A 144179-nucleotide genomic window follows, 5' to 3' on the forward strand; every position below is an offset into this window, starting at 1 on the left:
ATGGTGAAATTAGAGACCTTGATACTCTTGTGTTGACCAAACAAACATCATGTGGTCTTTTGAGACTATTGTGTAGTCAATCGTGTCTGAGGTTGTTGTCGGCCTCCGACTCTATGTCTTTAGCAATCCTTGAGTGTGTGTGGTGAGGAATCGAATTGTGAGTCCAAGACCCGAGCCAATGGTCTAGAACTTGCCCTGAATGTTTGTTGAGGTGAAATTTTGAGTGAAATGCGATTTGAGAAGTGATTATAGGCTCTCCTTGATCGAAACAATAGTCGAACAATTCCATAGCCTACCAATGATATAATCTTTAGATAACCCTTTTGAGCCTTAAACCTTTTTCTTTCAAGAACCAATGCTACAAGCCTAAACCTATTCAAAATTATACCCTCTCTTGGCAACCAAATCATCCCTTAAGTAATGGCAAAAGTCTAAGTTTGGGGGGGAGAGACAATAAAGGAAACAAAGTGGTAAAAGGAACAAAAGCAAAAGGAAAGGAAGGTGATGAAAAAGAAAGAAAAGAAAAAGACTAAAAGAAAGCCCAATGTGCAAAGAATAAAACAGTATTCAAGAAAAACAAAAGTGAAAAAGGTGTGGAAAAAAGTAGAAAAAGGAGAAATGCTTTGAATTGCATAAGAAAGAGTGACAATGTGTCTCTCTAATCCCTTGAAAAGAAGTGGAATACTCAAAGAGTCAAAGAGAATTGTGTCAGAATGAATCAAAACAAGTGCTTAAGGGAAGATGGAACCCATATAGACTAACAACTTTTCCTACCCTGAACCAAAAGTCTTCACATTGACTCCATAAAATCCCTATATGATCTTGAGTTGGATGATGCTCACATTAGTGGATACTTACATGAGGGTCAAGCATATGGTACTTAGAGCCGGACTTGTGACCTTTCCTTAAGAGAGACGAGTGACTTCCCATTAACCTTGGTTTGCATGCTTATACTCTAAAAAGGTGAGGTTTGCTTAGGGAGAGTTGAGGATGTGTGAGTTTGGGGTCCACAGCGACCAAAGTAATTGAGAGAGTTCTTTGATGTAATGAGTCAATTCTTGATGCTCTTGTGTTACACTTGATCTATAATTTTTCAAAGTTTGAATTCTGTTAATGATCCATTCATATTGAGGGCAATTGTTAGTCCCAATTGTTGCTTGTTGAGGTTACTTTAGAATAGCTGGAATTACTTGGATTTTCTTTTAAGGGGTGGGTCTTATTTTGTTTGTTTGAGGACAAGCAAAGGTTTAAGTTTGGGGGAGTTGATAAGTTAGGATTTTAACATTATTTATGCCCCTACTTGCCTATGCTTTGATCATATATTGTTACAAAATAGTCCTAAAAGGCTCACAAGTTGTGCTTGATCGTAGATTTGATCGACAAAGTGACGAAATGTCAAAGATCCGCTCAAAAAGGAGTGAAACCTGCTCAAGTATCAAAGACCAAGAAATATTGAGAAAATAAGGCCTAGTGTGGACTGCGCAAAGTGGAATGCGGCCGCACTAGGTGGTTCAGAGAGTTGGTGAATCAGGACTAGAAGAAGTGCGGCCGCAGTACACATCTCGCGGCCCGCGGTAAAAGCTTCGCGGCCGCACTACGCTTTTGTGTGGTTCGCGGTCATGAGGTTCAGAGAGATTGAGTTTGCAAAGCCAGTGTCATGCGGTCCACGGTCGTTGTTACGCGGACCGCGCCAGCTCCCTCTGCGGTCACGGTCATGGTTGCACAGACCGCACCAGCTCCCTCCGCGGCCGCAGTCTGTTCTATGCGGTCCACGGTGTCCATGTTCAGAGAAGCAGAAGGAAGCCCAGTGCGGTCGCGGTCTATTTAATGCGGCCCGTACTGACCCCGCAGGGGTATTTTTGTCCAGTTATTCTAGCATAGTATAAATAGAACATTTTACCATTTTTTTAGGTATTAAGACATATCAGACAACAGCTGCGCTCGTGAGAACGAATTTTGTAGCCATTTTTGGCACTTTTGGTTTACATTTACCATAGATTCTTGTATTTTAATTTTATCAATTAATTAATATGCTTAGTTCTTCATCTATTTCTTCAATTTCTTTATCTAGCGTGAGTAGCTAAACCCATTAGCTAGGGTTGTGGCTCAATCCTAGTGTGTGTAAATGATGGGTGTTTCCATCTAGTGTTAGATTGACTATTGGTGTTTGCTATTTGGGTTGATTTTATGTTTAATTCTAGAATTGGTAGTTGCAAACACTGATTTAAGTATTGTGGGTTTAACTCTTCTTAAGAAAGAGAGTCTATAACCCCAAAATTGACCCAACAAGGAATTGGGATGGACTCATGAGAAATGATAGTCTCAATTAACGGGTTAAACCTCGAGAGAGTAATTACCCTACTTGAACCCTAGTTGCTTGGTCTAATTTGCCTACCCATTTGGTCTCGAGAGAGTCAATTGGGCAAAGTCACTTTCTCTACCGAGAGGTGTGAGAATGGGTAAAATTGTGCAACGGTTATAGCATAAGTCCCAATTATGTCAATCGAACCTTAGTAACATCTACCCGTCAATTAGCCACCTAGGTAGTGTCACGACCCTAGTGCCCTTCTTCCCATTAGATACAACTCAGCAATATTCTCGTAGCATAATTTAGTGTTAATCAATAGTTTTACAAAAATAGTTATAATTTGAAAACCCAAAAATGTTTGAAGTGACACTAGGAGTACAAACACATCTCTAGGATAGACAGACAATCCAACTCCACTACTAGCTCCCTGAGGAATTCGATCCCGACCTTCATATCGGGTAAAAGCTATTGCGACCCGCTCCTCCTACCTTAGTGTAGCGTTGAGTTGGCAGTGATCAGCTATCATCATGATTTGGGCTGAATGCCATATTTGGGTCTTGCGCCAACTATTTGAACCCTTCGGGGATTTTTACTATTATTTTCCTCACTGTTTTGACTTTATACTTGAACTCAGTCATGTTATATTTCACTATTTTTGTACTCAACCATGTTTACTCTGTTTTAAATACTTACATGGTCTTTGAAATGATATTTTTGGGCTGAGAATCATGTTTTACTACTGTCCGAGTGGCTTGTGAGGATTTTGACTGAGTAAGGCCGAGGGCCTATGTTGTGAGGAAACATTTGATATTGATTATGAGGCCAAGATCTTGAGATATGTACGCCACGAGGTGGCTTAATTGATACGAGGCCGAGGGCCTAGTGATGATGCCACGAGATAGCTTGATATTGCACTTGAGCCGTAAGGGGCCCCTCCAGAAGTCTGTATACCCCCAGTGAGCGTGGATACCCATTATGATGTGAGATTGAGCTCGAGGGGCTGGTATGGTTCTATGTGATTGCCCGAGGGGCTAGTATTGTTCTGAGATGTTGCTCGAGAGGTGGAATTGTTGATACTGTGCCCGAGGGGCCAACCTTTATGTGTTTATTTTCACAATTGACTATCAATTACCTGCTTAATTGTTAGAAAAGGCTTTTCATGAAGTAAAATTGAGTTAAAGGATTTTTACCTATCTTTCACTGGTTTACTATTTTAATGGTTTTACTGCTTCATTATAGCATGCTTTTATGCCTTACGTGATTTCCTACTTTCAGTCTTTATTTATGATTATTACTCACTGAGTTGGAGTACTAACTTTATTCCCTGCACCCTTTGTGCAGATTCAAGCGTATCTGGTCCCGCTCCTGAGTGCTGATCATTTCCGGCTCAGGCGGATCCGAGGAGTCTCTAGGTAGCTGTCGGCGTTCATAGCCCGGAGCTCTTCCATATCTTAGTCCTTCATGTTCTTAGTTTTCTATATTAAACTCTATAGTTATATTTGGAGTATTCTATTTTGCTAGATGCTCATGACTAGTGACACCCCGGTATCAAGTTGTATTTGGTTTGTGTTCCATATATTATACTATCACTTGCTTAAACATTGGTTTATTTATTCATGTTTAGACTTTTCTAAATGCTTAATTGTTAATAATTGGAAAATAGGAGGTGTCGGCTGGCCTTGTCTTCACGAGAGGTGTCATCATGACCGGGTTCGGGTTTAGGGTCATGACACGACCAGGATAAGGTCATAAAGGGATATCAATTTGAGGCAGAGCAGTGGGTTATCACCTGCAAGAGTTTACGAATGTGTGATTTTTATGATGTCTGTACCAAGAGTTTTCTTTTACCGGTAGGTTATGTATGTTGCAATTTGAGTTTGAATCGCTTGAGGAAAATGGCTTGACTGTCGCAAGGATGAATTGAGTTTCGCAGATGATTTGGGGTACTGTATGAATAATGCTGCATGATCTCATGAAGGATTTGGGTAAATTACGATGCACGATCGTGGCATTTATGAAGTAAAGGTATTGTGGGTTATCAGATGTTATGATCTATGGCTTGGAGCCAAGTAGGGGAGTCTGCTATCAATGATCAAATTGCATGGTCATGTGTTATGTTAGTTTTGGTATGAGACATATTTGTGGATCGGTTATGGCTTAGAGAGGTTAGCTTTGAGGGTGAATAGAGTAACAAACTTTCTGGATGCGTGATGTCTTACAATTCATGAATATATGAAAATCTTGTAATGACTTGGTTTTGTTATTCGTGATGGATGTGATGTGATAAGAAAGTAGAGTCACTCGGTTGCTTTAAGGTGAGGTTACTTCTTTGGGTGTTGGTGTACTAATGGAGCAAAGGTCGTTCGGCTCATTTGAGTTGTGCATCTGAGAATGGAATAGGGTGGATGACCCTCGAGAAGGTTCTAATGGGTTCAAGATACATATGTGGTATTTGAGGAATTTTCGGACTTGTAAATGGCTAAGATATGAAATTTGCATTGGACGATGCCGAGACTCACAGTGTTTCTGTATCATTATTGGGTTTTACATTTTTAGTATCCGAAAGGTTGAGAAAATATCTTTAAATTCAAATAGTCTTTTCAGCGTGGGTATCTCAATTGCGGTACTTGGGGTGCCTAAGAGGGCATACAACGGCTCATGGGCTTTAGGACAATGTGGTTTCATGTTAGGGTCTCTGGTGGTGAGTTTTGGGGAAGGATCCTAGTGTACTGACAGATTTTCATATTATGCATATGACCATGTCGGATTATGATATTGAGCCTGTGACCATACTAGGCGAATTGTAATTATTAGCCCATGAGTTGTCTGTGCAGCACGTGAGTTGCCTGTGCGGTTTTTATACTATTAGCACGTGAGTTGTTCGTGCAACACGCTAGTTGTTTGTACATCACATGAGTTGTCCATATGGATCCAGATATTGATATTATAGCACGTGAGTTGTTCGTAAAGCACGTGAATTATCCCTGTGGTTGTTATTATTAGCAAATGAGTTGTTCATGCAGTGTGTGGATACAGATCCATCCCCCTAAGATTACCCTATCATGTTTCTCTCTTGATGTTGTACACGCGGATTGTGAGAAACTGACAGGTTTTAGGTTGATGTGCGCTCTAGGAGAGCTGGTTACTATTATTAGGATCGGGTTGCATGCCGCAACGGACTGATATGTGATTGTTGCATTTCATCTTTAATTGCAATTTCCTTGACTGTTTACCTGATTTACTTGCATATCTCCCCTATATGCTGGATTATTGACTGAGCATAATACTTTAAAATAAAGAATTTTGAGCATCAAAGCAGTTATACCTGAGATTTTCATGATTTGATCATATAGTTGTTCCATGCTTGTTGAAATTATGAATTGTACGGGCATTGGTGAGTATCATTTATAGTTCTTGCTTCTTGTACCTCGTCGAGGTTAGTTAGGATACTTATTGAGTACATGGGGCCGGTTGTACTCATACTACACTTTTGCACCTTGCGTGTAGATGTTGGCATCTGATGTTTATGGTGTTATGTATGGCGAGGACTGGCATTGAAGATGTACTTGCATACCAGTTATGGCTATCACTTATCCTTCGTAGCTTTAGATTCGAATTTTGTTCATGTACATTTCAAACATATGTTGTATTTATTTCATTTTATTTTTGTAAATCTAAGTATCACATGACTTGTACTACTAGTCCATGGGTTGTTGTATAAAAGTTTAGTTATTTCATCATTTATTTCTCATTAATCTCATTTGGATTGTGTTATTGTTAATTGACTTACCTAGCGGATTGGGTTAGGTGCCATCACGACTAGCTGGATTTTGGCTCGTGACAATTAATTCTATTGCGGCGCACAACCCGATCTCACCATATCATTATCTGTTCACATCATAATCTGTCCTTATTCCTTCATATCATTTAAATACCATTTAATTCTGTTGTAGCGTTCAACCCGATCCCCAAAATAATTTCAAATGATTAGCATAAACAATTCAACAACAATATTTATAAAATATCAATATAAACAAGGTGAATGTACAAGACAATAAGAACGACAGAATAATCGGAGAATATCTAACATCTCGAAATCTCAAACTTTACCAATTCATCAGTACAAAATAGTTAAACAACACACATAAATGAAACAACATGATAGAGTGCATCAAATAATATAAGAACAATAAAAGTAGGTAAAATATGTGATAATTAAAATATACAATTGTAGCAAGTAGAAACAGGTAACAAATAGGCAGAAATCATGTGAGGAATGAACAAATTAAGGCAAGTAACAATTAAATAACAGGTAATAATTATAGCATAAAAGTCAAGTAAGGACATGTGACAATTAAAGCATATAAAAAGAGATATCATAGAATAAACGAAAACATGGAAATAAATATCCAAATCCCGTATGCTAAATCCCATGACAGCATATATACACTCATCACCTCGCATATACGCCATTTTCCCATATAATTCACGTCACAAATAATTCAACAAGTCATAATTCCCTCAACTCAAGGTTAGACATAACACTTACCTCACTCCACGAACGAAGAAATCAATCAACCATGACCTTACCTTTCGAACAAGCCTCCAAACCAACCAAATCTAGTAAATTATCGATTAAACAATCCAAAATAAGCTTTAGAAACTACCCATTAATGAAAGTGGTTCAATTTTGATCATACTTGAAAATGTCAACCCTGGGCTTGCTTGGCCAGAATTCGAGATTCAGATCAAAAGCCAATTACCCATTCACCCCTGAACTCGGTTATGTGATTTGCTTTGAAATCCGACCTCAATTTGAGGTCTAAACCTCAATTTTACAAAATTCCTAATTTCTACCTGAATCCCTATTTTCTACCATAGAAATCCTAAATTTGATATTGAAATCTCATGAAAAGTAATGGGAATTGAAAGAAAGTAGAATAGAGTTGCTCACCAATGATTTTGGGAAGAAGAAATTCTTGAAAAAGCACTTCTAGAGTGTGGGATTGAGATATGGTGTAAAATGGGCTAAGTTCCATTTTCCCCTGTTTTACCCAACTGCAGATTTGCAATTGCAATGTCTAGTACGCAATTGCGAACATCGCAAATGCGAAGCACATGTCGCAAATGCAAATTGTGAAAATTTGCAAATGAGAACAGCCCTCCTTCGTAAAAGCAGCCAACTTCTTTGTAAATGCGAAGATACCCCAACTCAACAATGCTTCACAATTGAGATGGTAGAGTCACAAATGCAAACACGGAATCCATCACAAATGCGACTCCTTCTTTGCAAATGCAAAGTCCTAGTGTTGGCCCAAGAACAGGTGAAGTTTTGAAGAATGACAAAAAGAACTCAGTCATGGACCCGGTCCATCATGTGAAGCACAATCATGATCAACCTATACATGTGAGATGCACGTAAAGGAGATAAGTCCTACTGATCAAGTAGCAATATCTCTTGATCCAATCGAAAAGGTTGCATATTGGTTAAGGGGAGAAAGTCTCGTTATATGAAGAGACACAATCTAGGATGAAGATAGTGTTAGAGTTTGAGATCATCATGAACTCTTCTATGATAAGAGAGCAACAATTGAGTTCCAATCAAACATTGATTACTAACCTATTGAATGTCAGTGTTGTTCTCTTTTACAGGTAATGCACATACGCAGAAGTTAACTAAATTGAAAGCAAAATAGCAAGGTGATTTTGCAAGCAATTTATGTGTGATTTGAGTGTGCACTCCTGAAGCTACTTGAACGAGATAGAATAATCAGTTCCATTGTGTCTATCTTTTATTCTAGTTCAATTGTAGTAGGTGGTTTACATTTGTACCTTTCAACTTTCATAGAAGCAACTGTATTAGCTACCTAGAGTGTTCAAGTTATAGCTAACTTGAAGTTGTCACAACAGTTGAGGCTGTGTGCCACAACGGGATTAGAGTTAATCCTTAGATTTACAAAGAGTTTTTATAAATGTTGTTTTGGCTCAGTGATTTTAGTGGAAGTTTGGGAAAATCCTATTGAGTAGTAGGTCGTGGTTTTTTCACCTTTTGAGCCAGGTGTTTTCCGCGTAAAAATCTCTGCGTTCTTTATTTTCTGTATTTATTATTCCGCAAAAAGTAGTAGTTCGAACACCTAGGATAACCAGGTTCTTCTATAGTTTAGTTAAGCGAAAATTGGGTACTACATAAATCACCCCTCCCCCTCTTGTGTAGTATTGACGCTTAAAACATCAATTGGTATCAGAGCGGGTTATCCTTGAAGAGGCTAACACCTTAGGAAAAGATCAAAATGAGTGCACCACCTGGGAACTGGGAAGGGCAATCCACTGCTAGTCCTCCACTCTTTAATGGTCAGTACTATTCTTAGTGGAAGAATAGGATAAGAGATCACATCATAGAAGAAGACTATGAACTCTGGGACATAGTCACAGATGGTCCTCTAGCAACTTCAAAGAAGAATGCTGAAGGAGTGGATGTGCCAAAGACAAGAGTTGACTGCACTATTGAAGATTTGAAGAAATGGGAGAATAATGCCAAGGCCAAGAAATGTATTGTGTGTTTGGGTCCAGACGAGTACAGTAGGATTCAAAGTTGTACTACTGCAAAGGAAATATGGGACACTTTACAAGTGGGTCACGAAGGAACTCCTTAAGTAAAGAGATCAAGAGGAACACTTTTATATTCTCAATATAACAATTTCAGTATGAAGGAATGAGAATCTATCTAGGAGGTGTACACAAGGTTCACAACGCTAACAAATGAACTTAAATCTCCTGGGAGAATTATCCTTGAAGAAGACAAGGTTGAGAAAATCTTGACAAGGGTTTTACTAGTGACTTGGGAAAGCAAAATCACTGCTATTCAGGAATCAAAGAATATTGCTACCCTAAAGCTGGATGAACTGATTGTAAACCTCACAGCCTATGAACTGAGAAGGAAAACCATAAAAATGGATGCACCCAAGAAGGAAAGGAGTCTGGTTCTCAGAATAGCTGAAGGTTCAGATCTGGAGGATGATGAAATGGCCATGATCACAAGACATTTCAAAAAGTACCTGATGAGAGGAAAGGGTTCTTCAAGAGGTACAACCTTCAACAAACTAAGGGTTCCTGAGAAATAGACCAACAAGGGTTGCTACAAATGTGGTAAGACTAACCACATGATCAAGAATTGTCCTTAATGGGAAATTGAGTGGAAGAAGGAAAGGGCAGAACGAAGAAACAGGAAGAACGAACAGGTTCAACCAAAAAGGAACAAAGGATCAACAAAGTCTATGGTTGCTGCTTGGGGAGAAACATCAGATGATGACTCAAAAGATGAAGCTGGAGATGAACAAGCACTTATGGCCATCGGAGAATCAGATGATGAACAAGATGTCCAAGTGAAGGTAAGTAGCCAAATATGGTACATGGATAGTGGCTGCTCAAAACATATGACTGGAAGTAAGAACCAGTTCCTTTCACTTGAGGACTTAAAGGTATGTAATATCTTCTTTGTAAATGGGAAGAAAGGTGAGATTATTGTGGTTGGAAAGGTAGGTAAGACAGACTCTCACTCCATTGAGAATGTGTACTTGATAGATGGCTTGAAATACAGCCTGATCAGTGTGTCACAACTGTGTGACAGAGAAAATGAACTCACCTGCCTAAGTGTGTTGGATAATGATCCCCTCTTGTGGCACAAAAGACTTGGTCATGCTAGTCTGAATCAGCTAAACAAATTAGTCTCTAAGGACTTGGTGATAGGGTTACCTAACATCAAGTTCAAGGAAGACAAAGTTTGTGAGGCCTGTGCAAGGGGGAAGCAGGTAAGATCATCCTTCAAAAGCAAGAAAATGGTAAGCACAACCAAGACGTTAGAACTGGTCCATATGGATCTCCGTGGTCCAATGAGAACCATGAGCAGAGGTGGAAAGAAATATGTAATGGTACTTGTTGATGATTATTCTAGATTTACCTGGGTACTATTTTTAATATCTAAAGATGAAGCATTTGACATGTTTACTGCTTTTGTTAGAAAAACTCAGAAACAACTAGGTAATCAACTTGCATTCATTAGATGTGATCATGGAACTAAATTTGAAAATGCTAAGTTTGCTGAATTCTGTGATGAGCATGGTATAGATCATAACTTCTCTGCCCCGAGGACTCCTCAACAAAATGGAGTAGTTGAAAGAAAGAACGGGAATCTTGAAGACATGGCTAGGACTATGCTTCTTTCTAGTAAACTGCCCCACAGCTTCTGGGCAGAGGCTGTAAACACTGCATGTTATATTATCAATAGATGCATGATTAGACCTCTTGTAGAGAAGACTCCCTATGAGTTACTTAAAGGGAGAAAACCAAATATATCCCATCCTACGGCATTTAGATGCAAGTGCTTTGTGCACAATAATGGAAAAGACTCTCTAGGTAAGTTTGATCCCAGAAGTGATGAGAGAGTATTCTTGGGATATTCTTCACATAGCAAAGCATATAAAGTGTTCAATAAAAGAACTTTGTGTGTAGAAGAAAGTGTGCATGTAGTGTTTGATGAAACTAACATTCTTTTTAAGAGACAGGAACATGAAGATGAAGCCATTGGATTGGTAAGGGATTTGACTGAAGTCTCAGCACAAGTTAAATTGGCACCAAAAGAAGGAACAAGTGATGGAACAGGTCCTTCCATTCAGGGCAACCTGACAGGGGGAACTAATCAAAGAGGAATTGAAACAAATCTCTAAAAGAACATGTTCATGACCCTGTTCCTCAGCAACAGAACATGGGAGAAACATCTAGCAGGCATCAGTTGGTTGTGAAACATCACAAGTATCAAAGTTCTCATCCTATTGAGAACATAATCACTGATCCAACATATGGAGTCAAAACTAGATCACAATTAAAGAATATGTGTGCTTTTGATGCTTTCTTATCTCTTATTGAAACTAAAAATGTTGTTGAGGCTTTGCAGGATACAGATTGGGTGAATGCAATGCAAGATGAACTCAATCAGTTCGAGAGAAGTCAAGTTTGGCATCTAGTTCCAAGACCCAAGGACAGATCAGTTATTGGTACAAAATGGGTCTTCAAAAACAAACTTGATGAAGATGGAACAGTTACAAGAAACAAGGCAAGACTTGTGGTCCAATGTTACACCTAAGAGGAGGGTATAGATTATGATGAGACTTTTGCTCCAGTTGCAAGACTAAAGGCAATAAGACTCCTCATAGCCTTTGCTGCACACATGGAATTCACTCTCCATCAGATGGATGTAAAAAGTGCCTTCCTGAATGGCTACCTGAAAGAAGAAGTGTTTGTGAAACAACCTCCAGGGTTTGAGAGCAAGGAATGTCCTGAGCATGTGTACAAATTAGACAAGGCTTTCTATGGATTCAAGCAGGCTCCTAGAGCATGGTATGAACGACTATCCAAATTTCTGCTTGAACATGGCTACAAAAGAGGTAAAATTGACAGTACCCTATTTGTCAGGTGCCAACCTCGAGAGGCGCAATCGGCGCTCAATCGAGTGAACCCAACTGAGCAAGCCTTACCATACACTTCCTACCCACCTAGATATGAAGAAAGAAACCATACTTTTGTTTATCCATTTAGACGGGGAAAGACAACACATTCTACATTGATAGTTCATTTTAAACACCACATTAAACCGTAGATGAGTTAGTTTCCAAGATCCCCATAGAGTTACAATTTATAGGCAACATAAGTTTAGAATTACAACATGGTTCGTAGACCCATCCAACCCTCTTACATAACCCAGACATATGTCTACAGAGCCTCTAGGATACACAAGATGAGTTTGACAACGCCGACAACAAGGCCCTGGCTATACCTCAAAAGTGAAAGTCCACAACACAAAGATATACAATATGGCCCCTTGAAGGAGAAAGGGGCTCACCAAGATCTTGAGAAGAGGGATGCTTCGCTACACACGACCGACACTATCCGTTATAGAGCCACCTGCATTCATTTAAAAAAATGTAGCGCCCCCAGCAAAAGGGACGTTAGTTCCATCGAATAGCACTAGTATGTATAACTAAACACCATCAAATTAGAAAGAACTATCATACACAAATAAGGAAATCATATGTATCACTCCAAAGCTTTAAACGATCACAACATTATCAACATGAAAGAATTACACAACCTTTATATCATGTTTCCATAGCCTTTTGTTGGGTCATACTGTTCCACATCATTCACATTACCACCGCTATCTTGAGCGGAGTCCGATCTCGACCCGATCGGCTAGGGCGTCTCCCGGAGATGATACCAATATTCTATTCACACTTTCCAGTTTCAATCATCAATGCATAACCGCCATGTGTATATGTCATGGCGTTCGATCACGGCCCCATCGGCTAGGCTTCCTTATCGAGGCATTACCATTTTCCATTATTCATCTCACTCCAATCTTTGGTTACACATGTATTAGTTTACCGGCACTTGGGGCCACAATTTTCACATTCCACAATTCATGTTTTACATTGTTACCATTTTCAACATTAGGTTTGTAATTCAAGAGAGTATGGCACACAAGGGAAAATAAGGTTGTATGCGTAGATGAGACTTCATGTAAATGGCACAACAACGCACGTCAATTTCAATCTAAGGTCTAAGCATTTCGATACATGATTCATAGTCCTTGCACCTTTTCAAATTACCAAGAATAGCACGTTGATCAATTTGAGACACAGTTTCCACGCATATAAGGTTGCAACACCAAGTCAAGTGAAATATCAATCAATACAACAATTCAATTTAATCTTACCGTACTCACACAACCAACGATGAAGCTCAATTTCTAAAAGACGGGGTTTTAGCCATACATACCTCAATGAAGCTTTCCTTATTCCTTACAAAAGTCCGGAACTTTTAGCACTTCGATGTATTGTGTAAGAATTACAAATTAAACCGAGAATTAGAGACGAGATTGAGATACTAGCTTGTTTTGAGCATACTATCAAACACTAAAGGTGCATTGTGATCTTAGGCCCTTTTGAGAGAAATTTCTATCATTTTATACCTCAATTGCTTTCTTTTTAGTTCACTACCTCCCAATATTCTATGGTGTGATATGCATGCAAGAAATTCATTCTTATACCCATGAATTACATTACTAGTGATCCCTTATTGCTAAGCATAGGAATAAGAGCTGAGGTAACGAAGTCTTACCTCTTGGGATGAAGATTTAGGTTCCCTCACTTGATTATCTTCAAAGATTTGGCAAGATTTCATGGATTAATTTGATGGGAAACACTTCCCTCTCTAAGACCCTCTCTCTCTCTCTAAAGGCATCAGGAAATATGCTCAGAATGAGCTATAACACTGAATATATCGATAAGGGGTCGGGTTTAAAATTTAGAAAATTGGAGCCCCGAGTCAGGTCTGCGATCGCAAAGTGGAAATGCGGCACGCAGAATGGACCGCAAAAGTGCTCCCAAAATATGAACATTATGTCTGGGTATGCATCAGAAATGCGGTCTACATACCCATTCTGCGGTCGCATAATGCACCGCAGAACTGCTCCTTACAAAATTTCAAGGAAATTATACGACGACTATGCGGTCCGCATATCGGTTATGCGATCGCATAATGGACCGTATATTTAACCTCAAATTTGACTAACACACTGACTCACTTTGCGGTGACTACGCCCCTATGCGGTCCGCATACCTGATATGCGACCGCATTCTCGACCGCAAAATCGTACCTCTCTGGAAAAAATTATTCCTTGACTTTTTAATGCACTATTCAATCCAAAGGGGTTCGAACCATAGTGAGCTAACACATGCTCCTAACTTGGCACCACAAGATTCGGGGTTCTGAGTAGGAAATTCACGGGGTCTTACACTATTCTTAAAGGAAAAAGGTAAGGATCTCCTTGTGGTACAAATATATGTTGATGACATAATCTTTGGGGGCACCACTGATAAACTAAGTAAGGATTTTGCCAAATTTATGGGGAGTGAGGTTGAAATGAGTATGATGGGTGAGCTTTACTTTTTCTTAGGCTTACAGATCAAATAAAGCCCAAATAGAACCATGATCCATCAACAGAAGTATGTAAAAGAGCTGATCAAAAAGTTTAAAATAGATGAATCAAAGGAAATAGACACCCCCATTGCAACTGACACTAAATTAGACATAGATGAACCTGGTTCATCAGTTGATAAGAAGTTGTATATGGGTATGATTGGTTCACTCTTGTATATTACTGCCAGCAGACCTGACATAGTTTCCAATGCAGGGCTTTGTGCTCGCTTTCATGCCAATCCAAAAGAGTCTCACTTGGCTGATGTCAAGAGGATACTAAGATATTTGAAAGGCACCACTGATCTATGTCTTTGGTATCCTAAAGGTAGTAATTTCAATCTAGTAGGATATGTTGATGCTGATTATGCAGGTTTCCTTGTGGATAGGAAAAGCTCCTCAGGTATGGCTCATTTTCTTGGCTCATGTCTTGTGGATAGGAAAAGCACCTCATAAGAATTTTTATGAATCCTAACACATGCTCCTAACTTGGCACCACGGGATTTGGGGTTCTGAGTAGGAAATTCACGGGGCCTTACATCCTCCCCCACTTAAGATCATTCGTCCTCGAATGAGGATCAAGGTTCACTTATTAACAGTCTTATTGCAATCTTCTGTTCTTTATAACCTGAAACTTGTTGTCAGTCCCCAAATTTAGCTAACTCCCTATATTTCCGAAAATTTTGCTAGAGTTTCCTTTTTATTTAGGCCTATCCACCTGTCAGAGAGCCCCAGAAACATATCCTAACAGCGGGTACACATTCCATGGACATAAGACATGACATAACTCGTACTATACTAACTATGGACGCATTTGTAACATGTATATATATAACTAAAATGGGACAGTTTTACATAGATCAAATCAGAAGATAAGAGTTCATAGGAGCTAAGTGCATAAAAGCTATTACATGACTATTCGAACAAATGTGGGTACTTCTTTTTCATCTCATCCTCGGCTTCCCAAGTAGCTTCCTCAACTTGCTGGTTTCGCCATAACACTTTCACGGATGCAATTTCCTTATTCCTCAATTTCCGAACTTGCCTATCAGGAATGGCAACTGGAACTTCTTCATATGACAGCTCTTCATTAACCTCAATAGTCTCATCTAGCACAATAGAGGACGGATCTCCCACTACTTTTTCTCAACATGGACACATAAAAGACTAGGTGTACCATTGACATCTCGGGTGGCAGCTCGAGCTTGTATGCCACGTGACCAATCCTCTGAATGATTCTGTATGGTCCGACATACCTTGGACTTAATTTTCCCATCTTTCCGAACTGCATGACACCTTACATGGGGTAACCATTTAGGAATACCCAATCATCTTCTTTGAACTCTAAATATCTGCGACGAACATCTGAATAAGATTTGGCGACTTTGAGCAGTTTTCAACAGCTCCTTAATGACCTTAACCTTCTCCATATCCTAATGCACAAGGTCTAGCCCTATCTCTTCAGCTTCTCCAACCTCAAACCACCTAATGGGGGATCTACATCTCCTACTATACAATGCCTCAAATTGTGCTATCTAGATACTAGCATGGAAGCTGTTGTTGTAAGCAAATTCTATGAGTGGCAAATGGTCATCCCAACTACCTTTGAAATCAAGAACACAAGCATGCAACATATCCTCAAGCGTCTGAATGGTCCGCTCTGCCTGCCCATCATGTGGATAAAAGGCTATACTAAGATTTACTTGAGTACCCAAACCTTGCTGAAATTTCTTCCAAAAGTTGGTTGTGAACTGAGCCCCTTGATTTGAGATGATTGAAACTGGAGTGCCATGTAACCTGACTATTTCTTTGATATACAACTAAGCATATCGTTCCGCTGTGTCGGTATTTGACCGGCAAGAAGTGTGCTGACTTTGTGAGTCGATCAACAATCACCCAAATTGAGTCGAACTTGCGTGGAGTGCATGGTAACCCTACTACAAAGTCCATGTTGATCATCTCCCATTTCCACATTGGAATTCTATGCTTTGAGCCAATCCACCGGGCCTTTGGTGTTCGGCCTTTACTTGCTGACAATTCGAACATTTTGCCACAAAGTTCGCCATATCTTTCTCCATGTTATTCCACCAATAAATTTCCTTGAGATCATGATACATTTTCGTGGAACCTGGGTGCACGGAATACCTAAAAGTGTGAGCTTTTGCCATGATTCTTTCCTGAAGACCGTCGATATCAGGAACACATAGGTGGTCTTGGTACCGTAGGGTACCATCATTCATGCCAAAGGAAAAAACTGTGGTTTTGTGTTTGAGAATCCCCTCTTTCAGTTGTGCTAACAACGGATCCACAAATTTCTTCTCTTTCACCTCTGCCACAAGCGATGATTCAGCCCTATTCTGCACAATTTCCCTACCTTCACTAGACTTTGCAAGACAAACTTTCAAACTAGCCACTGGTGAACCTCCATGGCCAACTACCTTTGACATATCTCCAAGTGAGCTAAACTACCCATATATTTCCGGCTAAGAGCATCCCCCACAACATTGGCCTTTCCCGGGTGATAGAGAATCTCAATATCATAGTCCTTGAGTAACCCGAGCCATCCTCTTTGTCTCAGATTCAACTCCTTTTGTTTAAAAAATATATTGAAGGCTCCTATGGTTCATAAATACATCAACGTGGACCCCATACACATAATGTCGCCAGATCTTTATACAAAACTACCGCTGCAAGTTCTAAGTCATGTGTCGAATAGTTCCTTTCATGATTCTTGGGTTGCCTTGAAGCATAAGCGATCACCTGGCCATGTTGCATCAATAGTGGACCATCTATGTCACATTTCTCTTACATATTATCTCCTAGGATTTGAGTTCTTCAATAATTTTTTTGATATGGTTACAATCTTATGTGAGTACTTACAACTTGCTCTTCCAAATTCTCAACAAAAGACATTACTGGATGAGTTTTCTTATAGAACCTTCTATTTCAAAGGAATAACATCATCTAGACTGCGCACACACCTTAATATCATCAACATGCACGACATTACATCAAATGTAATGTAACATTGTACTCAAACCTTTCCTAGTCAACCTCTTTCCTCCTTGTGTGCTTTATAGGATTTAAGAAACTACTCCACTTCCTTTGTGAACATTCTCATGATCCCTCCATACTGTTAGACACTTCCCAAAACATGTATCAACAACCTTAATACATATTCAACTCAGAAAGAGCACTGGCCCGAACAATAACTTGAAATCTTCCTAAATTCTTCAACAAAAACTTCTTGTTTTCTTTCTAAGTGTAAGAATTACTCCATTATCAATAAGTAACTCACCTTATTCCCAATATTGTAACTACCAATAGTGTTTGTTGGTATTGTGGCTTAAGAGCTATCATGTTAAACATGTTTGATTCGTAACAAGTGTTCATCCTCTCTCACTACATTTCAAACATTTCCCTTTGTCCTTTGAGTAGATTGTGTTGTTTTGCCTTTTTTGTTCTCCCTTTCGGTCTAGCCAATACATTGGTAATATCTTTTCTTTGTGATTGGGAAATTCATTCCCATTCCATTTTGCTATAATGCATAGTAGATAGCCTTATTGTGCCATGCACTTGTCTGCACCACATGGACTCGTGGTACCATTGTGTCTGGTTTGTTGAGTTTATCACGCCACTATTTCACCACCAGTAGTCTCACTTTCCATTGTAATATGTAGACACAAACGCCCTCTAAATATTTTAGTTGATATTCAGTGTCACCCAAGTCGGTAACATTACGGTTAGTCCTTTATACCTTCTATTAACACTTGTGCTCCAGGCGAGTCCACCATTCTGATACGAACTATTTTGCGATAACCATGGACATCTCAGTTTATAGATTTTCTTCCTATTTCTTCTCGCTTCATTATTCCTAGATAGTGAATAGCCACGAACTCTTCCACATGTTACGTGGTTTTTTTCCTTAATTTTTTTTTTATCCCGCTCAGCTCTTAACTCTTGTTAGGATATCCGTTGGAAAGTGTGTTCATCGTCATATCACTTAACACTTTTTTGCTTGTAAGATTCTTTAGAGGCTTTCCATCAAGCCCAAATACCCTCTTGGGTTATTATAGCATCACATTTATTTCTCCCACTAGTTTCACCTTTCTTAATGCCTTGGTACTTTTGTTAGATCACAGATCTATGATTAACCTATTCTAAAACCTCGCAACCGTCCACATTTGACCTATAGTACTTCCTTAGGTTTCCATTGTTCCTGACCCTCTAACAAGTATAAAATCCCTTTATAAATATACTCTTAGCTTGTAGGATTGTTGACCCGATCATTCACATTACTATGTATGAGGAATATACCTTCCTTAACCTCCCACCTTTTTGGGAGTACTAGCGGTCTATCATTAGCATATCCTTTCAGATAATCACGTCATCCATTATCACTTTTCTAGACTACGTATTTCTTCAACAAAATATTCAAACATCATATCTACATGGTCTTACTCTTGTTTCATTGTATTTAAGTGGCCTTACTATGGCCCTTCCTCCCGCACTTAGGGAGAATGTCCCGGATTTTGACAGAAGTCTTGAATTTAGCAACTTTAGGGACATATGTCTCATATCTCTATCCCTCATATATATGTTCGACTATTAGGGAAATTTAAGTCACCATGGTATTAACCTCATAAGTTCTCTGCTCTTATTCAGCCACACGGGCTTGGGATTCCAATTCCTCATATCAATATCCTTTAGGAGTGTAATATCACTTTGTACACTTCTGGATTTTTATAAAGTTCATAGTACATAGGTATTCTCATTATGGGTTTAATTGACTCTCATTTCATAACTTCTTGTCTCCTAGGAGAGACTTGGACTCTCATCATTAATCTCCTGGTCATTTCTCTCATATATCACGTGCTTATATAACCAATTTTCTTTCACACCTTAGGATCATTTACATACTTCTCACACTACCCACAGGTGCTATTCAAGCTTACATATCACTTATCAATTCAATGTTTCTTTGGAGGTCACAATCATTTTTTTACACTTTTCTCAAATAAATTATGCTCATGGTACAATGTAGTTACCTCATATATTCGTACCATTCGTTCAACATGATACATATGCCATCTCCTTAATATTCAGGCCTTTGTCCATTGGTAATGCCATACGACAACATTACTTAAAATAGACGAAAGAGCGTTTGAACTTATCTTGAATCTCAATGCACGAGTTAGAAGACAATCTTATTATCAAGCTGTATCGCATGATCTGGAGTGTTGAAGAAGGGTAACATTCCTAAATGTCCATGTAGCCTCCAACTTATAGATGTAGTCAACAACACACTGATAAGAAGGACTCTACTAGACACGGCTCCGAGAAATCCTAGGACACTTTAAAACCTTAGGCTCTGATACCAAGTTTGTCACGCCCCAACCTCGGGAGGCGCACCCGGTGCTCAATCGAGTGAACCCAATTGAGCAAGCCTTACCATACACTTCCTACCCACCTCGATATGAATAAAGAAACCATACTTTTGTTTATCCATTTATACGGGGAAAGACAGCACATTCTACATTGATAGTTCATTTTAAACACCACATTAAACCATAGATGAGTTAGTTTCCAAGATCCGCATAGAGTTACAATTTATAGGCAACATAAGTTTAGAATTACAACATGGTTCGTAGACTCATCCAACCCCCGTACATAACCTACACATACGTCTACGGAGCCTCTAGGATACAAAAGATGAATTTGACAACACCGGCAACAAGGCCCCGGCTATACCTCAAAAGTGAATGTCCATAACACAAAGATATACAATATATCCCCTTGAAGGAGAGAGGGGCTCACCAAGATCTTGAGAAGAGGGATGCTTCACTACACACGACCGGCACTATCTCCTATGGAGTCACCTACATTCATTTAAAAAAATGTAGCGCCCCCGGCAAAAGGGATGTTAGTGCCATCGAATAGCACTAGTATGTATAACTAAACACCATCAAATTAGAAAGAACTTTTATACACAAATAAGGAAATCACAAGTATCACTCCAAAGCTTTAAAAGATCACAACATTATCAACATGAAAGAATTACACAACCTTCACATCATGTTTCCATAGCCTTTAGTTGGGCATTTCATACTATTCCACATCATTCACATTACCACCTCTATCTTGAACGGAGTCCTATCTTCGACCCGATCGGCTAGGCCATCTCTCGGAGACGTTACCAATATTCTATTCACACTTTCCAATCTCAATCACCATTGCATAACCGCCATGTGTATATGTCATGGCATCTGATCACGGCCTGATCGGCTAGGCCACCTTACCGAGGCGTTACCATTTTCCATTATTCATCTCACTCCAATCTTTAGTTACACATGTATTAGTTTACCAGCACTTGGGGCCACAATTTTCACATTCCATAATTCATGTTTCACATTGTTCCCATTTTCAACATTAGGTTTGTAATTCAAGAGAGTATGGCATACAAGGGCAAATAAGGTTGTAGGCGTAGATGAGACTTCATGTAAATGGCATAACAACGCACGTCAATTTCAATCTAAGGTCTAAGCATTTTGATACATGATTCATAGTCCTTGCAACTTTTCAAATTATCAAGAATAGCACGTTGATCAATTTGAAACACAGTTTCCACGCATATAAGGTTGCAACACCAAGTCAAGTGAAATAGCAATTAATGCAACAATTCAATTTAATCTTACCGTACTCACACAACCAACGATGAAGCTCAATTTCTAAAAGATGGGGTTTTAGCCATACACACCTCAATAAAGATTTCCTTATTCCTTACAAAATTCCAAAATTTTTAGCACTTCGATCTATTGTGTAAGAATTACAAATTAAACCGAGAATTAGAGACGAGATTGAGATTCTAGCTTGTTTTGAGCATACTATCAAACCCTAAAGGTGCATTGTGATCTTAGGCCCTTTTGAGAGAAATTTCTATCATTTTATACCCTAATTGCTTTCTTTTTAGTTCACTACCTTCCAATATTCTATGGTGTGATATGCATGCAAGAAATTCATTCTTATACCCATGAATTACTTCACTAGTGATCCCTTATTGCTAAGTATAGGAATAATAGTTGAGGTAATGAAGTCTTACCTCTTAGGATGAAGATTTAGGTTCCCTTACTTGATTATCTTCAAAGATTTGGCAAGGTTTCATGGAGTAATTTGATGGGAAGCACTTCCCTCTCTAAGACCCCCTCTCTCTCTCTTTCTCTCTCTAAAAGCATCAGAAAATATGCTCAGAATGAGCTATAAAACCGAATATATTGATAAGGGGTCGGGTTTAAAATTTAGAAAATTGGAGCCCCGAGTCAGGTCTGCGATCGCAAAGTGGAAATGCGGCACGCAGAATGGATCGCAAAACTGCTCCCAAAATCTGAACATTATGTCTGGGCATGCGGCAGAAATGTGGTCCGCATACCCGTTCTGCGGTCACATAATGCACCGCAGAACTTCTCCTTACAAAATCTCAAGGAAATTATACGACGACTATGCAGTCCGCATATCGGTTATGCGATCGCATAATGGACCGCATATTTAACCTCAAATTTGACTAACACACTGACTCATTTTGCGGTGACTATGCCCCCTATGCGGTCCGCATACCTGATATGCGACCGCATTCTCGACCGCAAAATTGCACCTCTCTGGAAAATATTATTACTTGACTTTTTAATGCATGGTTCAATCCAAAGGGTTTCGAACCGCGGTGAGCTAGCACATGCTCCTAACTTGGAACCATGGGATTCGATGTTCTGAGTAGGAAATTTACGGGGCCTTACACTATTCTTAAGGGAAAAATGTAAGGATCTCCTTGTGGTACAAATATATGTTGATGACATAATCTTTGGGGACACCACTGATAAATTAAGTAAGGATTTTGCCAAATAAATGGGGAGTGAGTTTGAAATGAGTATGATGGGTGAGCTTAACTTTTTCTTAGGCTTACAGATCAAACAAAGCCCAAATGGAACCATGATCCATCAGCAGATGTATGCAAAAGAGCTGATCAATAAGTTTAAAATGGATGAATCAAAGGAAATAGACACCCTCATTGCAACTGACACTAAATTAGACATAGATGAACCTGGTTCATCAGTTGATAAGAAGTTGTATAGGGGTATGATTGGTTCACTCTTGTATATTACTGCCAGCAGACCTGACATAGTTTCCAGTGTAGGGCTTTGTGCTCGCTTTCAGGCTAATCCAAAAGAGTCTCACATGACTGATGTCAAGAGGATACTAAGATATTTGAAAGTCACCACTGATCTATGTCTTTGGTATCCTAAAGGTAGTAATTTCAATCTAGTAGGATATATTGATGCTGATTTTGCAGGTTTCCTTGTGGATAGGAAAATCACCTCAGGTATGGCTCACTTTCTTGGTTCATGTCTTGTATCCTGGGCCACTAAAAAGCAAAATTTAGTGGCCTTATCCACTGCTAAGGCTGAATATATTGTTGTTGCTTCTTGTTGTGCTTAATTGTTATGGATCAAACAGTAGCTGGTAGATTTAGCATTGAAGTTGGTTGCATTCCTGTATTCTGTGATAACACTAGTGCTATAAGTATGACAAAGAATCATGTTCATCATAAGAGGACTAAGCACATAGATGTTAGACACCACTTCTTAAGAGATAACTATGAGAAAGGATTGATCTCCATAGAATTTTGTGCTACTGATAAACAAATTGCTGACATCTTCACTAAAGCACTGAGTAGAGAAAACTTTGAGAGGAATAGGTTGGAATTAGGGATGATTAAGATCACCTAATAGGTCTAGCTCAGAATGCAATAAAAATTGAAAATGAAAAAAAAGGGTTTTTTTGGCTAGGAATTCTGAACTTGTGTAATTATCTAGATTAATTCTTACTCAGCTTCATACTTTAATTAGTATACTCCTGTGACATGTGTTTATATGACTCACTGATCTCTTACAAAATTTTATCTATTATGGCATTTGAGCCATGTTCAAGAGACTTCTAAATGAAGAACCTGGTTCATCAGTATGGGTTCATATGAAAGCTAAGGTATGTTTTCTATACTCTGCACAATTAGAAAGATTAATATTTCAATCATGAGAAGAAGTCCTATACTTATTAAATTCCTAGAAAGTTCTATCTGTTAGCATTGAACCAGTTCCGTCTGCCTAGAACTCTAAACCAAAAATTTTGCCTAAAATCTAGGGAAGATAAACCGGTCATTCAAAAGCTGGAATTTCAGGTTGATTAGACCTCTATTTGACCACTGCAAAAGGCCGTCGTTACCTATTAAATGTGTATTTCTATTTAAATACACATCATTTCTCCTTCCATCTTTATTATTCCAAACCGTCAAAAAATTTCTTCACTTTCACTTTCCCTCTTCTCCAAAACTCTAAATTCTCAAATTCTCTCAAGAAACCAACGATCATGACTAACCCACAAGACAATCCTCGAACTTCTCCACCACCATCTCCCTTAAATTCATCCACACCTCCTCCACCCAGTACATCACCAAAACCTAGACTACGTAGGGTAAAAATGCTTGCTCGAAAGACTGTAGCGTCTGGGGCTCTGAGGAAGAAATTAAATGAAAAGTTGAAGACAAGCCAGGCCCAAAACTCCAACTCCAGCTCTGATTCTGAATCATATCAATCCGCTACTGAGGGGGAAGGACCTGGGTCTTCTAACTCTGAAAAGACTCAATAATCTCCACTAAGGTAATTTCTTCTGTGTCTGAGAATATAGAATCAAGGTTTATTCTGGTTGGGTCTGTTAAAGATGTAGAAGTACCAGGGTCACAAAGGAGTGGAGGTAAAAAGAATTCTGAAAAAGAAAAAGAGAGAGAGGGTGCATGTGGTGATGAGAGGGGAAATGGGAAGGGAGCAGTTCTTGCTATCTATGGGGTTGTACAAGAAAGGGTAGAAGAGAGTGGCATGAAGTCAAGGGGAAGTGGTTCTGGGGAATCTGTTGAGGGGTTATTTCATCGGAGCGCATAGAGAGATGAACCTGTTTTATCTACTGAAGAGACCCTAGCAGACCTACTGAAAAAGGTTGGGGCAAGCTATGACCCAAAGAAATGCAAAACTCCCACAACAAAAGCCCCCAATGTTCCTAAGCCTTCCAAGAAAAGAAAGGCTCCATCCCCAACACCTACTATCTCTTCACAAAGCCACAAAAAGCATGGTAAAACAGAGTGAAGTTGAGCTATAAAGGGCTTTAAAAGAGAGTAAGAAAAAGAAAATGGATAAAGGAAAGGGAAAGATTGCAGAATCATCAGAGGCTATTGAGGAAGAGGATATGGAACTGGTCCATCAAGAAAGGGGTACATCAGTGGAGGTTCCCACCCCCAAGCCTAAAAAGCCCAAGACCTCCTCCAAGAAGTCTTCTTTTGTGTCTGAGGCTGTTGAACTTACACTAACCAAGAGGACAAGATCTGCAGTGAAAACCAAACAATCAAAAATTTCTGAGGATGATGGCTGGAGTGGAGAAGAAGAAGAAAATGATTCTGAGAAGGAACAGAATAATCTTGCCATGTTCGGCAAAAGAAAGATTTTAAAGGGTAGACTGCTGAAAAACCTGGTGGAGCCAGGAATGATAAGATCGGTGGATGCTTTAGTTGCTCAGGGATAGAAGGACATGGTCCTTCAGATGGATGGTAGGCTAGCCAGAAATGAGCTAATTAAATTTATGGCCAATGCTGCGATGAAGGATGGCATTGTTAGTAGCCTGGTGAAAGGAGTCCAAGTGCAGTTTGATGCAAAGAAACTGGGAGAGATCCTGGACATACCCTCTGAAGGGGTTGATGACTATACATGGAAAATGTGGCCCTGCCTGCACTCCCTCCCTACTGCTCTTGCAATCACCAGGAGGTTTTGTGATTCAGAAGAGGTGAATGAATCCAAGGCTGTGCAGAAAAGTGAAATGAGGCCTGAGCACAAGTTCTTGTTTGAATTTGTCAACAAGTATTTATTGCCTAGACAGGAGAGAAGGCACATTGCTAATTACATGGATCTAGTTCTTATGGAGTGCCTGGAGAGAGAAAAGCAAATCAACTGGCCTCCCTTCATTATCAAGCTGCTAGACAGGGTCATAAATGGCTCCAAGGCCCATGCTACTCCCTATGGCTTTATTCTAACCACAGTTTTGGACAGGCTCAATGTGCCCCTAAAGAAATGGGAAATGGCCTCGAGCAAGGATTACTTTGGCATCAATACTCTTCTCGCTTGTGACTATGTAGTCACTGCCATCCCAAATGAACCTGGTTCATCTCAGAAGGCACCCATCAACAGCAAAGTTAGGACTCTAGTTCAGGAATGTGCAGCCAAGGATGCTGAAATAGCTAGGCTCAAGGCTCGTCTGATTGAAGTGGAAACTGAGAGGGATGGTCTCAGAACTGAGCTTGCCGAAGAAAAGGAGAAGAATGATGGAATTCTTCATAACATGTTGAGTCTTCTCCAAACACAAACTCAACCCTCTAGTTCCTCCAAGCCTTAGGACTCCTGAACTTATTTAGTACCTCAGTGACCCAGATTAGGGATATTTCTATTTTTTGTTTTTTGCTCATGGTTTGAATGTTTTTCTTTCTATTTGTGGATTGTTGGTGGCAACATATCTCTGTCAATGATAACTATTGTTTTGCTCTTGTTCAATGATTAATTTGTCCTTGATAGTTTAAATATATTTGCTTGATTACTGATGATTGCACCATGATTGCACTTACAGTGGCCCCAGTGGCCATAAGTACTTATTAAAATCAGGGTGTAACACTTTGTCTGCAACTTTTCGATGATGCCAAAAGGGGGAAGAGACATTGTGCTTTACACATTCTGAAAATAAGAGATATTTATAACCTAATTAACTTGGTCCTTGATGATACGTGAATTTTCTAAGTTTAGTATTGATGGTTAAGCTGAGTTCTTACAGGTTCCAAATCAGTAAAAAGCACAGAGTTTGTCATCATCAAAAAGGGGGAATCTGTTGGCCCAAGAACATATGAAGTTTTGAAGAATGACAAAAAGAACTTAGTCATGGACCAGGTCCATCTTGTGAAGCATAGTCATGATCAACCTATACATGTGAAATGCACGTGAAGGAGATAAGTCCTACTGATCAAGCAGCAATATCTCCTGATCCGATAGAAAAGGTTGCATATTGGATAAGGGGAGAAAGCCTCCTTATATGAAGAGAACACAATCTAGGATGAAGATAGTATTAGAGTTTGAGATCATCATGAACTCTTCTCCGATAGGAGAGCAGCAATTGAGTTCCAATCAAACTTTAATTACTAACCTATTAAATGTCAGTGTTGTTCTCTTTTACAGGTAATGCACATACGCAGAAGTTAACTAAATTGAGAGCAAAAGAGAAAGGCGATTTTGCAAGCAATTTATGTGTGATTTGAGTGTGCACTGCTGAAGCTACTTGAACGAGATAGAAGAATCAGTTCCATTGTGTCTATATTTTATTATAGTTCAATTGTAGTATATGGTTTAAAGTTTTACCTTTCAACTTTCATAGAAGCAATTGTATTAGGTACCTAGAGTGTTCAAGTCATAGCTAACTTGAAGTTGTCGCAACAGTTGAGGTTGTGTGCCACAACGGGATTAGAGTTAATCCTTAGGTTTACAAAGAGTTTTTGTAAATTCTGTTTTGGCTCAGTGATTTTAGTGGAATTTTGGGAAAATCCTACTGAGTACTAGGTCGTGGTTTTTTCACCTTTTGAGCCAGGTGTTTTTCACGTAAAAATCTCTGCGTTCTTTATTTCTGTATTTATTATTCCGCAAACAGTAGTAGTTGGAACACCTAGAAGAACCAGGTTCTTCTATAGTTCAGTTAAGCGAAAATTGGGTACTACACAAATCACCCCTCCCCTCCTCTTGTGTAGTATTGATGCTTAAAACATCACCTAGACCATGCTCGCAAATGCGAAATTTTATTCGCAAAAGCGAGGTCTTGCAATTGAGAGGTCTTCACCAGACACTAGAAGCAACACTTCATCAGCAGCCCTCAAACTTTCCAAAGTCATCTAAAATACGTGCAAAACGCATCCGAGCCTCTCGACTCCAAACCAAACATGAACACAAGTATAATAATATCATACAAACTCGTTCGCATGATCAAATCACCAAAAAAACATCTAAATCTACAAATCGAACATCAAAACGGATGAAATTCAAAGGGAAACTCAAGAACAACTAGAATTACAACTGAGCATCTGAATCATATCAAACCAACTCTGAATTGAACCAAAAATTGCAGACAAGTTTCAAATAAAAAAACAGACCTATACCAAGTCCCAAAATTAAAATCTGAACCTGATAGTTATGAAGTCAACCTACGGTCAAACCTAAGAAATTTCCAAACTTTCAAATTACTAGATTTCGGCAAAATAAGTCAAATCAAGCTAAGGACCTCCGAATTCAATTACGGATGTACGCTCAATTTCAAAATCACTATACGGACCTATCGAAATCGTCAAAACACCGATCCGGGGTCGTTTATACAAAATATTGACCGTAGTCAATTCAAGTTATTTTTAAAGCCAAAAATTATATTATCTTCAAATTTTTAGGTAAAAAAAATTCAAAAAAATATGGACGGTGCATGCAAATCGAAAAATATTGAATGAAGCTAATAGAGGTCTCGAAATATGAAAACAAGGGATAGTACTCAAAATGACTTATCGGGTCATCACAACAATAGAGACTTGTGGTTATTGATCTTCTTGAGCATCCTGAGGTGCAACCATCTTGGATCTTTTTAGGTGTTAAGTCTTTCTTAAAAGAACTTGCTCTGATACTAATTGTTATTTTAAGATGCACCTAAACATAAGAGGAATGGTGTGAAGTGTGTCTTGCCCGATTATTACTTGGTTCTATGACCTAACTATTCTTACAAAAAACTAAAATTGAAGTGCAAAAATTAAAGTGAACAAGTAATTTTACTTGGAAAATCTCCTTACTCAAGAGAGTAAAAACCATGATCTACCCTTGTAGGATTTGCATCAATACTTGCTAATTTCAAATAGCAGTTTAAGGTTATAACTCAATGATCAAATGGAATAACTCTAGTAGCTTACCCTTACAATTAACTCAATTGCAATTACCCCTTTCGAGACTATATCTACCCTAGAAGGCAAAACAAACTCTTCAGATTTGTTTACCCATGATTACATTTATCAACAATCAATATAGGTTTAAATTAAAGAACAACTTACTCAAACATAAAATAATTAAAGAACTTGAGTAACTTTATTTTGGACTTGGTTCTTTAGTTGAGCAACTTGAATCTCTAAAAGCATCTTCTTGCTATGATTGCTATTAGCTTTAAACAAATTTTGTGATTGTGCGAATTAGACATAGCCTTCAATAGTAGCAATATGATACTTTATATAGGAGTGAGGTAGGCCAAATCCTCTTTTAATTTTAGCTCCAAGACCTTAAATAACTCGGTCACCTCTTAAGGAAAATAAATCCTAAACGGATTGTATTTTGTTACCTTAAATTCTCCTTCACGTGTTTTCCTTTCTATGCAAATATTTCCATAATTGATGACTCCTTGTTGAACACAAGTTCCTTCAGGTAGTATTTCCTTGTAGCCCACGAACAGAATCTTTTCAATTATCAACGAGAATGTTTAAACCAACTTGTACCAGAAATAATCTTCAACTTTTAATCAAAACACTTCAGGCGGCTTGATTTTTTATCAAACGTTTGATAATTATTAAAATAAATTAAGCTCATCTCAATATACTTAATAATCAATAAATTTGTCACAATAATAATTAGTGATTAAGAAATTCATAACTTTATAATTTTTTTTCTTTATGATATGTAACTAAATTTTAATTACATTTTAAGGTTAACCTACATAAGGTCCCTGTATTATTGTGTTATTACAGTTTTAGTTCTTATATTATTTGATTGTGCACGTTAAACTTTCAATGAATTAGAACATGATGGCATTCTTTTTTCTGACTAATGGAAGTTAAATATTTGATGGAATCAATACTTCTTGAATTTTCGATACGTCCAAGAAAATAGATTTTTTCCAATTATTTGCCATTTTATAGGATTTTTGTAGAATTTTATTAATTGTTTGCATTTTTGTGCACGTATAATTTTTATTAAAACCAGGAAAAATACCAAAAATACATGCATTACATTTAGGTTTTGTTTTTGCATTTTTAGGATTAATTAGTTAATTATTTATTTTATTAAAAAACGAAAAGCCCATTTTACATTTTTTATCTTTTAATCTTTAGATTATTGATTTTTCTCTTTTAATTTAGAATCAAGTAATTTTTATAATTAGGTAATTTGTTAGTTATACAATTTAGATTAATTTAGGAATTTAATTTAGGTTTTTAATTAAAGAAAAGAAAAAGAAAAAAATATAATAATTGGCTAAATGAAGAAAAGGTTTAATGTGTTTTGAATTTGGACCAAACACCCGGAATTTTCCAACCCAGGACCAGCACCATTTACCCAGTCCACCCCCTTCAATAGCCAAACAACGTCGTATCTCTTAGTTTTGATCTCAGCCGTTGATCACTTTGGATCTAATGGCTAGGAACTGACTAATCCTTTACTATATTACTGTCTGGATAAGTCCCCCCCCCTCCCCCCCCCCCCAAAGCCCCTCATTTCGTCTCCCTCAACCCTCTCATACCATCTCTGAACCTCTACCCTAAATCGGCGCCGGAAATCGCCTCACGACGGCGGGCCACCTCCAAACACCATTATATTTTCATCAGTCAATCCCCGTCATCTCCCCTTTCCAAATCCCCAAACCAATTCCTTCGAATCCCTACCAGAAGCTTCGAATCTTAGATCGAAATTCGGAATCCCAAAACCCTAATCCCTTCAAACCTCACCAAATTCACACCATACAATCACATTCCCGTCCCCTTTTCTAATCCCTAAACCGATTCCTTCAAACCTTTTTCAAACTGCTCAAATTTCGGATCTGAGAACTAAACACTAACTTTTCCTTTGTCAACTTTCGGTCAATTTCTGGTCTATTTGAACCTAAAACGTTCATTAGTCGATTGTTTCTTGTTGAAAACAGTCGATTAATGATCGTCCAAGTTCATTTTATCTTGTTCAAAATCTGTCCGAAGTTCTGATGGATTCCAAATTCGAAGTGAAGTTTTGATAATCTCTTTTCTTCTTTCTTTTTCTTGTTTATCTCCTTCATCTTTTTTTTCTTTCTTTAGCCGTTTGTCTAGAGTCAACACAACTCTAGGTTTTCTTTTTTTTTGACTGTTTTTGTTCGTTCTTTTGATTAATCAAAGCATGTTGAGATTTATTCATCTAAAAATTAATTTTGCATAGGTTTAGGCCTAATTAGGGTTTTGGTGAATGGATTATTCTGTCTTTGCTTTGTTTAAATGTTCCTCTCCCGCGTTCTATAATTAGATTTCACGTGTTAATTAAGTTAATTAATCTGTTCTGATTCATATACATGATTAGTTCAACTTCTAGGATTTTTTGTGGTTTTTCTGATAAATGTTAGTTTGATTACTGTAGTTAATTAGATAAAGCACCTTTTATTAGTGATTAGGTTAGTCTTAATTTGAATTGTATCATTTTTTATTCTATTGCCCTTTTAATTAGCATTCTGATTTTTTGATTAACTTTTGTTTTATTTGACTTAGTCTGTAAATTATTAGAAACTTGTATGGTCTTAATTGAATTAAAAAGACTTAGGACAATTTTTAGAAAATATCTAGGAATATAAGTTTCTAGAAAAGGCACAGTTGTCCTAGTTGTTGTAAAAGATGCTGAAATATAGGATAAAAAGGGACAGCTGCACCAGGGCTGTAAAAAAAGGATAGGACTATTGGCAGAATTAGGGTAAGGAATATTCCTAAAAAATACCCATCCTAGTTAGCCTATATATAGATACTCTCATTCTGAAAATGACACACATTCATAAGCATTTTTCTGCCCAAAAAGTTCAGAAAAGCACACAGATACTGCTTTGGAAAATCCACACTGATTCTGAAAATATCAAGATGAACACAAAAATACTCTAGAAAATTGTTTCTTTAGCTGGGATTTCTGGTTTGAAAGCTGTGTGTTTTGGGTTGATTTCCTGGTTGGTTTTTTCTGGTTTTTCTGCTCTAGTAATACTGGTGTTCTGTTTGTTGTTGCTTTTCTTTCAAGTTTCCTTCAAGAGATTTATTTTCTCTTCTCTTTTCTATTCATGTTCAAGGTATACATCTTCTTCTATGTTTAAGTATTTGTAAATGAAAGTTAAAGATAAATACAAGTTGTTCTTTCCTATCAATGATGTATGTCTGTGTTTTTTGTTATGATTTATCCACTGAAATTGCAACAATATTGAAGCTCTTCTTTGAAATGTGTGATTCTTTGTCCATTCAGTTTTATATCATGAGAATTTGTTTCCTTGTATGAGTTTAGCATTGGTCATTTGTTTACTTCAGCTGGTATACACTTCCATTTTTGTTACATTGGTCAGGTAGCATGTTAGATCCCCATATTTGAAACTTTGTTTATTCATTGAGTCTAACCTCTACATGATCAAATTCATGGATTACACTACCCCCCCTTTGGTTCATTCATTCTTGTATTGGTCTAAGGAAGCATATTATGCCTTTGGGTTTGAAGCCCTTATTGGTTTGTGAGTCTGACCTTTAATATGGTCAAACCCATGAATCAAACTTTTTTTTTGTTTTTCTTCTCATCCTTGCATTTTTTATTTGAGCTTGGTTTGATAATATAGTAGGTCTATGTATCTGAAGACATTTTCGTGCATCTAACCTTTAAACATGGTCAGATTCATGAAAGTCTAAGTTGAAACCAAGGCTAGTTTGGCAGTAAGAAGCCTTAGAGCTTGAACTAAGTATTAGCCTGCAAGGAACAACCCTATAACTGATTTTCTTGCAAGTTGAAGCTGATTCAAAGGATTTTTTTGTAACAGTTGGAAGATTTATAGTTAGGAAGAATGTTATCCTTACCTTAATTATTCCTCCTTTTCCTTCAGACACATAGCTGTATTTAGAAGTACTTTGTAAATTTATGGACTTTTGTTAGTAAATGGACTATTGGGGTGTTCCAAATTCAAGATTTGACTATTTTTGATTTTTAGATTAGGTTCATAGTATATGATTTCTTTGTAATGAGTACAGTCCAGCATCACAGAATCACTTGAGTATAATACAAATTGGGCCAGACTTGCAACAAGGCCCAAATCTGGGAACCATCTAAGTAAGTCTGGGCCCAGGCGAATGTGTCTGGGCACTAAACCCAGCAATTCGACCCTTAGTTATAAAATTCCTCTTGTAAATTCCAGTATAAATGCATGTCTTACAAATCATAGTAGTGTACATATTTTAGACTTGAATTGTATTTAGATTGTTCCGATTCTGATTGTCTTCTTTAAAAAGTGATGCGAGTTATAACTTTACAAATCGTGCATTGTGTAAGATTGGGCTGAAAATATAGAGGTAGATAGGCCCAGCCGGTAGATATTCATAACTGGGCCTGCCTGAAGCCCAATGTGGGTGAAACTTGATTAAAATTCCAATATAGGCAGAGGGTCTTAAGCTCTTCTCTGTTGGGCCAATTCGCGAGCCCAAATGCAGCTTTCAAAGCTGAACTTTTTCCTAATCTAAATAAGCAATGGGGATGCCGCTGGACCAAACATCTTAAAAGCCCAGCATGTATGGTTATACACATTAAGTCTAAATTAGTTGTAAGAAAGAATATACTTCGGCCTAATTAAGTGTAATTCTTTTAAATGGTTTGAGGTGTTCCATCTTTCATTAAATCATCTATGGCCTTCATATTGGTATTACAATTTAGATGTTAAAATAACCTTAAACACTCGTAGTTTGCTTTAGGCTCGACTTAGACTATTATTGTGATTATGTATACGTTTCGTAACATAATTGCGAATTTAATTCTAAAAAGGGTAACTTGAGGGATGCGTTCGCGCAACTTCAACCAAACTTTTCTTAATAAAATAAACAAGGCGTTATTTTTGACGCACCAAAAGAAAAGAGTATACGTACGCGTAACTCAATTCTTTAATTATGAATGAATCAAGTGATTAAAAGCGGTCAAAAGATAAATGTACATAGGTCCTAAAAATAAGTAGTTAAACAATTTAAGCCAAGTAATAATTACTAAGTGAACGTGCTAGAACCACGGAACCTAGGAATGCCTAACACCTTCTCCCAGGTTAACAGAATTCCTTATCTAGAATTTCTGGCTCGCAGACTTTTAAAATAAATTCGAAACTTCCTCGATTTGAGATTTAAAATAAACCGGTGACATGGGACACCAAATAAACTATTCCAAGTGGCGACTCTGATAAAAATAAAATAATCTCATTTCGAATAATGTCATTTTAATTGGAAAAACTCCACATATATCCTCGGGTGTGTAAAAAAGATGTGTGATAGCTCTGGCGACTATGCTGGGGATCGAACCCAGAATCTTTGGTTCAGGGTTCAAGAATTTGAGCTTGTTAAATGTGATTTTATTTGGATTTATTGATGATATTACTGTATTTTGTGGGCTTAATGTGCTAATTGTAATTTATTTATCGCTTTGATTTTTGATGAACTGTATTTAAATGTCTTCTTACGCCTCCCTCCTGAATCTTCTGGAAAATGGTGCGCACATTCGCTCAGACCACTTTTCTTTTAGAGTTATACCAAATAGAACGGGGTTGGGCAAGCAACAAGGCCAGGCAGACTTTCGTGCTCCCGGTACGTTGCCCCTCCTCGACTCGAGTTTGTCCGCTCGGGTAAGCCAGGTCTAGAACACAACCCCAGGTTTAAACTTAGAATAGCATAACCTCATGTCAGATCCCTAGTAGGAACGTTTTTTGCATCACGTGCATTCGACCTTGGGGACTCAACACAGGGGTTGGGTCCGTCTAGGACAGGTGTACCCAAAATAACAGACCATCCTGATGCATCCTACGTGCTATATGAATATTTATTTATTTCGGCTTGCATGTTGACCGGCTGGGAAAAGAAAATTGAGAGAAAAACAAAGAGTGAGGTAGGATAGAGAATTTATCCGGTTCTAAAAATCCCAGTATTTGAAAATATCTCGAAACTCTGCCAAAATTTTTGAAAAAAAAGGGAAAAACGGAAAATGTATTTTAAAAAAAGTGAGTCAAATATCATGTTTTTTTTTGTCAAAACTGACCGAACTGCGCAGGTCTAATTCTCACCGGATGTGGGATACGTAGGCAACCCACATAAGGTTCGGCCTCATTTTTTATAAAAAATAATCAAGTAAAGTGTAGTTTAGGGTTTTGGTCAAAAGAATAAGCCGACCCAGCTTCGGTTGTATTTTAAGTCGTTCTTGTCAGGATAGCCTTAGATTATCTTTCAATTGTCGAAAGGCTATTTTTCGTGAAGAACGGGCGAATTTGTCAGTAAGGTGTCTTTTTCCATAAAATACCTTCCCCCGGCCTCAAAAATTGTTTGGAATTGTGAAGGGGCCACGTTAACAAAAACGACCATTTTGTTAAAATAGCATAGGGGGTCATTGTCCATTGATTTTCTTTTAGAAATTGAAAACTTGTTTTGCAAAAATAGTCCATCAGAGTCAGCCTAACCTTAACCCTCTACAGATACAAATGAATATTGTCCAGAACCCGTCACAATTGGTCATAGAACAGGCTCAACTGCAACTTTACATGTGGTAGAATGATTTAGATAAAGATGGCCAGGATTGGGCAAAAAAGCATTTGGGTTCCCTTATAGACATCATGAATATCGAATCCCGATAGGATCTAATCAAAGCTTTGGTAACCTTTTGGGATCTTGTCCACAACATGTTTCATTTCTCGGATTTCGAGCTCACCCCTACTTTGGAGGAAATGGCCGGATACATTGACTTTGGCCAGGACTTGAGGAAACAGCAACTTATATTCCCGAGGGCTCCCTCTATATTCCCGAGAAGGAAAATCATAAATTTTCAAAAATTGTAATTTAAAACAAAACACCTTTGTGAATACAGCCCTCCAGCACCTCAGGAAAGAAGATTTTAGGGTTGTGTTTGTTAATCAACTAAATATTTGAAAGAGGACCTTAGGTGGCTATTCTTGCAGAAACAGCTTTCCGGTGCCCTTTTGGGGCATTTTGGCTATTTTGGACAAGAACGGCATTACCTAATTTATTTATGACAAAATAGCGACACTTCATTTTTTTTTTGGGTTATTTGCAAAAATGGAGTTAGACCCGATGAGGGTTGCCTACGTATCCCACTTCCGATGAGAGTCAAATTTGTGTAGTTCGGTCAATTTTGAAGCAGCAGAAAACATAAACATTTTGAAAAAGCTTTTTTCCTTTTCTTTTTTCTTCAAAAATTTCGGCAGAGTTTCGGGATATTTGGACACCAGGGTTTTTCACAGGTGGGTAATTTCCTCTCTCTAACCTCAATTTGGGTTTTCTCATTTTTTCTTCCATATTCTAGAAGCCGGTCAACATGCAATCCAAGTCAAATAAATGTGCAAGTAGCACTTAAAAATGCATCAGGATGGTCTTTTGATTTCGGGTACACCTGTCCTAGACGGATCCAACTCATGTGTTGAGTCCCCAAAGTCAAATGCATGTGAAGCAAACAAGCATTCCTACTAGGGATCCGGCATGAGGCTATGTTATATTATATTAAAAACCTGGATTTATTTGTTCTAGACTTGTCCTACCCGAGCGGACAGCTTGAGCCGGGAGGGTGGGGGGTAGCGTACCGGGAATACAAAATCTTTACCGGCTTTGCAACTTATCCAAACCTCGTTCTAAAATTGGTATATGACTCTAAGAGAAGAGAAGCTACACGAAGTGCACCCTTCCCAGATGATTTTGAAGACCTAGAGAGAGGAGGGTTTCGTAACAAGTTATATATAGTCCAAACAATATCAAAGCGGTAAAAAGCGGTAATTAGCACATTAGGCTCAAACACGTAAAAATCAGATAATAAATAAAGCCAACTATAACAGATATTCTAAGCTCGAATTCTGAACCCTGAACCAGAAGTTCTGGATTTTTATCCCCAACAGAGTCGTCAGAGCTGTCACACCTCCTTATTACTACCCCCAAAAGGGTATAAGGGAGTTTTTTTCCAGTTTAAGTGACAAAGGAAACGCGATTATTTATTTAACATTCAGAGTCGCCACTTGGGATAATTTATGGTATTCCAAGTCACTGGTTCAAATCCCGAATCGAGGAAAGATTAACTCTGTTTTACAGTCCGCGAACACAAAAATTCGGGTAAGGAATTTCGTTAACCCGAGAGAAGGTGTTAGGCATTTCTGGGTTCCGTGATTTTAGCACGGTCACTCAACTGTTATTATTGGCCTATTTATTTGATTTTAAAATATCTTTAAAACCTATGTGCATTTTTACTCCTTTTAGAGCCGCTTTTAATAATCCAATTGTTATACAACTAATTATTTGATTACACGTTGTGAATCAGGTCACGGGAGTCGTACCCACGATCCACAACATATTTATTTTATTAACAAGATTAAATTGTGACCGGTTCACATAAATGTACCCCTGGATTTTAGTAATTAAGCATCACAACTATGTCACGGGAACCGTACCTGTAGCTATGACAATTATTTAATCAACGCACCTAAAGCAAACTACGAAAGTTCAAGGCATTTTCTATACTAATTTGTATTTATGTGAGGGCCATAGGTTATGGATTTTATTTGAGTATGGCGCACCTCAAATTATTAAAGGGAAAGCGTTCAACTACATGAACTATGAATATTCATATTTAAAACTAATTTGAAATTAAGTATCACAACTACATCACGGGAACCGTACCCGAAGTTGTGATGTTTTATTTACGTGCCTAAAGCAAACTACGAATGTTCATCAATTGTTCTTAAAACTAATTTGAGATTACGCGTGAAAGGCTTATGAATATGGACATCCAATTGTGAAATGGAGTGTAAAATTTAACTAAAGAGAATTAGCACCAATCTTGTTCAAACAACATACAATAAAATATAAATCACTTGAATCGGCATCAAACAGCCAGCACAAAGAAACAGTGGAAAATAATAGTGAATGTGCAAAACAGAAAGAGGTGGATTAAAATAAGGTGAGAGTCGATGAACTAACAAACCGCTTTCCATTCTCATTTTTACTCACGCTCCCAATAAGCTAGAAGATATGTTAACTAAATTTTCATAGCCAACTCTCTCTCTCTCTTTCCTTTTAATTAATTTCCTAAGTGCCTAATTCCATCTATCTAGGCTTACATGGGAAGATCACTCCAACATTTAGCATTAAGTAACACATGGTCAGATTGAGCTTATAATGTTGTCAGACCAATCAATCACACCTAGAGCTCCACAGAAGCGCACAAGAAACATTTGATATGCAAAATTTCACCCACATGCCGAATCTCGAAAGAAAAAAAACTAAATTAGACCAAATATGAGTTGAAAAACTTGTTGTAACAATTTACTACTCGAACATCACCATCTAAGACAAAGATAAATGAATCTATTTATTTAATAACAAGATTCATTCAAGGCTTCAATCTTGCCTTAATAACAGAGGATGAATTAATTTAATATCAAAGATAAGAAAATGATGGCAAGTACCTTAGCTCCCACTGATTCTTATTACCAGACTTTCAATATACTGTGACCCAGAAATACTCAATCAAGTCAAGAAGCATTCAATCAAGTTTTCATTATCTTAAAATCCCGCAAGCAAACAGTGAAAGTCCAAAACCATTAAAAACTTCTTCCTTTGGCTTACTAATTCGAAGCCAACCCTATAAACACCAATAAAGGGTTTTTCAATCTTAATATCCGGTAATTTTCCAAAAAAATGAAATGAACATGATTCAAGTACCTATAAATCAATTTCTTCTATTACTCCATCTCTTCCACCAAAAAAAGATGGATTATCAAACAATTTGAGCAATTATCAGATTATCATTGCAATTACTGAAGAAAACATCCATTTTCAGTTTCCACAACAAGATTCCACAGACTCATATTAACACATTTGTGCCTATTTGAAAAAATTGAGTCTACATGTTCAATACTCAATTTTAAGAGCACACCTCAAAGAGTGAAACAGATTCAACGCGACATGAAATCAGGTCAAATTTACACTCATTTGAACACCACCAAACTAATAGCAGAAGTTGAAGAAGAAACGAGCAACCATAATAAAAAAAACTAAAACGATAAGAAATCAACAAACACACAAATTACATGGAAAAATAGAAAAGGGATAAGGGAAAGAACCTGTTAATTAGGAATTCTTTCATTAATAACTAAAAAATACAATGTTTTGCTCCAAAATCCCACTGAGACAGTAACAATATCGAGTAGAAATTGCAAACAAAAATTCAAATCACGAAAAAAATAACTCGGACGGAACTCAAACAGCACCGGAATTCCAATCCCAAATGCAAACTCCAACATAGACTTTAATCCAACTCCATTCTTGAGAACCAGAACTCGAAAAAATGGTGAATTATTTTATTTTATTATTTTGATTGCTTTTGAAATGAAGTAAAACTAAAACAAAATCAAACTCAGTCTATTTTTTTTGAAGAAAGAAAACTAAACTTTGAGCAATCTGAAGAAAAGAACTCAAGAACCCTAGAATTTTTACTTCCCTCAACTTCCATAAAAAAAAAAAGATCCCCCCACACAAGAAAATTCCTCACCTTATATAGACCCTCCGATCTTCTCGAAGCTTCCTTCAAAAATCCAAAAATCCCCTCTGTTTGTAAACAATTTTAGGGACAAATGGAAGGCGTGGAATGATTTCCATCCACGGCTTCCATTCATCCAACAAATCGTCCAGAATGCAAAAATATCATGCAAATTTGAGGGAATATTTTCGTTTTGTCAGAAATCTGTTAGGATTAGGGTGACGTGGAGGGATGAGACCTGTGTTGTGAGTGAACTCGCCTGAGCTTCAGGCGAGTTGAGGTCGGCTCAAAGGAGGAAGACAATGAACAGTACGAAAGGGGGCGCCGTTTTTAGGTTTTTTAGTCTTTGGGTTTGTTTAAGGGAAATATCATAAGAGGGGTTATATATGAGGGGCTATGGGGCAAGTAAGGCGGGTCGGGGTGTGGGTTTAGGCTGGGGCGGGTAAGGTTTATTGGGCTGGGGGTTAAAAATGGGTAAGGGGAGAGTTTGGGCTTAGCCTAAATTAGCCCAATATAATTTAAGACTAAGCCTTCTTTTCTTCCCCTTATTTTTTAAATCCTTTTCCTTTGTTTTTCTTTTCCTTTTTTTTAATTAATGAAATCCTAAAATTAAATTCCTAAATCACCTAAATTTTAATATTATACTAATTATATAATTAAAATAATTATAAAGATTACTTGATCCTAAATAAAAAAAGGAAAAATCACTAATATAATAATTAAAAGGTAAAATGTAAACAAGAGCCATTTTTTGGATTTTCATTTTTAATAAAATAATTAATTAACTAATTAATTCTAAAAATATAAAAACAAAGATCTAAATACAATGCATGACATTTTTGTATTTTTCATGATTTCTAATAAAAATACAAACAATTAACACAAATTCCTACAAAATATTCTATAAAATTGTAAACAATTGGGAGAAATTTATTTCTTTAATTTGTAGGAGTATATCACATAGAGCAAAAATCACGTGCTCACAGCTACCCCTCTTTGCTCGGAAACACGAAGAGTTTTCGGGCAAAGATAAAGTGAGCGGATACGAGCGATTTTTGCCCGTTTGAATACTCCGTGAGAAGCATTTTTGAAAGATCTAACCGAACTTTGCTTCTGAGGTTGCCTACATATCTTTGGCTATAAAGGAATCAGCTCGGTGTAGTTTGGGAAGTTTTGGTAGGATGAGTTGGAGAATCGAGTGAGGTGCCGTTCCGTCGAGGTTCCGGTCCACGGTCCTGTTATTACATCAAAAATGAAAAGACTAACTAAGCCTGTCAACTATGAGTTACAAGATTCCTATCTATAAGTCTTCTGAAGCTTGATCTTGAGTCTTGAATAATTCTTCATGTAGACTTTAGATTTGAACCTTGGCGATTGTTAGCTGCAGGTGCTAGCTCGTTCTTCTTTAGCTTTTCGGATCAAAACCGGACATGTAGTGCTTGTGACCTCAACCATGCCTTGAGTAGCTCACATCTTTTATCTACTTCTGTATTTGGATTCACTTCCCTTTTCTTTTTCTTTTTTTTATTCTGGATCAAGATTACTTATGTTGATCATCTCGAACTGTTGACTCGCATATTTGCCCCGAGCTTATGCTACTTCTAACTTGAATTGAATTTTGAAATGGCTTCCCTTGTTCTCCAAGTGGATACTTGATTGCCAAAACTCATACTGTATTCCCTTGTTCTCCAGGTGGGCGCTTGATTGCCAAAAACTTGAACTATATTCCCTTGTTCTCCAGGTGGGCGCCTAATTGCAAAACTAGAACTGTATTCCCTTGTTCTCCAGGTGGGTGCCTGATTGCCAAAACTTGAACTGTATTCCTTTGTTTTTCAGGTGGGCGCCTGATTACCAACACTTGAACTATATTCCCTTGTTCTCCAGGTGGGCACCTGATTGCCAAAATATGAATTGTATTTCCTTGTTCTCCAGGTGGGCGCCTGATTGCCAAAATATGAATTGTATTCCCTTGTTCTCTAGGTGGGCCCCTGACTACCAAAACTTGAACTATATTCCCTTGTTCTCCAGGTGGGCGCCGGATTGCCACAACTTGAAACTGTATTCCCTTTTTCTCCAGGTGGGCGCCTGATTGCCAAAAACTTGAACTGTATTCCCTTGTTCTCCAGGTGGGCGCCTGATTGCCAAAACTTGAACTGTATTCCCTTGTTCTCCTGGTGGGCATCTGATTGGCAAAACTTGAACTGTATTCCCTTGTTATCCGGTGGGAGCCTAATTTCCATAACTTGAAAATGTATTCCCTTGTTCTCCAGGTGGGCGCCTGATTGCCACAACTTGAATTGTATTTCCTTGTTCTCCAGGTGGGCGCCTGATTGATAAAACTTGAACTATATTCCCTTGTTCTCCAAGTGGGTTCCTAATTGCCAAAACTTGAATTGTATTCCCTTGTTCTCTAGGTGGGCTTCTGATTGCCACAACTTGAAATTCTATTCCCTTGTTCTCCAGGTGGGCGCCTGATTGCCAAAAATTAAATTGTATTCCCTTGTTTTCCAGGTGGGCGCCTGATTTCCACGACTTGAAACCATATTCCCTTGTTCTCCAAGTGGGCGCCTAATTTCCAAAACTTGAAATATATTCCCATGTTATCCACGTAGGTGCCTGACTGCCAAAACTTAAATTGTATTCCCTTGTTCTCCAGGTAGGTGCCTGATTGTCAAAACTTGAGTTGTATTCCCTTGTTCTCTAGGTGGGAGACTGATTTCCACAACTTAAAATTGTATTCCCTTGTTCTCCAGGTAGGCACCTGATTGCCACAACTTGAATTATATTCTCTTGTTCTCCAGGTGGGTGTCTGATTACCAAAACTTAAATTGTATTCCCTTGTTCTCCAGGTGGGAGGCGATTTCCACAACTTGAAACTGTATTCCCTTGTTCTCCATGTGGGCGTCTGATTGCCAAAACTTAAGTTGTATTCCCTTGTTCTCCAGGTGGGAGCCTGATTTCCACAACTTGAAGCTGTACTCCCTTGTTGTCCAGGTGGAAGCCTGATTTCCACAACTTGAAGCTGTACTCCCTTGTTCTCCAGGTGGGCGCCTGATTGCCACAACTTGAATTGTATTCCCTTGTTCTCCAGGTGGGCGCCTGATTACCAAAACTTAAACTGTATTCCCTTGTTGTCCAGGTGGGCGCCTGATTTCCAAAACTTGAACTGTATTCCCTTGTTTTCCAGGTGGGCGCCTGATTGCCACAACTTGAACTGTATTCCCTTGTTCTCTAGGTGGGCGCCTGATTACCACAACTTGAACTTTATTCCCTTATTCTCCAGGTGGGCGCCTAATTAACAAAACTTGAATTGTATTCCCTTGTTCTCCATGTGGGCGCCTGATTGCCACAACTTGAAACTGTATTCCCTTGTTCTCCAGGTGGGCGCCTGATTGCCACAAGTTGAATTGTATTCCCTTGTTCTCCAGGTGGGCGCCTGATTGCCAAAACTTAAATTGTATTCCCTTGTTCTCTAGGTGGGAGGCTGATTTCCACAACTTGAATTGTATTCCCTTGTTCTCCAGGTGGGCGTCTGATTACCAAAACTTGAGTTGTATTCCCTTATTCTCTAGGTGGGCGCCTGATTTCCAAAACTTGAACTATATTCCCTTGTTCTCCAGGTGGGCACCTGATTATCAAAGCTTGAATTGTATTCCATTGTTCTCTAGGTGGGCACCCGATTACAACAAAATAGACAAAATAAAGAAACTTTTCTACCCCGGTTTGGTATCTCGGTACATCTGTGAGTGTTAATTGAATCATGTTACCCAATATCTCTAAGAATTTAAAAGCTAGATCCCATTATCCAGGATGGTCCTGAAAACTTCAAATTAAATATCATCTTAAGAGTGACAACTTTAAAGCTAAATTATATTTCCTAAAGGTAGAACTTACGCTAAATCTTATTATCTATGAAGGTCTTAAAATTAAGTCCCATTATCTAGGAGGGTCCTGAAAATTTCAAATTGAATCTCATCCTAAGAATGAAAACTTCAAAGCCAACTTATATTTCCTCAAGGTAGAGCTTATGCTAGATCTTGTTACTCATGAATGTTTTGAATTTTAACTAAGTCCCATTGTCCAGGAGGGTCCTGAGAACTTCAAATTAAATTCCATTATCCAGGCGGATCCTGAGAATTTATGGTTGAACCTGTCTGGTACATGCTTTCCTTACGTAGGGTTCCTCCGGAACAAAAGAGATTTCCTGCCCCTATTTCAATCAAAGAAAACTTTATCAGTTTGAAAAATGTGGTGGTTAGTTTGTGGCATTCTTGCTGAAGGTGGCCTTTCCATCGCCGTGCTTTGCTTTGACTGGCTGCTTTGAACTGGCCAAAAATTGTTTGACTTTCTGACTGAATTTCAACTACAGGACCTTGAATTACCCGGGTACTCTACACCCAACCCACTATTTTACATTTCTGTCCTTCCTACCTGAACCTCTGTATCTTCCACAAAATTCCCAAATCACTCGACCAATGGAGCTTTCACTGACACATTATTTTTCACTTTGCATCATGCCATCTCTGGTATGTTTTGGCCGCACTTTGCTTTGTGCAATTTGGAAGTTGGTAGTAATCTTTGAAATCCTTTCTCACTTGCTTAAACAAGGATGACATTGAAAAAAACTTAGAGAAATAAACCCAAAAGAAATGAAATGCAATGACTTTGAGAGTTAGGAATAAAGAAGAAAATCCAAAACTGGATGACTGTTTGAGGGAGAAAAGGAAGGAGACTTATCTGAGTGAGGCAGCTAGCACCAATGATCATGACATCCATTCCAGATTAATTATCCCAACCCGTTCAGCCAATCACCTTTCAGTTGTTATACTTTATGCCTCGGGATTTCCATAACCCAATCTCTTCGCCAAGTCACTGACATTGTTCGGCTTGCAGTGCCCTAAAGAGTTTTCACCAACAAACCTATCTCATTTGTTCAACTCTCAACTCACTATCACCTTACGGTGCCCGTGAGGGTTTTCACCAATAAGACTCTCTCATTTTAATTTCTCTCATCTTTCCATCGACCTATGGTGCCCGCAAGGGTTTTCACCAATAGGCCTCTCTTATTTATTCATTTTCCTTGTATAGAATGGAGTGTTGCCCCTGATGACTCATACCTCTATATCGCCTGACTTGGCATTCCTCAAAGATTGATCGGAGAGTCTTTCTTTGGATCATAATGTGGGCTTTTGGATAGGGAGAGAAAGGATATTGTAAAGGCTCAAAAACAAACAGAAATGGGTTCAAGATTAATCATATCTCCTACGAAACTGCAACTTCTGCCCCAGTTTCTTTGCCTAGGGACTTTTGAATTTTATTTTGATGGGACCGAACCGTGAGGCTGCCTACGTATCCTTTAAAGGAATCAGATCGAACATAGTTCATGTCATAGAAATTGCTTTGTTGTTGTTACTTTTCTCTTTTCTCTTTCTTTCTCTATTTTTTTCTTTTTTTTTCTTCTTCTCTTTCTTTTATCACTCTTTTCATTCTTTTCTTTCTCGTTTTATCTTATCTTTTCCTCTTTTCCTTCTTTATTTAACTTTTGTGTCCGCGTTTCTGAACTTTGCTACTGATTCCAAAATAGGGGTATGAAAGAAAATAAATAAGGCTCAAATGGGTAACAAAGGGTAAAGTGTTTAGATAGCAGAATAAAATGCCTTCGTCATTTTAATCTTCAAAACATGCCAAGTACAAACAACACAATTTAAACCAAAGAATCATACATAAAATCTTTTGACTGCATCAGAATTGATAGCCATATCTACCTATTTGCCTTCTATATCTGTTAAATACAAAGCACCATTGGACAACACTCTCGTTACGATGAACGGCCCTTGCCAATTGGAGCGAACTTGCCTTTTGCTTCAGCCTGATGTGGAAGGATGTGTTTCAGTACTTGCTGACCCACTTAAAATTTCTGAGGATGCACCTTCTTGTTATATGCTCTTTCCATTCTCTTTTGATACAACTGGTCATGACACACTACTGCCAATCTTTTCTCATCAATCAGACTCAATTGCTCAAAACATGTTTTGACCCACTCATCATCAATAATTTCGGCTTCAGCAACAATCTGAAGGGATGGAATTTCAACTTCTGCGGGTATCACTGCTTCAGTGCCATATACCAACAAATAAGGAGTTGCACCTACTGAAGTGCAAATAGTAGTGCGATAACCCAGCAAAGCAAAGGGCAACTTTTCATGCCATTGCCTGGAACCTTGCACCATTTTCCGAAGTATCTTCTTTATGTTCTTGTTGGCCGCCTCAATAGCTACATTCGCCTTAGGGTGATACGAAGCGGAATTTCGATGCATGATCTTAAACTGTTGACATACTTCTTTCATCAAATGACTGTTAAGATTAGCACCATTATTTATGATGATCACCTTTGGGATTCCGAACCAACAAATGATGTTTGAATAAATGAAATCGACCATTGCCTTCTTGGTCACAGATTTGAAAGTTTTAGCTTCAACCCACTTGGTGAAATAATCAATGGCAACCAGAATGAACCTGTGTCCATTTGATGTTGCGGGCTCAATTGGTCCAATGACATCCATGCCCCAAGAAACAAAAGGCCACGGTGCGGACATTGTGTGCAACTTAGATGGCGGAGAATGAATCAAATCTTCGTGTACCTGGCATTGATGACACTTACGCACAAAACTGATGCAATCTCTCTCCATGGTGAGCTAGTAATACCCTGCTCTAAGAATTTTCTTTGCCAGAACATACCTACTCATATGCGGCCCGCAAACTCTAGAATGTACTTCAGTTATGATAGTCTTGGCTTGCTTAGCATCTATGCACCTCAACAGCCCAAGGTCTGGAATTCTTTTGTACAAAATTCCCTCTCTCAAGAAAACTCCACTAGAAAAACGTCGAATTGTTCTCTTTTGATCACCTGTGGCTTGTATCGGATATACCCTCATCCTGATGTACTCCCTAATATCATGGAACCACGGTTCACCATCAAGTTCTTCTTCAACTACATTACAGTAAGCATGCTTATCATAAACTTGAATATGTAGAGGGTCGACATAAGCTTTGTCCGGATGGTGCAACATTGACGCCAAGGTAGCCAAAGCATTGGCAACCTCATTATAGATCCTTGGAATGTGCCTGAATTCTGTTGATCGAAACCATTGACAAAGATCATGCAAACATTATCGATACGGTATGAGCTTTAAATACTAAGTCTCCCATTCTCCTTGAATCTGGTGCACCAAAAGATTTGAGTCTCCCAAGACCAAGACTTCCTGAACTCCCATATCTATAGATAACCTCAATCCCAAAATGCATGCCTCATACTCAGCCATGTTGTTGGTACAATAGAAACGAAGTTGGGCCGTAACAAGGTAGTGATGCCCTGTTTCAGAAATAAGCACTGCCCCTATACCGACACTTTTCATGTTAGCGGCTCTGTCAAAGAAAAGTTTCCAACCTGGTTTTTCAACCTGCTCCACCTCATCAATATGCATCACCTCTTCATCGGTAAAATAAGTTCTCAATGGTTCATACTCTTCATAGACCGGGTTCTCGGCCAAATGATCGGCCAATGCTTGGGCTTTCATCGCAGTCCGAGTCACATAGATAATGTCGAATTCTGTGAGCAAAATCTACCACTTTGCAAGTCTTCCTGTGGGCATAGGATTCTGAAAAATATACTTTAGAGGGTTCAGACAAGAAATGAGGTAAGTAGTGTAGGACGACGGATAATGTTTCAACTTTTGTGCCACCCAAGTCAGGGCGCAACATGTCCTTTCAAGGGGAGTGTACTTAACCACATAGGATGTGAACTTCTTGTAGAGATAATAGATGGCTTGCTCCTTCCGGACAGTGATGTCATATTGGCCCAACACACAGCCAAACGAATTATCCAAGACCGTCAGATAAAGAATTAAAGGCCTCCCAGGTTTCAGCGGGACCAACACATGTGGGTTAGACAAGTATCCCTTGATCTTATCAAATGTCTCCTGGAACTCATCAGTCCATTTGACCGCAATATCCTTCTTCAGCAACTTAAATATGGGCTCACAAGTTGTCGTCAGTTGAGTAATAAACCTGCTGATATAGTTCAATCGCCCGAGCAAACTCATCACCTCAGTCTTGTTCCTTTGAGGTGGCAATTCTTAGATAGCTTTGATCTTTGATGGATCCAACTCAATGCCTCGACGACTAACTATGAATCCCAACAGTTTTCCAGATGAAACACCAAATGCACACTTGGAAAGGTTGAGCTTAAGATTATACTTGCAGAGCCTTTGGAAAAACTTCCTCAAATCTCAGACATGGTCAGCCTATTGCTTTGACTTCACAATCACATAATCCACATAAACCTCAATCTCCTTGTGTATCATGTCATGGAACACAGTAGTCACTGCCCTCATGTAAGTTGCCCTAGCATTTTTCAAACCAAATGGCATTACCAGGTAGCAATAAGTCCCCCATGGTATGATGAATGCTGTCTTTTCAGCATCCTCCTTGTCCATCAAGATCTGGTGGTATCCCGCATAGCAATCTACAAAAGAACCGATCTCATGCTTGGCACATTTGTCAAACAAGATGTGGATATTTGGAAATGGAAAATTATCCTTTGGGCTTGCTTTGTTGAGATCGTGGTAATCAATGCACACCCTGGTCTTACCGTCCTTCTTTGCAACTGACACAACATTAGCTAACCAAGTGGGGTATCACGTGACTCGAATGACCTTTGCGTTCAACTGCTTTGTGATTTCCTTCTTAATCTTCACACTCATGTCAGTTTTGAACTTTCTCAACTTCTGCTTAACGGGAGGGAATGCTAGGTCAGTGGAAAATTTGTGAACCACCAAGTTGGCGCTTAGACCCGGCATGTCATCATATGACCATGCAAAATATATTTATATTCAAGCAGTGCTTTGATTATTTCCTCCCTAATTTGTGGTTCCAAGTGTACACTTATCTTGGTTTCCCTGATGTTGTCTGGATCCCCTAAATTGATTGCTTCAGTTTCACTCAATTAGGCTTGGGTTTTTCTTCAAAGTGACTTAGCTCTTTACTAATTTCCTCAAATTCTTCCTCTTCATCATATTCTATTTCATCATCACACTCTATTTCTTGGATTATTATTTCAGAATTAGATGGCTTTTAAGACACGGCTGAAGATTCCTCATGCATGTCATGTCATTGAACCAACATAAAAAGAACTGTACAAGGAATGACAAGAAAATGATATTATCAGGAGTAATGGAAAAGGGAAACTGCATTTCATTAAAATAAAGGATATAAGGGTTTGTACATCAAAATAGACGGAAAATAAAATCTGAATTACAACCCTGGAATAATCCAGATAAACTGAAAGGAAAACAAAGAAAACTACCAAAACTTCTTTCGGGTAGGGAGAGGAGTGGCATCCCAATTGTTAATCTTCACTTTTGGCCCAACAAACTGCACATCCGGCTTGCTGGAACCTTCCCCAGTTTCTACCATGTTCACTTCATCAAACAGACTCTGGAACCTTTTGACCAATTCCTCATCAAAATCAACCACCGGCCTTGGAACTGTTGTCACTGGATGCTTCAACACCCCTGCCTTGATGAAAGACCTGAAGAGACGTGGGACTGGCTTCGGGAGAGACCATGCCTTCTTTCTCAGCTTTTGAGCCTTCTTCACATCATCCCCAGTAGGCTTGAACCCCATACCAAATGTGCCCAGATTTTCACGCAAGGACACTGGCTGCAGGATGCCTTGCAGAGATGCACCTAGATCCTTGCCTGGCATAAAACCATTTTTCAACATCTCGGTCTCTACCATGACGATTGCAGACGCTAACTTTGGACCCCGGATGTATTCCCCTTTTGGAACCTTTTCAGTTAACACCGTCTCAGACACTTGATAGACCTACGGACCCTTATCCTCTTCAGCCTCAATAAATGAGACGGAGGTATCATTGAAAGAACATAAATTATCATCGCCATGCACGATGATTTCTTGTTTATCCCATTCGAACTTCACCATCTGATATAAAGAGGATGGAACCGCCTTGGCCACATGTATCCAAGGCCTACCCAACAGCAAATTGTAAGAAATAGCCACATCTAGTACCTAGAACTCCATGGTGAATTTGACTGGTCCTATTGTCAACTCGAGCATGATGTCGCCAACAGAGTCTTTTCCTCCTCCGTCAAAACCTTGGACGCATATGCCGTTCTTGTGAATCCTCTCATCATCAACTTTTAACTTGTTTAGAGTAGAGAGAGGGCAGATGTTTGCACTGGAACCATTGTCAACTAACACCCTAGTGACCACGGACTCTTTGCACTTCACTGTGAGATAGAGGGCTTGATTGTGCTCCGTACCCTCCAGAGGCAAATTATTGTAGACATGTGATTTTTGACCCTCCCCAAGATTTTTCATATTTTAGCACGTAAATATTTAATTTAGGCCTAATATAGCTATTTCAACTATTTTTGACTTCTTAACCTTATTTTCGTCATAAAAATGGAAAATTACAAAAAAAAAAATATTTTAGTCTGTATCTTTCATAAATTTAAATAAAAATATACAAAAAATAGTACCTTATTTTTATATTTACATAATCTTGAAAATACAAAAAATATATACAATAGTTTCATGTTAGCTTTTACATTATGTAGTATTTTTATCTTATTTTGAAAGGAGTCGATTAAGGTGTTGGATCATAATTTTAAGAGTTTTAGAACCCAGTTCTTGGCCCAATTCGGATTAGTCCATTAAGCCTAGGGACCCTTATAGACTCTTCTTTGGAACAAAAATAAATAAAAAAGACCCTAAGGACCTAATACACAAAAGTCCTAGGGACTAATGGGCAAAATACACAAAAATACACCTAAACCTAGACTCTACCTATAAAGTAATGCTTAAAAAATCTAAAAGAGAAGAAATAACGCTGAAGAAGGGAGACAAAAAGTTGCGCAGCTTTTATCAAGAACCCCTCCCCCAGCGTAGTTTTTCGGATCTTCTTCACAAAAAAAGAAAAACCAAAAAAAGATCTCGTCGATTCCTCTTTCTTCTTCAGCGAAACACCCAAAACCATTCCTCTTCATCTTCATAAACCAAGCACCCTTGAAACTCACCGCAACGACCAAGCGACAACCAGCCCCAAACAACCAACAAAACAGCAGCTCAACCGCTGCCAATTTCAACTGAAAATAGTCCGAAAATGGACATCAAAACCCAGCTGTAAACCTCACTTCAAAACACCGAAAATCAGTCACAAAAATAGATGCTCACGAGGTCGTTTGCAGCGACATTCCAGTCTGATCGAGTCGAGTTCGCGGTTCTGATTTCTAGTCCTTTGTGGAACAGAAGCTCGATTTGCTTTGTAATCTGAGCTCGAGATCTTTCGAATCAATTATTGTGGCTGCTTGAGGTGTAACAGGTGTGATTGTGATTCTAGGTACTCCGAATGTTGATTTGCTCTTTGTTTTCATTTGCTATATATAAAGGTCCATCTCTCTCTTCTTTGTCTCACTGATTTAATTGACTCAAATTGATCTTCCCTTTATGATTGAATATGTTCAATTTATGGTATTGTCACCTAAATCTATCAAATTTTGATGTGAATAACTGAAATTTTTCTCATGTCTAAATTCTCGGCCGCTGTAAATAATTGTTCATGTAATTAGGGTGGATCCATGTGTTTGTTGGTTTTATAATTGAAACTCCTCTTCTTTTTAATTAACCAAATCCGTGCTTGGCCATGTGAATCGTTGTTACTCTTAGTCACGTTAATTTTTTAGCAGTGAATGGGAATGCTTCGAATGTATACGGAGAAACTATTAAGCATTGAAATGGTTTGGACTACGTAATGCTATTCTTTTAGTCTTTTATTTTGTAGCAGCTTTCGTTTCAATAGTTTTGCAAATATGGCATCCAGTTTTATTAATCACGTTTGTCCTCTCAATGAAAATAGTGAACAATAGCTAAATGTCAACTTCCTCTCAAATGGATACAGTTAGACATATTAGATTGAATCGTAGTCTTTTATCATTTTTTTTCATTCTTGCCGTTAGCTATGTGTAATTGATTGATTACTAAATACCCCCGATACAATAATCTCAAAGTAGTCTAGAAAAATAATTCATGAATATCCGTAGTTCGTTTTAGTTGAGTAAAGCCTTTATGGAATAAGTGGAGGCGTGCCATGCCAAACAAAATCTCAAAATGCATGGCCCTCATTTAATTGATTTTAATCCATTAGAAATCGAGGCGTGCCATTTAGTTGAATTTCCATGGCCCTCGCAAAGTTGTTAATGCGTAGTTGCTTTAGGCGCGTCATCTATTAATATTACCTTCCTAAACTCAGGTGAGCATTTCATGTGACCCAAGTCAAAATCTTAAAACGTTTACTAAAATGTGTAAAGGATTGAGGGGTGCATTTCATGCGGTGTGATCCAAAGGCACGTTTTAAATGACGTTCAATCTTCTTCGAAAATTAATTAAAAGCGATCAAAAGTTAAAAATGGCATCATAAGTTAAAATGTGTTTCTAAAATTAGATAATTAAGTCGAATATAATAGTTAAGCGACCGTTCTAGAACCACAGAACTCGGGAATGCCTAACACCTTCTCCCGGGTTAACAGAATTCCTTACTCAGATTTTTGGTTCGCGGGCTGTTAAACAGATTAAATCCTTTCCTCGATTCAGGATTTGAACCGGTGACTTGGGACACCATAAAATTATCCCAAGTGGCGACTCTGAATCTTTAAATGAAATAATCCCGTTTCGATTGTCCTTTAATTGGAAAAACTCTCTTATGCCCCTTTTCCGGGGGGTGTAGGTAAAAAGGAGGTGTGACAGCTCTAGCGACTCTGCTGGGGATCGAACCCAGAATCTCTGGTTCAGGGTTCAAGAATTCGAGCTTAGAATAATTGTTATAGTTGTCTTTATCCATTATCTGAATTTGTTACATGATTTGGGCCTAATGTGCTAATTCATTGCTTTTACCGCTTTGATATTCCTTGAACTGTATATAAACTGTTGCGAAATCCCTCTTCTCTCTAAGTCTTCTAAATCATGAAGAAGTGTGCACTTCGTGTGACTTCTTTACTGTTAGAGTCATATCCCAAATTTAGAATGAGGTTCGCACAAGTTGCATAGCTGGTGAAGCTTCTGTATTCCCGGTACACTGCCCCCCTCCCTCGGCTTGAGCTGTCCGCTCGGGTAAGCCAGGTCTAGAACAATAAACCCAGGTTTTGAACTTAGTACAACAAGACCTCATGTCGTATCCCTAGTAGGAACGTTTGCTTGCATCATGTGCATTTAACTTTGGAGACTCAACACAGGGGTTGGGTCTGTCTAGGATAGGTGTACCCAAAATAACAGACCATCTTGATGCATCCTATATGCTACATGTTGCATTTCTTCGAGGGTAAAAGGGTCATTTGGCGGAGTAATCATAGTTGAGGGCAAATGAAAAAAATGAAAAAAAAAAGAAATAGAAAAAAAGAGAGGGTGACGTGTGAATAGAGTAGGGCCCAATTATGTTTTTTGTCACATTTTTTGTTAAGGAAAAAGAGCTTGAAAATTCAAAAAAAAATTGCGCTTTTTCATCGTTTTTCGAATATCAAAAAAAAAGGGAAAAGGAAAATCCAAAAAAAGTGTTGCATGTTTCATCATTTTCAAGGAAAGGACAAAAAATATATTTTCTCTAAATTAGTTGTTTTTGTTTTAATTCCCGCCTGTATCCGATCTGCCCGAACTACGCATACCTGATTCTCGTCTTTCGGGGCGTGATACGTAGGCAACCCACATAGGGTTTGGTCTTCCTAGTAAATCTTAGGTTCTTGTCTTTGCGGGGTCTTAGCCAAGTTTTGCATTTTTAGCCACATAGGTTAGTTTTAGAAAAATAGTCACAATCTTGTCTTGCATGTGTCCAACAGAAAGGGTTGTTATCTCACATAGTGTTCTGGGTCTTTAACTTTATTTGGTCTTAATCTGCTATGTCTTTCCTGGCATTGCTGAATTTATCAAGTCGCAAAAAAGAACTCTCTTTGGAAAACAAGTGCACAGTTTTGTTATGAAAATGGGCTTTGATTATGGAAATGTCCTCATTCAGTCGGCTTTGATTGATATGTATGGGAAAATGATGACATTGAAAAATTCAGTTTTTGTATTTCAGAGCTCCCTCGAAATAAGCCTCAAATGTTGTAATTCAATGATGTCATCTTTGCTGCATCTTGGTGTCCCCAAGATATGTTGAGTTGTTCCGTTGGATGGTTTGTGAAAATATTGCATCTGATGAAGTGAGTCTGTCCTTAACAATAAAGTCATTATCATTGTATAGCTGTGATTTGTTACATCGATGTGCAATCAAATTAGGTTTTGATTTTGATATTATGGTATTATGTTCTCTGATTGATGCATATTCAAGATCTGGACAGATTAGGTACTCTCAGAAGATTTTGAAGCATTTTCTTCACCTAATATCATCGGTTTCACTTTAATAATTAATGCATATGCTCGGAAAGGAATGGGAAGTGAATGTCTTGGATTGTTTGAAGAAATGATCCAAAAGGGAGTAAAACCAGATGAAGTAACATTCTTGTGTATGCTGTTGGGTTGCAACCATTTAGGTTTAGTTGAAGAGGGGAAAAGGATTTTTGAGTCAATGAGACTTCATGGGGTCTTGCCGGACAGGCGGCACTATTCTTGTATGGTGGGTCTTCTGGGCCGTGCAGGTTTTAGTCATTGAAGTAGAAGAGTTGCTAAACCACGCATCATCGACAGGAGATTCTGTGGTTTGGAGCTCACTTTTGCGAAGTTGTAGGATTCATCAAAATGAGCATGTTGGAAGAAGAGCAGCTACAAATTAATGGATCTTGAGCAAGGGGATCCTTCAGTTTAGTTACAGGCCTCAAATTTTTATTCTGAAAATGGAAGGTTCGAGACTGCAATATATTTGAGAGATTGCAGTTGCGAGGAAGATGAGCAGAGATATTAGCTATAGTTTAGTTCGAGACTGTATAAACTTTTTCTTGAAAAAATATATATCTATCAGAATGGACACTTCCTCTGCCTTTATAGTTTTGTGTTAAAGCTGCATGTATATTAAGTATGTATGCGGAAAGGAAAATATTATGTTCCAGTGGCAAAATAGGTCTTACAGATAGCTGTGGGTTCTTGTAATCAGTGTAATGCAAACAAATGATAATATATGTTGAAGATGTGATTTTGAGTACAGATTACCATCTTAAATTGATCCATATAATTCAGGCCATTATGATTAGATTACTCTAACTTATGTGATGTAGTATAGGTAACTAGCTAGGTAGAGAGGTTTTGAGTTTGCAAGGTTTTCAATTTCGGTATCAACTGGTGTAACTGATGCTGGGATTCGGAGTTCAATGTATATTGAAGTTTCAACAAATGATTACATGATACCTTCTAAATGCAATTCTTAAGGTATCAGCTTAATAAAGAGAAAGCAGACTGGATGATCATTGCTGCTGCAAAATTTGCAGGCTGGTTTCCCTCAACGAGATTGATTATCCCAAACTTAGTCATGTGGGATTTGGTCTAGTCTTAGGAGAAGACGGGAAACGGTTCCGTACGCGAAGTACTAGGGTGGTGAAGCTGGTTGATTTGCTTGATGAGGCCAAAACTAGTGTAAATTAGCACTTGAAGAGAGAGTTAAGGCTAAAGAATGGACAGCTGAGGAACCGGATCAATCTGCTGAAGCAGTAGGATATGGTGTTGTTAAATATGTTGACTTGAAAAACAACAGGCTGACTAATTACACCTTCAATTTTGATCAGATGCTTAGTGATAAGGGAAATGCCACTGTGTATCTGTTGTATGCGCATGCTCGCATTTGTTCGATCATCAGGAAGTCAGGCAGAGATACAGATGAGTTAAAAAGAGTGGGGCGATGGATTTGGCTCATCAAGATGAACGTGTGTTAGGACTCCATTTGCTCCCAATTTCCTGAAATTGTTGAAGAAGCTTCTATCAATCTTTTGCCAAACCTTTTGTGTATCTTCACGAATTGTCTGAAGACTGCACAAAAGTTTGCACCAATTGTCAGGTGGTTGGTTCAGCGGAAGAAACAAGCAGGCTTCTGCTGTGTAAGGCAATAGTTGTTGTGATGAGAAAGTATTTCCATCTAGTGCGTGTGGGTCTACTTACATGAAGTTGCTTAAGGAGATTTTTTTTATGTTAGAGTCTGTTTTATTTTCTAGTTTTGTATAATAATGTCAAGTCTTTTAGGTGATATTAGAGTCTCATAGACTAGTACAGTAAGGTCGAGTCTTTTGTTATGGTATTTCTTATTCTGTATTTGAAAAATGTGTAATAAATCAAAAATCCAAAAAAACCAAAAAAAAAAAGAAATTTTGCATTTTTTATATTTTCATTATAAGTTTTCTTCAGAATACTAATTCTAGAAATGAAAACAAAATTTCCTTTGAGGTTGTTTTTCTTTTAGACAATTAATATCAAAATAAAAATTGTTTTTATATTTTCTTTTAGTACATTAAAACCAAAAATTCAAAAAAAAAAAAGAGAATTTTCTTTAGTACCGCTTTAAAAGTTTTCTTTTAAGATATTAATTTAAAAAATCCAAAAAAAATTTCTTTTGTGGTTTTTCTTTGGGAAATTGATGAAAAATAACTTGAAAAAAAAAGTTCTTTTATTTTTACTAGAACTTTAGGACATTGTACATATAAGAAAAAGAAAATAACAATACTTTTTCTTTGGTTTATTTTAAGAATTTCTTCCTTAGGTAATTAAAAATTCAGATCCAAAAACAGTTTTTTATAATTCTTGTTTCGAAATCCTTTTCTTCAGGATATCAAGTGAAAATTTAAAATATTTTTCTTTGGTTTAGCCTTTAGATTTCCTTCTTAAAAAAGAAAAAATATTTTTTTCTTGTAGGGTTTTTCCTCAATAATTTTCCATAGAGTATTTGTTTCAAAAGGGAAAAATATATATGCTCGTTAAGCTTGAGTTCAGAATATGTTATTGAACATTAAGTCTATAAAAAGAAATAAAGATTTGATTCTTTTATTTCTCTTTTCTCATCAGAGTAGTCATTAAGAAAAAAAAAGGAGAATGTTAGTTTGTTTCCTTTATTCTTGATTTTCCAGAACTACGCAAAGGTCTGATTCATGCGGCGCCATGATACGTAGTCAACCTACATAGGGTTCGATCGAATTATTTTTTTATTTATTAAAAGGAAAAAAACAACCAAAAAAAAGGAGATGAAATCATGGGATGTGAAAAATGAGCAGGAAGAAAAGAGCGATAATCAGAAAGAAAAAAAGGAATGAAAATGAGCGAGGTAAGAAGTGAGAGCAAAGAAAAGAAAAGATAAGATTCAAATGGACAAATTGGGATGATGTCAAGTGACCTTGTGAGCCTCGAAGTCATTCTTGAACCGTTAATTGTTGCTAGGTGCATTGCACGAAATGTGATATTTTTAGTTGTTAAATGCCCTAACGCTAACATGGTGACTTCATTTTCTTCCTCTTTGTTCTCCTCATTATAGCAGAAGGGTGGTTGGTTTGTGGTTCTTAAGGTAACTCGTCCATACAACACAAGGTCAAAGGGCAAGGTAGCCATGGCTAGCAAAAACTTGGGCACAAGAGTTGTTAACCCATCAAGGGAGTTTGTGGAGTCGGAGTCTGAATTAAAAGAGGAGGTCCAAAGGATGAAACAACAGATGGCAAAAATGTATCAGTCTTGGATCAGGGGGCATCCTCCACCTTCATTCCCCACTAACTACAATGAAAACCCTGCAACTATCCCACCACTATCACAAATCCAGATTCCCACTACTGCTGATATCACCCCACAACTTTTTCACAATCTACCCGCCAAAACCACCTCGTATCCCGCTCCTTTGGCCACTCATGCTCTTGTAGATCCTCTCCCAGCTACTTTTCCTCGATCCTCTAACGAGGCTGTGTTCAAAGTCCCTAATGCCCAACACTATGCTTCAAAATAACTTTCAAAGTCTCAGATTCATACTCTCCCGCTCCTCATTTTGAACCTCCCGGTGAAACTGAAAAACTTGCTAAGACAGAGGAGCAAGATGAGATATCCAGGAAGGTGAAAATCTTAGAGCAGTCTTTAAGAAATATGCAAGGGATAGGGATCCAGATGAGCGTGGCTTACAAAAACTTGTGCTTGTTTCCTGACGTCCAACTGCCTGATGGGTTTAAGATGCCAAAGTTCGATTTATATGATGGACATGGAGATCCCATGGCCCATTTGAGAGGCTACTGCAGTAAGATGAGAGGCGTCAGTGGGAAAGACAAATTATTGGTGGCGTATTTCAGTCAAAGTCTGAGTGGGACAGCTCTAGAGTGGTACACCCGCCAAGATGCTAGCAGGTGGTACACGTGGGATGATATGGCTCAGGCCTTTGCCATGCACTTTCAGTACAATATAGAAATTGTCCCAGATCGCATGTCCCTCGCCAAGATGGAAAATAAGCCTAATGAAAGCTTTAGGGAATACGGGCTTAGATAGAGAGAGCAAGCTGCCAGAGTCCATCCTCCCATGGAAGAAAAAGAGATGGTCGAGTACTTTTTTCAAGCTCAAGAACCAACTTACTTTGGGCATTTGATCACGGCTGTGGGTAGGTCTTTTAATGATGGGGTAAAAATGGGAGAAATGGTGGAAGATGGGTTGAAGTCTAGCAAGATCATGAGTTATTCTGCTTTAAAAGCCACAACACAAGCAATTCAGAATGACACAGGAAGCTTGCTGGGTCAGAAGGAACATGATGATTTTGCCATGGTTGTTTCAGAGTCACGACGTAGACCAAAGGGTCCACATCACCAATATACTCAGCCTCAACTCCAACCCCAAACCTGTCCCCGAGCTCCACATAATCCACCTCAGTATTATCCTCCGAACAATGTCCGGTCATATGTCCAACCACCAGGTCACCCCCTATGGCGAGCGCCAGCACCGCATAATGCATTCTTGCCTTCACAACATTTTCGAGCACCTAACAACCCTAGAAAACAGGGGCAGTGAAGGTAACAAAGGCAAAGAAATAGTTTCACGCCGATTGGGGAGTCCTACACAAGCTTGTTTGAAAGGTTAAAGCATTCTGGCCTGATTGAGCCGCTCCTCGGCTATACTCCAGACCCATATGCAAAAGGCTTTGATCCTACTGTACGATGCATGTACCACTCTAATGTCCAATGGCATAGCATTGAATATTATCGTTCTTTGAAAAGGGAAATAGAAAGAATGATTCAAGAAGGGGTAATTGTGATCAATGACAGTGACAGGGAGAATGCGAACCCTCTTGGGAACTTGCTGACTGAAGTTAAATATTGAAGTTGTTAATGGTTTTGGCAATATTGATGTGGAACCCAGTGGATAAGATGTAGTGCTTGGTAATTGGAAAGACGCTCCATCTCTTGGCTAGATGGAGAGGAGTCTTGGTGGTTTATTTTGTTGTCATTTCTGTTGTCCGGGTTATTTTCAGGGTTGTAATCCGGATATTGTCTTGTGATGCAAACCCTTCTATCCTTTTATTTTGCCTAGTTTATTTTTCGTAGTAACTCGTTTAGTGTTGTCCATCAGGGTTGTAGCCCAGTTTAGTTTTCTTGTTTTGTTGTTCAAACCCTTTCACCATCTGTCTAATGCAATTTTCTGTTTTCTGTTATTTTGAGTCATTTTTGTTTAGTTCTCTTTTCCTTTTATAGTCATTTTCCTGTTGACTCTAGTGACATGACATGCACTCATAATTCTCAACCTAGTCTTAAAAAGTTAGTTTAGTCATGAAGCAATGAAACAATTATGAAGATGATAGGGATATCTGAGGGAAAAGGTAAAGGCATTTTGAGATCAATTCAAGCCCGAATTATGGAACTGGAGCAGATAGAACAAAAAGAAATACTATTGAAATGCATCATGCCGCATCAGGTTGAAGCTAAAGGCAAGTTTGCCCCAAATTGGCAGGGGTCGTTCATCGTAATGAGAGTGTTCTCCAATAGTGCTTCGTATTTAACAGATATAGAAGACAAATGTGTAGATATGGCTATCAATTCTGATGAAGTCAAAAGATATTACGTATGATTTCTTTGGTTTGTTTAATTGTGTTGTTTGTGTTTGGCATGCTTTGAATATTGAAATGACGAAGGCATTTTATTCTGCTATCTAAACACTTTATCCTTTATCACCCCTTTGAGCCTTATTTATTTTCTTTCATATTCCTCTTTTGGAATCAGAACCAGAGTTTAGAAATGTGATATAGAAAAAGGGAGGAAAAAAAAAGAGAAAAAGAAAAGGAAAAATGGAAAAATAGTAAAGAAAAGAAAAGAAAATGAAAAAAGAGAGGAAAAAGAAAAGAAAAGAAAGATCACAACAAAGCAATTTCTATGACATGAACTACGTTCGACCTGATTCCTTTTAAGGATACGTAGGCAGTCTCACGGTTCGGTCCCATCAAAATAAAAATTCAAAAGTCCCCAAGCAAAGAAACTGGGGCAAAAGTTGTGTTTGTTGTAAGAAATCAGATTCCGAAAGTTGTAATTTTGAACCCATGTGAAATGTTTTGAGCCTTTGATATCCTTTCTTTTTAACCCTATCCAAAATCCCACTTTACGGTCCAAAGAAAGACCTTCCGATCAGTCTTCGAGAGATGCCAAGTCCAGCAAGGAGAGGTAATTCATATCAGGGGCAACACTCTGGTCCAAGCAGAAAAATAATGAAAATGACAGAGTCTTATTGGTGAAAACCCTTACGGGCACCGTAAGGCGACGGGAGCTAAGAGAAATCAAAAACGAGAGAGTCTTATTGGTAAAAACCCTCATGGGGACCGTAATGCGACGGTAAGTTGAGAACAAAATGAGAGAGGTTTGATGGGGAAAACCCTTCGGGCACTACAAGTCGAATAAGGATTGTGAATCAGATTGGGTAATCGGAGAATTGAAGCCCAGTTTCACGGTTTAGGGATATAACAGGAGTTGAACATCAGACTTGCTCAACAGAATAGGCCACAGGTGCATGTCATGGTCATTAGAGTTGGTATCCATATCTGATAGGTTTCTACTTTGTAGTTTTCTTGTTAGGAATCACCTTTTTCCTTTGTCCTTTACTTTGTTCCTTTTGTCTTGTTTACTTTCTCTTCCTGAGTCTGTTTGGTCAAAACAAGTGAGAAATGACTTCAAAATTTGCTACCAACTTTCCAATTGTACAAAACGGAGTTTGGCTAGCACATCAAAGTGGCATAAGTCAGGAAAGAACAACGTGCGCACTGAGTTGTTAACAATCAACATGCTTTGGGATTATGTGAAATACAAAGGTTTGGTATATATCAGTTCATGAACAATGCAACAGATAGAGGATGTTGGGTGAATGTATCAAAGGTATTCTCTGTGATGAGGTTGACAGAGAAATTGGTTAACCAACGACAAGCAAGGTCTTCCAAGCGGAAATCAAAGTTATCATGGCAAGTGAAGGAGCAATAGACCGCAAGGCCAAGGCCAGTGGTTTAAGTCAAGAAAGAACAGCATACGCACTGAGTGGGTGGCAATTGACATGCTTTGGGATTCATGCGAGACACAAAGGTTTGGTAAATGTCAGTTCATGAGCAATGCAACAGATAAAGGGTATTGGGTATGAACGGAGAAGAGGTATTTTCTGTGATAAGGATGACAGAGAAAGTGGTTAGCAAGGTCTTCGAGTGGAAGTCAAAGTTATCATGGGAAGTGGAGGAGCAATCGCCCTCAAAGTCAGGGCCACAAACCAACCACCGCATTCTAAACTGACAAGATTTTTCTTTGATTGAAACAGGGGCAGAAAGTTTCGATTGTTTCGGAGAAACCCTCCGTAGGGGAAAAGCAAGCACCAGACAGGTTTAATCTTAAAAATTCTCAGGACCCTCCTGGACAATGGGACTTAGTTAAAATTCAAAACGTTCATGAGTAACAAGATCTAGCTAGGCTCTACCTTGAGGAAATATAAGTTTGGCTTTGAAGTTTTCATGCTTAGGATAAGATTCAATTTGAAATTTTAAGGACCCTCTTGAATAATGGGACTTAGTTTAATACCTCCCTTAGATGCTAACAGTTAGCATAAGTTTCACCATTAGGAAGTTGAATTTAGCTCTGAAATTTTCACCCTTAAGATGAGATTTGATTTTAAATTTCAGGACCCTCCTGGATAATGGGATTTAGTTTTTAAATTTTCAGGACCCTCCTGATAATGGGATTTAATTTTAAAATTTCAAGGCCCTCCTGGATAATGGGATTTAATTTTAAATTTTTAGGACCCTCCTGGATAATGGGATTTAGTTTTTAAAATTTTAGGACTCTCCTGGATAATGAGATTTAATTTTAAATTTTCAGGACCCTCCTGAATAATGGGACCTAGCTTTAAAATTTCCATTGGATAACAAAATATAGCGTAAGTTCTGGTGTAGGGTAATATAATCTAGCCGTAAAATAGTCACTCATAAGATAAAACTTGACTTTTGGATTTTTAGGACCCTCCTGGATAATGGGATGTAGCTTTAATACTTTCTTAGATAACAAGATGTAGCGGAAGTAATACCTTCAGAAGATATAACTTAGATTTAAAATTGTCGTTTAATTAAGAGTTGTCAGGACCCTCCTGGATAATGGGGTGTAGTTTAAAGATCGGCTTAGATAACAAGATGTAGCGAAAGTAATACCCTTAGGAAACGCACTTCCTAGTTTAGACCATATGAGTTTTAGTCACTGAAGTTCTCACCCCTAGGAGACGCACTTCCTAGTCTCGGTCATTTAAATTCATTCCTAGGAGACGCACTTCCTAGTTTAAGTCATTGATGTTCCACCCCTAGGAGACGCACTTCCTAGTCTTGGTATTTCAAGTTATATTACGTTGTAGGAGACGCACTTCCTAAATTGAGATTTTACCACTAGGAGACGCACTTCCTATTTGGTTCATTTAAGTTCATTCCTAGGAGACGCACTTCCTAGTTTGAGTCATTGATGTTTCACCCCTAGGAGACGCACTTCCTAGTCTGGGTCTTTCAGATTATATTTTTGCTTTAGGAGACGCACTTCCTAAATTGAGATTTTCCCCTAGGAGACGCACTTCCTAGTCTAGTTCATTTAAGTTCATTCATAGGAAATGTACTTCCTGGTTTGAGTCATTGAAGTTTCGCCCATAGGAGACGTAATTCCTAAAGTGAGAATTCACTAATAGGAGACGTAGTTCCTAGTTTGAGTCGTTAAAGTTTCACCCATGGGAGACGCACTTCCTAGTATAGGTCTTTCCGACTATATTTTGTTTTAGGAGACGCATTTACTAAATTGAGTTTCACCCCTAGGAGACGCACTACCTAGTCTGGGTCTTTCGGGTTATATTTTTTCTTTAGGAGACACACTTCCTAAATTGAGATTTTCCCTTAGGAGACGCACTTCCTAGTCTGGTTCATTTAAGTTCATTCATAGGAAACGCACTTCCTAGTTTGAGTCATTAAAGTTTTACCCCTAGAAACGCACTTCCTAGTCTGGGTCTTTCAGGATATACCTGTAGGAGACGCACTTCCTAAATTGAGATTTCCCTCTAGCAGACGCACTTCCTGGTTTTGATCCATACAAGTTTTACCCGTAGGGAACGCACTTCCTAGTTTGGTTCATTCAGGTTTTATTTTTAGAAGACGCATTTGCTAGTCAAAAGTTTTGGGTTTTACTCATAGGGGACGCACATCCTGGTCTAGTCATTAGTTTACTCTCATCATTGCATCAATAGTATAAGTGGTTTACAATATTGCTAACAACTCACAAATCTTCCTAGTGCAAACTGGGGCAGAAAATTTTGTTTGTTTTGTTTGGTTTGATGAAATCAGGCGCCCACCTGGAGAACAAGGGAATACATTTCAAGTTCAGCAATCAGGCACCCACCTGGAGAACAAGGGAATATAGTTCGAGTTTTGGCAATCAGGCGCCCACCTGGAGAACAAGGGAATACATTTCTAGTTCAGCAATCAGGCACCCACCAGGAGAACAAGGGAATACATTTCAAGTTCAGCAATCAGGAGCCCACTTGAAGAACAAGGGAATATATTTCAAGGTTTAGCAATCAGGCATTTACCTGGAGAATAAGGGAATTTACTTTAGAACACATAAACTCGCGGCAAGAATGTGAGTCCACAGTCCGAGGTGATCAACAGATGTTAGCCACAATAAATAAAAAAAGAGAAAGGCAAGAAGTGAATCCAGATGCAGAAGTTGATGAAAATGTGAGCTGCTTGAGACATTGTTGAAGTCATAAGCATGGTATGTCCGGTTTTGGTCTGGAAAGCTGAAGAAGAATGAACTAGCACCTGCAACTAGCAAGCGTCAAGGTTCAAATCCAAAGTCTGCATGAAGAACCATTCAAGACTCAAGATTAAGCTTCAGAAGACTTATAGATAGGAATCTTATAACTCGTAGTTGGCAGGCTTAGCTAGTCTTTTTCATGTTTTGATTTTTGATGTAATAACAGGACCGCGGACCGGAACCTCGGCGGAACAGCACCTCGACCGGCTCTTTACCTCGGCATACTCCATCATCTCACTCACCTCTGAACTACATGTGGCCTGATTCCTCTAATAGCCAAGGATATGTAGGCAGCTTAGATACCAGAGCTCGGTCACATTCCCCTCTCTCTTAGTTTTAGTCTTTCCAAATAAGGGTCGGGTCAAAAAACCTGTCTAGTCGTTCTTTGTCTGAAAATACTTCGTCTTTTCAGTCAAAGAGGGGCAGCTGTAGACATGTGATTTTTGACCCTCTCCAAGATTTTTCATATTTTAGCTCGAAAATATTTAATTTAGGCCTAATATAGCTATTTCAACTATTTTTGACTTCTTTACCTTATTTTCGTCATAAAAATGGAAAATTACAACAACAAAAAAAATTAGTCTGTATCTTTCATAAATTTAAATAAAAATATACAAAAAATAGTACCTTATTTTTTATCTTTACATAATCTTGAAAATACAAAAAATATATACAATAGTTTCATGTTAGCTTTTGCATTATGTAGTATTTTTATCTTATTTTGAAAGGAGTCGATTAAGGTGTTGGATCATAATTTTAAGAGTTTTAGAACCAAGTTCTTGGCCCAATTCGGATTAGTCCATTAATCCTAGGGACCCTTCTAAACTCTTCTTTGGAACAAAAACAAATAAAAAACACCCTAAGGACCTAATACACAAAAGACCTAGGGACTAATAGGAAAAATACACAAAAATACACCTAAACCTAGACTCTACCTATAAAGTAATGCTTAAAAAATCTAAAAGAGAAGAAATAATGCTGAAGAAGGGAGACAAGAAGCTGCGCAGCTTTCATCAAGCATCCCTCCCCCAGCGTAGTTTTTCGGTTCTTTTTCACAAAGAAAGAAAAGCCAAAAAACTATCTCGTCGATTCCTCTTTCTTCTTCAGCGAAACACCCATCGCCATTCCTCTTCATCTTCACAAACCAAGCACCCCTGAAACTCACCGCAACGACCAAGCGACAACCAGCCCCAAACAACCAACAAAACAGCAGCTCAACCGCTACCAATTTCAACTGAAAATAGTCCAAAAATGGACATCAAAACCCAGCTGTAAACCTCACTTCAAAACACCGAAAACCAGTCACAAAAATAGATGTTGACGAGGTCGTTTGCAGCGACATTCCAGTCCGATCGAGTCGAGTTCGCGGTTATGATTTTTAGTCCTTGGTGGAACAAAAGCTCGATTTGCTTTGTAATCTGAGCTCGAGATCTTTCAAATCAATTATTGCGGTTGCTTGAGGTGTAACAGGTGCGATTGTGATTCTAGGCACTCCGAATATTGATTTAGTCTCTATTTTCATTTGCTATATATAAAGGTCCATTTCTCTCTTCTTTGTCTCACTGATTTAATTGACTCAAAGTGATCTTCCCTTTATGGTTGAATATGTTCAATTTATGGTATTGTCACCTAAATCTATCAGATTTTGATGTGAATAACTGAAATTTTTCTCATGTCTAAATTCTCGACCGCTGTAAATAATTGTTCATGTAATTAGGGTGGATCCATGTGTTTGTTGGTTTTATAATTGAAACTCTTCTTCTGTTTAATTAACGAAATTCGTGCTTGGCCATGTGAATCATTGTTACTCTCAGTCACATTAATTTGTTAGCAGTGAATGGGAATGCTTCGAATGTATACGGAGAAACTATTAAGCATTGAAATGGTTTGGACTACGTAATGCTATTCTTTTAGTCTTTTATTTTGTAGCAGCTTTCGTTTCAATAGTTTTGCAAATATGGCATCCAGTTTTATTAATCACGTTTGTCCTCTCAAAGAAAATAGTGAACAATAGCTAAATGTCAACTTCCTCTCAAATGGATACAGTTAGACGTATTAGATAGAATCGTAGTCTTTTATCATTTTTTTTCATTCTTGTCATTAGCTATTTGTAATTGATTGATTACTAAATACCCCCGATGCAATAATCTCAAAGTAGTCTAGAAAAATAATTCATGAAAATCCGTAGTTCATTTTAGTTGAGTAAAGCCTTATGGAATAAGTGGAGGCGTGCCATGCCAAACAAAATCTCAAAATGCATGGCCCTCATTTAATTAATTTTAATCAATTAGAAATCGAGACGTGCTATTTAGTTGAATTTCCATGGCCCTCGCAAAGTTGTTAACGCGTAGTTGCTTTAGGCGCGTCATCTTATAATATTACCTTCCTAAACTCAGGTGCGCATTTTATGTGACCCAAGTCAAAATCTTAAAACGTTGACTAAAATGTGTTTAGGATTGCGGGTGCATTTCATGTGGCGTGATCCAAAGGCACGTTTTAAATGACGTTCAAACTTCTTCGAAAATTAATTAAAAGCGGTCAAAAGTTAAAAATGGCATCATAGGTTAAAATGTGTTTCTAAAATCAGATAATTAAGCCGAATATAACAGTTAAGCGACCGTTCTAGATCCACGAAACTCGGGAATGCCTAACACCTTCTCCCGGGTTAATAGAATTCCTTACTCAGATTTCTGGTTCGCAGGCTGTTAAACAGAGTAAATCCTTTCCTCGATTCAGGATTTGAACAGGTGACTTGGGACACCATAAAATTATCCCAAGTGGCGACCCTGAATCTTTAAATGAAATAATCATGTTTCGATTGTCCTTTAATTGGAAAAACTCTCTTATGCCCTTTCCCGGAGGGTGTAGGTAAAAAGGAGATGTGACAGCTCTGGCGACTCTGCTGGGGATTGAACCCAGAATCTCTGGTTCAAGGTTCAAGAATTCGAGCTTAGAATAATTGTTATAGTTGTCTTTATCCATTATCTGAATTTGTTACATGATTTGGGCCTAATGTGCTAATTGATTGATTTTACCGCTTTGATATTCCGTGAACTGTATATAAACTGTTGTGAAATCCCTCTTCTCTTTGAGTCTTCTAAATCATGAAGAAGTGTGCACTTCGTGTGACTTCTTTTCTGTTAGAGTCATATCCCAAATTTAGGACGAGGTTCGCACAAGTTGCATAGCCGGTGAAGCTTCTGTATTCCCGGTACGCTGCCCCCTCCCTCGGCTCGAGCTGTCCGCTCGGGTAAGCCAGGTCTAGAATAATAAACCCAGTTTTTGAACCTAGTACAACAAGACCTCATGTCGGATCCCTAGTAGGAACGTTTGCTTGCATCATGTGCATTTAACTTTGGAGACTCAACACAGGGGTTGGGTCTGTCTAGGACAGGTGTACCCAAAATAACAGACCATCTTGATGCATCCTATATGCTACATGTTGCATTTCTTCGAGGGTAAAAGGGTCATTTGGCGGAGTAATGATAGTTGAGGGCAAATAAAAAAAAGTAAAATAAAAAAAAGAGAGGGTGAAGTGTGAATAGAGTGGGGCCCAATTATGTTTTTTGTCACATTTTTTGTTAAGGAAAAAGAGCTTGAAAATTCAAAAAAAAATTGCGTTTTTTCATCGTTTTTCGAATATCAAAAAAAAAGAGGGAAAAGGAAAATCCAAAAAAAGTGTTGCACGTTTCATCATTTTCAAGGAAAGGACAAAAAATATATTTTCTCTAAATTAGTTGTTTTTGTTTTAATTCCCGCCCGTATTCGATCTGCCCGAACTACACATACCTGATTCTCGTCTTTCGGGACGTGATACGTAGGCAACTCACATAGGGTCCGGTCTTCCTAGTAAATCTTAGGTTCTTGGCTTTGCGGGGTCTTAGCCAAGTTTTGCATTTTTAGCCATATAGGTTAGTTTTAGAAAAATGGTCACAATCTTGTCTTGTATGTGTCCAACAGAAAGGGTTGTTGTCTCACATAGTGTTCTGGGTCTTTAACTTTATTTGGTCTTAATCTGCTATGTCTTTCCTGGCATTGCTGAATTTATCAAGTCGCAAAAAAGAACTCTCTTTGGAAAACAAGTGCACAGTTTTGTTATGAAATTGGGCTTTGATTATGGAAATGTCCTCATTCAGTCGGCTTTGATTGATATGTATGGGAAAATGATGACATTGAAAAATTCAGTTTTTGTATTTCAGAGCTCCCTCAAAATAAGCCTCAAATGTTGTAATTTAATGACGTCATCAAGGTATGTTTCAGCTGTTCCGTTGGATGGTTTGTGAAAATATTGCATCTAATGAAGTGAGTCTGTCCTTAACAATAAAGTCATTATCATTGTATAGCTGTGATTTGTTACATCGATGTGCAATCAAATTAGGTTTTGATTTTGATATTATGGTATTATGTTCTCTGATTGATGCATATTCAAGATCTGGACAGATTAGATTCTCTCAGAAGATTTTGATGCATTTCCTTCACCTAATATCATCGGTTTCACTTTAATAATTAATTCATATGCTCGGAAAGGAATGGGAAGTGAATGTCTTGGATTGTTTGAAGAAATGATCCAAAAGGGAGTAAAACTAGATGAAGTAACATTCTTGTGTATGTTGTTGGGTTGCAACCATTTAGGTTTAGTTGAAGAGGGGAAAAGGATTTTTGAGTCAATGAGACTTCATGGGGTCTTTCCGGACAGGCGGCACTATTCATGTATGGTGGGTCTTCTGGGCCGTGCAGGTTTAGTCATTGAGGTAGAAGAGTTGCTAAACCACGCATCATCGACAGGAGATTCTGTGGTTTGGAGCTCACTTTTGCGAAGTTGTAGGATTCATCAAAATGAGCATGTTGGAAGAAGAGCAGCTACAAATTAATGGATCTTGAGCCAGGGGATCCTTCAGTTTGGTTACAGGCCTCAAATTTTTATTCTGAAATTGGGAGGTTCGAGACTGCAATATATTCGAGAGATTGCAGTTGCGAGGAAGATGAGCAGAGATATTAGCTATAGTTTAGTTCGAGACTGTATAAACGTTTTCTTGAAAAATGTATATCTATCAGAATGGACACTTCCTCTGCCTTTATACTTTTGTGTTAAAGCTGCATGTATATTAAGTATGTATACGGGAAGGAAAATATTATGTTCCAGTGGCAAAATAGGTCTTACAGGTAGTTGTGAGTTCTTGTAATTAGTGTAATGCAAGCAAATGATAATATATGTTGAAGATGTGATTTTGAGTACAGATTACCATCTTAAATTGATCCATATAATTCAGGCCATTATGATTAGATTACTCTAACCTATGTGATGTAGTATAGGTAACTAGCTGGGTAGAGAGGTTTTGAGTTTGCAAGGTTTTCAATTTCGGTATCAACTGGTGTAACTGATGCTGGGATTCGGTGTTCAATGTATATTGAAGTTTCAACAAATGATTTCGTGATACCTTCTAAATGTAATTCTTAAGGTATCAGCTTAATAAAGAGAAAGCAAACTGGATGATCATTGCTGCTGCAAAATTTGTAGGCTGGTTTCCCTCAACGAGATTGATTATCTCAAAGTTAGTCATGTGGGATTTGGTCTAATCTTAGGAGAAAACGGGAAATGGTTCCGTACGCGAAGTACTGGGGTGGTGAAGCTGGTTGATTTGCTTGATGAGGCCAAAACTGGTGTAAATTAGCACTTGAAGATAGAGGTAAGGCTAAAGAATGGACAGCTGAGGAACCGGATCAATCTGCTGAAGCAGTAGGATACGGTGTTGTTAAATATGCTGACTTGAAGAATAACAGGCTGACTAATTACACCTTCAATTTTGCTCAGATGCTTAGTGATTAGGGAAATGCCACTATGTATCTGTTGTATGCGCATGCTCGCATTTGTTCGATCATCAGGAATTCAGGCAGAGATACAGATGAGTTAAAAAGAGTGGGGCGATGGATTTGGCTCATCAAGATGAACGCGTGTTAGGACTCCATTAGCTCCCAATTTCCTGAAATTGTTGAAGAAGCTTCTATCAATCTTTTGCCAAACCTTTTGTGTATCTTCACGAATTGTCTGAAGACTGCACAAAATTTTGCACCAATTGTCAGGTGGTTGGTTCAGCGGAGGAAACAAGCAGGCTTCTGCTGTGTGAGGCAACAGTTGTTGTGATGAGAAAGTGTTTCCATCTATTGGGTGTGGGTCTACTTACATGAAGTTGCTTAAGGAGATTTTTTTTATGTTAGAGTTTGTTTTATTTTCTAGTTTTGTATAATAATGCCAAGTCTTTTAGGTGATATTAGAGTCTCATAGGCTAGTACAGTAATGTCGAGTCTTTTGTTATGGTATTTCTTATTCTGTATTTGAAAAATGTGTATTAAATCAAAAATCCAAAAAAAAAAACAAAAAAAAAGAAATTTTGCATTTTTTATATTTTCGTTATAAGTTTTCTTTAGAATACTAATTCTAGAAATGAAAAAAAAAATCCTTTGAGGTTGTTTTTCTTTTAGGCAATTAATATCAAAATAAAAATTGTTTTTATATTTTCTTTTAGTACATTAAGACCAAAAATTCAAAAAAAAAAAAAGAGAATTTTTTTTAGTACCGCTTTAAAAGTTTTTTTTAAAGATATTAATTCCAAAAATCCAAAAAAAAATTCTTTTGAGGTTTTTCTTTGGGAAATTGATGAAAAATGACTTGAAAAACAAAGTTCTTTTATTTTTACTAGAACTTTAGGACATTGTACATGTAAGAAAAAGAAAATAACAATACTTTTTCTTTGGTTTATTTTCAGAATTTCTTCCTTAGGTAATCAAAAATTCAGATCCAAAAACAGTTTTTTATAGTTCTTGTTTCAAAATCTTTTTCTTCAGGATATCAAGTGAAAATTCAAAATATTTTTCTTTGGTTTAGCCTTTAGATTTCCTTCTTAAAAGAGAAAAAAAATATTTTTCTCATGTTGGGTTTTTCCTTAATAATTTCCCATAGAGTATTTGTTTCAAAAGGGAAAAATATATATGCTCGCTAAGCTTGAGTTCAGAATATGTTATTGAACATTAAGTCTATGAAAAGAAAAAAAGATTTGCTTCTTTTATTTCTCTTTTCTCATCAGAGTAGTCATTAAGAAAAAAAAGGAAAATGTTAGTTTGTTTCCATTATTCTTGATTTTCCAGAACTACGCAAAGGTCTGATTCATGCGGCGCCATGATACATAGGCAACCTACATAGGGTTCGATCGAATTATTTTTTTATTTATTAAAAGGAAAAAAAACAACCAAAAAAAAGGAGATGAAATCATGGGATGTGAAAAATGAGATGGAAGAAAAGAGCGATAATCAGAAAGAAAAAAAAAAGGAAGGAAAATGAGCGAGCTAAGAAGTGCGAGCAAAGAAAAGAAAAGAGAAGATTCAAATGGATAAATTGGGATGATGTCAAGTGACCTTGTGACTCTCGAAGTCATTCTTGAACCGTTAATTGTTGCTAGGTGCATTGCACGAAATGTGATATTTTTAGCTGTTAAATGCCCTAACGCTAACATGATGACTTCATTTTGTTCCTCTTTGTTCTCCTCATAATAGCAGAAGGGTGGTTGGTTTGTGGTTCTTAAGGTAACTCGTCCATACATCACAAGGTCAAAGGGCAGGGTAGCCATGGCTAGCAAAAACTTGGGCACAAGAGTTGTTAACCCATCAAGGGAGTTTGTGGAGTCGGAGTCTGAATTAAAAGAGGAGGTCCAAAGGCTGAAACAACAGATGGTAGAAATGTATCAGTCTTGGATTAGGGGCATCCTCCACCTTCATTCCCCACTAACTACACTGAAAACCCTACAACTGCCCCACCACTATCACAAATTCAGATTCCCACTACTGCTGATATCACCCCATAACCTTTTCACACTCTACCCGCCAAAACCACCTCGTATCCCGCTCCTTTGGCCATTCATGCTATTATAGCTCATCTCCCAGCTACTTTTCCTCGGTCCTCTAATGAGACTGTGTTCAAAGTCCCTAATGCCCAACACTATGCTCCAAAACCAACTTTCAAAGTCTCAGATTCATACTCTCCCGCTCCTCATTTTGAACCTCCCGGTGAAACTGAAAAGCCTGCTAAGACAGAGGAGCAAGATAAGATATCCAGGAAGGTGAAAATCTTAGAGCAGTCTTTAAGAAATATGCAAGGGATAGGGATCCAGATGAGCGTGGCTTACAAAGACTTGTGCTTGTTTTCTGACGTCCAACTGCCTGATGGGTTTAAGATGCCAAAGTTCGATTTATATGACGGACATGGAGATCCCGTGGCCCATTTGAGAGGCTATTGTACTAAGATGAGAGGCGTCAGTGGGAAAGACAAATTATTGATGGTGTATTTCAGTCAAAGTCTGAGTGGGGCAGCATTGGAATGGTACACCCACCAAGATGCTAGCAAGTGGTACACGTGGGATGATATGGCTCAGGCCTTTTCCAGGCACTTTCAGTACAATATAGAAATTGTCCCAGATCGCATGTCCCTTTCCAAGATGGAAAAGAAGCCTAATGAAAGCTTTAGGGAATACGGGTTCAGATAGAGAGAGCAAGCTGCTAGAGTCCATCCTCCCATGGAAGAAAAGGAGATGGTCGAGTACTTTTTTCAAGTTCAAGAACCAACTTACTTTGGGCATTTGATCACGGCTGTGGGTAGGTCTTTTAATGATATGGTAAAAATGGGAGAAATGGTGGAAGATGGGTTGAAGTCTAGCAAGATCATGAGTTATTCTGCTTTAAAACCCACAACACAAGCAATTCAGAACGACACAGGAAGCTTGATGGGTCAGAAGGAACATGATGATTTTGCCATAGTTGTTTCAGAGTCACGACGTAGACCAAAGGGTCCACCTCACCAATATACTCAGCCTCAACTCCAACCCCAAACCTATCCCCGAGCTCCACATAATCCACCTTAGTATTATCCTCCGAACAATGTCCGGTCATATGTCCAACCACCAGGTCACCCCCTATGGCGAGCGCCAGCACCGCATAATGCATTCTTGCCTTCACAACATTTTCGAGCACCCAACAACCCTAGAAAACAGGGGTAGGGAAGGGAACTAAGGCAGAGAAATAGTTTCACACCGATTGGGGAGTCCTACACAAGCTTGTTTGAAAGGTTAAAGCATTCTGGCCTGATTGAGCCGCTCCTCGGCTATACTCCAGACCCATATGCAAAAGGCTTTGATCCTACTGTACGATGCATGAACCACTCTAATGTCCAAGGGCATAGCATTGAAGATTATCGTTCTTTGAAAAGGGAAATAGAAAGAATGATTCAAGAAGGGGTAATTATGATCAATGACAGTGACAGGGAGCATGCGAACTCTCTTGGGAACTTGCTGACTGAAGTTAAATATTGAAGTTGTTAATGGTTTTGGCAATATTGATGTGAAACCCAGTGGCTAAGATGTTGTACTTGGTAATTGGAAAGACGCTCCATCTCTTGGCTAGCTGGAGAGAAGTCTTGGTGGTTTATTTTGTTGTCATTTCTGTTGTCCGGGTTATTTTCAGGGTTGTAATCCGGATATTGTCTTGTGATGCAAACCCTTCTATCCTTTTATTTTGCCTAGTTTATTTTTCGTAGTAACTCGTTTAGTGTTGTCCATCAGGGTTATAGCCCAGTTTAGTTTGCTTGTTTTGTTGTTCAAACCCTTTCACCATCTGTCTAATGCAATTTTCTATTTTCTGTTATTTTTAGTCATTTTTGTTTAGTTCTCTTTTCCTTTTATAGTCCTTTTCATGTTGACTCTAGTGACATGACATGCACTCGTAATTCTCAGCCTGGTCTTAAAAAGTTAGTTTTGTCATGAAGCAATGAAACAATTCTGAAGATGATAGGGACATTTGAGGGAAAAGGTAAAGGCATTTTGAGATCACTTCAAGCCCAAATTATGGAACTGGGGCAATAGAACAAAAAGAAATACTATTGAAACGCATCATGCCGCATCCGGTTGAAGCTAAAGGCAAGTTTGCCCCAAATTGGCAGGGGTCGTTCATCGTAATGAGAGTGTTCTCCAATGGTGCTTCGTATTTAACAGATATAGAAGACAAATGTGTAGATATGGCTATCAATTCTGATGAAGTCAAAAGATATTACGTATGATTTCTTTGGTTTGTTTAATTGTGTTGTTTCTGTTTGGCATGCTTTGAATATTGGAATGACGAAGGCATTTTATTCTGCTATCTAAACACTTTATCATTTGTCACCCCTTTGAGCCTTATTTATTTTCTTTCATATTCCTCTTTTGGAATCAGAAGCAGAGTTTAGAAATGTGATATAGAAAAAGGGAGAAAAAAAGAGAAAAAGAGAAGGAAAAATGGAAAAATAGTAAAGAAAAGAAAAGAAAATGAAAAAAAAAAGAGGAAAAATAAAAGAAAAAGAAAAGAAAAGAAAGATCACAACAAAGCAATTTTTATGACATGAACTACGTTCGACTTGATTCCTTTTAAGGATACGTAGGCAGCCTCACGGTTCGGTCCCATCAAAATAAAAAATCAAAAGTCCCCAAGCAAAGAAACTGGGGCAGAAGTTGTGTTTGTTGTAAGAAATCTGATTCGGAAAGTTGTAATTTTGAACCCATGTGAATTGTTTTGAGCCTTTGATATCTTTTCTTTTTAATCCTATCCAAAAGCCCACGTTACGGTCCAAAGAAAGACCTTCTGATCAGTCTTCGAGAGATGCCAAGTCCAACAAGGAGAGGTAATTCATATTAGGGGCAACACTCTGGTCCAAGCAGAAAAATAATGAAAATGACAGAGTCTTATTGGTGAAAACCCTTACGGGCACCGTAAGGCGATGGGAGTTGAGAGAAATCAAAAATGAGAGAGTCTTATTGGTAAAAACCCTCGCGGGGACCGTAATGCGACTGTAAGTTGAGAACAAAATGAGAGAGGTTTGATGGTGAAAACCCTTCGGGCACTACAAGTCGAATAAGGATTGTGAATCAGATTGGGTAATCGGAGAATTGAAGCCCAGTTTCACGGTTTAGGGATATAACAGGAGTTGAACATCAGACTTGCTCAACAGAATAGGCCACAGGTGCATGTCATGGTCATTAGAGTTGGTATCCACATCTGATAGGTTTCTACTTTGTAGTTTTCTTGTTAGGAATCACCTCTTTCCTTTGTCCTTTACCTTGTTCCTTTTGTCTTGTTTACTTTCTCTTTCTGAGTCTGTTTGGTCAAAATAAGTGAGAAATGACTTCAAAATTTGCTACCGACTTTCCAATTGTACAAAACGGAATTTGGCTAGCACATCAAAGTGGCATAAGTCAGGAAAGAACAACGTGCGCACTGAGTTTTTAACAATCAACATGATTTAGGATTATGTGAAATACAAAGGTTTGGTATATATCAATTCATGAACAATGCAACAGATAGAGGATGTTGGGTGAATGTATCAAAGGTATTCTCTGTGATGATATTGACAGAGAAATTGGTTAACCAACGACCAGCAAGGTCTTCCAAGCGGAAATCAAAGTTATCATGGCAAGTGAAGGAGCAATAGACCTCAAGGCCAAGGCCAGTGGTTTAAGTCAAGAAAAAACAGCATACGCACTAAGTGGGTGGCAATTGACATGCTTTGGGATTCATGCGAGACACAAAGGTTTGGTAAATGTCAGTTCATGAGCAATGCAACAAATAGAGGGTATTGGGTCTGAACGGAGAAGAGGTATTTTCTGTGATAAGGATGACAGAGAAAGTGGTTAGCAAGGTCTTCGAGTGGAAGTCAAAGTTATCATGGGAAGTGGAGGTGCAATCGCCCTCAAAGTCAAGGCCACAAACCATCCACCTCATTCTAAACTGACAAGATTTTTCTTTGATTGAAACAGGGGCAGAAAGTTTCAATTGTTTCGGAGAAACCCTCCGTAGGGGAAAAGCAAGCACCAGACAGGTTTAATCTTAAAAATTCTCAGGACCCTCCTGGACAATGGGACTTAGTTAAAATTCAAAACGTTCATGACTAACAAGATCTAGCTAGGCTCTACCTTGAGGAAATATAAGTTTGGCTTTGAAGTTTTCACGCTTAGGATAAGATTCAATTTGAAATTTTAAGGACTCTCTTGAATAATGAGACTTAGTTTAATACCTCGCTTAGATGCTAAAAGTTAGCATAAGTTTCACCATTAGGAAGTTGAATTTAGCTTTAAAATTTTCACCCTTAAGATGAGATTTGATTTTAAATTTCAGGACCCTCCTGGATAATGGGATTTAGTTTTTAAATTTTCAGGACCCTCCTGGATAATGCGATTTAATTTTAAAATTTCAGGGCCCTCCTGGATAATGGGATTTAATTTTAAATTTTCAGGACCCTCCTGGATAAGTGGATTTAGTTTTTAAATTTTCAGGACCCTCCTGGATAATGAGATTTAATTTTAAATTTTCAGGACCCTCCTGAATAATAGGACCTAGCTTTAAAATTTCCATTGGATAACAAAATGTAGCGTAAGTTCTGGTGTAGGGTAATATAATTTAGCCGTAAAATAGTCACTTTTAATATAAAACTTGACTTTTGGATTTTTTAGGACCCTCCTGGATAATGGGATGTAGCTTTAATACTTTCTTAGATAACAAGATGTAGCGGAAGTAATACCTTCAGAAGATATAACTTAGATTTAAAATTGTCGTTTAATTAAGAGTTGTCAGGACCCTCCTGGATAATGGGGTGTAGTTTAAAGATCGGCTTAGATAACAAGATGTAGCGAAAGTAATACCCTTAGGAGACGCACTTCCTAGTTTAGACCATATGAGTTTTAGTCATTGAAGTTCTCACCCCTAGGAGACGCACTTCCTAGTCTCGGTCATTTAAATTCATTCCTAGGAGACGCACTTCCTAGTTTGAGTCATTGATGTTTCACCCCTAGGAGACGCACTTCCTAGTCTGGGTCTTTTGGGTTATATTTTTGTTGTAGGAGATGCACTTCCTAAATTGAGATTTTACCACTAGGAGACGCACTTCCTATTTGGTTCATTTAAGTTCATTCCTAGGAGACGCACTTCCTAGTTTGAGTCATTGATGTTTCACCCCTAGGAGACGCACTTCCTAGTCTGGGTCTTTCGGGTTATATTTTTGCTTTAGGAGACGCACTTCCTAAATTGAGATTTTCCCCTAGGAGACGCACTTCCTAGTCTGGTTCATTTAAGTTCATTCACAGGAAACACACTTCCTAGTTTGAGTCATTGAAGTTTCTCCCATAGGAGACGCAATTCCTAAAGTGAGAATTCATTCATAGGAGACGCAGTTCCTAGTTTGAGTCATTGAAGTTTCACCCATGGGAGACGCACTTCCTAGTATAGGTCTTTCCGACTATATTTTGTTTTAGGAGACGCATTTTCTAAATTGAGTTTCACCCCTAGGAGATGCACTTCCTAGTCTGGGTCTTTCGGGTTATATTTTTTCTTTAGGAGACACACTTCCTAAATTGAGATTTTCCCCTAGGAGACGCACTTCCTAGTCTGGTTCATTTAAGTTCATTCATAGGAAACGCGCTTCCTAGTTTGAGTCATTAAAGTTTTACCACTAGAAATGCACTTCCTAGTCTGGGTCTTTCAGGATACACCTGTAGGAGACGCACTTCCTAAATTGAGATTACCCTCTAGGAGACGCACTTCCTGGTTTTGGTCCATACAAGTTTTACCCGTAGGGAACGCACTTCCTAGTTTGGTTCATTCAGGTTTTATTTTTAGCAGACGCATTTGCTAGTCAAAAGTTTTGGGTTTTACTCATGGGGGACGCACATCCTGGTCTAGTCATTAGTTTACTCTCATCATTGCATCAATAGTATAAGTGGTTTACAATATTGCTAACAACTTACAAATCTTCCTTGTGCAAACTAGGGCAGAAAATTTTGTTTTTTTTGTTTGGTTTGATGAAATCAGGCGCCCACCTGGAGAACAAGGGAATACATTTCAAGTTCAGCAATCAGGCACCCACCTAGAGAACAAGGGAATATAGTTCAAGTTTTGGCAATCAGGCGCCCACCTGGAGAACAAGGGAATATAGTTCGAGTTTTGGCAATCAGGCGCCCACCTGGAGAACAAGGGAATACATTTCCAGTTCAGCAATCAGGCACCCACCTGGAGAACAAGGGAATACATTTCAAGTTCAGCAATCAGGCGCCCACTTGAAGAACAAGGGAATATATTTCAAAGTTTAGCAATCAGGCGTTTACCTGGAGAATAAGGGAATTTACTTTAGAACACATAAGCTCGCGGCAAGAATGCGAGTCCATAGTCCGAGGTGATCAACAGATGTTAGTCACAATAAAGAAAAAAAGAGAAAGGTAAGAAGTGAATCCAGATGCATAAGTTGATGAAAATGTTAGCTGCTTGAGACATGGTTGAAGACATAAGCATGGTATGTCCGGTTTTGGTCTGAAAAGCTGAAGAAGAATGAACTAGCACCTACAACTAGCAAGCGTCAAGGTTCAAATCCAAAGTCTGCATGAAGAACCATTCAAGACTCAAGATCAAGCTTCAGAAGACTTATAGATAAGAATCTTGTAACTCGTAGTTGGCAGGCTTAGCTAGTCTTTTTCATGTTTTGATTTTTGATGTAATAACAGGATCGCGGACCGGAACCTCGGTGGAACGGCACCTCGACCGTCTCTTCACCTCGGCATACTCCATCATCTCACTCACCTCTGAACTACATGTGGCCTGATTCCTCTAATAGCCAAGGATATGTAGGCAGCTCAGATACCAGAGCTCGATCACATTCCCCCCTCTCTTAGTTTTAGTCTTTCCAAATAAGGGTCGGGTCAAAAAACCTGTCTAGTCGTTCTTTGTCTGAAAATACTTCGTCTTTTCAGTCAAAGAGGGACAGCTGTAGACATGTGATTTTGACCCTCCCCAAGAGTTTTCATATTTTAGCACGTAAATATTTAATTTAGGCCTAATATACCTATTTCAACTATTTTTGACTTCTTTACCTTATTTTCTTCATAAAAATGGAAAATTACAAAAAAAAATTTAGTATGTATCTTTCATAAATTTAAATAAAAATATACAAAATATAGTACCTTATTTTTATCTTTACATAATCTTGAAAATAGAAAAAATATATACAATAGTTTCATGTTAGCTTTTGCATTATGTAGTATTTTTATCTTATTTTGAAAGGAGTCGATTAAGGTGTTGGATCATAATTTAAGAGTTTTAGAACCCAGTTCTTGGCCCGATTCGGATTAGTCCATTAAGCCTAGGGACCCTTCTAGACTCTTCTTTGGAACAAAAACAAATAAAAAAGACCCTAAGGACCTAATACACAAAAGTCCTAGAGACTAATGGGCAAAATACGTAAAAATACACCTAAACCTAGACTCTACCTATAAAGTAATGCTTAAAAATCTAAAAGAGAAGAAATAACGCTGAAGAAAGGAGACAAAAAGCTGCACAGCTTTTATCAAGCACCCCTCCCCCAGCGTAGTTTTTCGGATCTTCTTCACAAAGAAAGAAAAACCAAAAAAATATCCCGTCGATTCCTCTTTCTTCTTCAGCGAAACACCCATCGCCATTCCTCTTCATCTTCATAAACCAAGCACCCTTGAAACTCACCGCAACGACCAAGCGACAACCAGCCCCAAACAACCAACAAAACAACAGCTCAACCGCTACCAATTTCAACTAAAAATAGTCCGAAAATGGACATCAAAACCCAGCTGTAAACATCACTTCAAAACACCGAAAATCAGTCACAAAAATAGATGCTCACGAGGTCGTTTGCAGTGACATTCCAGTCTGATCGAGTCGAGTTCGCGGTTCTGATTTCTAGTCCTTGGTGGAACAGAAGCTCGATTTGCTTTGTAATCTAATCTCGAGATCTTTCGAATCAATTATTGCGGCTGCTTGAGGTGTAACAGGTGTGATTGTGATTCTAGGTACTCCGAATGTTGATTTGCTCTCTGTTTTCATTTGCTATATATAAAGGTCCATCTCTCTCTTCTTTGTCTCACTGATTTAACAGGTGTGATTTATTGCTCTCTATTTTCCTTGTCTCGCTGATTTTTCTCATGTCTAAATTCTCGGCCGTTGTAAATAATTGTTCATGTAATTAGGGTGGATCCATGTGTTTGTTTTTTTTATAATTGAAACTCCTCTTCTGTTTAATTAACCAAATCCGTGCTTGGCCATGTGAATCGTTGTTACTCTCAGTCACGTTAATTTGTTAGCAGTGAATGGGAATGCTTCGAATGTATACGGAGAAACTATTAAGCATTGAAATGGTTTGGACTACGTAATGCTATTCTTTTAGTCTTTTATTTTGTAGCAGCTTTAGTTTCAATAGTTTTGCAAATATGGCATCCAGTTTTATTAATCATGTTTGTCCTCTCAAAGAAAATAGTGAACAATAGCTAAATGTCAACTTCCTCTCAAATGGATACAGTTAGATGTATTAGATTGAATCGTAGTCTTTTATCATTTTTTTTTCATTCTTGCTGTTAGCTATTTGTAATTGATTGATTACTAAATACCCCCGATGCAATAATCTCAAAGTAGTCTAGAAAAATAATTCATGAATATCTGTAGTTCGTTTTAGTTGAGTAAAGCCTTATGGAATAAGTGGAGGCGTGCCATGCCAAACAAAATCTCAAAATGCATGGCCCTCATATAATTGAAATTAATCCATTAGAAATCGAGGCGTGTCATTTAGTTGAATTTCCATGGCCCTCGCAAAGTTGTTAACGCATAGTTGCTTTAGGCGCGTCATCTAATAATATTACCTTCCTAAACTCGGGTGCGCATTTCATGTGACCCAAGTCAAAATCTTAAAACGTTGACTAAAATGTGTTTAGGATTGCGGGTGCATTACATTTGGCGCGATTCAAAAGCACGTTTTAAATGACGTTCAATCTTCTTCGAAAATTAATTAAAAGCGGTCAAAAGTTAAAAATTGCATCATAGGTTTAAAACGTGTTTCTAAAATCAGATAATTAAGCCGAATATAATAGTTAAGCGACCTTGCTAGAACCACGGAACTCGGGAATGCCTAACACCTTCTCCCGGGTTAACAGAATTCCTTACTCGGATTTCTGGTTCGCGGGCTGTTAAACAGAGTCAATCCTTTCCTCGATTCAGGATTTGAACCGGTGACTTGGGACACCATAAAATTATCCCAAGTGTTGACTCTGAATCTTTAAATGAAATAATCCCGTTTCAATTGTCCTTTAATTGGAAAAACTCCCTTATGCCCCTTTCTGGAGGGTGTAGGTAAAAAGGAGGTGTGACAATCATCATCAGAGAATGTAATCTGGTTAGACTCAAATATCTTATTGGAAATCTTCTCTAGATGGTTCACAGTGATTTTGTCAAGGACATGAGCTTCGTTCAGAATCTTCATCAAGGCACGTCGGTGCTCATCTGAATGGATCAACAATGATAACAGGGAAATCTGAGCATGAGTCTTTCTCAACTGTTATATGATGGAGTAATCTTGCACCTTCAATTTTCTCAAAAACTCCTCCCCTCTTATTCAGTGACCGGTTTCTTTACTAGAACTGGATTGTCTCTGAGTGTTTTAGCTTTCCTTAACTCTTCCGGGGCAAAACATCTCCCCGAACGAGTTAATCCCTGGGCCTCGTTAACTTCCTCTTTCACTTCCTTCCCCTTATAGGTCATTGTCACTCGCTCATAGTTCCGTGGGACAGTTTTGGTGTCAGCTACCGACAACTGGGTCATAGGTTTGATAATGATAGGGTCAATGCGAGCACCCTCCACAATTATGACTGGTTTACTTGCGACCCCCATCACGATCACCTTTGGCTTTTCTTGCTTTGCTACAACATCACTTGGTGACCTCTTCTTGACTACTACAACTGGCTTATCATTTGCCATATTCAACTTGTCCGTCGATCCTTCAGCTATCAAAGAGGTTGCTTTTGTGACAACCGGATCCTTGACCGACTTACTTTCACTAGACCGGATCATCATGACAGATTGTGAAGGCTTCTTGGGCTTCCCATCTTTATGCACTATCTCAATTATATGCATTTCAGCATGGGCCGGCAATGGGTTCTTATTGATGTTGGGTGCTTCTGGGCTCTGGACCACAATCTAGTTTGTATCAATGAGCTCTTGGATGGTGTTTTTCAGATGCCAACAATTTTCTGTGTTGTGCCCCGGAGTATCAGAACAATACGCACACCTGAGAGAATAATCTAGGTTTTTTGGAGGGGGTTTGGTAGATTTGACTCAATTGGCCTCAGAACATCCAACTGCCTCAATCTTTGAAATAAGTTGGTATACGATTCCCCAAGCGAGGTAAATTTCTTCTGCTGCAACCTTTCATTCCTGAACTCTGGCTTGGCTCAAAAGTTGGGACCAGTGGGGTTTTGGTATGTTTTTGGTGGTGGGTAAGGGTTTCGTGGGGCTGGTGCACGCCATTGCGGGTGAGGAGGGGGTTGAGCATATGACTGTGCATGATGGATATGATATTGGGGTGGCCTGACTGAGTATTGAGGCTCTGGTGGTAGAAAGTAGTGTTGGGGTAGACTATATGGATTTAGAGTATAGGCTTGAAGCTGAGGTCGATGTTGGGTGTAGTGGGTGGGATAATCCCCTGGTCCATGCCATGATCTTGAAATGACCATAGCGACATCTTCTTTCTTCTTTTTTTCGAGCATGCCTCCGGTGCCATTCTGGATTGCCTGCGTAGTTGCTTTAATGGTAGAGTAGCTCATGATCTTGCTTGACTTGAGCCCTTCCTCCATCATCTCTCCCATTTTTACTACTTCATTTAAAGACTTACCTATGGCCGAGATTAGATGACCAAAGTAAGTAGGCTCCAAGGCCTGAAGAAAGTATTCCACCATTTCGTTCTCCTCCATTGGAAGGTTAACCCTTGCTGCCTGTTCTCTCCAGTGAAAACTGTACTCCCTGAAACTTTCACTAGGATTCTTCTCAATCTTAGTCAAAGACAAATGATCTCGAACAATCTCAATGTTGTATTGGAAATGATGAGCGAATGCTTGGGCCAAGTCATCCCAGGTATACCATCTGTTGTGATCCTGACGAGTGTACCACTCTAGTGCCACACCACTCAGACTCTGGCTAAAGTACGCCATTAACAGCTCATCTTTCCCACCGGTTCCTCTCATTTTACTACAGAATCCCCTTAAGTGGGTCACGGGATCTCCGTGGCCGTCATACAAATCAAATTTGGGCATTTTGAACCCAATAGGTAGTTGTATGTCCGGGAACAAACACAAATCTTTGTAGGCTACACTTACTTGACCTCCCAACCCTTGCATGTTTCTGAGCGATTGTTCCAGGCTTCTCACCTTCCTAAACATCTCCTCTTATTTCGGGTTTTTAGGTGGTTTCTCAGTCTCAACAGGGAGGTCGAAACGAGGAGTGTATGAGTAAAGATCTAGGGCCTTGAAAGTAGCTCTGGGGGATAGTACTGATTATCTTGGGTCTGGAATAATGGCTCACTCGGAGATCGATGGAGTATAGCTGGTGGAGGTGCTACAAAAACAGGGGTAGCTGGTGGAGGAGGGTATGGGGTTATTTTTGGCTGGTGGAGCTTGTATGGTCTGGGAGGTGGTGCGATGGTAGTGGTAGTATGGGGTGAAGTTTGGTGCATGTTGTGGGGATGAATCTATAGTGGGAGGTTCTAGGGACTGAGCTAGCGGTGGGATGAAAGCAGGGTTGGCGGGGTATGATAGTGGGGGATGCCCTTTCATCCACGCTTGGTACATCTCTGCCATTTGGTCTTTCAACTTATGCAACTCCTCTTTCAGACCGGATTCGGTTTCCTCCACCTCCCTCGGTGTATCAATAATGCTTGCATCCAATTCTTGGCCAGTCATGATTAACTTGTCTTTGGACCTACTATTGTACGGGTGAGTTTCCAGAATGCCACACAAACTAACCACCTTCCTGAACTCAATGCCAACAGCGAACTTGTCAGTGTTAAAGGTTTAACAAATAGGCAACCGCACATTTGGGATGCAACGCACCTAGACATTTAAAGCTTCTATCGTGCATTTGAACGGCTGCATGCTTTATCCCGGCTTTTAACTAACTCTTCGCATTTCCGCTCTGTCTTTTCTTTTTTCACTTCATACCCTCTTTGATCACTATTGCCCTTTTCCACTTGTTTTGTTGCCTCCCTATTATTCTGCATTCGTTTTCTCCCTTGTTTTACCATTATTTTTTTCCCTCTTTTCCCTTTTCTTTTTATGGTTATGATCGAATCATATGGGGATTGCCTACGTATCATGACGTCGCATAAATTAGATCATTACATAGTTCAGGCTACAAGTGCAAAATAAAAGTAAGATACATTTTTGGGGTTTTCAATTTTTCATAAAATAAAATAAAAGAAAAACATCCAGATTACAACGACTTTTCCTATAGAACTAATCATAAAAACTAACAAACTCGAAAGGTGGACTAACAGACTCCAAAAGAAAAATGAAAATACAGACTCAAAAAAGAACTAACAAATTCTGGAAGAAAGATGAAAATACAGACTCGGATAAAAATCATGAATACATAAGTGCCTCAATTACTGCTCCTGGGGCCCGCGGGACATCAGTCGGTCTCGCCGCGGGCCTATGCGCCATATCTTCTTGAAGGAGAAATAGGTTATCCATGATTTGTCGGACAAAAATCATAACGGAAGCGAAGAACATGGACCTGGTCATGTCTTTACATTCGTTGCACTTCATCACAATGTAGTCTGCAATCCTCTTAACCTTTCTCTGACAATACCCTTCTCTTGTAGCAACCGTCCGATCTGCTGAGATCTGACCCCCAAAACTTGTTCGGCTGTATGATTTTGCTCTTGAAGCTGTTACATGTCTTTTTCTAGCTGCGACATCAGGGATTAGCAGTGTTTTCTTTCTGTTTTGAAGCTCTTTGTTTGTTTGGACATCTCGTTCTCGAGGGTAGTTAGTTTTTTCTTTAAGTTGGTGGCTTCTCCCTCATATTTCCTTTTTAATTGTCGGACAAACTCTACTCGTCCCTCTGCGTTCTTCGCTAATTGTGCCCGGGCTCTCGCCAGATTACCCTTGGATTTTTCCAAATCATCCTCGTACTCAACTATTTTCCTCCTAAGACCATTTATGAGCCTTTCATCCTTTCGGCTCCTTTCCTGATTCTCAGCAGCTATCTTCATTTTTTGGATCTGGGCTCGAAGGGCCTTATTTTCTTCGGCCAATTTCTTCTTCTCCCCTTCATCAGCAGTGGCCTGTACACTTTTATCAAATTTAAGATCTCGGATTTGCCCCTCCAGTTTGCTTATTGTGGCTTTGTAGCTTGTCTCTTTGCCAACCAATCTCATTGCTCTTGTGCCCCATCAGTGAATTGTTGGACATGGGGCCTTTTGGCGGCCGTTCAGGATCTTGATAGACTTGAGACCTTTTACCGTACCAAGTTGTGTAACTAGGCTCCAACTCGCCTTTGGACAGATCCCGTGCCTGAGTCTTTGGCTCTAGGAACCTACATTGATGCCAAATTCGGTGCACCTTTTTCTTCATAGAAAGCAGATTTTGGTCCTAGTTTGATGACGTGCCGACTCAAATTCTCATCATGCGGGATAGTCTGGTACCTGACTAGCTGGCGTAGAACCCTGTGTGGGGCATAAGGCTGAATGCTCCGGAGACCAATTAATAGAAGAAAATATACTTCGGCCGACATGTAAATGACTTCACTGACCAGGAGCCACCCAAATGTCCACTCAATTTTGCTTGCAGTTAGGGAGCTCAAATGTGCAAACCATGCTTCCGTACCTTCCGGAAACTCATGGCCCTCAATTATATCCGTCCTCGGCTTAATCTTCAGAGGACCAACAAGACCGCCCAAAGCTTTTATCACAGTATCTCTGCTGACTTTCCCTAAATCATTCCACCACATATGGAGTTCTAATGGGATTTCCTCGAGGACTATGAAAGGTTCATTTTCAATAGTGCTCATCCTGTACATTTATTTAAAGTGATCGGTTAAAAGACCATGATTTACTTTGACTCAAGAGAAAACCATCAATTTTCGAAAATTGCAATTTAAAACAAAACACCTTTGCGAATACAGCTCTCCAGCACCTCAGGAAAGAAGATTTTAGGATTGTGTTTGTTAATCAACCAAAAATTTGAAAGAGGACCTTAGGTGGCTATTCTTGCAGAAGCGGTCTTCCGGTGCCCTTTTGGGGCATTTTGGCTATTTTGGACAAGAACGACATTACCTAATTTAATTATGACAAAATAGAGACACTTCTTATTTTTTGGGTTATTTTTGCAAAAATGGAGTTGGGCCCGATAAGGGTTGCCTACGTATCCCACATCCGGTGAGAATCAAACTTGCGTAGTTCGGTCAATTTTGACACAACAGAAAACATAAACATTTTGAAAGAGCTTTTTCCCTTTTCTTTTTTCTTCAAAAATTTTGGCAGAGTTTCGGGATATTTGGACACCAGGTTTTTTCACGGACCGGTAGTTTCCTCTCTCTTACCTCAATTTGGTTTTTCTCAATTTTTCTTCCCTATTCTAGAAGCCGGTCAACATGCAATACGAGTCAAATAAATGTGCAAGTAGCACGTAAAAATGCATCAGGATGGTCTTTTGATTTCGGGTACACCTGTCCTAGACGAACCCAACCCCTGTGTTGAGTCCCCAAAGTCAAATGCATGTTACGCAAACAAGCGTTCCAACTAGGGATCCGCCATGAGGCTATGTTATACTATGTTTAAAACCTGGGTTTATTTGTTCTAGACCTGGCTTACCCGAGCGGACAGCTCGAGCCGGGGAGGGCAGCGCACCGGGAATACAGAAGCTTCACCAGCTTTGCAACTTGTCCGAACCTCATTCTAAAATTGGGATATGACTCTAATAGAAGAGAAGCTACATGAAGTACACCCTTCCCATATGATTTAGAAGACTCAGAGAGAGGAGGGTTTCGTAACAATTTATATACAATCCAAACAATATGAAAGCGGTAAAAAGCGGCAATTAGCACATTAGTCTCAAACATGTAAAAATCAGATAATAAATAAAGCCAACTATAACAGATATTCTAAGATCGAATTCTGAATCCTGAACCAGAAGTTCTAGGTTCTTATCCCCAACAAAGTCGCCAGAGCTGTCACACCTCCTTTTTACTATCCCCGGAAGGGTATAAGGAAGTTTTTTCCAATTTAAGTGACAATCGAAATGGGATTATTTATTTAAAATTCTGAGTCGCCACTTTGGATAATTTATGGTGTCCCAAGTCACTGGTTCAAATCCCAAATCGAGGAAAGATTGACTCTGTTTTACAGTTCGCGAACACAAAAATCCGGGTAAGGAATTCTGTTAACCCGAGAGAAGGTGTTAGGCATTCCAAGGTTCCGTGGTTTTAGCACGTTCGCTCAATTGTTATTATTGGCCTATCTATTTGATTTTAAAACATCTTTGAAACCTATGTGCATTTTAATTCCTTTTAGAGCCGCTTTTAATAATCCAATTGTTATATAACTAATTATTTGATTACACGTTGCGAATCATGTCACGGGAGCCGTACCCACGATCCACAACATGTTTATTTTATTAACAAGATTAAATTATGACTGGTTCACATAAATGTACCCCCTAGATTTTAGTAATTAAGTGTCACAACTACGTCACAGGAATCGTACTCGTAGCTATGACAATTATTTAATCAACGCGCCTAAAGCAAACTATGAAAGTTCAAGGCATTTTCTATACCAATTTGTATTTATGTAAGGGCCATATGTTATGGATTTTATTTGTGTATGGCGCACCTCAAATTATTAAGGGAAAGCGTTCAACTAGATGAACTACGAATATTCATATTTAAAACTAATTTGAAATTAAGTATGACAACTATACCACGGGAATCGTACCCGTAGTTATGACGTTTTAATTACGCGCCTAAAACAAACTACGAATGTTCATCAATTGTTCTTAAAACTAATTTGAGATTACGCGTGAAAGGCCTATGATTATGGACATCCAATTGTGAAATGGAGTGTAAAATTTAACTAAAGAGAATTAGTACCAATCTTGTTCAAACAACATACAATAAAATATAAATCACTTGAATCGGCATCAAAAAGCTAGCACAAAGAAATAATGGAAAATAATAGTGAATGTGCAAAACAGAAAGAGGTGGATTAAAATAAGGTGAGAGTCGATGAACTAACAAACCGCTTTCCATTCTAATCTTTACTCATGCTCCCAATAAGCTAGAAGATATGTTAAATAAATTCTCATAGCCAACTCTCTCTCTCTCTCCCTCTCTCTCTCTCCCTCTCTCTCTCTCCCTCTCTCTCTCTCTTTCCTTATAATTAATTCCCAAAGCGCCTAATTCCATCTATCTAGGCTTACATGGGAAGATCACTCCAACATTTAGCATTAAGTAACACATGGTCAGATTGAGCTTATAATGTTGTCAGACCAATAAATCACACCTAGAGCTCCATAGAAGCGCACAAGAAACATTTGATATGCAAAATCTCACCCACATGCCGAATCTCGAAAGAAAGAAAATTAAATTAGACCAAATATGAGTTGAAAAACTTGTTGTAACAATTTACTACTCAAACATCACCATCTAAGACAAAGATAAGAGAATCCATTTATTTAATAACAAGATTCATTCAAGGCTTCAATCTTGCCTTAATAACAGAGGATGAATTAATTTAATATCAAAGATAAGAAAATGATGGCAAGTACCTTAGCCCCCACTGACTCTTATTACCAGACTTTCAATATACCGTGACCCAGAAATACTCAATCAAGTCAAGAAACATTCAATCAAGTTTTCATTATCTTAAAATCCCACAAGCAAACAGTGAAAGTCCAAAAGCATTAAAAAACTCCTTCATTTGGCTTACTAATTCGAAGCCAACCCTATAAATACCAATAAAGAGTTTTCCAATCTTAATACCCGATAATTTTCCAAAAAATGAAATGACCATGATTCAAATACCTATAAATCCATTTCTTCTGTTACTCCATCTCTTTCACCAAAAGAAAATAGATTATCAAACAATTTGAGCAATTATCAGACTATCATTGCAATTACAGAAGAAAACACCCATTTTCGATTTCCACAACAAGATTTCACAGACTCACATTAACACATTTGCGCCTATTTGAACAAATTGAGCCTACATGTTCAATACTCAATTTTAAGAGCACACCTCAAATAGTGAAACAGATTCAACACAACATGAAATCAGGTAAAATTTACACTCATTTGAACACTACCAAACTAATAGCAGAAGTTGAAGAAGAAACGAACAACCATAATAAAAAAAACTAAAACGATAAGAAATCAACAAACACACAAATTACATGGGAAAATAGAAAAGGAATAAGGTAAAGAACCTGTTAATTCGGAATTATTTCACTAATAATTGAAAATTACAATGTTTTGCTCCAAAATCCCACTGAGACAGTAACAATATCGAGTAGAAATTGCAAACCAAAATCCAAATCATGAAAAAAATAACTCATACGGAACTCAAACAGCACCAAAATTCCAATCTCAAACACAAACTCCAACCTAGACTTTAATCCAACTCCATTCTTGAGAACCAAAACTCGAAAAAATGCTGAATTTTTTTTTGATTGCTTTTGAAATGAAGTAAAACTAAAACAAAATCAAACTCAGACTATTTTTTTGAAGAAAGAAAACTAAAATTTGAGCAATCTGAAGAAAAGAACTCAAGAACCCTAGAATTTTTACTTCAATCAACTTCCGGAAAAAAAAAGACCCCCTCACACAAGAAAAATCCTCACCTTATATAGACCCTCCGATTTTCTCGAAGCTTTCTTCAAAAATCCAAAAATCCCCTCTGTTTGTAAACAATTTTAGGTACAAATGGAAGGCGTGGATTGATTTTCATCCATCCACGGCTCCCATTCATCCAACAAATCGTCCAGAATGCAAAAATATCGTGCAAATTTGAGGGAATATTCTCATTTTGTCATAAATCCGTTAGGATTAGGGTGACGTGGAGGGATGGGACCTGTGTTGTGAGCGAACTCGCCTGAGTTTTAGGCGAGTTGAGGTCGGCTTAGAGGAGGAAGACAATGAACAGTATGAAAGGGGGCGCCGTTTTTAGGTTTTTTAGTCTTTAGGGTTTGTTTAAGGGAAATTTCATAAGAGGGGTTATATATGAGGGGTTGTGGGGCGGGTAAGGCGGCTCAGGGCATGGGTCTAGGCTGGGGCGGGTAAGGTTTATTCGGCTGGGGGTTGAAAATGGGTAAGAGGAGAGTTTGGGCTTAGCCTAAATTAGCCTAATATAATTTAAGACCAAGCCTTCTTTTCTTTCCCTTTTTTTTATATCCTTTTCCTTTGTTTTTCTTTTTCCTTTTTTTTTAATTAATGAAATCCTAAAATTAAATTCCTAAATCACCTAAATTGTAAGATTATACTAATTATATGATTAAAATAATTATAAAGGTTACTTGATCCTAAATAAAAAAAGGAAAAATCACTAATATAATAATTAAAAGGTAAAATGTAAACAAGAGCCATTTTTTGGATTTTCATTTTTAATAAAATAATTAATTAACTAATTAATTCTAAAAATATAAAAACAAAGATCTAAATACAATGCATGACATTTTTGTATTTTTCATGATTTCTAATAAAAATACAAACAATTAACACAAATTCCTACAAAAATTCTATAAAATTGTAAACAATTGGGAGAAATTTATTTCTTTAATTTGTAGGAGTATTTCACATAGGGCAAAAATCGCGTGCTCACAAATATCAAGTCACCATTCATGCTTTGCAAGAAGAGTTGAGAAACGTCATATTCAATAACGATCTACAGGCACAAGAAGTTGAAGGTGAAAGAAGAAGGTTGACCCAAGAAAACGAAGCTCTCCGGGTCCAAGTTCGAAAGATGAGAATAGCAGCTAAAAACCCGGGCAGACGCAGAAAAGATGAAAAGCTCATCTACATCTTTATGCAGAAAGTACGTGACTATGAGGATGATTTGCAAAAGACTGAGGCCGAGCTAGCGAAATCCCGAACAAAGTTGGCTAGAAATGCAGAAGAACGGGCAACGTTCATTCGACAGCTGAAGGAAAGATATGATAGATGGGTCATGGGTTGGAAAAAAGAGCTTAATAGCCTTGAGGGTGAAATGACTAAACAAGCCAAAAGCTTCAAAGCCGAGAGAGAACATTGCTATGCTTTGATGGCATAGCTAGAGGAAGACCTACAACATTTGCAAGAGCAGAATCATACCGCCACCCAAGTTTTGGAGGCCATATCTCAGTAGATTGGGTGGTTGTTGTAAGAAAAGGGCATCATCAGGGAAAGGGTTAGAAGAATCGCCGACTACATTATGATGCAGTGCAATGAGTGTGAGGACATGACCAGGTCCATGTTTTTCGCCACAGTAATGATCTTTGTTCTCTAGATAATGGATGACCGCTATCGCCACTAGGAAGACATGTCACGTAAGCCCGCGGCAAGACCAGTTGGTGTCCCTAGGGTAGGATTAGAGGCACTATGTACTCCTGATTGTTTTCCTTTCTCTTTTCAAGTGTGTATATTCATTCCTAGATTTTGTTTTGAGTTTATTTTAGTTTTTCAAATCTTAAATATGTATGATCGAGTCTTTGTAATAGAAGTTTTTATTTTAATGAAAATTTGAAAAAACCCAAAAATTATTTATTTCGCATTTATCTTTTGAACTACGTGATGATCTGATTCACGTGGTGACGTGATACGTAGGCAATCCCCATCGAATCCGGTCATGGTTTTAAATAACTCAAATAAAAGAGAAAATGGCGAAAAGAGAAAACCAAAAGGAAAAAGAGAAAAGAGAGAAAACAAGAAAATGAGAACAAAAACAAGAGAGAAAACAGTGAGAGAATGCAAAAGAAAGCAAGAGAAAGATCGGGGAGATAAACAAAAGCCGGGATAAGACACGCAATCATTGCAAAACATGTAGAAACACATTTAACTGTATAGGTGCATCACACCCTAATGTGCGATTCCCTATGTGTTAATTGCCTCGAACTAACCGGTTTGTTGTGTCTGTTTTTGAGTTATAGGTTCTGTTTTTAAGGTGGTTGGTTTGTGGTAACCTGGCTTCGCACCCTTACTTTACAAGATCCAAGGGAAGTGTCGAATTATCATCAAATAGTCATCTACCAACAATTTCCATCCCAGATGATAGTCCGTTATCGTCTATCCCAATATCAGAGTCGACGGCTACTGAAGAGAATAGGGCACTTCGCCTCCGCATGTTGGAAATGTGGGACGTTTAGTCCAACGGTAGAGAGCTGCCTAGTGCAATATCTGGTTTCCCTGAGCTACTTCCCAGAACAAGCAGAACTTCCAACCTCCCAAAAAATCACCCGAACACCCCATTCGGATATCCCACTATCTCAGCCCATTTCACCGGAACGCCTTCTAAGGTTCGCCCCCAGGCATTGATTTCGGGAGTGGCTTCTAACATATTTACTGCACCGCCAACTTTGGCTACGGCACAACCAACCTTGCCCAGGCCAAGCTTTGATCCATCATCCTTTACCTTCCAAGTGCCATCTTTTCCACCAGACATTGCCTATTTCACCAGCAATTCTTACCCTCAACAACTCCGGTATGAGTTTACCGCGGGGCAAGAGAGAGCTACAAAGAATCCCAAGCAAGAGGAAATCACTCGGAAAATGAGAAGCATAGAACAAAGCCTTAAGAATATACAAGGTTTAAGTGGCCAAAAAAGCGTATCCTACGCTGATTTATGTATGTTCCCGCATGTTCATTTGCCCATAGATTTCAAGACCCCCAAGTTCAAAAAGTATGATGGGCACGGGGACCCCATAGCCCACCTCAAGAGGTATTGCAATCGATTGAGAGGGGCAGGCGAAAAAGAAGAGCTCCTAATGGCTTATTTCGGAGAGAGTCTAGTTGGCATTGCATCCGAGTGGTACATGGATCAGGACATATCTCGCTGGCACATATGGGATGATTTGGCTCGAGATTTCGTCAGGCAATTTCAGTACAATATAGACATAGCTCTAGACAAAAATTCCCTGTCTAATCTCAAAAAGAAGTCTTCGGAAAGTTTTCGAGAATATGCTGTTAAGTGGTGCGAACAAGCGGCCAGGGTGAAGCCATCGATGGATGAGACTGAGATGGTCAGTGTTTTTATACAAGCCCAAGAGGCTGACTACTTCCAGAATATGATGTCTGCAATGGGAAAGACGTTTGTCGAGGCTATCAAAATTGGGGAGATGGTCGAAAATGGTCTGAAGACAGGCCGCATATTGAGCCAGACTGCAATAAGAGCTACGTCCCAAGCAATCCAGAGCGGGTTAGGAGGTGTAACAAACAGAAAGAAGAAAGAAGAAGTGGCGATGGTGGCTTCAAGTCTGAGAAACCCCCGTCAACCCCGAGGTTACTTCCTACCAAACACCCCGCAACATTATTATCCTCACCAGGATGTGGCTTATGCCATAGATCCTCTGCCTTATGCGGTGATGAATGCCCAGCCATATGCTCGGCCATAACAACAGTTTAACCAAAACCGAGCTCCACTTCCTAGAAATAACCCTCCTTACCAAGCTCCATATAATCCCCGTCCCCCACAAAATAATTTTCCATACAGTGCCCATGCTTGGGAGCCACCTAGAAGAAACAACTTCACGCCTATTGGTGAATCATACTCTAGCCTTTTCTCTAACCTGGTCTAACTGGGTTTGTTGCAACCCGTACCCCAAACCAGGCAGAACCTAGAGTCGCCCTCCTACCGATACGGTGCTCGATGTGCTTACCATTCAGGAGCGGAAGGGCATGACACTGAAGACTGTTGGACTCTTAAAAGGGCAGTCAAAAGTCTAATAGAGCAAAAGTGGATAGTGCTGAAAGATGAAGAGATCCCCAATGTGACCAATAACCCATTGCCAGCTCATAACAACGGGCCAATTATTAGGATGATTTGTGAAGATAAAGAGTTTGACCCAGCTCTGAAAGCCATCATTGCCATCGCCGATGTTGAAAAGAAGTCAAGGGCGGCTGCAAAGCAATACAAGGGGGAGAAGAAGAGTAACTTCGCCCCTCAAAGTGTAGAAAAGACGGTGGAAACCAAAATAGGGGTAGTACCCCTTAAGGATGTCATTCTTTGTGTTCCTCGGGCCTTCATAAAAGAACAATTCACATTGAGTCCTCCTAAAAAGTTCGAGCTGAACAAGGGACCTAAGATATATGTACCCAAAAGGGACTTATATGGTGCGGGACCAATAATTCCACTCGGGCTGAACGAGCCCGTGATCATTAGTCGCGTACCACAAAAGCCCATGAAAGACCCCACTGCAGTCCCCTGGAACTACAATAAAGCAATTGTGAACTCTAGAAGTCTCCCTCTCAGGTCTCGCTCTTATCTCTACTGATAAGCTCGACTGAGCATCAGAAAGTGTTGATAAAGACCCTCAATGAAGCATATGTTCTGATTGAAACCACTGTTGAGAAACTGGAAAGGATGGCGGAACTATTTTTCGAAGTCAAATGGATTTTATTTAGCAGAAATTACTTGCCCCCATAAGGGGCTGCCCACAACAAAGCTCTTCATCTGACAGTTCAGTGTGAAGGATACTATGTGAAAAGAGTCATGCTGGATGGCGGATCTGGGGTTGACATCTGCCCTCTCTCAACTTTGCAAAGAATAGAAATTGGGACTGAGAGAATCGGGCCTAACAATGTTTGTGTGTGTGCTTTTGATGGCATCAAGAGAGACACAATAGGAGAGACTGATTTGATCTTGACTATCGGTCATGTGGACTTCGAACTGACGTTTCGGGTCTTGGACATGGACACCTTTTATAATTTTCTCTTAGGAAGGCCTTGGATCCATGATGCAGGGGCCGTACCTTATACTCTCCACCAAATGGTAAAATTTGAACACAAATATCAGGAAATTGTGGTCCATGGAGAGGACGAGCAATCAATTTACAAGGACCCATTAGTCCCATGTCTCGAGGCTAGGAAAGGTAGTGAGCATATAGTCTATCAAGCTTTTGAGGTTGTGGTCGCAGATCAATGTGAGGAAGGAAGCCCGTGTCCTTAACCCTTTTTGTCAAATGCGTCAATCATGGCCTCTACCGAAATGATCAAGCATGGGTACAAGCCCGGGAAGGGGCTCGGGGTATCATTGCAAGGTATTATGGAACCTATCACTTTGGCTGCCAGTGAGAAGTTTTTCGGTGTGGCTTTTCACGCCACAAAAGTTGATGTGACATGAGCAAATGAACGAAAGAGCAATGGTTGGGTGTTGCCTCAGCCGGTCCCGCACCTCTCCAGAACATTCGTCAAGCCCAGATATATAGAAGAGGAAGATGAGGCCTTCACCGCCGAGGAAATTGAGGATATATGTGGAGCCATGAGACAATTGTTGTATGAAGCTCACATAGTCCAGCCGGGAGAAGGCTCGAGCACTGTTGAGGTGCAATATATGGGGCCTAATGCCAAGCTTCAGAATTGGAAGGCTACTCCATTCCCAGTCAGGCGGGAATCCCGGTAGTCCAGTCTTGCCACCTTTTCTGTATTCCGAGTTATTCCAGGGTGTAACTCGAATGTGTCTTTTAGTTTATTGTCTTTAAAATTCCAATATAAACCCTTCTATCTTCAAATTCAATGAAATGAAATCAATATTTCATCGTCTATGAATCTCTTTCTTTATTCTTTCTAATTTTCGTTACTTTTCTTATTTCTTCTTTTCAATTCTAATAATGCGGACTTAAATAACATGACATGCTTGCTGACTTCATGCCCCAGATCATAGCACGTTGTCTAACTGTGAAATAATGAATAAATAACCGGAATATGATGAAGATGAGGCTTTTAGAGAAATAAATCAAGAACTAGAACAATTTGAGAATAAACCTAAGCCAAACTTAAATGAAACCGAGCTGGTTAATTTGGGTAGTTTAGAAGAGGTCCAAGAAACCATGATAAACATTCACATGGATAAAAGAACTAGGGATGCATTGATCCAACTTTTGTTCGAATTCAAAGATGTGTTTGCTTGGTCCTATGATGATATGCCAGAACTAAGTGTTGATTTAGTGATACACAAATTGCCAACTTACCCCAATCATCCCCCTGTCCAGCAAAAATAGAGAAAGTTCAAAACTGATATTAGTGACAAGATCAAAGAAGAGGTCACCAAACAGTTAAAAGCAAGTGTGATCCTAGTGGTCCGATACACCACGTGGTCGGCTAATGTGGTTCCAATGCCAAAGAAAGATGGGAAAACCCGAGTGTGTGTTGACTATCGGGATCTAAACAAAGCAAGTCCCAAAGACAACTTCTCTTTGCCAAACATCCACATCCTTGTTGACAATTGTGCCAAACATGAGATACAGTCTTTCGTAGATTGTTATGCTGGATATAATCAAGTCTTGATGGATGAAGAAGATGCGGAAAAGACAACCTTCACCACACCCTGGGGCACTTATTGTTACAGGGTCATGCCTTTTGGTTTGAAGAACGCCTGGGCAACTTACATGAGGGCTATGACTGCCATCTTTCATGACATGATGCACCAAGAAATCAAGGTGTATCTGGACGATGTAATCATTAAATCAAAAACGCAGGATGACCATGTTCGGGATCTGAGAAAGTTCTTTGAGCGTCTACGTAAGTATGACTTGAAGTTAGATCTAGCTAAATGTGCATTTGGAGTTCCGTCTGGGAAACTCTTGGGATTTATAGTAAGTCAGAGCGGCATCGAGCTAGATCCAACAAAGATAAAGTCTATTCGGGATTTGCCTCCTCCGAGAACCAAGAAAGAGGTCATGAGTCTGTTGGGAAGGTTGAATTACATCAGTCAGTTCATTGCTCAGTTGACTTCCACATGGAGCCCATATTTAAGTTGTTGAAAAAAGATGCAACGATTAAATGGATAGATGAGTGTCAAGAAGCCTTCGACAAAATCAAAGAATATATGTCAAATCTGCCAGTCTTGGTCCCACCCGAACCTGGGAGGCCTTTGTTTTTGTATTTGACAGTGTTGGAGAATTCCTTTGGGTGCATTCTCGGGTAACATGATGTGACTGGGAAGAAAGAACAGGCAATATACTATTTGAGCAAGAAGTTCACTAGTTACGAAGTCAAATACACTTTGTTGGAAAGGATTTGTTGTGCCCTAACTTGGGTCGCTCAAAAGTTTAGGCATTACCTGTAGGCATACACCACCTATCTCATCACCAGGTTGGATCCTTTGAAGTACATATTCCAAAAGCCGATGCCCACGGGGAGGTTAGCAAAATGGTAAATCCTTCTCACCGAGCTTGACATAGTCTACGTCACCCGTACTGCATTGAAAGCTCAAGCTTTAGCGAATCATTTGGTGGAAAATCCTGTTGATGATGAATATCAGCCTTTGAGTACTTACTTTCCGGACGAGGTAAATTCAGTTGAGGTAATTTTAGAAGACATCAATGCTTGGAAAATATTCTTCGATGGAGTTGTGAACGCAAAAGGTGTCGGGATTGGGGCAATCTTGATCTTACCCACTGGTCAGCACTATCCGGCCGCAGCCCGACTTTGGTTTTTCTGCACCAACAACACTATGAAGCCTGCATTATGGGTATGAACATGGCAATTGACCAAGATGTGGAAGAATTGTTAATCATGAGAGATTCCGACTTGATTAGCCGACAAGCTCAAGGAGAATGGGAAACTCGGGATGTCAAGATTATTCCATACATGCAACATGTGGAAGATTTTAGCAAGCGGTTCAAGTCAATTGAGTTCAGGTACATTCCTCGGTTTCACAATGAGTTAGTCGATGCACTCGCTACTTTGGCCTCGATGTTTCCATATCCAGGCAATGTCCACATTGACCCATTGGAAATCCAAATCCGAGAAAGGTATGGTTATTGCAATACGGTTAAGGTGGAACCAAATGTTCAGCCATGGTATCATGATATCAAGAGATTTTTGAAAACAAAGGAATATCCAGAGCAAGCCAATGGAGACCAAAAGAGAACCATTAGAAGGCTTTCTAGTGGCTTTTTCTTGAGCGGAGAGGTCTTGTACAAAAGAACTCCGGATCTGAACCTTCTAAGATGCGTGGATGCCCAAGAGGTCGGAAGAATCATGAATGAAGTACACGCAGGAGTGTGTGGACCCCATATGAATGGATACATCCTAGAAAAGAAAATCCTTTGAGCATGCTATTACTGGATGACTATGGAAAAAGATTGCTTCAGTTTTGTCTGAAAATGTCATCAGTGTCAGGTACACGGTGATCTGATTCATGCACCACCTTCAGAATTGCATCTTATGTTAGCACCGTGGTCGTTCGTTGCTTGGGGTATGGATGTCATTGGGCCAATCGAGCCAAAAGCTTCTAATGGGCATAGATTCATATTGTTTGCCATCGACTACTTCACAAAATAGGTTGAAGCAATCACTCTCAAAGCCGTCACTAAGAAAGCAGTGGTAGACTTCGTGCACGCCAACATCATCTATCGTTTTGGTATTCCTAAAACTATCATTATAGACAATGCTACAAATTTGAATAGTCATTTGATGAGGGAAGTATGTGAACAATTTAAGATCATGCATCAGAATTCTACCCCTTATCGGCCCAAAGCTAATGGTGTCGTCGAAGTAGTAAACAAGAACATCAAGAAGATTCTTAGAAAAATGATTCAAAGTTCTAGATAATGGCATGAAAAGTTGCCATTTGCATTGTTGGGATATCGCACAACCGTGCGCACATCAATTGGAGCAACACCATATCTATTGGTTTATGGCACTGAAGCCATAATACCCACAGAAGTTGAAATTCCATCTCTTCGAATCATTGTTGAAGCTGAGGTTGAAGATAGTGAGTGGGTAAAAACCTGTTTAGAATAGTTGACTTTGATTGATGAAAAGCAGATGGCCGCAGTTTGCCACGAGCAGTTGTATCAACAAAGAATGGCCCATGCCTAGTACAAGAAAGTGCGGCCCAGGAACTTTGAAGTGGGGCCACTCGTTTTGAGACATATTTTCCCGCATCACAAAGAAGCAAAAGGAAAGTTCGCTCCAAACTGGAAGGGCCCATACATTATAAGAAAATTGTTGCCGAAATGGGCATTGTACTTAGGAGACATTGAAGGAAATGACTCTGAAACAACTATCAATGCAGATGCGATCAAGAGGTATTACGTTTAACCCTTCTGCGGTACCAATATTATCCGATTGGGATGACGAAGACTTTAATTCTTGCTACCCCAAATACTTCAACCTTTTGCTAACCCTTTGAGCCAGTTACCTTTCTTTGATCACCCTCTTTGGAACTCGAAAAAATTTGTAAAAAAAATCATCAAAAACAAAGTTTCCTTGAACTACGTTTGACTTGATTCCGAAAGGATACGTAGGCAGCCTCTCTCTGGGGTTCAGTCAAACCAAAACAAAAATCCGCATTCCCCCCTAAGTTGAAACTGGGGCAGAATTCATAAAGGTTCGACAACAGTCGCCTGAAAGGTTCCAAAGTTGTAGATCAATCCAAACTCTTGTTACCCAAAATCCTATTCAAATCCCTTCGGATCGATCGATAAAAGAAGTTCACAAGGGGAGGTTATTGGATCCGACACAATCAAATAAGAGAAATAAAATGAGAGAGTCTTATTGGTGAAAACCCACACGGGCACCGTAAGACGATGGTGAGCGGAGAAACTGAAAATGATAGAATATTGATTAGTGAAAACTCGCAAAGAGCACTATAAGGCGACAGTAAGAAGAGAAATGAGAGAGGTCAATTGGCGAAAACCCGCAAATGGCATTGATCGAAAAGAAGGAATTCCCTACAAACATCGGCACTGATAAAGTCCTGGCAAGGTTTCTCGATTTTAAGATACGAGTTATGATGGGTTTATAAGAGATTGGATGGTTGCGCAGTTCGGGTATCCAATCCAAGAAGCATGCCATGTATATTGAAATCTGCATGTACTCCAGATAAGACTTTCTTTCTTTCCCCCTAAAGGGACACTTCTTGTTAAATTCATTATCTCGTCCTTTGTTTACTTTTCTTTGAATCCCTTTCGGTTTAATCCTTCTCCGAAACTAATATAAAGAAAAGGTGGCAAGATTGGTTTTACAGGGTTCTGCTTAACAAAATCCAAATTCAAGGAAAAGCACCCAGCCTCGGCAGGTGCAGCAAGTCGATCTCGACTGGCCATGATGGTCGATGCTTCAGAGTCAAAATTGTTGAAAAGGAAAGAAATCCAGGGTCAAGTGCCCATAAATGCAAAATAAGGTGAAAAGACCAAAGCCCCACTCGGTTGAACCATCATGTGAAATTTTGGAAAGTCAAGATCCCTGGGTTTAGAAGAAAGATCGATCTCCAGAAAGCCAGCGAGCAATAGAGGTTTTCATCGAAAGAGTTGGGCCGAGATCAAAATAATCAAGGCCATGAAACCAACCACCATTTCAAACTAACAATTGTTCTTTGTTTGAAAACATGAAATAGGTGTTATCCAAAGCAACCTTGCAAGAAGCAGGTGCCACCAAAAGAAACTGTGCAAGGGCTAAAAATAGTTTTGCAGCAATAATCAATCCAAAAGGAAGTCTCTTCCAAATTCTTTCCTGCATTCTTACTCATTTTTTCTTAAATAAAAAAAGAGAAGAAAATTCAAAAATCATGGTAGCCTAGGGTCCCCAAACTCTAGTTATGTTTTTTCTAACATAGGGTCTCTACTCCCTAATTAAATTTAATTTAGACATAGAGTCTCCACTCCTTAGTCTGCTTTTCCAACATAGGGTCTCCACTCCCTAGTTGAATTTACTTAAGACATAGGGTCTCCACTCCCTAGTTGAATTTATTTTAGACATGGGGTCTCCACTCCCTAGTCATTTTTCCAACATAGGGTCTCCACTCCCTAGTTGAAGTTATTTTAGACATAGAATCTCTACTCCCTAGTCACTTTTCCAACATAGGGTCTCCACTCCCTAGTTGATTTTACTTTAGACATAGGGTCTCCACTCCCTAGTCTGCTTTTCCAACATAGGGTCTCCACTCCCTAGTTGAATTTATTTTAGACATAGGGTCTCCACTCCCTAGTCATTTTCTCAACATAGGGTCTTCACTCCCTAGTTGAAGTTATTTTAGACATAGGGTCTCCACTCCCTAGTCTGCTTTTCCAACATATGGTCTCCACTCCCTAGTTGAATTTACTTTAGACATAGGGTCTCCATTCCCTAGTTATTTTTCCAAAATAGGGTCTCCACTCCCTAGTTGAAGTTATTTTAGATATAGGGTCTCCACTCCCTAGTCACTTTTCCAACATAGGGTCTCCACTCCCTAGTCTGTTTTCCCAGCATAGGGTCTCCACTCTCTAGTTGAATTTATTTTAGACATAGGGTCTCCACTCCCTAGTCATTTTTCCAACATATGGTCTCCACTCCCTTGTTGAAGTTTTTTTAGACATAGGGACTCCACTCCCTAGTCACTTTTCCAACATAGGGTCTCCACTCCTTAGTTGAATTTACTTTAGACATAGAGTCTCCACTCCCTAGTCTGCTTTTCCAACATAGGGTCTCCACTCCCTAGTTGAATTTATTTTAGACATAGGGTCTCCACTTCCTAGTCCTTTTTTCAACATAGGGTCTCCACTCTCTAGTTGAAGTTATTTTAGACATAGGGTCTCCACTTCTAGTCACTTTTCCAACATAGGGTCTCCACTCCCTAGTTGAATTTACTTTAGACATAGGTTCTCCATTCCCTAGTCTGCTTTTCCAACATAAGGTCTTCACTTCCTAGTTGAATTTATTTTAGACATAGGGTCTCCATTCCCTAGTTATTGAAGTTATTTTAGACATAAGGTCTCCACTCCCTAGTCACTTTTCCAACATAGGGTCTCCACTCCCTAGTTGAAGTTATTTTACACATATGGTCTCCACTCCCTAGTCACTTTTCTAGCATAGGATCTCCACTCCCTAGTTGAATTTATTTTAGACATAGAGTTTCCACTCCCTAGTCACTTTTCCAATGTAGGGTCTCCACTCCCTAGTTGAATTTACTTTAGACATAGGGTCTCCATTCCCTAGTCTGTTTTTCCAATATAGGGTCTCCACTCCCTAGTTGAATTTATTTTAGACATAGGGTCTCCACTCTCTAGTTGAAGTTATTTTATACATAGGGTCTCCACTCCCTAGTCACATTTCCAGTATAAGATCTCCACTCCCTAGTCACGTTTCCAGTATAAGATCTCCACTCCCTAGTTGAATTTATTTTAGACATAGAGTATCAACTCCCTAGTCATTTTTCCAACATAGGGTCTTCACTCCCTAGTCTCTTTTCCAACATAGGGTCTCCACTCCCTAATTAATTTCATTATAGATATAGGGCTTCACTCCCTAATCTCTTTTTCCCAAGGATACACAATCTTGATTTTATTGCTTTCAATATAGAAATAGTTTAGATTTTTGTTACAAATAACTCACGAAATTTTCCTAGTGAAAACTGGGGCAAAAAATTTCGTTCTTATCTTTGCTTTGGTGCCTGAATAGGTTTTCATCGTGAGGCACAAGGTTCGAGATGACCTAAACAAGAAGTCTCAACCCAAATAAAAGAAAAGAAGAAATAAGAAAAGAAGTTGAACTCTAAGTGTAGAAGCGGAGAAGATGCAAACTCCCTAGAAAAGATTGAAGTCACAAGTTTTGCATTGTCCCGCCTTGATCCGAAAAGCTGAAGAAGAATGAACCAGTGGTTGCAACTAACAAGCATCAAGATTCAGATCAAAGTCTGCAGGAAGAACCATCCAAGACTCAAGATAAAGCTTTAGAAGGTTTATAGATAGGAATCTTGTAACTCGTAGTTGATAGGCTTATCTAGTTTAGCTTTTCATATTTCATTTTGGTGTAATAAGGAGCTCAACAAGCAGTAACAGTAGTAACAGCACTGAAATCACAGTTTTTCGGTAGTCCCAGCTACCAAAACTTCTAGAATAACACTGACCTGATTCCTTTATAGCCAAGGATATGTAGGCAACCTCCGAAGCAAGGTTCGGTCATACTTTTTCAAAGATGCTTCTCACAGAGTTTCAAACGGGCAAAAATCGCTCGTAATTGCTCATTTTATCTTTGCACGAAAACTCTTCGTGTTTCCGAGCAAAGAGGGGCAGTTGTGAGCATGTGATTTTTTCCCTATATGAAATACTCCTATAAAATCCAAGAAAAAAGATTTTTTCCAATTATTTGCCATTTTATAGGATTTTTGTATAATTTTATTAATTGTTTGCATTTTTGTGCACGTTTAATTTTTATTAAAATCATAAAAATGCCAAAAATACCATGCATTACAATTAGGTTTTGTTTTTGCATTTTTATGATTAATTAGTTAATTATTTATTTTATTAAAATCCGAAAATCACAAAAATGACCCATTTTACATTTTTTACCTTTTAATCTTTAGATTATTGATTTTTCTCTTTTAATTTAGGATCAAGTAATTTTTATAATTAGGTAATTGGTTAGTTTTACAATTTAGATTAATTTAGGAATTTAATTTAGGTTTTTAATTAAAGAAAAGAAAAAGAAAAAAATATAATAATTGGCTAAGTGAAGAAAAGGTTAAATGTGTTTTGAATTTGGGCCAAACACCCGGATTTTTCCAACCCAGTCCCAGCACCCTTTACCCGGTCCACCCCCTTCCATAACCAAACGATGTCGTATCTCTTAGTTTTGATCTCAACCGTTGAACACTTTGGATATAACGGGTGGGAAATGACTAATCCTTTACTATATTACTGTCTGAATGAGTCCCCCTACCCCCCAAAAGCCCCTCACTTCGTCTCCCTCAACCCTCTCATACCATCTCTGGACCTCCACCGGAAATCGCCGCCGGAAATCGCTTCACGGCGGCGGGCCACCTCCAAACACCACCAGAATTTCACCAGTCAATCCCCGTTATCTCCCCTTTCCAAATCCTCAAACCAATTCTTTCGAATCCCTACCAGAAGCTTCGAATCTTAGATTGAAATCCGGAATCCCAAAACCCTAATCCCTTCAAACCTCACCAAATTCACACCATACAATCACCTTCTCGTTCCTTTCCAAATCCCCAAACCAATTCCTTCAAACCTTTTTCAAACTACTCAAATTTCGGATCTGAGAACTAAACCCTAACTTTTCCTTTGTCAACTTTCGGTCAATTTCTAGGCTATTTGAACCTAAAACGTCCATTAGTCGATTGTTTCTCGTTGAAAACAATCGATTAATGGTCGTCCAAGTTCATTTCATCTTGTTCGAAATATGTCCGAAGTTCTGATGGATTCCAAATGTGAAGTGAAGTTTTGGTAATTTCTTTTCTTCTTTATTTTGCTTGTTTATCTCCTTCATCTTTTTTTCTTTCTTTAGCCGTTTGTCTAGGGTCAACACAACTCTAGGTTTTCTTTTCTTTTGACTGTTTTTGTTCGTTCTTTTGATTAATCAAAGCATGTTGAGATTTATTCATCTAAAAGTTAATTTTACATAGGTTTAGGCCTAATTAAGGTTTTGGTGAATCGATTATTCTGTATTTGCTTTGTTTAAATGTTCCTCTCCCGCATTTTGTAATTAGATTTCACGTGTTAATTGAGTTAATTAATCTGTTTTGATTCATATATATGATTAGTTCAACTTCTAGGATTTCTTTATGGTTTTTCTGATAAATGTTAGTTTGATTAATGTAGTTAATTAGATAAAGTACCTTTTATTAGTGATTAGGTTAGACTTAGTTTGAATTGTATCAATTTTATTCTATTGCCCTTTTAATTTGCATTCTGATCTTTTGATAGACTTTTGTTTTGTTTTCCTTAGTCTGTAAATCATTACAAACTTGGAGGGTCTTAATTGAATTAAAAAGACTTAGGACAATTTTCAGAAATATCTAGGAATAGAAGTTTCTAGAAAAGGCAAGTTGTCCTAGCTATTGTAAAAGATGCTGAAATATAGGATAAAAAGGGACAGCTGTACCAGGGTTGTAAAAAAAGGCAGTACTATTGGCCGAATTAGGATAAGGAATATTCCTAAAAAATACCCATCCTAGGCCGCCTATATATAGATACTCTCATTCTGAAAATGACACACATTCATAAGAATATTTCTGCACAAAAAGTTCTGAAAAGCACACAGATACTGCTTTGGAAAATCCATACTGATTCTGAAAATACCAAGATGAACACAAAAATACTCTAGAAATTAGTTTCTTTAGCTGGGATTTCTGGTTTGAAAGTTGTGTTTTGGGTTGATTTCCTGATTGTTTTTTTCTGGTTTTGCTGCTCTAGTAATACTGGTGTTCTGTTTGCTGCTGCTTTTCTTCCAAGTTTCCTTCAAGAGATTTATTTTCTCTTCTCTTTTCTATTGTTGTTCAAGGTACACACTTCTTCTATGTTTAAGTGTTTGTAAATAGAAGTTAAAGATAAATACAAGTTGTTCTTTCCTATCAATGATGTATATCCGTGTTTCTTGTTATGATTTATCCACTGAAATTGCAACAATATTGAAGCTCTTCTTTGAAATGTGTGATTCTTTGTCCATCTAGTTTTATATCATGAGAATCTATTTCCTTGTATAAATTTAGCATTGGTCATTTGTTTACTTCAGCTGGTATACACTTCCTTTTTTGTTGCATTGGTCAGGTAGCATGTTAGATCCCCATATTTGAAACTTTGTTTATTCATTGAGTCTAACCTCTACATGATCAAATTCATGGATTACACTACCCCCCCTTTGGTTCATTCTTATATTGGTCTGAGGCAACATATTATGCCTTTGGGTTTGAAGCCCTTGTTGGTTTGTGAGTCTGACCTTTAATATGGTCAAACCCATAAATCAAACTTTTTTTTTGTTTTTCTTCTCATCCTTGCATTGTTTATTTGAGCTTGGTTTGATAATATAGTAGGTTATGTATCTGAAAACATTTTCGTGAATCTAACCTTTAAACGTGGTCAGATTCATAAAAGTCTAAGTTGAAACCAAGGCTGGTTTGGCAGTAAGAAGCCTCAGAGTTGGAACTAAGTATTAGCCTGCAAGGAATAGTTCCATAGCTGATTTTCTTGCAAGTTGAAGCTGATTCAAAGGATTTTTTTTGTAACAGTTGGAAGATTTAGAGTTAGGAAGAATGATATCCTTACCTTAATTATTCCTCCTTTTCCTTCAGACACATAGCTATATTTAGAAGTACTTTGTAAATTTATGGACTTTTGTTAGTAAATGGACTGTTGGAGTGCTCTAAATTCGAGATTTGACTATTTTTGATTTTTAGTTTAGGTTCAGAGCATATGATTTTTTTGTAATGAGTACAGTCCAACATCACAGAATCACTTGAGTATAATACGAATTGGGCCAGACTTGCAACAAAGCCCAAATCTGGGAACCACCTAAGTAAGTCTGGGCCCAGGCGAATGGGCCTGGGTACTAAACCCAGCAATTCAACCCTTAGTTATAAAATTCCTCTTGTAAATTCCAGTATAAATGCATGTCTTACAAATCATAGTAGTATACTTAATTTTAGACTTGAATTGTATTTATATTGTTCCGATTTTGATTGTCTTCTTTAAAAAGTGATGCGAGTTATAACTTTGCAAAGCGTGCATTGTGTAAGATTAGGCTGAAAATGTAGAGGTAGATAGGCCCAGCCGGTAGATATTCACAACTGGGCCAGCTTGAAGCCCAATATGGGTGAAGCTTGATTAAAATTCCAATAGGGGCAGAGGGTCTTAAGCTCTTCTCTGCTGGGCTAATTCGCGAGCCCAAATGCAGCTTTCAAAGCTGGACTTTTTTCTAATTTATATAAGCAATGGGGCTGCCGCTAGCCCAAACCTCTTAAAAGCCCAGCGTATATGGTTATACATATTAAGTCTAAATTAGTTGTAAGTAAGAATATCGTTAGGCCTAATTAAGTGTAATTCCTTTAAATGGTTTGAGGTGTGCCATCTTTCATTAAATCATCTATGGACCTCATATTGGTATTACAATTTAGATGTTAAAATAACCTTAAACACTCGTAGTTTGCTTTAGGCTCGACTTAAACTATTATTGTGATTATATATACGTTCGCGTAACATAATTGCTAATTTAATTCTAAAAAAGGTAACTCGAGGGAAGCATTCGTACAACTTCAACCAAACTTTTCTTAATAAAATAAAAAAGGCGTTATTTTTGACGCGCCAAAAGAAAAGAGTATACGTACGCGCAACTCAATTCTTTAATTATGAATGAATCAAGTGATTAAAAACGGTCAAAAGATAAATGTACATAGGTCCTAAAAATAAGTAGTTAAACAATTTAAGCCAAGTAATAATCACTAAGCGACCGTGCTAGAACCACAAAACCCGGGATTGCCTAACACCTTCTCCCGGGTTAACAGAATTCCTTATCTAGAATTTCTGGTTCGCAGACTTTTAAAATAAAGTCGAAACTTCCCCGATTTGGGATTTAAAATAAACCGGTGACTTGGGACACCAAATAAACTATTCCAAGTGGCGATTTTGATAAAAATAAAATAATCACATTTCGAATAATGTCACTTTAATTGGAAAAACTCCTCATATACCCTCGGGTGTGTAAAATGGAGGTGTGACACACCCAAAAATTAATATTATCTTTGCGCAAGGTATGAAGAGATGATATAGATTTACATTTAAATGAAAGAGAATGCCAGAAAGATATTTGTAACTGAAAATAGACTATTTTTTTCATTAAACTTCAAATGATAACTAAATACTTAGCTCTCGTGTGGACATAATTTTTTTTGACTTTCTTTCAAAAAAATTATAAATATTCTTTGTTTATAAAATTTGATCAGTTTTTGAAAAAGAAAATTGAAGAAACATTTTCAAATTCTAAAAATTAGTCTGGGTCCATTACTTGGCTGAAAAATATATTTTTCACTCATAAAATTTTAATATTATTTCAAGTAAAATATATGTCCAATACAACTTCAACTTTTAAAAATTATTTTTTAACGTATCTTCAAACTCTTTTTTAAAATTTCAACAAAATATTAATTCAAACGCCAGCTTAATTAGCGGCCCCAAAACTAACCAGCCTCCACCAATTTTACGGTAAGCACTAGATCTACGTAACTCTTTAGTGGCGAGAAATTTTATTTTGTGTCTCATACAACTTACATTAGTTGTATGAGACTCCTTTTTGTCTCACAAATTTGTGGATCTCAATCTTATATTTTTGGGTTCACAAAACTGTGAGATAAAAAAGTTGTCTCATACAACTAATATCAGTTGTATAAGACACAAAATAAAATTTTCCATCCAATTCCTTATCCGTATTCCACCAGATTTCATGAACTCAACAAAATTATCTTTGTTGTAATCTTTTTTTATTCTTACCCAGTGTTCAATATTTGTATTGAAACTTGATTATATTTGAATTCGTACCGCGAAACGCCTCATTCAAGAAGAAGCACTCGTTATTAAAAATATTTCTATATTCAGGACTCGAACCCGAAACTTCTAGTTAAGGGGATAACAATTTTTATCTACTATTGGTTGTTTGTAACCTTTTCTTAGACAAGCGCACGGATCCCTATCCCGGCGAAATGATTAGACTATCAGTGGAACCCATATGCCCACGAGACTCCCGTCTCACCGAAAGTAAAACTCACTCTTTCCAGTCAAAAAGTCAAAACCAAAGTCTTCAAACATTAACACCACCTCCCACGAGTAAGAATAAACCGCCACCTCCCATATAAACGACTACAACTAACGAGTTTAAGTACACAATCACACTAATTTAGAAATAAATATAGGTCATTTTTGTAGTAAGTATTGATTTGTGATGTGCAGAGAAGAATTTATATTCTCTACCTAACAATGTCAAGATTTTATTCCATTAAGGAAATTGGCTTATAAGACCAAATATTGGTCAAATTTAATATAGAGTCTGAAAAATAAAATAAATAATGCTCTATTATAATTAATCATATCATATTACAATACAACTTAGTTCACTTTTAAAGTATGAATTAACTCTAAAAGGCAAAAATACTACAAATAAATAGTCTATTGACCTTACTAAATTATACTGATACTTTTTCTCAAGTTACTTCATCAATGTTCAAATATTAGTAGTTGTTTAATAAAATAAATTTGTTAAATATTTTAAAGCAGGATATTTATTCATAAAATGGTACAATTGAATTTGTAACGTGGTTTATAGACATTTAAATTAATTTAATCCAAGAATATAAAATAATTAAAATAGAAATAAATTGATTAAAGAAACTTGAAGAAAATACAAGTCTGACTGTGATATAAGTTTTTCCGGAAACAAGAATAAGAACAATATATAGTACAATAAGAAAGAATGTTGTTAATAGAATAAGAGCAGATTTAGCCTTTTTGGGTATATATATTTTTGTGTCTACAATGAGTACAAATTTTTCTATTTAGGGAAACAAGATCCCCAAATCAAGCTCTTCTTTAATATGAATAAAATCACCCTTGATGGTTGTATAACAGTTGATTATAAATACAAAGATTCTTTGTAATGGCTGCTCACTGAATGCTGCTCTTTCCAACCGATATCTTTCTTTCAAACTTTCGCCTCTGGTTCCAGCATCTTCGGAACTCACTCAGCACGGTCATATGTTCGTAACCGGTGCCAACTATTTATTGACTCATATCTTATTTATCTTTACTGTCACATGTTAACTCGACGAGCATCCACCTGACATTTATCAATTTTACCTTATACAAGAGGTAAATTCAATATTTAAATTTTATGTTTCTACGTTTAAGATTTTTACCAACTCATTATATTTTTCAAATAGTATGTGAAATTTATACTTAATTCTTATAAATTTTAGTAATAACTTTTCACACACAAATACATATATTAGGTTCAGTTGAAATCATAGCTCAAATTCTGCATTTGTTGCTGTTTGACGTTTTAGAAAAATAAGAATTATCTAATACGTACTTTTTTAAATATGAAATTTACTCTTAATGTTTAATTGGTGAAGTGTCAATCAAATAAGACGATTAAATGAAAGATAAACGACAATTTAGACATATCATTAAAGTAGTAACGGAAAATGGCCAAAACTATCCCTATCATTTGCTAAATGGTTTATAAATACCTTCTGTCCATCTATCCGTTCAAAAAAATACACTTCGTCCATCTATCCGTTTAAAAAAACACACGAAGTTAGTTCTATTAACAAAAAAATACCCCGCGTCTAACGGCAGAACTGGTGGGTCTTTCATTTACTGACGTGTCGATTTTTAGTTGGGCCAAGTGGCAATTTTTAACTAGAACAAAAAATGGATATTATTTTAACCTATTTACCTTATCCGACCCATTTACAAAAATAGGTGGTATCTATCACACTCATTCCCACTCATCTTACCTCCCCTTTTCTTCTTCTCCAATTGGGACACCGCATACACACAATAACAAATTAATTAAAGAATAGATAAAACCCAAAATCAAATAACCCGAAATTCAAACCAGATTCTGAAATTTCTCCAATCAAACTCAGGATAAGTATTGAAACTCTTAAATGGAAAATCAACAGATACATTTGGGTTGTTAAGTAAGAAGACAAGGATCAAAACAAACCAAAAATCTGAAACAAAAAAATTGAGCCCAAATGCTAAAATTGTCCAAGTATATCAATTAAATCTAGGAGAAATATTGAAACTTTGAAAGAGACAAGTAATAGAAATCTTTGGATTGTTCATAAGAAGACAAAAGAGCCACGAAATAACAGAGAAAAAATAACTACATATAACTGATTCAAGCACACAACAAAATTGAAACCAAGGTGCTAAAAAGCTTGAAATTATCACATTCTAGGATAAAGATTGAATCAACAAAGAAACGCTAAAAATTCTTTGTGAGATGAGAGTGGGTGTGCTGGGTGATAAGGAAAAAGAGAGGGAAAGAAGCAAAGAAAAAGAAAGAAAATAATTAGGCGGGTCAAATAAATAGAGTTGGACCAGATAAATGGGTAAAAATAAGACCCATATTTGATTCTCGGTCAATAATACCACGTGACCTAATTAAAAAATCGCCACGTCATTAAATGAAAGATCCATCAGTTCTGTCGTTAGTCGCGGGGGTATTTTTATTAATAGAATTAACTTCGTGTATTTTTTTGAACGGATAGATGAACAAAGTATATTTTTTTGAACGGATAGATAGACGGAGTATATTTATAAACTATTTAGCAAATGATAGGAATATTTTGGGCCTTTTCGAAGTACTAAATATGTATTGAGCATGAAAAAGGAGGTAACATGGATTGGAAGGAGTATAATAGTATACTAGTAGTATTGCTAGTTAAATCCACCGCAAAAAGCTCCTCCTCTTCCTATACTGTCTGAATCTCCCAAGGATATCGCATTCGGGTCAAAATGCAAGATCCGTCAAATCCAAACTCCAAGAATCAAACGCCGTCATTTTCAGCTACATTCAGGCCATCTCACCACCGGCGAGCTCATTCTGAAGTGAACTTCCGGCTGCCGGAGGATCTAGATCTTGTATCCGACCCATTCGATGCGTCCGCCGGGAGTTTCGAGGAGATCGGATCCGAGGACGATTTCTTCTCCACTTACATGGACATTGAGAAACTCGGCACCGGATCCAACCCTACCGATGGATTCAACAATGCCGCCGGAAGTAGTAGTGGACTACTGGTAGCTGACGGAGAGAAGACTTTCAGTAGGCCACGTCATAGGCATAGTAATTCTGTGGATAGTTCCAGTTTGTTGCTAAGTGAGAGTATTGAAGCTAAGAAAGCTATGGCTCCAGATAAACTTGCTGAACTTTGGACCATTGATCCTAAGCGCGCCAAAAGGTATACATTTCTTTTACAAGTTTAATTTTAACGGTCATTTGGTGCTATTTTAGGAAACTCTCGATGTAGATCTGTTTGAATATATATCATGATTTAGTCCTCCATTTATTGTTTTCCTTTTAAATTTTGATTTACTACTTTCAAAATCTCCTTAACTAAACAAACTTTCTTTCTTTCTTGGAGATCCCGAACATTCTTTACCTTTTAAGTTGATCTGGATTTCCTTAAGTGTTAATGTACTAGGTGTATACTGTACAGTCATGTGAATTAAGGCCCTTCTCAGACGAGGGTCTTGTGGTTGAGATCGAGGGGCTGAGCTAATTAGGGAGTTAATAAGCTGTTAATGGTTTTGCTAAAGATTCTCATAAGCAGTGATTAGGATGGATTGATGTGACGTCATTGAACACTTATATGTGAAATTGAGGTGGAGTTATAGTGATTTAAAATTAAAACTGCATATCTGTAGAAAAGCAAGATTCAAGAAAACCGCTAAACTAGACTAACAAGGATGGCAAAGAGGTACTCGTGCAAGTTCTCATGTCAAGAAATGGTGTGCTGAACCAGCAAAATGCTTTGTTAGTACAGATTAACTGTGGCATTTTTATTCTAAAATTACTAGAAGTTACCAAACCAGAATGTTGAACTGTGACCCTTTTTGCTTGGACTAACTCCATGAGACTTGCAAATGCGTGTTGACATGAAAACTTTCCAGAACAGAGGCCAAAACAGTTTTTTATATCGAAACTGAGAACTGGTCATTTCTTTCCTAGAGCCAGTCTGCACCCCATTATCTTCTTCTTATCAAGTTTTTGTTTAGCAACTTTAACAATTAGATTGGGTTTGATTTGATCCATCTCATTATTAAGAGATGCTTCTGCTTGTTTTAAGGTAATTCTTAGTTCTTACTTTATAGTGTATTTGGGTAAAACTGAAATGAAGCTTAAGCTTTACTAAGTGAAATTTAGTGCAAAGTACAGTCTAAAAAGACTAACTGTAGTCATGTACTATCTTTAAGTAGATGGCAGTATATCCAAGTTATGTCAATCAGCTTGTTCCCCTGGACTGGGAAAATGATTGGTTAAGTCTATAACTGGATCATGTCTCTTTTAACTTAACCTGCTTAAGAAAATTTCTGAACTAGAGTAGCTTCCACTAATCCCGATTGGTGAGTTTCCTAGCACTACTGAAGTATCACACGAGCTTATTATCATTGTTGTTTGGTCCATCAAAAAGGTCTCTGTTCCCGTAAAATCAACATAGTGTTAGCATGGTCCATTTTGACGTTTACACTTGGGGGGACATTCTTTTGTGAAGTAATGCCATGTCCAAGTTTAATTGAAATAATGCCATGTCCAAGTTTAATTGAAATAATGCCAGGCCCAAATTCATTTAATTTATTCCCTATAGATTTTGGCTACTAAGATGGCCATCTATTAGGACCAAGAAAGTCCAAACGGAAGATTCCTTTGGCTTAACTCATGGGCCTTTATCAGCAGGGGGTGTGCTATTCCATACCAAATTTGCTTGCCTGACCTAGTTTTGTACTCACCTTAATTTTGTTGTGCTCCAAAAGTTTGGCTCGTCCATCTAGTATCACATGATTCAGAGTCTTATAATTCTGTACCATAGCTTACATCTGAGGCAAAACAATGGTCCTGGACATGTGATATAATCCTATGTGTTCCCCTTATAGATCACACTCTGTGACTTTGGAAACCAATAGAAATGACCGCACTATATAGCATTTTGTCTGCTTTCTTAAAAGGCTCTAAACTCGGGATATTCCAATATTGACTTCTATGATTTGTGGTGATTTTAGGATAGCTGTTCAGAAGGAGATTATTTAACTTGATGCCATTAATGGAAAACAAAGAAGGCAGTTGACAAATTGCTTGTGTTGATTCGGATTTGCCAAGAGCTAAAATATATGTAAACTTACTTACAAATGTCATTCGTAAAAGCTGCTTGTGTGGTATTAATACTGAAGCCTTTTTACATATCACACTGGATAATGACATATTGTAAAGCGAAGCGCTATGTTTCACATTGATGATGCCCTGAGAATATGTGAGACTGGTTTCATCGTAGTAAGTTTGGAAGCTATATTGGATACTAATATTCTAGAACTTGTGCTAAATACTAGAATTGAAGTAGCTTTAATTTGTCAGGCAATTTATGCACTAGTATTTCGGAGCATTTTTTGTCAGGAAACTGTAGCTTCTTAAAACTACTAATCTGCCTCTTTAATTTGTCAGGCAATTTATGCACTAGTATTTCGGAGCATTTTTTGTCAGGAAACTGTAGCTTCTTGAAACTACTAATCTGCCTCTTGTCTAAGAAGCATAGACAACTCCAAATGGAAATATGTTTCTATTTTACAACAAGACTCTCCAACACTCTGATGCATTCACTCTAGGTCCAATGCCTTCTAGGAGTTTTTTAGCCTTAATTAGAGATTCATGTGCCAATAGGAAATATGGAGAACTTCTAGTATTTTTTCATTTTTATTTTGTCCATATAATGTTGGCCTGAGATGAATTTAAATGGGGAACATGGTCCATGAGGATTCATATAGTTGACCTCGACTTGTTTGGTATCGAGGCGTAGTAGTTGCTGTTGTAATCTCCAGCACTCTGATGCGTCTAAGTATGCTCTGCCTGTACCAATATTTAAGTCAATACACCACCATGTCTGATGCATGCAGTGCCACGTTATGTTTCTAATTTGAGAATGTTATACAGGATTTTGGCTAATCGGCAGTCTGCTTCTCGCTCGAAAGAGAGGAAGGCCCGTTACATAACTGAACTTGAGAGAAAGGTTCAGACCCTTCAAACAGAAGCAACCACTCTTTCTGCACAATTAACCCTTTTCCAGGTAATTCTTCCTTTTCGTGAACTTCGAAATCTGTTCTAAAATTCATGGGTGTGCTTACAGATTGCATTGTATTCCATTAACTATGAGAATTATTTGTCTGCACACCATTCTATAACAGCCATTTTTTTTCCAGCTACAGCTACGGCTGTGTCTGTTTAAATAAATAGAAACTTGATGGTTGAATTTGACCATGGAAACATTGTGATCATTCATTTTGTGTGAAAATTAACCTTGTTTAGACAAACCTAGGGATTAACTTCCTGCATTTAAATGGTAATACCTTTTCTCAGCTAGATGTCTAACAAAGTAAGCGTGTCTTTCCTCCAAGTATTCCATGCATGGCAAAAATTCTGAAGTGGATTTTGCATGCAATATGCCCTTAAATACTCTTCCTTTCGTAGGGGAGTGAGGGAAGCATATACAAAGGGAAAAAAGTGCATGCCTCAAATTAACAAAAGATGTTTCAACATTTTGGTTACTGAATTTCATTCATCTCCCTCGCAATAATCGATACTTCACATCTGATTGTTCTCTCCATCTGCAGCGGGATACGACCCAGTTTACTAATGAGAACACAGAGCTTAAGATCCGTTTGCAAGCTATGGCACAACAAGCTCAGTTACGTGATGGTATGTTTATCTTTTCTCTGTCTTTTCCATTTCCTTCCAGAATTTTATGTTTATCAGTCATTTACACATCATCTTGAAATTCTCAGCTGCTTATTCCACCTCTTATGGACAGGATACATAGCAAAACTGAATCTACCGTTACTTTTCTAATATACAAATAGAAAGTCATAATGTTTGCTTTGTCCCCGCTTATTTGAGAGAATAACAATTCCAGTTCATGTTGATAGCGAGAAAATTTATTAATGCTGTGCGTATTTGTTTTGCTGTTCCTATATTACAGCTCTGAATGAAGCACTGAAACAGGAAGTGGAAAGACTTAAAATGGCTACAGGGGAAATGTCCTCTTCAGATGCGTACAATTTGGGGATGCAACACATTCCATATAATCAATCAGCATTCTTTTCCCATCAGACACAGTCAGGGCCAAGCGAATCCCAGAACATACAGATGCAGCAGTTTCATTCCCTCCAGGACAGCTTGTTGACTCCTCATCGCCGTTTACTTGCAGGCCATGGGCAGGCTCTCCCAGATACAATGCAACAGGATCCCCTTGGTCGTTTTCAGGGTCTTGATATAGGTGGCAGGGGTATGCATCATGTCAAGACCGAAACACCTTCTATTTCTGCCAGTGAGAGCAGCAGTACATTGTGATTGTGTTGCCAACTTGCGCAATCGCCTTCCCAACCTTATTTATGGAATTGTTCATAGACTGACGTGTTTAACATCCAGAACATGATATCATTCAATTTTTTTGATTAATTATTTGTTCCATTTGACTTGAGTCTTAGGTTTCAGTAGCTTCCAGGGGTCTTGATGTGTTTTTTTTAATTTTATTTTTTATTTTGCCTCTTTTCTTTCCGCCAGTTTGAATCATTTCTTGTGATTTATTCATGTAACTTTAAAGGAAGGTTGTTACCACTGCTCAATGGCCGTACTCATGGTGTCTTTAAACTTCAACAAATTCTTGTTCAACTTTGCAAAAAGTTGTTTTTGAAATTTTTGTAGCAAGCGCCACGTTATTGTGTGAGGTAACGATCTTTTGCTTCCCCTCAACTTTCAGGGTACTGTTGCATATGTCCATAAATTTATCCTGATAGTTTTTGGGTGGAAACGCCCTACTTATTATAGGATAAGGATTGTATGAAATGGTACATGTCCGTACTAGACCGTTATACACATGTACCAATAGGATATTTTACCTTTATGAGCAAAGTACTATATTGGGGGTTGGGTTCGAAACTTAAATAGTGCCAAAAATGGTACAAAATACGTTTCTACTGTTAAAAAAAGTTACATAAATACATAAAATGCAGTATAATACTGCGTTTTACTTTAACAAAAAGTTAGCCGTTAAAGTTAAAAGCAGTATTATACTGCGTTTTATTAAATTTTTTTTTTTGGAAAACGCAGTACAATATTGCGTTTAACTTAAACGCAGTATTGTACTGGGTTTCCCTATAATATTTGGGCCCACTTCTGTAGGATTGCAGAGAATTAATTTTTAGTGTAAAACGCAGTAGTATACTGCGTTTTACACTGAAATGTATTATTATACTGCGTTTTACTCTGATTTTTGGGCCCACCAATAAGTGTTCTACGGATAACTGACATAACAATAATTCAAATACATAAAACGTGGTATTGTACTGCATTTTACATAAAAAAATTCTGCACCCCAAGCTCGGACTTGCCTTATTTAAAGGCGTTTCAATTTTATGAAAATCCATTCAATATTTTCTTCAAACTTCCGTTCATACTTCTCTCTTCTTCTTATCAATAATTTTTTTATAATATCTGAAGAGTCAAAATAAGGTTTCATTATATTGGGGGGGGGGGGGGGTGAGGTTGTGCTGGAGAATAACTCTGTGAGGTATAGCTCACCTCCACAGTGTCATGTTAAATTGCCGCTTACAATGGAGTACGATAAATTGGTATCGTTGTTACGTAAAAAGATGAGTGTGAGGAAGCGTTTGGTTAACCTTAAAGTAACCGGTAGATTTCCGTATTCAGTGACTCCGCAGGGGTTTGCTTATTATTCTGAGTTTAACATCGAAGATGATGAAACTCTTAGAGATTTTTTGCGGATTCCGGATAAATACAGAGAATTTATTGTAATAAGATTGTTGGAAATATACGTCAAGATTGAAGACGTTCCCAATAATGAGGGTGTGCATAGTAGGGATAACCCCCAATCATCGAGTGGTTATTCTGGAGCAGTTTTTGCCGGACAGATTGCTGATGAAAGAGCTTGCCTTGATTTAAACTTGTCACCACCGGCGAATGAGCAACCACAAAATAATTTTTTGACTTTATATAATCCACAAGACGACTGGTAAACTTCAGTTTTTCTACGCTTTAGCATTGTTTATTTTATGTTTTAATTGAATTTGTATTAACACTCATATTTTTCATAGGGGGTACCGTCCGGATATGAATTTTACAAGTTATGACTTCGCCCCTAGTTGGAATATGCGTAGTTCTGGCGTATTGGACCATGGTGGTCCATCCGGGAGTCGTCACCAACAAGAAAATATCCATCATGAAACGTCAAGACAGTACGACTTGTAAGTAAAGTGATATAGCTATATGTAAAGTATTTATCTAGTTGGGTAACTTATCATTTTGTTCTTTTTGTGCAGTGAAAACGAGCTTCTTGATGTTCCTGACCTCACACAGTTGCCCATAGACGACGTATTGACTCGTGATTTGGCAGATGCGCAGAGTCAGGAAGATGATAGTGATTATGACAACAATGCGGATGAGTCTGGAGATGACACACCCTTCCTTGATGAGGGTGATGATGAGGAGGAAGTGAATGTTGAGCCTGAGCTGACGAGGGAGCATGTTCCTCCACCTCCCGCTAGACAAAGAGTGTACGAGTCCCACATGCTATTTCATGAGCGGAATATTCCCTAATAATTTGCCAAGTATGCCGAACGTGGATGCCCTCACAAGGGATGATAATGAAATTCGGTCAGTGATGTGGGATGAGTCTAGACCAGCGGTTCTGATAAAGGGCATGTATTTCCCCGATAAAGCTCGCCTAATTAGGGCTATAAAAATCTACACTGTAAGAGAATGGCGTGAGATGACGATAAGGGAGTCAACTACGGAGGTATACAAGGCTGTATGCCGTAGAGACTTTATGGGTTGTCACTGGATGTTGCGTGCCAGTAAGAAGAGTTCAGGTTTGTGAAAAGTGGGTAAATTTATTAGCACCCACAGATGTGAAATGGACACATTCAATGAGAATCATTTCAACTTGGATGTAGACTTGATTTCTCTTGTCTTGATTCCATATTTGGAAGTGTCCATTAGGTTCAAGATTAAAGAGTGCATTACAGTCGTCCACCAGGAGTATGGTTGTACTATAACCAAAAGAAAGGCATATCTCGGTCGCAAACGTGCCTTTGAACTTATTTATGGCGACTGGGATAAGTCTTTTTCATCGCTGCCTAGGTACATGGCCGCACTGCAACACTTTAACCCCGGGACTGTTGTTGAATGGAGGTTTGAGCGGAGTCCGGACAGACCGGAATATATTTTCAACTATGTGTTCTGGTCATTTAAACTAGCAATTGATGGTTTTGTGCATTGTCGTCCTGTAATTTCCATAGACCGTACTCATGTCTATGGAAAGTATGATATTAAGCTTTTGATTGCAGTTGCAGTAGATGCCAACAGACAAATATTTCCATTAGCTTTTACCATTTGTGCCAACGAAAGCAAAGAGACGTGGACGCTTTTCTTGAACCACTTGAAGCAGCACGTTGTCAAACAGCGTTCGGGTATTTGTCTAATATCTGATCGACATGGTGGTATTTTAAGTTCTGTACGGAACTTGCCTGAATGGTAGGAACCCTATGCGTACCACCGTTACTGTGTGAGGCACCTGAAGGCCAATTTCTAGAAGAAATATCCTGACAAGGCCTTGCATGACTTAATATGGATGGCTGCAACTGAGCACCAGCAGTGCAAATTCATGAGGCGCATGGAAACGATCCGGCAGCTAGATCCACGAGCCTATACTTGGCTGATGGGACATGAGCTTCACATGTGGACATTGCATGCTGATGGCGGCAAAATATGGGGAGCCCTAACTACAAATGTGTCGGAGTCATTCAACGACTTCTTGAAGTCTGCCCGTGGATTGCCTGTCACTGCCATGGTCCGCATGACATTCAAACAGAGTGCAAAGAGGTTAGTTGAAAGGCATGGAGCTGCATCGGCATTGATGGACATGGGTGTTCAATTTATGCCAATACCCATGAGAAGATTTGAAAGGTACAGGAGGAGAGCACATTGGCATTCATTTCTACAGTACGATCATGACCGGGGTGTTTTTGAAGTTAAGACCGCTATCCGCGGACACCGTGGGAATAATCTACAGATGGTGAATGAAGCCAAAAGGCTGTGTTCATGTGGGAAATGGACCATCTACCGCATGTCGTGCGCACATGCATTGAAGTGCTTTCAACAAGTTGGTTTTGGGGCAACCAACTATATTGATAGGCAATATAGTGTTGTTGCATACGTAGACACTTATAGTGGCAGTTGCAGCCATTAGGTGCTGAGCATTATTGGCCGCCGGAACCTTTTAAGATGGTATGTAACAAGGACTATTTGCGCAAGCTGCAAGTGCAAAAGAGAACGCGTATGCAGAACCAAATGGATGTTGGTGACACCGTTTATGCGCGTAAATGTGGCATATGCTCGCAAACAGGACACGACCGTCGTAAATATCCTTCAGGTGGTGTGCGTGGCGGTGGCAATCCAGCTCCTGGTGCAAGTTGGTCGAATGTACCCAACTATCAAGGATACCCCTAGTCTTTTGTTTTCGTATTATTTTTTGTAATGTGTGTCTGTACTTGTGTATGTTGCAATATCTATCAAATACAATTATGTTCCATAATCTTGGTACATCTTATTTTTTAACATGACCTTTTGATATAGTTGTTCAAATATTAAACTTATTGGTGTTTGTAATAAATACAAAACATTTAATATTAAAAAATTAAATTTAATATGTAAAGCGCGATATAATACTACGTTTTTTGAGCTGTCTTGTCATTCTGAAAAAGCTAAAAACTATGTGAAAAAGTAGTTTTCTTGCAGAAAAATTTAATATGTAAAGCGCGGTATAATACTATGTTTTATTGAGTTGTCTTGTAGCTCTGTCTGAAAACCATGTGAAAAAGCAGTTTCATTTCAGAGAAATTTAATATGTAAAGCGTGGTATAATACTACGTTTTATGTGAAATCTTGCCTATAAATAATGGGTGCATTCTAGTTATTTTCTGTGCTTAACAATAACCAATAGCAAGTATTTTCATAAAACTAAAGTTTTTCTTTAAGAAATATTTCAACAACCCCTTTATGTCCCAAGGTGCTATTGCGGAGAAAAATGCAGTTTGTACAATTGGTGGAAAGAAGGTGGACGCCGCTACTGGGCGTGTATGAAAAAGTTTGATAGGCAACCCGACGAGCCTACATGTGATTTTGAGGTATAGATGGATGAACCATGTGAGCAGAAATACTACAAAGAGAGAATTTATGATTTTTATAATTTGTGTACGAGGCAATGGGAAAGAGAGTGCCGAACCAACCAAGAAATTGAGGAGTTGAAGGCGAAACTCAAGGAGGTGAAAGAAGAAAAAAAAAGCTGGAAGACCAACTCAAGTGGTTGGAGCAGAGAGTAGTAACCGGTCGTGACTAAACAGTGGCTTGTACGTATTGAGCGTAGTAGTGTATCTTTATGTTTCCCTTGTCAAGTGTTTTCATTAGTTGTACTGTTTGTTTTTTGTTATGTGTATCTTTAGGTTTGCTATGTTTGTGTTGTCATGTTAAAATAAAATTGTTGTTCAAATTCTGTTACAATAAAAATATTGTTAAAATAGAATTGTTGCCATTATTTACATAATGTAGTATTTTCTTCATAGAATTGTTCAAATATTCAACTTATTGGTGTTACTAAGGAAGACCAATCTAAAAATTTTAAAAAAAATTAAATGTAAAGCGCGGTATAATACTACGTTTTTTGAGTTGTCTTGTCATTCTGAAAAAGCTGAAAATCATGTGAAAAAGTTGTTTTCTTGCAGAAAAATTTAATATGTAAAGCGTGGTATAATACTACATTTTATGTGTATGTAAAGCGTGGTATAATACTACGTTTTATGTGAAATCTTGCCTATAAATAACGAGCGTATTCTAGTTATTTTCTGCGCCTAACAACAACCTATATCAAATATTTCCATAAAACCAAAGTTTCTCTTTAAGAAATGTCTCAACAACCCCTTTATTGCCCAAGGTGCGACTGCGGAACCAAAAGCATGATGTACGATTGTTGGGAAGAAGCTGGACGACGCTACTGGGCGTGTATGAACAAGTATTATAGGCAACCCGACGTACCTACATGCAATTTTAAGGTGTGGATTGATGAACCATGTGAGCAGGGATACTACAAAGACAAGTTGTATCATCTTCATAATATGTGTACAGGGTAGTGGGACAAATAGCGCCAATCCAAGCAAGAAATTACGGAGTTGAAGGCGAAACTCAAGGAGGTGGAAGAAGAGAAAAAAAAGCTGGAAAACCAGCTCAAGTGGTTGGAGCAGAGAATACTAGGCGGTAGTGACTAAACAATGGCATGTACGTGTTGAGCGGTGTAGTATATCTTTATGTTTCCTTTGTCAAGTGTTTTCATTAGTTCTACTGTTTGTTTTTGTGTTAGGTTTGCAAGGTTTGTGTTTGTGTTGTACTGTTAAAGTAAAATTGTTGTTCAAACGCAGTTAAAATAAAATTGTTTCTAAAACATAATTGTTACCATTATTTACATAATGTACTATTTACACAAAGTAAAAACATAAGTAAATCAATGTGTCTCACATCCTGTATGCTTAAGTGCTGCTACTGGCCTGAGTCACATCCCATGTTGCCCGGGTACACTATCTGGATCATCATCATCAAGCCACCTCTTTATGTGAGGATGTGCAGCAGCATCGACACCACAGCTGGCAGGATCGGTAGAAGAGGCCGTCGGGCCGACAACAACCTACAAAACAAGTACTAAGCTTAGCATGTGAAAAAGTATATTAGTATTGTACGTGTTAAGTCAAAAAAAATTTCTCACCGTGTTCTCGTCGGCCTCCTGAGTATATGCATTTGTGGTGTTCTCATCAAAGCATGTAGTGGCCTCAAAGATGGGCTGGGACGAAGCCTTCATAAGAAAGTTAAAAATTAATTAATGGCAGCTCATTAAGGAAAAGAAAACAAATTGAAATTTTACAGTAATACAAACATACCTGCGCCTGTGGTAGATCCGCATCAACCGTCGGGGATGAGGCATAACTTAACCTGCGCCTGCCATCCACGTCCCGGGTCGGCCGATCCTCAGCTGCGGTAGATGGGACTACAAAGTACTGGTCTACATCCCCGTCGAATGTACCCGTGATCAAAAATGCTCCTGACAAGGTGACCTGTAATGCTAGCAAAGATAGCTGAAGGCTGTACGACGGCATACTGCTGGAAGGCTCATCTACCTAAGGTATATAATCCGGCTGATCATCTCCAAGATCCTCATCTCTAAAATCCTCATCATGTCCCTCAACAGGTGGGTCGACAGGTGCCTCAACGCCCCCTTACTGGGGACCACCTCCTCGCCGTCCCCCGCGACCCCGTGGGACACCCCTGCCTCGTGGGGCACCCCCTCCCTCGTTCCCTACCCCTGCCTCGTGGGATAGCCCTACCCCGATGGTAGTCCTCTAGCGCCGCATACTGAGCCTCGTGATCCAACCTCGTGCCATCTCTCGCTTGAAACAGGGTTCGATGAGCCAGATCTACCACCCGCCGACCATAGTCAACGAGTGTAGCACTATCGGCATGCTGCTGCATCTCCTGTCCCAACTGGTAAACCAGGTGATACCCAATAGCTTGTGAAACACTTAAGATATTAATTAAATAACGCTATATCACAAATATAAGATATTAATAAGCCACAAAAACATACCAGTGCCTCGTGCCTCCCGGCGTATGGTCTGTAGCGCTCACCAAGTACATGAATGGGGTTCCCGATCATCAGTCGGGTGTGACGGCAGTACCATGACGTATACAACTGAATAGTGGCCTCCTGGGTAAATGAAGGTGGTGGCGGAATACGGTCACCTTGCTGCTCCCAAATATGGACCTGCTGCTCTAGCCATCCCATAAATCTATCGTCCACCCTGGTACGGTCATCCCACTGATAATGTGTAGGCACCCATGCAGGCTCCCCCTGTATGGGTTGGGGACGGTAAAATTGGCGATGCACACGGTTTGTAGCATGATACTCAACCATATCGAAGAAGATCATCGGGACGGAGGTGCTCCAAAGCAGTCGGTCGACTGAGCAATAATCGGGCAGCCGAGCTAGCAACTCGTCGCTGTATGGCGTCCAGATGAACTACCAAATAATAACATAAAAGTGAGTATGCGCAACACAACTCAATTTATAACAAGTAAGTGTAGGTACATATTTACCTGTCCGGCCACCAGCATATCTAACACATCTCTGACAAGGGGGAGATTATGATGAGCATCGGTCCCTCGGTAGTTCCCACGCCGGAGAACCCACCTAGAAGCTAGAGGGAGAAACGGATGAGCCTCACCGGGATCTAGTGGTGGTAGAGGTGGCTGCAACGACATGATTCGCTACCAGGCCCAAACCTAAGATAAAAGGTTGACGTAATATTTAAGAGTCATTTCAACCATATAGAATTCGGAGTAATAAACAGAGTATTCGAAAATGTTGTCACTTGTAGAAGGGGCAGAAAACCACATATGTCCACGTGGCAAAGCATGCTCGCCCGACACATGCTCTTATACAGGTATGGGAGAACAGCAGCACCCCAGTTGTACAGGGGTAAATCATCTAGCTGTTGCAGATGATGGAGAAAGCGCATACTCACTGGACTTCACGAAGTGTTCGGGAACAAGACACCCCCGAAAAGCAGGAGTAGCACTAACCTCGTGTACCGTTCAATATGGAGATCCTCCGTCTCGCTGATAATGTCTGGGTGCAAAAACGCCATATGATCTCTGATGGCTAACAAAGCAATGCGACTGCCCCCTCTCTATACAGCGTCACCCTGAGGTCTATAACCAGTATACTGCCCCATCATATCCAAATATTGTCCACGCATCATGGATCTAATGTACTGGGGCAGTGCAACGACCCGTCCATTTACGCGCAGCCCGTACAAAACCTGAACATCATCCAGCGTGATAGTGGCCTCTCAAGTGGGCAAGTGAAAAGTGTGCGTCTCCGGTCGCCACCGCTCTACCAAGGCCGTGATGAGAGACCAATCAAGCTGAATCTGCCCAATCCGAAAGATCGTATAGAAGCTCGTAGCCTATAGGCGCGCGACTACGCGGGCATGGAAATGATGATGCACCATGAAGTCCCACAAATTGTAAGGTCTCCTGGCGCGGAGAGGCTGATCCGATAGATGTCCCTCCCATACAAAGGAGGACCTATGGTCGCCCTACAACACTAATAGCTGATCCTAGGCTAGTTCAGGATGCGCAGGCGGAAAGTCCATGTCGTCTACTATAATTTAAAGAAAATTAATTGTGTGTGTTAGTTTAATAAATTAAATAATTATTTTTAAAATTGGACTGGGTAATTATCTACGGGTTCCAGGCTCGATATTTGAGGCCCGGTAGCACTAAGTTATCCTTAATTATTATGTGTGTCAATTTCAACATTTTTAGAATTTTGTTAGTTTAATAAACTAAATAATTATTTTTAAATTGTAATGAGTAATTATCTATGGGTTCTAAGCTCGATATTTGAGGCCCGGTAGCACTAAGTTATCCTTAATTATTATGTGTATCAATTTCAATATTTTTAGAATTTTGTTAGTTTAATAAATTAAATAATTATTTTTAAAATTGGACTGAGTAATTATCTATGGGTTCCAGACTCGATATTTGAGGCTCGATAGCACCAAGTTATCCTTAATTATTATGTGTCAATTTTAATATTTTTAGAATTTTGTTAGTTTAATAAATTAAATAATTATTTTTAAAATTGGACTGAGTAATTAACTATGGGTTCCAGGCTCGATATTTGAGGCCCGGTAGCACCATCCTTAATTATTATGTGTGTCAATTCAACATTTTTAGAATTTTATTAGTTTAATAAATTCAATAATTATTTTTAAAATTGGACTGAGTAATTATCTATGGGTTTCAGGCTCGATATTTGAGGCCCGGTAGAACCAAGTTATCCTTAATTATTATGTGGGTAAATTTCAACATTTTTAGAATTTTGTTAGTTTAATAAATTAAATAATTATTTTTAAAATTGGACTGAGTAATTATCTATGGGTTCCAGGCTCAATATTTGAGGCCCGATAGCACCAAGTTATCCTTAATTATTATGTGTGTCAATTTCAATATTTTTAGAATTTTGTTAGTTTAATAAATTAAATAATTATTTTTAAAATTCGACTGAGTAATTATCTATGGGTTCCATGCTCGATATTTGAGGCCTGGTAGCACCAAGTTATCCTTAATTATTATGTGTGTCAGTTTCAACATTTTTAGAATTTTGTTAGTTTAAGGAATTAAATAATTATTTTTAAAATTGGACTGAATAATTATCTATGGGTTCCAGGCTCGATATTTGAGGCCCAGTAGCACCAAGTTATCCTTAATTATTATGCGTGTCAATTTCAACATTTTTAGAATTTTGTTAGTTTAATAAATTAAATAATTATTTTTAAAATTGGACTGAGTAATTATCTATGGATTCCAGGCTCGATATTTGAGGCCCGGTAGCACCAAGTTATCCTTAATTATTATGCGTGTCAATTTCAACATTTTTAGAATTTTGATAGCTTAAGGAATTAAATTAAAAATTATTGAATTGGACTGAATAATTATGTATGGGTTCCAGACTCGATATATGAGGCCCGATAGGACCAAGTTATCCTTAATTATTATGCGTGTGAATTTCAACATTTTTTGAATTTTGTTAGTTTAAGGAATTAAATAATTATTTTTTAAATTGGAATGAGTAATTATGTATGGGTTCAAGGCTCGATATTTGACGCCCGATAGCACCAAGTTATCCTTAATTATTATGTGTGTCAATTTTAACATTTTTAGAATTTTGTTAGTTTAATAAATTAAATAATTATTTTAAAAATTGGACTGAGTAATTATCTATGGGTTCCAGGCTCGATATTTGAGGCCCGGTAGCACCAAGTTATCCTTAATTATTATGCGTGTCAATTTCAACATTTTTAGAATTTTGATAGCTTAAGGAATTAAATTAAAAATAATTGAATTGGACTGAATAATTATGTATGGATTCCAGACTCGATATATGAGGCCCGATAGGACCAAGTTATCCTTAATTATTATGCGTGTCAATTTCAACATTTTTTGAAATTTTGTTAGTTTAAGGAATTAAATAATTATTTTTAAAATTGGAATGAGTAATTATGTATGGGTTCCAGGCTCGATATTTGAGGTCCGATAGCACCAATTTATCTTTAATTATTATGTGTGTCAATTTTAACATTTTTAGAATTTTGTTAGTTTAATAAATTAAATAATTATTTTAAAAATTGGACTGAGTAATTATCTATGGGTTCCAGGCTCGATATTTGAGGCCCGGTAGCACCAAGTTATCCTTAATTATTATGCGTGTTCAATTTCAACATTTTTAGAATTTTGTTAGTTTAATAAATTAAATAATTATTTTTAAAATTGGACTGAGTAATTATCTATGGGTTCCAGACTCGATATTTGAGATCCGGTAGCACCAAGTTATTCTTAATTATTATGTGTGTAAATTTCAACATTTTTAGAATTTTGTTAGTTTAATAAATTAAAAAATTATTTTTAAAATTGGACTGAGTAATTATCTATGGGTTCCAGACTCGATATTTGAGGCCCGGTAGCACCAAGTTATCCTTATTTATTATGTGTATCAATTTCAACATTTTTAGAATTTTGTTAGTTCAATAAATTAAATAATTATTTTTAAAATTGGGTTGAGTAATTATCTATGGGTTCCAAGCTCGATATTTGAGGCCCGGTAGCACCAAGTTATCCTTAATTATTATGCACGTCAATTTCAATATTTTTAGAATTGTGTTAGTTTAAGGAATTAAATAATTATTTTTAAAATTGGACTGAGTAATTATGTATGAGTTCCTGGCTCGATATTTGAGGCCCGGTAGCACAAAGTTATCGTTAATTATTATGCGTGTCAATTTCAGCATTTTACAATTTTGTTAATTTAATAAATTAAATAATTAATTATTGAATTGGACTGAGTAATTATCTATGAGTTCCAGTTACTACATACTTAAACTAGGGAGACTCTACGCTAAAATGCTCTACATTTTACTACGTTAAAAGGCTATATATTTTAATACGCTAAAATTCTCTATATTTTACTACGCTAAAAGGTTCTATATTTTACTACGCTAAAAGGCCACTATTACATATAAAAACAACAAACATAACATACATATGAACAATAAACTAAATAAATAATATTTATTTATTATTTAAGCAAATTAAAACATAACATTAACAATAAAAATTATTTATCAAGTTTTAACTAATTTTTTTCCCAAAGCTAATAAATCAATCTGGTATAAATAAGATACAAATTTAAACACAAACATAACACAAATTAATATGGAAACACATTCAACAATACAAATATGCATGTACTATACGAGTTTCGACATAAACAAAATCGAAATACCTCGATTTAAGTTTTTTGAAATAGATTCAAATCGAATTTTTGAACCTGAAAGAAGGAATCCAAAGCTTGTGTTGTGTGCGGGACCTACACTCTTTGCTTTTTGGGTGACGGGTGGGGCCCAAATTTTTTTTTTAGTTTTGACGGGGGGGGGGGGGGGGGGGGGGGGACCAGCAGTGAGGAGGGGGGAGTTTTTCTAATGGAGTCGTTGTCTTGGGAAAGAAGAAGGGGCCCTATATTTTATTAAAGGAAAACACAATACAATACTGCGTTTCCTTAAACGCAGTATTGTACTGCGTTTTCCTTTAATTAAATATAGGCATTTATGGTAGAGTTATAAGGTGGACCCAATTTTAATAGGGAAACGCAGTACAATACTACGTTTAAGGGAAACGCAGTATTATACTGCGTTTTCCTTAAAAAAATTATTTTTTTAATAAATCGCAGTATAGTACTGCGTTTAACTTTAACGGCTAACTTTCCGTTAAAGTAAAACACAGTATTATACTGTGTTTTATGTACTTATGTAACTTTTTTTAATAGTAGAAAGGTATTTTTTGCCCAAAAGGGCACTATTTGGGTTTCGGACTCTATCCGCATCCCCCTCCCCTCTCCCTTGGAAAAACAAACTAAGAAGATATGCAGAAAATGGACTAGTTTTTTTCAACTAACGCTCATGATTTTCTTGCTTTCCAGTTTATCATGGCCACTGAATTAACGCAAACAATTTTTAGTTTATTTATGTTGAGTGTAGAGGATTTAATATGGATAATGCACTAATGCAGGGTTCCCGCGTTCCACTGTCCTAGGTAAGACAAGACTTTTGTGGAGTATCTGAATGCTTAGCTTTTGAAGCAAATTCTCATAAGAGGCAAGTTCTTGTTAACGTCTCTGGATTGACAATCCTGTAAGGAAAATCATTTTGCCCAGCTTCTACTTTGACCTAATATGGGGAGTCCGAAACCTATTTGTGGTTCTTTTACACTCAAAAGACCGAAATAAGTGAAAATAAAACTTAGTGACCAAACTATATAAAACGTGGTTTCAAACCGTGCTTTACCTTAACGTCCCAAAATGGACGTTAAGGTAAAGCGCATTTTAAAAACCATGTTTTAATAAAACGCGTTTTCAAAATACGCTTTACCTATTTTGTGCGCCCACCAATAACTCTTCTGCGCTTAACTGACATAACAATAATTCAAATGGGTAAAATGCCCTTTTAAAATGCGTTTTACTTCAAAAACTTCGACCCCCGGATTGGGCATTGCCTTATTTAAAGGCGTTAAGGGTTTTGCAAAAATCCATTCAAAAATATTCTCAACTCCTGATAGATTTTTCTTCTTGTTAAATTCTCAAGCATTTTTTCATAATGTCTAAAGAGCGAAAAGTAAGGATTTCATTATATTGGGAGGGTGAGGTTGTGGTGGCGAATAACTCAGTGAGCTATAGTTTATCTCCACAGAGTCATGTTAAGTTGCCACTTACAATGGAGTACGATAGACTGGTGTCGTTGTTATGTAATAAAATAAGTATGAGCAAAGGTTCGGTAAATCTTAAAATAACCGGAAGATATCCGTATTTTGTGACTCCGCAAGGGGTTGCTTGTTACGCTGAATTTAACATCGATGATGATGAAACTCTGAGAGATTTTTTGGGCACTCCCGATGAATACCGGAAATTTATTTTGATAAAAATGTTGTAAATGTACGTGATGGTTGAAGATGTTCGCAATAGTGAGGTTGCGCAAAGCAGGGATAACCCTCAATCATCGGGTAGTTATTTTGGAGAAGTTTTAGCAGAACAACTTCCGGCTGAAAGAGTTTGGCTGGATTTAAACATATCTCCATGGGCGAATGAGGAGCGAGGAAATAATTTCTCTCCTACTTTACATAATCCACTAGACGACTGGTAAATTTCAATTTTCCTTTGTGTTACGATGCTTATTTTTGTTGCATTGAATTTGTATAACACTCATATATTCCACAGGGAATGCCGTCCAGATATGAATTTTACAAGTTATGAACCCACACCCAGTTGGAATATGCGTAGTTTTGGTGTGTTGGATCATGGTGGTCCATTCGGGAGCCATCATCAATAGGATAATGTCCATTATGGAATGTCAACACATTACGACTTGTAAGTGAAGTGATATAGCTATATGTAAAGTATTTATCAATTTGAGTAGCGTATTATTTTGTTGTTTGTGCAGTGAAAACGAGCAACTTGATGGTCCTGTCCTCACTTAGTTGCCCATAGACGACGTATTTTCTCGGGATTTGGCAGATGCGCAGAGTCAGGAAGATAATAGTGATTATGAAAACAATGCCGATGAGTCTTGAGATGACACACCCTTCCCTGACGAGGGTGATTATGATGAGGAAGAGAATGTCGAACCTGATTTTACGAGGGAGCATGCTCCACCTCTCATTAGACCAAGAGTGTACGAGTCCCACTTGTCGTTTTATTCAAGGCATATTTCCTAACTTGATCATTTGCCAAGTATGCCGGATGTGGATGCCCTCAGAAGGAATTTTGACGAAATTCGGACAACAATGTGGGATGAGTCTAGATCAACGGTGCTGGCAAAGGGCATGCTTTTTCCTGATAAGCGCGCCTAAGCAGGGCAGCGAAAATGTACAGTGTAAAAAAGTGTCGTGAGATGACGATATGAGAGTCAAGTCCGGATGTATACAAGGTTGTTTGATGTAGATGGTTTACAGGTTGTCATTGGATGCTGCATGCGAGCAAGAAGAAAACAGGTATGTGAAAAGTGGATAAATATATTGGCACCTACATTTGTGAAATGGACACATTCAATGGGAATCACTTCAACTTGGATGTTGACTTGATTTCTCTTGTCCTGATTCCACACATTGAAGCGTCCATAAGGTACAAGATCAAAGAGTGTATTACATCCGTCCACCAGGAATATGGATGTACTATTACCAAAAGAAAGGCATATCTCGGGCGCAAACGTATATTTAAAATTGCTTATGGTGACTGGGATAAGTCATTTGCATCTCTACCCAGGTACATGGCCACATTGCAATACTTTAACCCCGGGACTGTTGTTGAATGGAAGCTTGAGCAGAGTGCAGGAATAACAGAATATATTTTCAAATACGTGTTCTGGGCATTTAAACCAACAATTGATGGTTTTGTGCATTGCCCTATGTAATATCCATAGATGGTATTCATGTCTATGGAAAGTATGATATTAAGCTGTTGATCGCCGTTGCAGTAGATGCCAATGGACAAATATTTCCCCTAGCTTTTGCCATCTATTCCAATGAAAGCCAAGAGACGTGGACGTTATTTTTGAACCACTTGAAGGAGCACGTTATCAAATAATGTTAAGGTATTTATCTAATATCTGATCGGCATGAGGGTATATTAAGTTCTGTAGAGTATTTGCCTGAATGGCAGGAACCGTATACATACCATTGTTACTGCGCGAGGCACTTGAAATCCAATTTTCAGAAGAAATATCCCAACAAGGACTTGCATGATTTAATGTGGATGGTTGCAAGTAATCACCAAGAGTGCAAATTCAGAAGGCGCATAGAATTGATCCGGCAGGAAGACGAAAGAGCCTATCGTTGGTTGATGCGACATGAGCTTCACAAGTGGACATTGCATGCGGATGGTGGCAGATGATAGGGAACCCTGACTACAAATGTGTCGGAATCTTTCAATGGGTTATTGAAGTCTGCACGTGGATTGCCTGTCATTGCCATGGTGCGGATGTCATTCAAACAAATGGCGGAGAAGTTTGTTGAAAGGCATAGAGGTGCATCGGCAAAAATGAATAGAGTATTCAAATATGTTGTCACCTGTAGTAGCGGCAAAAATCCAGCAACGTCACGCTGGGTACCCGCGCTCGCCCGGCAATCTGCCTGTACAAGTAGGCTAGAACAGCAACAACCCAACTGTACTAGGGTAAATCATCTAGCCGCTCAAGATGATGAAGAAATCTCAAGCTGACTAGGTTTCCCGAAGTGTTCGGGAACAAGACCTCTCCCAACTTAAGGAGTAGCCAACCTCGTATACTGGTGAACATGATAATCCGGTGTATCGCCATCGATGTCAGGATGCAATATCTCCAAATATTCTCGAATAGTCATCAGCGGAAAACGACTGGTCCCAGCCAGTATATTCTCATCCTGTAGCCGAAAACCAGCGAGCTGCTGCAGCATGTCCAGGTAATGCACACCTGTCATCTCTCTCATTGCATGCGACAGAGCAACGAGGTGTCCATTAATGGGAAGCCCATATATAACCTCCACATCCTACAGTATGATGGTGGCCTCGCCAATGGGCAAGTGGAATGTGTGCGTCTGCGGTCGCCACTGCTCTATCAGGGCCGTCACCAAAGACCAATCGAGTTGCAGCCTCCCGATCTCCAAAATCCTGTAGAAGCTCGTATCTCGCAGGCGTCTGATTATACGGGGATGGAGAACTTTGCCTTTCAGAAATTTCCACATGTCGTCCACTCTCCTAACACGGAGAGTCTGGGCTAATAACTCTCCCTCCCATATGTGGGCGGACCTATGATTGCCCTGTAACGACAGTAGCTCATCGCTGGAAGGTCCGGGATAAATAGGCGGCACCTCCATGTCGTCTAGTGTAAATTAAATTACATTAATTACATGTTCGTTTTATAATTTTATATGTTTGTTTGTAAATTAAATAATTAATTTTTATTATTATATAATATTTAATTATTATATATCCACTTAAGGGTTTCAAGCTCAATATTTGAGGCCCAGTAGTACCAAGATATCCTGAATTCTTGTATGTGTTAGTTTTCTTATTTTACATGTTAGTTTTGTAATTTTATATGTTTTTTTTGAAAATTAAATAATTAATTTTTATAATTATACAATATTTTGTTATTAAATATTTACATATGGGTTACAAGCTCGATATTAGCGGTCCAGTAACACCAAGATATCCTGAATTCTTGTATGTGTTAGTTTTATTATTTTACATGTTAGTTTTATAATTTTACATGTTTGTTTGTAAATTAAATAATTAATTTTTATAATTATATAATATTTAATTATTAAATATTCACATATGGGTTCCATGCTCGATATTTGCAGCCCAGTAGCACCAAGATATCCTGAATTCTTGTATGTGTTAGTTTTATTATTTTACATGTTAGTTTTATAATTTTATATGTTTGTTTGAAAATTAAATAATTAATTTTTATAATTATACAATATTTAGTTATTAAATATTCACATATGGGTTCCATGCTCGATATTTGCGGCCCAGTAGCACCAAGATATCCTGAATTCTTGTATGTGTTTGTTTTATTGTTTTACATATTAGTTTTATAATTTTATATGTTTGTTTATAAATTAAATAATTAATTTTTATAATTATACAATATTTTATTATTAATTATTCACATATGGGTTCCAGGCTCGATATTTGCAGCCCAATAGCACCAGGATATCTGGAAAATATTATTCTTTTCTCATGTTATTTTTTTACGATCGTTGACTATAATTGGACAAAGTTTGTGTTTGATCTATCAGTTATTTTGACATATTTTTGAGTATAAGAGATACTTAAACTACAGGAATACTACGCTAAAAGGCACTATATTTTACTACGCTAAAAGACACTACATTTTACTACCCTAAAAGGGCACTATATTACTGGTCTTTAAGCAAATAAATAATATAAATCAGATAAAAACAACACATACATTTAATCACAAAACATTCACGAAAATACATATACAACAATAAAAAGTAATTTATTAATATTTTTTTAACAAATAATAATGACTTCTCAATTGAAACATATTTTTTTTAGCACACTAATCTAAGTCCGGATAAAAATAACATACCAGTTTAATCGCAAGAAAATACAAAACAACATACAACACATGTAAAACAACTAATATGCATTTTTTATACGAGTTTCGACAAAAATTAAATCGGAAACCTCGATTTATGTTTTTTGGAAAGTTGAAGAATTGAAGATTTTAGTCCGAAACGAGTAACCACAACGAGAGAAGGCCTTAGCTAGGACGTGGGACCAACACTCTTTACTTTTTATGGAATGGGTGGGGTCCACTCGAGTTTTTTATCTCGTTAATTGGGGGGGGATGCTGTTCGAATTTTAAGAGGGGGATTCTGGTTTGAACGTGGGGGAAGGGAAGGGGACGGGTATTTGAAGATGAAAAGCGTGGTTTATTAAAGCGTTTTATATATAGCGCTTTATTAAACCACGTTTTATATGAACGTCTTATCAGCTTCAGGTAAAGCGTAGTTTGAAAACGCGTTTTTAAAACGCGCTTTACCTTAACGTCCAAAAATAGACGTTCAAGTAAAACACGATTTAAAATCACGTTTTATATAGTTTGGTTACTAGGTTTTTTTCTTACTTATTTTGGTTTTTTGAGTCCAAAAAGACCACAATTAGGTTCCGGACTTCCTAATATGGTGAAACTGCCAAATGACTACCTGATACTCATTGTACTATGTTTTAAATTCTTAATTGACGTTTCATCTAATTTCCCAGATTATAGAAATTTCGCCTTCCTTCTTTCGAATTAGTTAGCCGAAAAAAAAAATTAGCAAAAAAGAAAGGAAAAAAAAGATGAGTATAGTATTCATCTTCACTTGTAGTATATACATATAAATACTAGTTTAGGAGATACAGATTTGACAAAATTTCCACAGCTTAGATAAGGCTAACTAACTAGCGCCCTTATGGGTGGACCCAAACCAATAATATTTTCCAACATCACTTTTATCTCGCCTTCACATTTGTGTATCCATCCGTTCTTCTCTTTGTTGTTCCTTTGATTAGGCGTGCCTAATTATTGTCAATATCCAAGTAGAGATTTAGCCATAAACTCAAATAAGAATGTGATTATGGAATTCAACAAGCGTTTAGCACCGTTGACATCCCCATTCATCCTATCTTTTCACAATTTTTATCTCTATTTTATCTTCCTATTTTTTTTATTCTTCTTATTGTGGGAAATGGATGCAACATGTCCTCCCCATCCACCAACAAAAATGGAAAAAACAACAAGAAGAAGAAGGAATAAATAACTAACTGGTCACGTTATGGGACCATATATTAGGGCCAAATTTCGAAGCAGACAACAGAAATTCACATGGCAGACGTAGGGTATATATAAGGGCAGTGATTTGATCTGCGGCTCCTTGGAAGATCATGTGGGGTTTTCTTGTGGCTGTTCGAACTGACTATATTACAAAAAGAAAATATTATACTCTCTTATATAGAAATAAATTCTTTAAAATTTTTATCTTAGTTAATTTAGGATACACCTAGACACAAAAAGAGGGGTTGAATTGTGTCTTACCCGATTTTTGCGTTTTCAAAGAATCTGATTCTTTGAACTGTCCAAACAGACACAAATACAAATAATTGCAGAAAATTAATCAATACAAAGATTTTTACGTGGAAAACCTCCTTGCTCAAGGGGGTAAAAACCACAACCTACCTAGTGGGATTTTTCTCAAATCTCCACTAAACTTCAAAGAGCAGATTTTAGGCTACAACTCTATAACCAAGAGGACTAACTCTAGTACCCTAACCCCTACAATTAACCCAATTGTAGCAACCCCTCTAGGAAGCTTACAGAAAATCGAAGTTTTAACAACAACCTATTATTACACTTCTTTAAAAGCAAATAGGTTACAATTTAGAATACTTAACTCAGCCTAACAACTAAAGAAATTGAGCAGCTTCATCTTCAGGAACTGGTTCTTCAGTTGATTAGCTTGAAGCTTCAGAAGTATCTTTTTGTTGTGATTACTATCGTCAGAATTATTCTCAATGATTTCTCTCAATAGTCGTAGTCTCGAAGTGCGGAAAAAAGTCTTCCGTTAATAGTTGCAAGATTGGCCGAAAATCTTCTTCAATTAATACTCTAAAACCTAGAATATTTCGGTTAAGGAAAACATCTCCTATTTAGATTTGGTTTCCTTATTTGTTTCCAACTCTTCAACCTTCTTTTTCCATATAAGTCTTTCATATAAATACAAAGTCCATGAAGTCCTTCAATTTGCGTTTCCTTTTAGAGCACATACAGGATCTTCTGAGCATTCCAAATTGCATGGGAATACTGGCATTCCGCCTCCGATCAGCATTCTGCCAGTGGCCTTCTATGAACCTGGTTCACTTGGCATTCATATCTCTTATTTGAACATCAGTATAGTAGCACACCAAACTGGAACATGAAACCTGGTTCTCAAATTATGGTTGTCAATCATCAAAACATATGTTCTTGCTCAGCTCAATAATTTTTCCCTTTTTGATGATGGCAAACTCATATGCATATTAGCCAGTAGCTTGCTCAGTTTTCATCAGTCTAGAGCATAAGAACCAGTTTCATTCATAACACTCTTTTTAAAGTTGTCCATGTTTGCACAAGTGCAAAGAACTCGCCTTCCATTCATCGCAACCCTAAAGATGGATCGACATGATTCATTATAAGACCTACAAACAAATAAATCAATATTCTCCTTTATCAATCCAAGTGGTGTCTCAAAGAACTAGGTTTACCTATCAATGAGTGAACTTACTTAACTTTCCCCTTTTGTATCATGGAAAAAATAAGAAGTCAGTGAAGTTAATGCGAGAATACAACAATGTAAAACTTATGGCTACTTCGGCTACACTAATATGTACATATCATCAGGAACATAGATGGGTAATCCAATTAAAATTTTCCCAGACAAAGAACACAAGAATGAGCCAAAATCAAGGAAATTATACTTATTTGTCATGGTCATTGTCACTGTACTAAATTAATCCCAAAGGGCCTAAACCAAAAGACAGTTGAACAAACCCACCAAACAGTCAACAATCATAAAAATAACAAAAAAGATTAACAATTCAGAAACTGGTCATAGAGGGGGCAGGACAAGGGGCCGACTAAGGACAGACTAGGAAGCATAAGAGGAATGAGGACTAGGTTCTTTGCTGGAAGAGGATTGTCACTGAATATACCCCAGAAGCCTGCCAAATCTAGTTGCAGAAGCCTCATACTCTTTCTTCATCTCCTCGTTCAGCCTCATATTCTCTTCCTTCAAAGAGGCAATTTCTTCTCCTTTAGTATTTAAAAGATGTTTTTGAGGTGAGGCACACTAAAATGCCCCAAGGTGGTGGTGGGGGAAAAATTCTCAAGAGGCATACGCCTAGCAATTTGGGGCATAAGGTCGGGCGTTGAGGCAGGTTTTTGTAGTAAGGCGTAAGTGTAACAATCCGGCCAGATGTTTTGAGTATTATTTCCCTGATCCCCCATTTATTGCTTCTTCTATGTTTCTTTTTTGTTATGTGACTTGTCGAGTTCATTGGTCTGGTTTTAGGGATATTTCAGAATGAATTGGGACACTTAGTCCCAAAGTTGGAAGCCTAAGTTGAAAGAGTTGACCGGATGTTGACTTATACGTAAACGACTTTGGAATAGAATTTTGATGGTTTTGATATCTTCGTAGGAATCTTTTGGACTTAGGAGTGTGTCCGGATATTGATTTGGAGGTCCGTAAATGATTTTGGCTTGAATTGGCGAAAGTTGGAAGAATTCAAGTTTGGAGAGTTGAAAGAATTGATCGAGAGTTGACTTTGTAGTTACCAGGCTCGGATTTTTGTTCCGGAAGTTAGAATAGGTCCGTTGTGTCATTTATGACTTATGTGCAAAATTTAAGATCAATCGGAGTTGGTTTGATAGGTTTCGGCATCTATTGTAGAAGTCGGAAATTTATTAGTTTCAATAGGCTTGAATTGGGGTGCGATTGTGTTTTTGATGTTGTTTTATGTGATTTTAGGCCTTGACTAAGTTCGTATCATGTTTTGAAAAGTGTTGGTATGTTTGGACAAGGTCCCAGGGTCTCGGGGATTATTCGGTAAAATCGGATTGGAATTGGACTTAGGAGAAATTTTGTTGTTGCTGATGTCTGGTGCCATCGCACCTGCGAAGGATTGGTCGCAGGTGCGAGACTGCAGAAGCGAGCCAGGGGTCGCAAGTGCGGGCTTGAAGGAGTTGGGTAGTGGTCGCAGGTGTGAGGAGGTTTTCTACATCTACAGTTTTGCAGATATGACAAGGCTCCGCAGATGCGGAGTTGGGTAGGCGTGGTTGGCTTCGCAGAAGCGGATGTGTTCACGCAGGTGCGGAAGAACATAAGCGAGGAGCGGACTGCATAAGCGACCTCGCAAGTGTGTTCTTTGGGCTGCAGGTGCGTCTGGTCGGGGTCCTAAGTGACTTCCGTAGGGGCGGACATTTTTCCGCAGAAGTGGAGCCGTAGGTGCGGTTGGGGTGTCTTCAGGTGCGAAAATGCCTGGGCAGAATATAAAATCAAGGGTTAGAGTTATTTCTTCATTTTTAGACTTTGGGAGCTCGGATTAAGGCATTTTAAGGAGTTTTCACTAGATTTGAGAGGTAAGCAACTTTCGGTCATTTTTATCTATTAATATCGAATACCCATTGAATTTCCCCCTAGATTTAGTGTTTTTAAAATGAAAATTTGGGATTTTTGACCCATCTATACGAGAGTAATAATTTTGGAGATTTGAGTGACAATTTGGTGTCAAAATTTTGTACTTTTGGTATGGTTGGACTCGTGGTTGAATGGATGTTCGAATTTTATTAATTTTTCCTGGTTCCGAGATGTGGGCTCGGGGTTGAATTTTTGAGTTGACTTTTTAACTTTTGTTAAAGAACTTAGGTTATTCATATGGAATTGATTCCGATAGCTCGTGTTTATTGTATTGAGTTGCGTGTGGCTAGATTCGAGTCGTTTGGAGGCCAATTTGCAAGGCAAAGGCTTGTTGGAGTAGAGATTTGCACGATTTGAGGTAAGTAACACTTCTAAGCTTGGTTCTAAGGGTATGAATCCCTGAATTATGTATTATGTGGTTGGTGTTGATGTGACGCACATGCTAGGTGACGCACTTGTAGGTGTGCACCGCAGAAATTATGACTCAGTCGATTCTGTGGAACTATGAAGTCATTTAATCTTGTTATTATTCGTGTACTCTTCATGTGTTAGAGGAATTGAGCTGTGATTCACGTTAAAAATCATGATTAGGCTATATGCTGGTACTTTTGGGACCCACAGAGATTGTTTTGTTATTGAATTATTTGCTAATTTGCAATCATGTACTCAGTCACATCTATCATTTGCATGTTTTATCTTTGTCTTTGTTGATATTATTGTTACATCATATTATCATTATTTGGGTTGTTTATTATGAGATTTTGTGAGCCCGAGAGACTGGAGAGATTGATGACTGAGTGAGGCCGAGGTCCTGATTGTGAGTGATATTTATAGGATCGGGTTGCATGCCGCAACAGGCTTTATTGTTTCATGCCATGATTGGCTTATATTAGCGCTTGGGAAGGATCCGTCCCTCTGGAATCTCACATACCAGCTGTAAGCGCATGTACCTACTTAGTGCGAGTGCCGAGCGCGAGTGCCTAGTGATTGAGAGGACTGAATGATTACGAGGACTGAATGACTAGCAGGACTGAGTGATTGAGCATGCTGAGTGAGATCAAATACCCCGAGAGTATGCATATAACTTTATCATTGTGTTGCATTACATTTGACATGCATAATTGACATGTAGATATAGTGATGGATCACTCCTCTCACCAGTCATACTTGGCATATTTTATCCGTGTTGAACCTAAAATGTTAAACTTGAAAGCATGTAATATGTATTTGGACTGTACCTGTTGAGCTTGTCACTACTTTCATCCCAAGGTTAGTTCTTGTTACTTATTGAGTACATTAGATCGATTGTACTCATACTGCACTCTGCACTTCGTGTGTAGATCCAAGTCCTTTCAGGTACAGCTGTAGACATGTGATTTTTGACCCTCCCCAAGATTTTACATATTTTAGCATTTAAATACTTAGTTTAGGTCTAATATAGTTATTTCAACTAATTTTTGACTCTTTTACATTATTTTATCACAAAATTGAAAATACAAAAAAATAGTTCCATATTTATTTATTTAATTCACGTATTAGATATTTTTAGGAGGATATATTACTTTGAACCTATTTTTATTTTATTTTAATATAATCTTTGAAAATGCAAAAATAGTTTCAACTTTAATTTTTACTTTTATTTTAAATATAATAGTTTATTAAAATCAATTAAGAGTTACTTTATACCTTGTTATAAGTACTTTTTTTTTAAAAAAGCAAATTAAATTTTCAGTATTTTTTTAGCCCGATTTGGTAGATTTAGAGCCTAATTCAACCCTTAGCCCATAAATCCAAGCCCAATACCCAATACTCATTCCCTAACCCAACCCAATCTAAAAAGACCTAAAGAACCTGGATAAGAGATATATCGTGAAGACCTCCCCCCTAATCGATCATCTTCTGGAGGAGACAAAAACACACAACTCCTCCTTCTTCCTAGACTGAACAGAAGCCTTAAAACGACCTTCAGCTGCCGGACCACCTCCAACTCCACTGGCCACTTCCTCGCCACCAACAATACTAACCGCTATTCCCTCACCTCCATTAATCTCCATGTGAGCTGTCACTCTAGACCCCAAGCACAGCAGCGACCCCCACCAGCTTCTTCTTCTTTGAAAACTAGCCAGAACAGACCACTCTTTCAGCCGTGGCTTCTTCCTCTTCTAGCCTTGAACACCTCTGAACGGATCCCCACTGTTACCCTCGCCCAAAAGACCCCCTGCTTCTTCAACCTCTCGACACAAGGAAGAGAATGACCTCCTCTCTCAAATTTTCGGCCAGCGTACCTTCCCATTTCCCGTTTCCGTAAATAGAGATCGAGAGCAAGTTCTGGACAGAATCTTAGCAAATTTCTCTATTGATTTTTTTGATTTCGTTTTGAGTTTCGAAGTGATGGAATTCAAATGAGTGAAGGTGCCGAATTTGTGGGTGCTCGTTGAATGCCGTTGGGTTTTGAAGTGTCTGTTTCGGTACTCATTTAGTGGAATACGCTTTGGCTCGTTGAGCTTTAGTTGCCGCCTTCAAGTGTATTATTTTACCAACATCGAATTGATTGAAACTCCCTCTTCCAGGTCTGATTCTTTAGTTCTCCGCTCAACTTATCTTCTTTAAAACTTATGTGTTGTTTGTGTTGAAATGTTTGTTTGATCCATGTTAATCATATTTTGCTTGGTTAATCCTGATCACATCAATTGATTAGGATATACACGAACTAGCTTGTGCTGAAATTTGTCATGAAATATGGGATTGGGTTATGTTAAAAAGGGATATGGATTTAGGTTGCCTTTAACATCTGAAACCAGGAAATTTCAATTGATGAATCTATTATTATATATGGCTTCAATGGCTGCGATGATTTTGCTCCCTTTTACACTATACATAGAGGGAAATGTAACAACATTTACATTGGAGAAAGCTAAGGATTACATGTGAGTTTTGTCCTCCCGTATGTTCTAAGATTGAGTTTGATATAATTTTGTCGTTCTTTATTCTCACTTTCGTTAATTGGACCGCTAGGAGCATGACTAGGCCGACCACACTGGGGTAGGCAATCTTTAAGATTTTCGTTCGTTTGAGGCAAAAGGTCGATCCGTAGGTAAATTTATCTAGGGAATGCCCCGAAGTATTTGTATATATTTTAAACAGGGGAATGCCCCAAAGTAAATGTAAATGGAGGCCGTGGCAACGTCAATGGAGGCGTAGTATAGGCTAGCAAGACTTATTTCATTTTATTTTATTTTTCTTTTATTTGGTGGGGACGACCTCGAGCTTCATGTGTGTTTACTTTATTTTTTCTGTGATTTTACCTCAATTTGAATATTTTAAAAGCCAACTAGATTGAGTACGTAACCGTACTAGTTACGGGACTTGGGGAGTGCCTAACACCTTCTCCCCGAGTCAAATGAACCTCCTTATCCGGCCAGATGTTTTGAGTATTATTTCCCTGATCCCCCATTTATTGCTTCTTCTATGTTTCTTTTTTGCTATGTGACTTGTCGAGTTCATTGGTCTGGTTTTAGGGATATTTCAGAATGAATTGGGACACTTAGTCCCAAAGTTGGAAGCCTAAGTTGAAAGAGTTGACCGGATGTTGACTTATACGTAAACGACTTTGGAATGGAATTTTGATGGTTCTGATATCTTCGTAGGAATCTTTTGGACTTAGGAGTGTGTCCGGATATTGATTTGGAGGTCCGTAAATGATTTTGGCTTGAATTGGCGAAAGTTGGAAGAATTCAAGTTTGGAGAGTTGAAAGATTTGATCGAGAGTTGACTTTGTAGTTACCAGGCTCGGATTTCTGTTCCGGAAGTTAGAATAGGCCCGTTGTGTCATTTATGACTTGTGTGCAAAATTTAAGATCAATCGAAGTTGGTTTGATAGGTTTCGGCATCTATTGTAGAAGTCGGAAATTTATTAGTTTCAATAGGCTTGAATTGGGGTGCGATTGTGTTTTTGATGTTGTTTTATGTGATTTTAGGCCTTGACTAAGTTCGTATCATGTTTTGAAAAGTGTTGGTATGTTTGGACAAGGTCCCAGGGTCTCGGGGATGATTCGGTAAAATCGGATTGGAATTGGACTTAGGAGAAATTTTGTTGTTGCTGATGTCTGGTGCCATCGCACCTGCGAAGGATTGGTCGCAGGTGCGAGACTGCAGAAGCGAGCCAGGGGTCGCAAGTGCGGGCTTGAAGGAGTTGGGTAGTGGTCGCAGGTGTGAGGAGGTTTTCTACATCTACAGTTTTGCAGATGTGACAAGGCTCCGCAGATGCGGAGTTGGGTAGGCGTGGTTGGCTTCGCAGAAGCGGATGTGTTCACGCAGGTGCGGAAGCACATAAGCGAGGAGCGGACTGCATAAGCGACCTCGCAAGTGCGTTATTTGGGCTGCAGGTGCGTCTGGTCGGGGTCCTAAGTGACTTCCGTAGGGGCGGACATTTTTCCGCAGAAGTGGAGCCGTAGGTGCGGTTGGGGTGTCTTCAGGTGCGAAAATGCCTGGGCAGAATATAAAATAAAGGGTTAGAGTTATTTCTTCATTTTTAGACTTTGGGAGCTCGGATTAAGGCATTTTAAGGAGTTTTCACTAGATTTGAGAGGTAAGCAACTTTCGGTCATTTTTATCTATTAATATCGAATACCCATTGAATTTCCCCCTAGATTTAGTGTTTTTAAAATGAAAATTTGGGATTTTTGACCCATCTATACGAGAGTAATAATTGGAGATTTGAGTGACAATTTGGTGTCGAAATTTTGTACTTTTGGTATGGTTGGACTCGTGGTTGAATGGATGTTCGAATTTTATTAATTTTTCCTTGTTCCGAGATGTGGGCTCGGGGTTGAATTTTTGAGTTGACTTTTTAACTTTTGTTAAAGAACTTAGGTTATTCATATGGAATTGATTCTGATAGCTCGTGTTTATTGTATTGAGTTGCGTGTGGCTAGATTCGAGTCGTTTGGAGGCCAATTTGCAAGGCAAAGGCTTGTTGGAGTAGAGATTTGCACGATTTGAGGTAAGTAACACTTCTAAGCTTGGTTCTAAGGGTATGAATCCCTGAATTATGTGTTATGTGGTTGGTGTTGATGTGACGCACATGCTAGGTGACGCACTTGTAGGTGTGCACCGCAGAAATTATGACTCAGTCGATTCTGTGGAACTATGAAGTCATTTAATCTTGTTATTATTCGTGTACTCTTCATGTGTTAGAGGAATTGAGCTGTGATTCACGTTAAAAATCATGATTAGGCTATATGCTGGTACTTTTGGGACCCACAGAGATTGTTTTGTTATTGAATTATTTGCTAATTTGCAATCATGTACTCAGTCACATCTATCATTTGCATGTTTTATCTTTGTCTTTGTTGACATTATTGTTACATCATATTATCATTATTTGGGTTGTTTATTATGAGATTTTGTGAGCCCGAGAGACTGGAGAGATTGATGACTGAGTGAGGCCGAGGTCCTGATTGTGAGTGATATTTATAGGATCGGGTTGCATGCCGCAACAGGCTTTATTGTTTCATGCCATGATTGGCTTATATTAGCGCTTGGGAAGGATCCGTCCCTCTAGAATCTCACATACCAGCTGTAAGCGCAGGTACCTACTTAGTGCGAGTGCCGAGCGCGAGTGCCTAGTGATTGAGAGGACTGAATGATTACGAGGACTGAATGACTAGCAGGACTGAGTGATTGAGCATGCTGAGTGAGATCAAATACCCCGAGAGTATGCATATAACTTTATCATTGTGTTGCATTACATTTGACATGCATAATTGACATGTAGATATAGTGATGGATCACTCCTCTCACCAGTCATACTTGGCATATTTTATCCGTGTTGAACCTAAAATGTTAAACTTGAAAGCATGTAATATGTATTTGGACTGTACCTGTTGAGCTTGTCACTACTTTCATCCCAAGGTTAGTCTTGTTACTTATTGAGTACATTAGATCGATTGTACTCATACTGCACTCTGCACTTCGTGTGTAGATCCAAGTCCTTTCAGGTACAGCTGTAGACATGTGATTTTTGACCCTCCCAAGATTTTACATATTTTAGCATTTAAATACTTAGTTTAGGTCTAATATAGTTATTTCAACTAATTTTTGACTCTTTTACATTATTTTATCACAAAATTGAAAATACAAAAAAATAGTTCCATATTTATTTATTTAATTCACGTATTAGATATTTTTAGGAGGATATATTACTTTGAACCTATTTTTATTTTATTTAAATTTAATCTTTGAAAATGCAAAAATAGTTTCAACTTTAATTTTTACTTTTATTTTAAATATAATAGTTTATTAAAATCAATTAAGAGTTACTTTATACCTTGTTATAAGTATTTTTTTT

At 38.2% G+C, this 144179-nt stretch overlaps 1 protein-coding gene, 1 long non-coding RNA gene and 4 pseudogenes across 2 annotated transcripts in view; all 6 read left to right on the top strand.

Annotated features, from left to right (window-relative positions):
* The first annotated feature begins 52969 nt into the window (after positions 1-52969).
* On the top strand, positions 52970-54551 carry LOC142165943 (pentatricopeptide repeat-containing protein At5g65570-like; annotated as a pseudogene).
* On the top strand, positions 54424-55270 carry LOC107788806 (arginine--tRNA ligase, chloroplastic/mitochondrial-like; annotated as a pseudogene).
* Positions 55271-67321: 12051 nt separating this feature from the next.
* Positions 67322-68938, top strand: LOC107788807 (pentatricopeptide repeat-containing protein At1g06140, mitochondrial-like; annotated as a pseudogene).
* Positions 68798-69493, top strand: LOC142165944 (arginine--tRNA ligase, chloroplastic/mitochondrial-like; annotated as a pseudogene).
* A 41006-nt stretch (positions 69494-110499) lies between these two features.
* LOC107762803 (transcription factor RF2b) lies at positions 110500-115508 on the top strand. Its single transcript, XM_016581200.2, has 4 exons — positions 110500-111071; positions 113813-113945; positions 114490-114574; positions 114855-115508. The coding sequence occupies exons 1-4, from the start codon at positions 110629-110631 to the stop codon at positions 115223-115225; spliced, it is 1032 nt and encodes a 343-aa protein (XP_016436686.1). The 5' UTR covers positions 110500-110628; the 3' UTR covers positions 115226-115508.
* A 23275-nt stretch (positions 115509-138783) lies between these two features.
* The window catches only part of LOC107786732 (uncharacterized), an 8805-nt gene continuing 3409 nt past the window's right edge, over positions 138784-144179 (top strand). The window contains exon 1 of the long non-coding RNA XR_012696649.1: positions 138784-142832. This is a non-coding gene — a long non-coding RNA (uncharacterized LOC107786732). The remainder of the gene's footprint in view (positions 142833-144179) is intronic.

Source organism: Nicotiana tabacum, chromosome 11, assembly GCF_000715075.1.
Source record: "Nicotiana tabacum cultivar K326 chromosome 11, ASM71507v2, whole genome shotgun sequence".
NCBI classification, from domain to species: domain Eukaryota; kingdom Viridiplantae; phylum Streptophyta; class Magnoliopsida; order Solanales; family Solanaceae; genus Nicotiana; species Nicotiana tabacum.

Excerpts from the sequence above, each read along its gene's own strand:
- LOC107762803 (XM_016581200.2), top strand. The coding sequence starts at position 110,629 with ATGCAAGATCCGTCAAATCCAAACTCCAAGAATCAAACGCCGTCATTT. Across the intron at positions 111,072-113,812 it reads GATCCTAAGCGCGCCAAAAG|GATTTTGGCTAATCGGCAGT; the intron begins GTATACATTTCT and ends AATGTTATACAG. Across the intron at positions 114,575-114,854 it reads ACAAGCTCAGTTACGTGATG|CTCTGAATGAAGCACTGAAA; the intron begins GTATGTTTATCT and ends CCTATATTACAG.